Source organism: Astyanax mexicanus, chromosome 1, assembly GCF_023375975.1.
Source record: "Astyanax mexicanus isolate ESR-SI-001 chromosome 1, AstMex3_surface, whole genome shotgun sequence".
NCBI lineage: Eukaryota > Metazoa > Chordata > Actinopteri > Characiformes > Acestrorhamphidae > Astyanax > Astyanax mexicanus.
In genome coordinates this window covers 125161965-125283860 of record NC_064408.1, presented here as the reverse complement: position 1 = coordinate 125283860, position 121896 = coordinate 125161965, and the positions used below count along the sequence as shown (strand labels likewise).

Below are 121896 nucleotides of genomic sequence, written 5' to 3'. Positions count from 1 at the left end.
CTCACATGAGCACATTATATTCTTATTTATTATATTATATATTTGATTTGATTTTATTCTACTTTTATTTTATGTTATTCCTTAGGTAAAATAATTAAACCCTGGTATTAGCACATTACATTTCTTATTTTATTAAATTGAATACTTTTATTTTAAGTTCTGTCTAAGGTATATAAAAAATAATAATTCTGGTATGAGCACAGTACATTTCTTATTTCATTCAAAATTATATTTTATTTGATTTTACTCTACTTCTATTTTAAGTAATGCTTAAGGTAATATCTTAATAATTTAATTGCATTTTATATTTTATTTGTTTTTATTCTAGTTTTGTTTTAAGTTGTGCCTGAGATAAAGGGATGATAGTATGCAAACAAAACACTAAGCTAAACACCTCAAAACACATTAAAAAATTGTGTGCAACTTAAATATGATAAAAACCTGTTTTCTATATAAAATATATTTACTATATACTGGTATGCGCATGTTATAATTCTAATTTTATATTTTATTTGATTTTATTCTATTTTTGTTTTATTTATATATTTTTACTATATAAATAGTAGTCACGGAGTCACGGAGGAGAGAGGGCAAGTTCATTAACCCAGCTGCTTTAAAACCACACACACACACACACACACACACACACACACACAGACACACACACACACACACACACACACGCACACACACACACCTCTCTATATAAATATGTGTAGTTCTTTGTAATCAGTGAATTATTTTAGCTAAAAAGTACATGTATTATATATTTTTGTATAAATATGTATAAATACATACAAATAAGTATAATATATTTATATAAAAATATTTTTATACACATTCCCCCATTTTGTTTTACTTAATATAATCCACAAGTAGCTATAAAATACTAAAATAAAACCCCCCAAAAGAACCCATGGTGCTGTATGTGTGTCCCATACCCTAAAAGCTGTGTAAAGTTCTCTACAGAACTCTGTCTGTCTTTCACTTTAACTCATGAAGTTCCTTAGTGACATATACTGAACATCCTCAGAGCATCATTATAGGACAGTGTGGGAATCTGTATTTATTTATCTTACCTTATTTACAGAATATAGAAGTGTTGGGTTTGTTCTGGAGATAAATCTAAACTAGCTCCTTTTAAACGTGTATTATTTGCTTTTACAGCACTGTTACATCAATTTAACCATTTAAATGCATAAATTAAAGTTTTACACTCCAAATAACTAGTTCTTATTATATTTCACATCTTAAATTTACTAAATATTTGGCCAGTGACCCCTAGCAGTACCACTACAGTCCAGTAGAGGTCAGTAGCACACAGTTTTTAAACCAATGGTTTTTAACGAAGAATTTGCCATTACATTAGGACCTGGTTCTTACTTATTTTTAGATTTGATGAGTGTTTTGTGGACAGAAACGTACAGTTGTTCGTCCTCCTGTGGCAGAACTTCAGCAGACTGAGTAATTTGGTTAGTCTGAAGGCCTGTTTGTTCACCATGTCCACTTTCTCCAACCTATGAAAATCTAATTCCAGGGTGGGTTATATAGAGGGGTTTAAATCCCCCAGTGTTGAGCTGTGGAGCAGTGGAACTGAGTTCTCTGGAATGATAGAGCTCTATCCAATACTTGCATGGGATGTGCTGGTTGGGGAGTTGGAATATATATATATATATATATTATTGTATTAGTTACAAATAAAACTACATCATCCCAACCTGTGTCCATCATTACCAGCCAGGGCACATGAACACAAGATGTTTATACTTCTTATCCAACCAGACTCAAATTCACTTGCTCCTAATGAAGATATTTATCTGGAAAGTGGTTTAATTTAACGATGAGAAGCCGGAATGTGAACAAGCTGAAATTAAATAGGATTAACAAGTCTAATTTAAAATGTAAGGAGTAGAAAGTTCAGATAATTGTGTGAAAATATAAGGAGTAGAAGTAAAAAGTTGTCTGAAAAAAATAATTACAACAGTAAAGTATAGATAACCAACATTTCTACTTAAGTAAGGTAATCCATTGTTGTACATTTTTGGAGCTGATACTGTATTTTAAAATCAGTTCAAACACTAAAAGAGACAGTTCTCCACTTTATCTGTGGTTTTATAGGAATTGGTAGAACGAACCCAATCACTATTCCTCAACTGCAGTACAAACTCCTGCATATCAGAAACCCAGACAGAGAAAGTAATAATGCTTCATACCGGTCAGTGTGAGCAGAATCAGAATCTGAGGGTGCAGCGTTCCCATTCTTCTTCTGAAGCTTGAATCTCTTCTCAACAGCTACTGAAGGTTCTGTGACTGGGTAGTTCTGTATAGGACTAAACAATTAAACAATCTGGTTCCTCAATTTCATGTTTGTACATGTAAAAGCAGAAGTTTAAACCCAGAAATTAGCACTGTGTCTTCATCTTCAGACCATCAGACAGAAGGACGAATAGCAGGAACTAGCATGAGACTTCATGCTTTCAAGTTGACCCCAACTGTTTTATTTACAGTAGCTAAAAGATACACATACAGAGACAAAATATATAACATACACTGCCAATCAGTGTCACTGCAGTGCTGAGAATAAGGAACCACCACCCAAATAATAATAGCTGCTCTGTGGTTGTCTATCCTGTGGGTTTCTGGGTATAGAAGAACAGGGTAAAAGTAAGATAATAATAAAGTATGCAATAAAACAGATACTGAACTTCAGCATGTAATTATATATTTAATCAGACATTTGCAGCAAAAATCCTGAGGTATTTAAGAGTTTCAGAAATGGAATTTTTTTGCCCCATATTTCAGACCTAATTTCTGGATTTGCAAATGGTCAGTGCTGATACATGGGTAAAATTAGAATCTTACTTTACTATAAAAACACTGATGGCTCAATAAAATTGGTGTTTGTACTGTAGATACCTTAAAAGATTTTTTCGGACTAGTCGAAAACAACTGATGACACAAACAATAAACAATGTAACAATGATAAAAAACTCCATAATAAACTCTAAAAATAAAATAAAGAATAATACTCTAAAATAAAAAATACATTTTATTACAATATTCATAAAAAGTGTGATAAACTGTAGATGGATGAATCAGTTTGAACACGTTTTTCACACAGTGTTATTCTATTTTACACAGAGTCACTGAGGAGCCAGAACCATAAAGCCCAATCCCTGCATGGAGGGGCTGAGTGAAGGTGGTGTAGAGTGTGTGTAAGTGTGTGAGAGTGTGTGAGGGTGTATCAGTGGAGACGCTGTAGAAGGACAGAGTGCCGGCGGGACAGTCCACATACACTCCTACTCTCCTACAGCCGGAGGGAGGAGGGGGGAGTTCAGTGGTGTTATTATTGTGTTGAACAGAGTAACTGTTCTCAGAGCAGCTCAGACTCCAGGAGTTTATATTACCTCCAAACCGACAGTCTGATCCGTCTCCTTCCCTGCTGATGGTTTTATAACTCAGAGCTACAGCAGCTCCTCCTCTCCCGCTCCACTCAGCCTCCCAGTAACAGCGCCCAGTAACTCCCTCTCTACTCAGAACCTGCGACCACCTATCAAATCTCTCTGTATGATCAGGATATGGCTGCTGCTTTTCTCCGCTCACCACTGTCCTGTTCTCCTCACTAAAAGAGAGATAACGATTTACTGTGTTTGGATCCAGTGTGAAATCACAGAACCCTGAACACAAGAACACACATTACACAGATACAGAGAGAGAGAGAGAGAGAGAGTGTGTGTAAAGTGTGCGTGTGTGTGTGAGTATGTGTGAGTGTGTGTGTGTTAACTTACATTTCTTTAGTCCTGGTTTCATTCTGATCTCCCCTCCAGATTCCATTCTAAACACACACACACACATCAGCAATTTTAGTTAAATATATCATATAGTAGATGAACACAGTGAAGTTTATAGGATGCGCAATAATTCTTTAAACAAAATTAGGCAGGTGAATACATTTCACCCTTGTCCTTTTATTGAATACCGTTAATTATGGGAACAAAAATTGTTGGTAAGCTCATTGACCTTTGAACTACATACACAGGGTGAATCCAATTATGAGAAACGGTAAAGATGGCCCACTGCAGTTTTTTCCCTCTTTGCATCTTCTTGTGAGGAACATAGTGAGGAAATGGAAGACCACAGGCACAGTGGTCTTCCATTTTTGGCTATATGGGAGAGTAATGCAGAAGAAGCCTTTTCTGTGCACACGCCACAGAGTCACTTGAGGTATGCTAAAACTTAAACACATTTAAACAAGCCAACTTTATTTTGGAATAAGGTGCTGTGGACTGATGAAACTAAAATTGAGTTATTTGGAGGGTGGTATGCATGGCGGAAAAAGAACAGGTATTAGTTTAAACAGATTGTGTTCATCTATTGTTGTGACTTAAATGAAGATCAGAACACATTTAATGACCAATTTATGCATGTTATGTTCACAGGGCCATTATGACAAAAATCCACATTAATATTTGTTCTTCTTCAGGATTTTAATAGTCTTTTCATTTAATAGTGGACAGTGAAGTTATAAACATTAACATTAGCCAGTATAAGAGAGGCTTTTAGTTGCTTAGAAGTTCTTTGAGACCTTATCGCATGTTAAACGCCTTACTTTTTGAGTGATCTTTGTTGGTCGAGCACTCCTGGGGAGGGTAACAGTGGTCTTAAATTTCCTCCATTTGTACACTGTAATCTGTCTGACTGTGGATTGGTGGTGTCCAAACTAGAGATAGTTTTGTAACCTTTTCCAGCCTGATGAGCTTAACAGTTCTTTCTCTGAAATTCCTCAGAAATCTCCTTTGTTTGTGCCGTGATGTACTTTCACAAGCATGCGTTGGGAACAGCAGACCATACCAGATACCAGTTCTTTGAATAAACCAGGCTCTGCCCACTCACACCTGACTGTTATACCATTGACTGAAAACACCTGACTTTAATTTCACCTTTAAACTAATTGTTAATCCTAGAGATCTGCATACTTTTGACACTCACAATTATGCAATATTGAATCATTTTCCTCAATGATTATGACATGATATGTAAGAAGGATACATTTTTTATGCTTAAATATGGATTAAATCTCATAACTAACACTCAATCTTTGACATGTCCCTTTTCTCTCTCTCTGTTTTCCAGGCAAACAACACTAAACTATTATTTTGGTCTCCCTCTCAAAAAAAGTACAGGGAAATACCAGCATTTCATCTTTTTTTATTGTAATCATAATTAATCACAGAATATATTAATACATTTTTTAAGCAATTGATGTGATCGTATTATTTACATTTACATATCCATATAATTTTAAGCTTTTAAAAATATATTTTTAGTTTAACAATTTAACAATAAATAAAAAAACAAGTGTTGACGTTAATGTTTTTATTTATTATATAATAATAAACTCAAAAATAAGGTAAAAGAAACAGAATAATAATATGAAATATAGGCATAAAGGAACATACAAATGTTAAACAGTGTAAAAGTAACAGAAGCTCTGTGAATATAAATTCAAAAGTGGCACAAAATAATCTAACAAATAAAACAATATGAGTTGAATATGAATAAAGAAATACATTTTATTACAGTAATCATAAACAGTGTGATAATCTGTAGATGGATGAATCAGTTTGAATTAATAAGTCTTTAGTCTGGATTAGAAATTATTTATACAGCTTGTGTTTCTAACACCTCTTAACCTCCCCAATACACACACACACACACACACACACACCCACACACACACACACACTGTTACACACAGGGTTATTCTATTTTACACAGAGTCACTGAGGAGACAGAATTATGAAGCCCAATCCCTGCATAGAGGGGCTGAGTGAAGGTGGTGTAGAGTGTGTGTAAGTGTGTGAGAGTGTGAGAGTGTGTATCAGTGGAGACTTTGTAGAAGGACAGAATGCCGGCGGGACAGTCCACATACACTCCTACTCTCCTACAACCGGAGGGAGGAGTGGGGAGATTAGTGCCGTTCTTATTGTGAAGAACAGTGTAACTGTAATCAGAGCAGAACAGACTCCAGGAGTTTATATTGTCTCCAAACCAACAATATGATTCATTTCCTTTCCTGCGGATGGTTTTATAACTCAGAGCTACAACAGCTCCTCCTCTCCCGCTCCACTCAGCCTCCCAGTAACAGCGTCCAGTAACTTCCTCTCTACTCAGAACCTGGTGAAACCCATCAAATCTCTCTGGATGATCAGGATACGACTGCAGCTCCTCTCTACACTCCACCCTCCTGTTCTCCTCACTCAGAGAGAGACGAGGGTTTACTGTGTTTGGATCCAGTGTGAAATCACAGAACCCTGAACACAAGAAACACACATTACCCACACTGCACTGATACAGAGAGAGAGAGAGAGAGAGCATGTTTGTGTGTGTGTTTGTGTGAGTATATGTGTGTGTATGTTTATGTGTGTGTGTATGTTTGTGTGTTTTTGTTTTTGTGAGTGTGTGTGTGTATGTTTGTGTGTGTGTTTTTGTGAGTGTGTGTTTGTGCGAGTGTGTGTGTGTATGTTTGTGTGTGTATGTCTGTGAGTGTGTGTGTATGTTTGTGTGTTTTTGTGAGTGTGTGTTTGCAAGTGTATGTTTGTGTGAGTGTGTGTGCGTGTATGTTTGTGTGCGTGTATGTTTGTGTGTGTGTATGTTTGTGTGTGTGTATGTTTGTGTGCGTGTATGTTTGTTTGTGTGTTTGTGTGAGTGTGTGTGTGTATTTTTATGTGAGTGTATGTTTGTGTGTGTGTTTGTGTGAGTGTGTGTTTATGTGTGAGTGTATCTGTGACTGTGTGTTTGTGTGTGTTAACTTACATTTCTTAAGTCCTGGTTTCATTCTGATCACCCCTCCAGATTCCATTCTACACACACACACACACACACACAAACACACACACACACGCGCACACACACACACACACACACACACACACAGAAAGAAAACAGTGTAAACTCATTTTATCTTTATTCGGCTTCTTCCCAATTTCTTTTTTTTTCTAATTATTCCGAGTTTTTGATATTTGTGACATTTAATGTTTAAAATAATTTAATTTTAATATGAGACACAGATACAGTGGTATGACGAGGTTTGGGTTCCCCTGATAATTTTCATTATTTTCCTTTATAAATCATTGGTTGCTTGGATCAGCAATTTCAGGTAAATATATCATATAGATGAACACAGTGATATTTGAGAAGTTAAATGAAGTTTATAGGATTTACAGAAAGTGTACAATAATTCTTTAAAGGTCTCATTCCATCGTTTTTAAATTAATTTTAAACAGTCTAGTTGTGGTCTCTAGTATGAATGAAGGGGAGTCCGGCGCGGATACCCTGCTTTGATATCATGTTATTCAGCTAAACTAATGATATTAATCTCTTACCTCAGACTTGGTTTCACCACATCGAAGCCCCAGAGTCCGCTCTATATCATAGAATCCGATGTGAACGTGATACTTACACAGCTTACATAGCTAACATAAACTACCTCTGTAAACAGAAGCTGTGAACAGAGCTGTTAGCTCCTCCTTAGCTAACGAGACAGTGTGGGCTCTGCTCCAGCCCTGGGCCTGTGGGCGTCTCCGAGCCGAGGGGATCAACTTGTTTTTTTGAGGCTTTTCTTTTATTAGCTACTGCAGACAATAAAGGTTGAGGAAGAGTTTCATGTGCAGAATCATATACAACTTAGAGAGACCTACTGTATTTCACAAATAACAAGATAAAGTAGATTTTAGCGGAAGGAGACTTTCGCTACTTTAAACAAAATTAGGCAGGACCATAAATTTGGGCATCCTTGGATTTTTATTGATTTGAATACCTTTAGCATTGGAGTAGGAACCGGGGGGGATGGGGGGATGTGTCCCACCCAATATCAGAAATAAGTGGATTTGTCTCCCCCAAAAATTATACCGCAGAAAAAGCAGAAATTGTTTTAAAATAAACTTTTATTTTGAAAGTGCGACAAAATCTGCATCCCCGCCATGAAAAGCGGTTCTAATTAAAGTTAGCTAAAGCAATTATCTCCACTTCTATCAAGAACATGCGCTCCCAAGAGGGGGTGCTTTTCATGGCGGGGGTGCAGATTTAGGCACTTCTATGGTGCTGAATTCAGCACCACCGGCAGGAAAAGCCCCTTCTCTCAGGAGAGGCTGAAGGTAAAGTTTCTTTTTCCTTATTTCTTACGAGTCAGCTCAGCTTAAAACAGTATCTTGTGTATTTCCATTTTCTAAGTAAAGTTAAAGTCAAGAAGATGTGGGTGCGCGCTCCCGAGAGGGGGTGCTTTTCCTGGCAGGGGCTAAATTCAGCACAACACTGGCTTTATACGTGAGGTCAGTGATGAGAGCAATGAATCACAACAATAACATTTTTTTTTTTGCTAACAGACTAGGAGAGTTTGGGTTATCTAACGTTTATATTAACTGCTGCCAAAAATCTATATTAAACGTAAAGTTACATTCTTTTAATAAAAGGACACCATCGTAAGAAGTGCTTTCAGTAGAAAAAAATTAAAAACACAGGACCCAACGCTACTGAGTTTTTTTAAAAAAGAGTGGAGAAAATGTAAATACACAACAGAATATACTGTACATGCCAATACATAGTAATAGTAATAGTAATAATAATAATAATAATATTTATTATAGTAATAGTAATAATAAAAATAACCACAAAATCTGTGGGTTTTTTTTTTCTGTAAAAAGTTTGTTATAGGGGGTTCCCATTTATCCGTTGTAGTGGGGCACTAATTAGCATGACACCACACCTGAAAGCCTCCTGTTTTCCCGGGCAATTCACAGTCACATGGTGACCTCTGAACTGGTAAGATGCGTATTCACTCTCTCTCAAGTAAATATCCCTCTTTAATTAGCTTAGCCCTCTATAAACTTTACAAATCTGCTGAAGGAGGTATTATAACTTCAAAGTGAAGCTCAATTATCATTTTTACTGAAAACACAGCGTAAATTGTGTGTTTACATCCAGCTTTTGTAGCTCATGAGTTTTTCCCTATGCAGGAGAGGGAGAGATGTACGTGTGTGCTATGCTAACTCTGCTCTGTGTCTTGTGCTCAGATATGTTTGATTTGAGTAGTTTATTTCTAAAGATGATTACTTGTTGCCCATTTTGATATTTGTGATATTGACATATGTTGTAATATCTTCACGGTTGGTTTTGTTTAATTTATCTATCCATTACTTATTGTGTTTAATCTAAAACTGTACCTGGTTAATTTAAGCAGCATTATTTTTTTTTTAACTTGCACAGTCACATGGTGAATGCTGAACTGGAGAGGTAGAGAGGGAGTGTGTGCCTGTCTGTGCTGTGTGCAATGCTAACTCTGCAAAATGTCTTCTGCTCAGTTCCAGCAATAAATGAGAAGTCTGACTGTTCATTGTGGTGTGGCTGTCCCTTGACTGTATGAACACGTTTACATAAAACTGGTGCCATCACCCGAACCTTCCTGTTCAGTTGCAGCCGAGCGGCGGGGTCAAGCTGTGAGTTTGTGATGCCTGTAGTATTGCTTCATAGGGTTCATGCAGCAGATGACACCTTACATTAACAGTCAGTTGCATTAATTGTTTTTTCTGTGAAATAGACACTTTGTGTACTTTGTATGGGTTTAATATATCCCATCTTAATGCACATACCATGGCTGGTAGAGGTAGGAATCATTTAAAGTGTTCTCCCCACTGGTTAGAACTGGCAGAGCATTGCACATGTCAGATGAAACCATAGGTCTCCCACATGGGTTACAGTTGACCTAGGATAGCCCTTTAGGTTCAAGGGGTACCCCTCGTAATGTGCCAGTGATGCAAACATGTTCAGCTCCCAGGGATAATTACAGTGAAGTGACCCAGCAGTTGTGTGAGTTCATATGGGAACTTGGGGGCCAGATTATTAAAGACCATTGCAAGTCAAATATTAGCCAAATTACTGCTGCCCCGTTAGCACCATTCTGTACTAGAGAGACTGAAAGCCCCAACAATTCACGTGACCTCTCAAAGATAACTTTTATTGTTTGGTCAGACATATAAAGGAACCTCCAATGTTCAGAGGTGATGGTAATGAAAATGACACTGTTCAGGAGTGGATAGATATTATGGAGCTATATCTAACCAAAGGTAGTTGCCCTGACACAGAAAGAGCAAACATAATTCTAATTTAAGTCATCTTTTGTCTAGGGTTAAGAACATAGTAAAGTTAAGAATTAAGAGCAGCTCTGCCTTTAACACAGAGTTCTGAGAAAACATATGATGTGTTAAAACGTTACTTTAGTGATGGTCCTGTGTCGTCTTTGCCACTCGCCAATTTCTATGCCACACTGCCCAAAGACAAGTAGAGCCCAGTTTGACCACTGGGTCAGGTTAAACTCCACTGCAGGGTGGGCCTCCAACTATCTACAGTGCCATGGGGGTAGGTTGGAGAACATCAATACTGAGATTCCTATAATGTTCATACAAAACTGCAACAACCCTGACCTATACAGTGTCTTCAAGTGTAAACACATGAACAAATGGTCATTTGAGGAAGTTCAGGAGTCCATAGATGAGTATCAGAAGGAGAGTCAGTCATGCAACCCTCTTAGTGTGCTTAAAACTCGTACAGTCCAGGGTACATCAGCTTCAGCAGCTGTTAGTTCTGAAGAAACTAATCAGGAAAAGCACATTATTTTAAAATCAGCACAATTTGTCCTCAGTAACACCTCAAACCCCCATGAAAATGTTGCGTCTAGTTCAAATGCTTTAGAGTGGGTTCTCAGTGTCACGCCTGGCCCTGTTTCCTGTCTGTCCTCGTGCCTGTGTTTTCCCTAGTTTATTCCCTTGCCCTGTTTTAGTTTATCCTGCCTAGTTTTATAGTCTCCCCGTTTGTTTATCTTTAGTACCTCTTGTTTGTTAGTTTTAGCTCGCCTCTGTTTCTTGTTTTTCTTTGTTTCTTGTTTACTTGTTTATTTGTTTATATTTATTTAATAAATTTCGCCCTACCTGTGAATACGTCCGCCTCCTCGTCTCTCTGCCTGGGTCAATCCTGACAAAAAGACCGACCATATGGATGTAAACCAGTGGCATGCTGCTCGGAAGGCGGACCTGGAATTTCTCCGCCTCCTCGCCGAGCAAATCCGAGGAGATGAACCGCTCCCAGCGCCTTTCCTCGGGTTGGAGCCCGTCAGCACAGCTTCAGTGGCGCCCACCGAGACCCACAAGGGGATCCCGTGGACTGGCTCCAGGATGGCGATCCGCCATGCTCCATTCGGGACCCCGGCATTGGAATCCCCGAGGCCTCAAGGACGCCACAGGCCTCGGGGTAGACGTTTTAAGGGGTCCCGCCAGCCGGAGGAGAAGCCCGTTTCCGGGGAGGATTTTCTTGGGGGGGCGCTTGGGCTGTGTGCGGTCAGCCTCGATCCTCGCCCCGACGAGGACGGGGGTGGCATGGATGCAGGCTGTGAGGAGTCCTATTCCTGGGACTACTCCGATCTCCTCACACCTGCGTCCAGTGAAGAGGAGTTTGAGGACTGCCCTCCTGCACCAGCCCGCCAGCCGCTACTTCCTCCTGCGGTAGCTGCCGATCCGCGCCCTGTGTCTTTCGCGGTGGCAGCCGAACCGCAGCCCGTGATTCCCGCGGTAGCAGCAGAACCGCGCTCCGAGACCCCCTGCGCGGCGAGCCAGCCGCGGTCAAAGACTTTCCCCGCGCCAGCTTTCACCGGCGAACCAGCGCTCCCCGCGCTACTCACACCTGACGCTGCACAAGAGAGTAGGACTCCAGTCCGGGTTTTTTCTTCAACCGCAGCTTTAAGCTCCAGTGCTGCAGCGTCGGATCTCTTCTTGCCACGCCCCGTGAAGCACGCGTCTGAGACGCTGCACCCCATGATACAAGCGGCGGCCGCGCCGCTCTCCGAGACTTTAGCGGCGGCCACGCCTCTCTCCCAGACTGCAGCGGCGGCAGCGCTGCTCTCCGGGATTTCAGCGGCGGCCGCGCCGCGCTCACAGACTGCAGCGGCGGCAGCGCCGCTCTCCGAGATTTCAGCGGCGGCCGCGCCGCTCTCCCAAGCACCAGCAGTCCCAGCTGCTCCAGCTCAAGCACCAGCAGTCCCAGCTGCTCCAGCTCAAGCACCAGCAGTCCCAGCTGCTCCAGCTCAAGCACCAGCAGTCCCAGCTGCTCCAGCTCAAGCACCAGCAGTCCCAGCTGCTCCAGCTCAAGCACCAGCAGTCCCAGCTGCTCCAGCTCAAGCACCAGCAGTCCCAGCTGCTCCAGCTCAAGCACCAGCAGTCCCAGCTGCTCCAGCTCAAGCACCAGCAGTCCCAGCTGCTCCAGCTCAAGCACCAGCAGTCCCAGCTGCTCCAGCTCCAGCACCAGCAGTCCCAGCTGCTCCAGCTCCAGCACCAGCAGTCCCAGCTGCTCCAGCTCCAGCAGTCCCAGCTGCTCCAGCTCAAGCGCCAGCAGTCCCAGCTGCTCCAGCTCCAGCGCCAGCAGTCCCAGCTGCTCCAGCTCCAGCGCCAGCAGTCCCAGCTGCTCCAGCTCCAGCGCCAGCAGTCCCAGCTGCTCCAGCTCCAGCGCCAGCAGTCCCAGCTGCTCCAGCTCCAGCACCTGCACCTCCCAGAACTATGTTTGGGCCCAGGCCCCGTATTTCCAGGCCTGCTCCTAGGCCTCCTGACTTTGCCCCTAGTTATGTGCCCAGGCTGTTCCCACAGACTTTTACCAGTCCTGGGCACCCACCTATGTCTTTTGTACCCCTGTCTCTCCCTGTCCTGGTCCCCGTATCTGTGATCGTTCCAGTTCCTGTCCCCGGTGGTTTCTCTGTTCCTGTCCCTGTTACTGTGTTTGTTTCCGTCCCCGTCAATGTTCTAGTCCCTGTTCCCATGTCCGGTCCCGTCCAGTCTCTGTCTCATGTCCAGTCTCCGTCACCTGTCCAGTTCCCCGTCCAGTCTCCGTCACCTGTCCAGTTCCCCGTCCAGTCTCCGTCACCTGTCCAGTTCCCCGTCCAGTCTCCGTCACCTGTCCAGTTCCCCGTCCAGTGTCCGTTCCCTGTCCAGTCTCTGTCCCCTGTCCTGTCTCCATCTCCTGTCCAGTTCCCTGTCCAGTCTCCCGTTCGGTCTCCTGTTTTCCCCGGCCTCTCCCTGCCGCCAGCCCCCGGGGTTTGTTTTTACGCGCCTCGGGAGCTGCGCGTTTAGGGGGAGGTTTCTGTCACGCCTGGCCCTGTTTCCTGTCTGTCCTCGTGCCTGTGTTTTCCCTAGTTTATTCCCTTGCCCTGTTTTAGTTTATCCTGCCTAGTTTTATAGTCTCCCCGTTTGTTTATCTTTAGTACCTCTTGTTTGTTAGTTTTAGCTCGCCTCTGTTTCTTGTTTTTCTTTGTTTCTTGTTTACTTGTTTATTTGTTTATATTTATTTAATAAATTTCGCCCTACCTGTGAATACGTCCGCCTCCTCGTCTCTCTGCCTGGGTCAATCCTGACACTCAGCATGTTGGAAAAGGTACTTGAGCGCACTAGTCAGACCCTTCACAGTGCCGCTGTACCTCATGTGCCACCATTGGGCTTGTGGTGTAGCCAGTCGAGATCACATTCTGTTGTGATAACTGCAGTACAGCAATGTTGCGCTATTGACGAGAAAATCGCAGCGCATGGGCTTAACCGCTGCAACCGTGATATTGCCGTTTTCCAAACACGAGGGCCTCTTGTTTTACACTTCAATGTCTGTGCAAGAGTTAATATAATTGTCTTGTTATCATCAAGGGTGAGACTTTGGGAGCATTTCAGCTTCAAGCCAAATTAAAAAGGAGAGCCAGCCAATTTAAATTAGGCAACATGCACAGTGAGTGTAAGAAATGTGGCTGTTACTCAGGGAAAAAACTGCGATATTAATATTAAAAGGTACTTATTATATAATCAATTATCTACATTATTTTTTTTTCTAATTTTTTCCATTTCCTCTCCAATTTACTTTCACGGCAAAATCTGGAGACTGTATTATTCAACTGTAACAATACAGTATTAATAAGCAGCACATTATAAATATAAATCTCTGATAATAATTACAGCAGCCCTGTAACAGCTCCTGATTTTCCGCCCAAACAGTTAGCCTTCTTTTCCTATTTAATATTACAACTTTAATCTTGAAGTCAGCTATTTTTATTTTTACATTGCTCTGGTGTACTTTCAGTGTCACTTTAGTCTCCAGGCAAATTCTCATTTGAGATTGTGATGTGCTCTTCATCACGCAGTGTGCTGAGATCAGAGGGGGAGTATAATTTTAGCAGGTGTAAAATTGCCAAATACCAGGTTTTCAAATGTGAACTGGGTCATCTCCCCAGATTTTACTATTAAGCTGTGTTTAACATATTCTCCTAAAATGATCATTATGGCTGAAAGGCGTTCAGAGTTATTTAGTTCTGCAACACCCGTCTTTCTTTCATTATATACAACTAAACTAGCCCTGCAAGAGTCTTTGCTTGGCTTTATATCTTGCTGTGTTCTGAGTGAAATATAAATATAAAGTAGAGATGGGTGTTTTTGGGGTCGACCGATCACCGATACCGATCTTGGGCGGGGCCAAATGCAACATTCATGCCACACAGGTGCCAGGCATACTTGGTACAGATTTCTCTAATTACATCCACGCCTAAGCAGACACTGGTAATGTACGCTGATAATAAATAAACAGAAGAGCGTTACTGACCAAAATAAACGCTTTTCAGGAGAGATACAAGTTATAACACAGAATTTTTATATTTATATGCCAATACCGCAGGAATGTGTATCCCAACATCAGCCACCTCACAGCCTGTTCTTTGGAGTCAGCTTACTGCTTAAAATAGTTCATATTTACTGTTAATATATAAGTAATAATATATTATTTTAATAAGATAAACAGTAATCTAACAATCCAACTAGAGCTTAGATTGGGCAAAAAAAAATCCAGCCTGACTCTGTCCGCCCTCATAAACTGTGATTACGAGCCCAGACCCGATTTAAATTCCACATTTTTTAGTAAGTAACGTTACAGCATGGAGCTTTTAACTGAATTCCCAAATAGCTGGAATGAACGTAATAATAAACAGTACAGCACAGAAGTTGTTTATTTTCTTTTATCTATCAGCGTCATGAAGGAAAGTCGGACTCTACCAGGGAGTCAAAATTCGGCACACCTGTTATTTAAATTATTATTTAAATGAAAACATTTATGTCACTTTTCATTCAAGCCTTCCACTCAGCTCAGAGGGCCACTTTAAATGACCGATTCACACTGTTTTGAATACTTTGTTGTCCTGAGGAGCGCTACATTAATCTACACACTTATCTATTCTGAAAACAGTTTATTTGGGTGAGCAAAGCACGTTTGAAGCCTGTTAGCCCGTAAAAAAAAAATAAATAAATAAATAAAATAATATATATATATATATAGTAAACAAAGCAGAAAAATAGGACTCTCTGCTCAGTAACAGTGTCAGGTTACCCCTCCCCGCACCTGATTGGTCGACAGAGCTGATTCACATGTCTTTCTTCAAAGATTCTGCACATGTGCATTAGTAAGCTGTTAACCCAGCCAAACCTTTGAATAAGGCATTACAATCGATATTATAATTTTTTATGCCTCAAATTTCTTAAACGTAAATGAGGATTTGGCAAATGGATTGATGGATTTACTCATTTGGAGCGATTTTGAAGCAGCAGGGAGAGGTAAGCACTGGTGGGGGCTGTGTTTGTGTGAGTGTTGACCTCTAGAAACCCTGGGGGATTAATTACACAAGCTGCTGTAAAACTGTATAATACTGCCTAACGCACTTTTTTGGATCTAATTCAGGAACCGTACAGTGAAATGGTTTGCAGTTCCGTATTACATGTCCGCATTGGATCAAATATGGACGTACGAAAAACGCAAATATGCAAATTATAAATAATATTTTTAATGGAAAAAGGCGTATTTCGTAAATGTTTATTTTCTAAAAGGAAATACAGCTAAATAGGCAAGACAACTGAAAGGCAGAGATTCTAAGACTTAATATACTGCATATTAGGTGTCTATATTGAGCCTATAATTATTCATAAACACAGACAGATTAATTATGACATTTTATGACATGTGCAGGCCAGGGCGCCTAAAGACGATAAAGTAGAAGCTTTTGCATTTAATGCCAGTGTTGCCTACTCTCTTAGCCAGCTTGGAACCTAGAATGGTTCTTTAAGGATGACCAAAACTAACGCGTAGCTAAAGGTGGGTAATCCAGGTCCAGAAATTAAAAATCCATCCCAGGGATTAGGTTGAATTAGCACCAGAGCCAGCCAGGCAATTGGAGTGAAATCCTGGGATGGATTTTTACTTTTTGAACCTAGATTACCCACCTCTACACCTAAACTCATAAAATTAAAAGCTCACAAATGCTCTCCAAACTAACTAACAACCCTGAATCATAGCCTAGACCTAGCAAGCAAACCTTGGCATGTATAGGCAAGTACCAAGCCACAGCAAACATTTCAAATTCTTTAGTGCATCACTAGGTTACTAGAATATCTTGTCCATTATTGACTGAAGGAAACATTCAGTTTACTTCCGAAAGGGTTGTTTTTACATCCAACCATTCCGAAGCCACTCGCTGCAGCTGGCGACAAATGGGGTCTTCATTGCTACAAACCTTCTCATGGGTCTCAGTTCAGAGCATGACATCTCACTCCTTTTCTGTCGAGCCACTTCCATAAAGCTACATGCATCTGTTTTGTTCTTGCTGGAGTTTGACGTGACGTGCAGGTAGGATAGATCAAATACAAACCAAAAGAGGGTCTGAATGGTATATGTTTATACTTGTTATCCAACCACAAGCTTTCCTGATGGTGCGATTTATCTGTTTGTTTTTATGTTGCCAGAATAAAATATGAGTAACGAGCCTATTTTTGAAAATGTAAGAAGTAGAAAATACCAATAAATGTGTAAAAAAGGAAGGAGTAGAAGTAAAAAGTCATCTAAATAAAAAATGAATTCACTTAAGTATAGATACCCAAAATTTCTACTTAAAAAAGGTAACAAATATTTCTACTTTGTTACTTGACACCTATGCCAAGGACAGAGCAGAACACTCTACTTGACAAGGCAGAGATTCTTTTTGGTTGACATGGAACAAGACATACAGAAATATGTCAAGCACTGTAAGGGCTGTGTAGTGAGTAAGACTTGTATTGAAGCCTCCTCTCATTTATGTGTTTGAGTTCTATCAGTCCTGCTCATCAGATGATTTCATGACGGCTCCAGATTGTTGTGACCAAGCCATATTGGAAAATGCCTCCACACAGATTTGTGTACAAACACTTTTCACTAGTGCAGGGTAGTTAAGTTAATTCACTTGGCTATTTGAACTGCTGTTTTAATTAATACAATTTTCGAGATTTTTACACATATAAAATGCCATTCATCAAATTTGTCAGATTTGGCAAATTTGTCAGATTTTCATAGTTTCCAATTTTTCTTAACTGAAAAATATGAAGGTTGTTTTTACACCATGTTCAATATCAGAACTACATGTAAGATTGAGGGGAGCTGCTTGCTAACTTTCAACAGGTTGTGCACAACCAGACCAATAACACATAATCCTCCACTTTTACCAACACCCACAAACACACACATCAGAACAGTTGTTCATACCTGACCGTGTAGCCTGGATCTTCTAGTCTAGCAGAGAACAGCAGTGGTCCTGATTCTCCTGGGTGGTTGAAGGTCAGGTCCAGTTCCTTCAGGTGGGAGGGATTTGAACTTAGAGCTGCAGCCAAAGAAGAACAGCCTTTCTCTGAGACCATACAACCAGATAGTCTGCACAGAAAGAGGGAAATCAGAGAGGCAAGTTGAGAGAAAGGAAAATTATATTACATTGCATTTAGAATTCAGACAGCAGAAAGTAAGTTTAAATAACTATATATTTTTGTTTATGTTTATCATTTGATACTACAGCAAACTGTAAATTCTATAAGCACATTAAATGCTCTTTAGATTACACATTCAGAGAAAAATTTATTAAATGCTTCAGCAATACCACCACTCACACATAGTATTATGATTGTGTTACGAAAGTCTACATGGTCCAGTGACCACTGATGAAAGCTAGTAACTGCACTGTGGTGGTCATCTGGGTATTGACCATTGAGGAACAGGGTGAAAGAAGAATGATAAAGTATAGACAGAAACAAAACAGATGCTAAATTATAGACCTATAAGATGCTGCTATATGCTTAGTAGAGATTTTAAAAGATCAAAATGCATCTAGAAAGGAGTTGGTCGCGGCGTTGTTCTTGTCAGGTGTATAGAGTTTAAGAGTTCATATACGGTGGAAAATATAAATGAAAAGAATTAAAGAATCCAACAAAGTCTAACAATATCAGTAGTACTGCTTTATAAAAGTGTGACATTAAACTGGTTCAAACATATTTATCCCTTAGTAATGAATTGAGAGAGGTACTAACCTGAGAATCTGCAGTTCACAGTGTGAACTCTTCAGTCCAGCAGAGAGCAGCTCCACTCCTGAATCCTGCAGGTCGTTGTTACTGAGGTCCAGCTCTTTCAGGCAGGAACTTTCCAGGCTTACAACTGATGCCAGATTTTCACATGCCTTTACCCCAAGATTACACATAGCTAGCCTGGAGAGTGAGGGTACACAAAGTGATTACAGTAAAGTCAAAGTGGACTTTACTGTGGTGTTCCGTAAAGTGGACTTTACGGAAGTTAGGTTGGAAGTCTTTAACCCACTTCCACAGCTAGAACTAGAGAAAAGTATCTCCTCTTCAAACAGCACAACCTGCACACTTGATGCAGTTCCCACAAAATTACTAAAACAGGTACTACCATATATTATTATACCTCTGTAAACTCATCGCTCACCCTGGGGCATGTACCCAAAGCCTTTAAAACAGCTGTAATTAAACCTCTGATCAAGAAACCAAATCTTCATCCTAGTGTACTAACTATAGACCTATTTCAAACTTACCGTTTATTTCTAAGGTTTTAGAAAAAGCTGTGGCCCAACAACTTTGCTCTTACCTGCAAAGAAACCAGATCTATGAATTTCTATCTGGATTTAGGCCTTATCATAGCACCAAGACAGCTTTAGTTAGAACAACAAACTATCTACTTATAGCCGCCGACCAAGGCTGTGTTTCCCTACTGGTACTTCTCAATCTGAGTGCAGCCTTTGATACACTAGATCATACTATCCTTTCAGAAAGATTAGAGAACATGGTCGGTGTAACTGGAACTGGAACAAAGTTATTAGAAAACATGATGTGAATTTTCATTGTTATGCAGATGACACTCAGCTCTTCATATCAGCCAAACCTGATGACAGAGTGAGATTAAAGAAAATCGAAGATTGTGTAAAAGATGTAAAATCATGGATGTCGCACAACTTCCTCCTATTAAATAGTGATAAAACAGAAGTTCTAATATTAGGCCCCAAAGCTGCTAGAAATAAATTATCAGACTTATCTTGCCGACTTCTCCGTCACCCCTGGTTCAGCAGCTAAAAACCTTTGAGTTATTATAGATTCAGATCTAGCATTCGATAAACACATATCTAATGTTACTAGAACAGCTTTTCTACACCTCCGTAATATTGCCAAGCTAAGAAACGCCCTATCACGGCACGACGCAGAAAAATTTGTACATGCCTTCATTACCTCAAGGCTAAATTATTGTAATGCGCTACTGTCTGGATGTTCCGGCAGTAGCTTAAATAAACTTCAGCTAGTTCAAAATGCTGCAGCCAGGGTCCTTACTAAAACTAGAAAATTTGAGCATATAAGTCCAGTCCTCTCAGCACTGCACTGGCTTCCAGTCAAATTCCGTTAACGTATAAAGCCCTACACAGGCTCGCTCCTGAGTATTAACGAGACCTCATCTCCTATTATGAACCACTGTGATTACTTAGATCTCAGGGTGCTGGTTTCTTAGTAGTTCCTAAAATTCAGAGGAGCTCTGCAGGAGGAAGAGCTTTCTCTTATAAAGCGCCTCAACTCTGGAATAATCTCCCCGAATATGTTCAGGACTTAGACACAGTCTCAATCTTTAAGTCTAGACTGAAAACTTACTTATTTAGTTTAGCTTTTGGTAATTAATGTTTTTCCCTTTAGATAAGGCTGCAGATCCAGGGGTTCATGGACAGAGGGTATTGTGGTAAACTGAGATGCTGGTGCTGTTGTTCTCCCACTGCACACGATCACTCAGGTTTGTGGACGGTGGAGTGGGTGGATGCCAGTGTTTCAGGGTGCCTCCATGTCTATGTTACCTTCTGGCTCTCTACCTTTAGTTAGGCTGTTTTATTTAGATCTGCCGGAGTCATTAGCCACACTCTGATAATGTTTTATATTCTCTGTTTTACATAAATCCAGTCAAAACTAATTCCATCTCCCTGTCTTCCTCCGAGTTACTGAATGCCCACCTGTCTGACCTGATACCGATGGATGTTGGACCCTCAGGCTATAATGTCCCCTGTCTGGCCAGACTGGAAGTTTCTGAAGTCAGCTCTTCTCCATCACCCACCCACCACAGATCAGCTGCTCATCATCCATCTTACTCTATAAGCCATCAGTGGCGCTGCTATACTCCTGAATATATAAAACCTATGTGGATGTATGAAAGACTTTTTTAAATTAATTTAAAAGCCATTTGACCAGTGGTAGGATGGTCCCCCCTTAAATGTGAGTCTTGATCTTCCCAAGGTTTCTTCCTCCTCCTGCAGCTCTGAGGGAGTTTTTCCTTGCCTCCGCGCTCACTGGGGGTTCTGTATTCTGTATTTTCTATGTTTAATCTTTTGCCTGACTCTTTGTCCTGTGATCACGTTTCTGTAAAGCTGCTATATGCCAACACCAGTTGTAAAAAACGCTATACAAATAAATTTGATTTGATTTGACTTTTAGTGGAGTATATCTTTCAGAGCATAAAGTCAGATCACTGTCAGCTAGTATGCAAGCGTAGTCTGTAGCCATTTAACACAATTCCTCTTATTTAGTACTTATTGTTACTTCATGGTCATGAGAAAGAACCACTTACAGAAATTAACAAATTAAATTAGGTTCTGTGTTTTTTTTTCAAGATAGACTCAGGGTAATAAACATACCATATAGGAAGAATTTGAACCAGTACACTCACTACTCGTTTAATTCAGTAATGAATTACAGTGGGTACTGACCTAAGTGTACCCAGTATCCAGTGGGAACTCTGTAGTCCATCAAAGAGCAGCTCCACTCCTGAATCCTGCAGGTCATTGTTACTGAGGTCCAGCTCTTTTAGGGTGAAGCTTTCTGACTTCATAGTACAGCAGATAGTTTCACATTGTTTCATGGTGAGATCACAGCCAGCTAGTCTGCACAAGAAGAGTAAAAAGAGTACAGAGTTCAGGGAAAACAATGAAGATCTAATGTGATTAGGCACTACAAATATTTTTCTTAAAATGTTTTCACGCGTTCTGCAACAGATAATGAGATATATGGATTTAGCATCAATTTCCCTTGCCAAGGCAAGGCAAGGCAAGGCAAGGCAAGTTTATTTATATAGCACCTTTCATACACAACAGTCATTCAAAGTGCTTTACAAATTAGAAAATACACAGAGAAGTCAAATTAAAAAAACATGTAAAAGAATAACAGTAAAAATGGAAAATAAAAACTAAAATAAGAGTAAAGCATGATTGATTCAAACATGATTAAAACAAAGATAAGTAAAATTAAAAATATGTAAAAGAACAACAAGGAATTGGAAATAAAATTAAAATAAGAATAAAACATAATATAAAAGTGCCGTTACGGAATAAAAGTGGGTGGAGCTGCAGTGTTTTAAACTGAGCTGAAAGCCTGATCAAACATGTAGGTTTTTAGTCTGGATTTAAAAGTGTTTATTGTTGGGGCTCTTCTAATGCTCTCTGTTAACTGGTTCCATTTAAGAGCAGCGTAGTAGCTAAACGCTGCCTCTCAGTGACTTTAGGCAGCTCTAACTGACCAGTTCCTGATGATCTGTTCTGCTCGGCTCATACTGCTGGAGCACATTAGATAAATATGCTGGTCCTGCACCATTAACACATTTATAGACCAGTAATAGTATCTTAAAGTCTATTCTGTAACATACTGGTATCCAGTGCAGGGATTTAAGGATGGGGTGATGTGCTCTCTTCTTTTACTCCTAGTCAGAACTCTGGCTGCTGAATTCTGAATCAGCTGAAGCTGTTTGATGGTCTTTTTTGGGAGTCCAGTTAGGAGTCCATTACAGTAATCAATCCTACTAGAAATAAAGGCGTGGATGAGTTTCTCCAGGTCTGCTTTAGACAGAAAATGATCTGATCTTATTTATGTTCTTGAGGTGATAAAATGCTGATTTTGTGACGGCTTTGACATGACTGTTAAAAGTGAGATCAGAGTCAATTTGTACACCAAGATTACGCACTAGTTCTTTAGATTTTAGGCTTTTTGAATCCAGATAGGTAGCTAGTCTGTGCCTCTCATTACTTTTCCCAAATAAAATAATCTCTGTTTTATCTTTATTCAACTGCAGAAAGTTCTGTCCCATCCATTTATTTATCTGCTCAAGGCATTTACACAGTGAGTCAATGGGACTGAAATTGTTTGGGCAGAGGGCCATGTAGATCTGAGTGTCATCTGTATAGCTGTGGTAAGATATCCCATAGTCACAAATGATTTCACCCAGAGGAATCATATATAAGTTAAATAAGAGTGGCCCAAGATTTGAACCCTGGGGTACACCACAGGTCACTGGCACAGTCTCAGAAATATTTTTTTCCATTTCCACAAAGTATTTCCTTCCTTGAAGGTATGAACTAAACCATTTTAGGACAGTTCCAGAAAGTCCAACCCGGTTCTCAAGTCTATCTATGAGAATGTTGTGGTCAATGGTGTCAAAGGCAGCACTGAGATCAAGCAGTAGTAGAATGGACATTTTTCCTGAATCTCTGTTTAAGCGAATGTCATTGATAACCTTAATTAGCGCAGTCTCAGTACAATGATTGGGCCGGAAACCTGACTGAAATTGGTCTAGACAGTTATTTATGGACAGAAAATGCATAACTTGCTTGAAGACAATTTTTTCAATTATTTTTCCAATGAATGGTAGATTAGAAATTGGTCTGTAATTGTTTAATAAGTTTGTATCTAAATTTTTCTTTTTTAAGAGAGGCTTCACAACGGCTGTTTTTAATGAATTTAGAAAAACACCCGACATCAGTGAGGTATTTACTATTTGAAGAATGTCAGCTGATATTGAGGAAAAGACATTCTTTAAAAACTTTGTTGGTAATGAATCAAGACTGCAGGTGGATGATTTGAGGTGACTCACTGTATCAATTAAAACTTCTTCATTAATAGTGCTAAATTGGGACATGTTGACTATGATGCATGGTTTTGGAGAGCACATGGGCTCATTGGTGAATATAGATGTACTGATGTCTTGCCTGATATTGTGGATTTTAGTATTAAAAAATGTAGCAAACTCATTACATCTCTCAGTTGAAACTAGCTCAGGGGTCATGTATGTAGGTGTGTTAGTTAGTCTGTCAACCACAGTGAAAAGAACTTTGCTATTGTTAATATTATTGTTAATAATGCTGGAGAAGTAGGATTGTCTGCATGTGCACATTATTTTATTGTAATCACGGAATCTATTTTTAAAAATGTCTTTGTGAATGTGAAGCTTGGTTTTCCGCCATCTGCGTTCAGCCTTTCTGCATTCTCTCTTTTGGAGCTGAACTGCAGCATCATTTCTCCATGGAGCTTTCTGCTTGCATGGCATGGTTTTAACTCTAACTGGTGCAATCTCATCTAAAACTCTAGCAGTTTTTGAGTTAAAACTATCCAGCAGAGTATCTACAGAGTCTGATGGTTTGCATGGTGCAGAGCACACTTTGCTCACAAAAAGTTCAGCTCTGCAGACTATTTATCATAGAAATGTCAGTGATGGGAGTACACTGTTCAAGTGACTAACATACAGTGGCTTCCAAAGTATTCATAAGTCTTGAACCTTTTCACATTATGTTACCTTACAACAAACTTTTTCATTGAGATTTTAAGTGAAAGACCAATACAAAATAGCACATATTTGCAAAAAGCAACAAACAATACATATGGTTTTTAAAAAAAAATATTAAATAAAAATATCACAGTAAATGCAGCTTGGCCATCCACAGTCTTTCTTTGTCTTTTTACAAAGCAGCTTGGCCATCCACTGTCTTTCTTGGTCTTTTTTAGTTTTCTTTCTTTTAATACGAGTGAGTTTTTCCTTGCCACTGTTGTTGCTGCCCTTCTCCATAGTGTGAAATGTGTGTGGTACTCATTAACCAGGGTCAAGTTATATTTATCATAGAAATTGCGGTGTTGACCATTAAGTAATGAATTGAGCCTGAGAATGTGCAGTTTACAGTGAGAATTCTTCAGTCCAGCAGAGAGCAGCTCACTTCCTGAATCATGCAGGCCATTGTAACTGAGGTACATCTATTTTAGGGTGGAGCTTCCGATGTTTAAAACTGATCCTAGATTTTAAAGATTTTTTTACATCTAGCTAGTCTGCAGAGTGGCAACAAAATAAAAAAAAGGAGGGATATTAAGTACAAAAGTGAATTACAGGTGTATATATACAGCTGACTCAGGAGCACAGTCCTCATCTCCTTCTACAGATGTGTGGTGGAGAGCGTTGTGTGCTTCAGCATCTGTGTGTGGCATGGAAGCTGCTCTGCTGCAGACAGGAAAGCTCTGCAGAGGGTGGTGAAGCTGCACAGAAGATTGTTGGAGTCAGCTTCCCCAGCACCACGGGCATCTACACCTCCAGATGCAGGAAAAGAGCCACCTGCATCAGGAAGGATCCCACCCACCCAGCACACAGACTTTTTGTCCCGCTCCCCTCAGGCCGGAGGCTGCGGAGCATCAAGTACAAAACAACCAGACTCAGAAACAGCTTCATTCCAGAAGCTGTAAGACTCTTAAACTCCACCTAAACAACAGTCTGCACTGACACTTTACAAGGACAATTACTGTTTACAAACACTGTCACTTTAAACTGCACCGAGACACTGTATGCTCTTAATTCACACTATCATGCTGCTATAGCAAACTTGCGCTCTGTACTTCATGTTGCTGCCACCTGCCTACTCTCCCTATTTTTTGTGTATTTATCTTTATGTCTATTTTGTTCTACTCTATTTTATTGTGTTCTTATTTTTATTTTATTTTATCTATATTTATCAACTTTAACAATTGTTGGTGTAAACTAGACTGTGAGATCACAATTTCGTTCCTCATGTACCACATGTGATGCGAATGACAATACAATCTCCTTGAATCCTTGAATTTAAGTTTAAAAGGCATAGCAGTATTAGGGTAAAAATGAATGTAATGCCGTAATGATAATAAAACAGGAAACAGTCTATTATTAGTAATATATTACTAATATTATTTCAGTAACAATTTAACAGTAATACTAACCTGAGTGTCTCCAGATGACAGCGTGAACTCTGTAATCCAGCACAGAGCAAATCAACTCCTGAATGCTGCAGGTCATTGTAACTGAGGTCCAGATTTTTCAGGCAGGAACTTTCCAGGTTTAAAACTGATTCTAGATTTGCACACGTCTTTTGACCAAGATTACAGCTAACTAGTCTGCTGAGTAAGAATAGAAGCCAAAAATTTAAATGAGAAACTTTTATTGGAGAGATTTTATACAACCACAGTTCCAATGAAATTGAAATGTTATGTTAGACATAGATAAAAACAAATACACTACAAAGACAAGATATTTAATAATACATTTTTTGCAAATATTCACTCATTTTAAATTTGATGTAACATGTTCCAAAGAAGTTAGGACAGGGCCATGTTTATCACTGTGTTACATTAGAAACACTCAATTAGCAATTGTGAACTGAGAACACTAATTGTTAAAGCTTTGTATCTGGAATTCTTTGCCATTCTTGCTTGTGCCACACATTTTCAATGGGAGGCAGGCCAGTCTAGTATCCATACTCTTTTACTGTGAAGGCATGCTTTTTTTAACATGCAGAATGTGGCTCTGCATCATCTTGCTGAAATAAGGACATTCCTGAAAAAGATGTCCCTTGAATGGCAGCATATGTTGCTCCAAAACACGTATGTAGCTTTCAGCATCAATGTTGCCTTGACAGGTTCTCCATGCTATGGGTAGAAACACACCTCCATACCATCAGAAATGTTGCCTTTTTAATGTTGCACTGAGAACAATACGGGTTCTGTTTATACTGGTACTGTCATTCCCTCTCCACACTTACTCATATATTGCACTATTGTCTTGGATATTTTTTCCCTTACGTATGTCTATCTGTAACCTTGTTGTATTGTACATTTGATCCCATAAATTGTAAATTTAGTGCCTAATTCTCAATCATTCTTGCATAATTTTTCATTTTATTTATTAGTACTTTAGTCAACTATTGCTTGTTTTGTTTGCCGTAACTTTGGGTAGAAGAATCCCCTATATGTCCTGTACGTATGCATTATTGACAATAAAACTACTTGAACTTGAACTATCTGGACAGTTCTTTTCTCTGTTGCTTGGAGGACACACCATAATTTCCAAACATAATTAGAAATTTGGTGTTGTCAGACCACAGGACACTTTTTCTCTTTGCATCAGATAAGATGTTAATTTTTAATACAAGGCTGCCTGAGACATCAAATGTCCTCAAAAAACACCTGTTTGGAACATCGAACAGGTAAACAGGTGAGTGTCATAATTGGGTAAAAAGAAGCATCCGTGAAAGACTCATTCACGAGCAAGGATGGGGAAAGGTTCAGAACTTTGTGAACAACTGCATTAGCAAATAGTCCAATAGTAGAGGAACAATGTTTATCTATGTGCAGCTGCAAGGAATTTAGGGACTTTATCTACAGTCCACAATGTCATCCAAAGATTGAGAGAATCTGGAGAAATCTGTGCATTTAAGAGGCAGAAAACGTTAGGTTATGAATATAACCCCTGTTCCCTGAAGGAGAGGAACGAGGTACAACACATAATGTATGGGATATCACGCCCTTGCGTGTCTGGCTGAAGACCTTTAATCACGCCTAAAAGGCAGATGATGCATAGTGACGAGGGCAAGAGGGCCCGCCCCCTGCAAGGAGACTGATTATTTCTGCATACCATGGTTTTGATGGCCAGCAGGGAGCTACAAGTATCTGAGACAGGTTCCCCTGGCGCACCCTCTCCAGTGTTGGCATGATCAGCTCCACTGGGGGGAATGCATAAAGCAGAGTGTTGGGGCAGAGGTGTGCCAGTGCATCCACTCCCAGGGGAGCACCCTGGTCTGCTAGAGAGAAAAACAGAGGACAATGCGTGTTTTCTCTGGATGCGAAGAGATCTACGTTGGCCCTGCCAAACTTATCCCAGATCTGTTCCACCACCAGGGGACTGAGTCTCCATTCTTGAGCTGGAGGACCTCCCCTGGAGAGGAGATCCGCCCCTAAGTTCAGGCGGCCCGGCACATGTGTCGCCCTGAGTGAAAGTAGGTGAAAACTGCTCCACATTAGAAGGGAGTGGGACATATTCAGAAGCGGGAGTGACCGCGTGCCCCCCTGCCTGTTTATGTAAGACACCACGGTGGTGTTGTCTGTTCTGACTAAAACATGCTTCCCCCTCAATTCTGAGAGGAAGCGCTTTAGGGACAAATGGACCACGAGCAACTCCAGACAGTTTATGTGAAGGAAGCACTGCGCTGAAGACCACGCCCCCTTCACAGCTGCTCCGTTGCACACCGCACCCCAGCCCGTAAGGGACGCATCTGTTGACACCACCACGCGAAACAGAACTCTGCCTATGGGCGAGCCCTGGCAGAGCAGGCGGGGCTCTCTCCAAGGAGTGCGTTCATACAACCCTGAGTCACAACTATCTTTTTCTGGAGATGGTGTGAGGCATTCAGGCGGTGTGATAATAGCCAGTGGTGAAACGCACGCATTAGAAGTAAACCCAGCGGAACTACCGCTATCATTGACGCCATTTGACCCAACGTAGACTGCACGCCAGCTGAAACTGCGCGAGGCAGTCACGGAACGCACATATTCTGCGCTCTGACAGACGCGCTTGGCTGGTGAGAGAGCATATTTCCAACCCCAGAAAAGACAGCTTCTGGCTGGGAATTAGAGAGCTCAGCCGCTGAATATGGGATAACACAGCCCCCGTGTGAGCTAAAGCTTCGTCCCTCGACCGTCCAACTAGAGCCAGGTCGTCTAGATAAGAAAGCACTCGCACTCCTCGCATCCAGAGGAAAGAGAGCTGCTTCCACACACTTCGTAAAAGTGCGCAGGGCCAGAGAAAGCCCGAACGGGAGAACGAGCCACTCGTAAGCCATGCCCTTGAAGGCGAATCTGAGATAACGTCTGTGATCTGGATGGACTGCAATGTGAAAATATGCACCCGTGAGATCTATAGACGTGAACCAATCCCCCGGGCCGACTGCGCAAAGGAACTTGCGAAGTGTTAGCATTTTGAATTTGAAAACTCTTAAATCCATAATTGGACATAACCCCCCGCTCCTCTTCGGCACCACAAAATAACGGCTGTACCAGCCTCTTTGTGCATCGGCCTGAGGAACTACACTGATCGCCTGCTTGCAAAGAAGAGTTTCTATCTCCTCTCTGAGCACCGCCGCAGCGTTGAGTGACACTTGCGTGTACACCACGCTGGAAAAGCGTTCGCTTTCGAAACTACAAGCAGTAACCCATGGCAACAGTCCGCTCTACCCAGGGCTAGACTGCGCATGCAGCCGGCTGTGATGATATGCCACTCGTGGAGGGGCGGAGCCCTCCTGTGGCTGAAATTGGGAGTGCAACACATTTTTTGTGGCCTTTTTATTTTGCCCTGAGTTACAGAATGCAACTTTATTAGGGCACTTTTTGGAACTGAGGCATGTAAGAAAGCACTCATATTGTGGGCTTGAGAACATGGGGCACTGGGAACACCCTCCCCCGTCCCCTGAGTACATTGACTGGGCTATGGGAATGCTTGAACACACGTGTTTACAGAGAACAGGTGCTTTATAAACAATGTTGGGGCAAAACATGCCCTTTTTGAACTGGGCCCCAGAAGAGGGGGAAAACTGCGCCTCTTTGGTGGGTTTAGGGGAGAAACTGTGGTGTCTCCGACCAGTGGAGACCTCACCCCCCCTTCTCTGAGAGCTAGGATGAGTCAGGCTTCCTCTTCCTCACCGCGGAGTCTTTCTGGTGCCCGGGAGGAGGACCTTTGAGTGGCGTGGAGTGTGTTTGGGCTGCTGCTGCTTTTTCCTCAGCTCAAACTTGGCTTGAATGGCTTCGAGTGACTGGCCAAACAGACCTGCCGAGGAGACCGGCTCGTCCAAATAAGTCGCCCGGTCTCTGTCTGGCATGTCAGACAGCTTTAGCCACAAGTGGCGCTGTGCCACAACAGTTGACGCCATTCCTCTGCCCAGCAAAAGAGCCGCGCAGCGAGACATACGCAGGACGTAATCTGAGGCAATTCTAACCTCAATTAGCAGACCTGTTAGCGGGCTGTCCGCGGGAAGCTGGTCTCAGAGTTCGGCTAGACACATCGCCTGGTAAGTCTGGAGGAGAGTGACTGAACTCATCACTCTGGCCGTGCCTGCCTGCGCGCGGTAAACCTTGTCCAGCTGGGAGAAGGAGAACCGGCCGTGCTTGGAAAGCGGCTCCCTGATTATGAGACGGAGCCAGGTGCGCTGCCAGCGAAGACTCCATCGGATGAGGGTTTAGCAGCCCCGCCTCCCCTGACACTTCCATCTCGAGAAACTGTGCGTAACCAGGTACCGTGGTGCGGGTTGACAGCGGTTTAGCCCATGACTACGTCAGCTCTGTCATGAAGTCGGGGAAAAGTGGAAGACGGTGATTCTCCACTTGCGGGAAAAAATCCGTGAATCTGGTCGCTTTTTTGGACAGATGAGGGGCAGGCCACTCCACGTCCAGCTTTTGCGCCACACGACGGTAAAGGGAAAAGAAAGAGGTATCAGCCTCGTCCTGTTTACCCTCCGCAGCCGTCGGGGCTGGAAGAACATGCAGCTCCTCCTGCTCGTCTTCGGAGAAATCAGGCTCGTCTACACCGAGACCGAACGGGTCGTCGTCCTCGAACTCGGCTTCCTCGACGTCCGAACAGGACGGTCTAGCCTTTCCGGAGATCAGGGGATCCTCGCGTGCCACTGCTGCTTGTCCGAGAACTTTCTCGACGAACGTCACACGGTGTTCGAGGGTCGACTGCCTGAGCTGGCGACAGAGCGCACATGTATCAGGTTGGACCAAGGCCCTCCTAGCATGGACGATTCCCAGGCAGACTGGACATGCATCATGTTGGTCCTTCTCGTTAATGGCAAAACCACATCCCTGAGGACAAGGACGGGAGGCTTTCTTGCCAGGCTGAGAGGTAACGTTAGCTTGCGAGCTCATTTTAGGCAGCCGTTAGCGAGGCTAAACAGGCTAGCCCCGAGACTTTGCAAAGCAGATTTAAAAGCAGCAAAATCCTTTAAATAACGCTCCGTGGGAAGACGACTCACCAATGTGAGGTTGTTGTTGTGCTTGACTAATGGAACAGTTGAGTTATCCGAAGGATTGCTGAATTGTGCTAACTAGACTAGCAGAAAAGGTGTAAGGTGTTCTCAGCGAAGTGAAGAGCATAAGAACTGAGGAGTGATGCTGGTGACGTGGGGTTAAATGCAGGGGGCGGGCCCTCCTGCCCTCGTCACTATGCATCATCTGCCTTTTAGGCGTGATTAAAGGTGTCTTCAGCCAGACACGCAAGGGCGTGATATCTCATACATTATGTGTTGTACCGAGTGAATCGACTGAAAGGGAACATCACTCTATGTCAGCATTCCTCATTTTTCAGGCTTTTGTTTCCCCTGTTGACTTCTTTGGAATGTGTTGCAGCATCGAAAAATATTTTTTCAGATTATCAAGCAAAATTTTATATCAGACAAATATTACCTGAGTAAATAAACAAATCACTTTTTACATGACGATTTCATATAAAAATAACTATCCAAACCAGTCTGGCCCTATGTGAAAAAGTGTTTGCCCCCCCGTAATTAACTGTAATTAATCACACTTTTTGGAAAGTTGAGTTTAATTTAAATACTAACCACAACCAGGTCTTATTACCGCCAGACCTGTAGAATCAAGAAATCACTTAAATAGGACCTTTCTGACAACATGAAGCAGCTAAACGATCGCAAAAATCAACACATAATGTCCCAATCTGAAGAAACTCAAAAACAGATGAGAAAACAAAGTCACTGATCATCTCTCAGTCTGGAACAGGTTACAAACTCATTTCTAAAGCTTTGGGACTCCGGGGAACCACAGTAAGAGATATTATTCACAAATGGAGAAAACATGGAGCACTGGTGAACCTTCCCAGGACAAACCAACCAACCAAAATTATTCCAAAAGGGCATGAACACCTCATCCAGGAGGTCACAAAATAACCCAGAACAACATTTAATGAACTGCAGGTCATCAGTTAAGGTCAATGTTAACTCAATAATAAGAAAGAGACTGTTCAAAAATGGTCTCCATAGGAGAATTACAAGCCAAAAATTATTAAGGTCAGTGTTAATGATTCAATAATAAGAAAGAGATTTTGTACTGATGTGCCAAAAGTGGAGCTTTTTGGAAGGTGTGTGTCCCATTACATCTGTTGTAAAACTATTACATAATTTTAGAAAAAGAACATCATACTGAAAGCAAAACATGGTGGTGGTAGTGAGATAATCTGGGGCTGCTTTGCTGCTTCAGGGTTTGGATAACGTGCTGTAACCAGGAACAAGGAATTCTTCTGTTTACCAGACAATCCTGAAGGAGAATGTTTATGAATCTGTTTATGACCTCAAGCTCAGGTGTACTTGGGTTCTGCAGCAGGACAATGATCCTAAGCACATAAACAAGTTCACCGCTGAATGGTTTAAAAAAAATAAAAGAAAGGTTTTGGAGTGGCCTAGTCGAAGTCTGAATGAGATGCTGTGGATGATCTTAAACAGGACGTTTATGCTGGAAAACCCCCAAAATATGTCTGAAGTAAAACAATTCTGTAAAGAAGAGTGAAACAAAATTCCTCCACAGAGATGTGAAAGACTCACTGCCAGTTATCAATAAAGCTTGATTGCAGTTGTTGCTGCTAAGGCTGACAAAACCAAGTTATTAGTTTTAGGGGGCAGACACTTTTTCACACAGGGCTAGATTGGTTTGAATTGTTTTTTTTTTTCTTTAATACATAAAATTAACATTTAAAAAGTGCTTTTTGTATTTACTCAGATTATATTTGTCTGATATTAAAGTTTGTTTGACATTCAGAAAAACATCAGTATCACAAAAAAGAAAAAACAAAAGAAATATGTAGGGGGCAAATACTTTTTCACAGCACTGTATATACACAAACAGATATAGTGCTTTTTTCAATTTGTATATTACATTACAGTAAATTGAGTTATTTTTAAGAGCAACAATGAAAGTAATATTAATAATTAATAATAAATCATCCTTTCGTGTTAAAGTGTTTTTTGAATTGGTAAACCATTGTTTACTAGTTTACCATTCAGCAATATATAATGGGAGGTACTGACCTGAGTATCTCCAGTTTACAGTGTGAGCTTCTCAGTCCAGCAGAGAGCAGCTCCACTCCTGAATCCTGCAGGTCATTGTTACTGAGGTTCAGCTCTTTTAGGGTGGAGCTTTCAGATTTCAGAGCACAGCAGATAGTTTCACAGTGTTTCATGGTGAGATCACAGCCAGCAAGTCTAAACAAGAAGAGTAAACAGAGTTTTGTTCAAACTATGTCCAAGTCGCTGGTAAATGGTCTAAGATTTATTGAAAAAAATATCCAAGAGTCATTTTTTTTATTATTGTCATGTGAGAAACACATGAGCATGATCATGAAACAGATACAATTGTTGTTGCCTGTCTGTAAAAAAAGAAAAACACAATGGTAATTAAATAACCTGAAACTGCCATCATAAATGAAGGTTTACAGAAAATCAATTTATGACAACCAAACATTGCTTTTGAATTGTGATTCAACGGCATAATTTAAAAAAGTAATTAAGTAAATGTAATATTTTGTTGCACAACCTACTGGGACAAGCAAGTGATTTCTGAATCTCTAAGTAAGGTTTCTCCAATGGCCACACACATATTGGAGGTCTCCCCAACTGTTACAGTTGTCTCTGGTTTGAAGGGAACCATCTCAAGACTGCATGTTTCAGCTTCTTCTAAAGATGTTCAGTAGCAATCAGATCAGGGCTCAAAGTATGCTCATGAATTAAGAACAGCCTTCTTCTCAGCAAGTTGATTATTATCATTTTTTTTTTTTTAGAAAATCAGCATTGGCTGATATCTGTATGCACAAATCTGATATTTTATTAATATCTTCAGGCAGTGTGGGCGGGCAGCCCCTGTATGTTTTGCAGCTGTGGAGCAATGTTAGAGCTCCCCCTATTCCACCATTTCACCGACATACAGAAGTGGAAAATGGGCTGCAGTAAAAGACAGAAAAAACAGCAAAACTTCAGTCCACTGAAGTCAACCTGGAGTGGTGGAGTGAATAATTTTATTGAGCAAACCAGTAAAAAGCAACAAAGTAGGCCAGGGGCGTCGCCTTTCAGGACAAACAGCCAATCAGCATGCTGGTTTTGCGAAGGATATTTCAGAGTTTTGTGAGTTCAGGCAACAGGGTCCAGCTGCAGCTGATGTTAAAACACATATGGATTTACAGGGATTTTTCTAAAAGAAAGATAATGGTATCTAAACATGTAAACTGTGATGACAATGTTTCTGATAGCTGGTTAAAAAGACACAAATCAAAACACAGAGATCAAACCCACTGTGTGATTCATAAAAAAACAGCTTGTGAGTCAGTTAGCTTAACTCGAATTAGTCAGATCTCCTCGAGATAGTCAAGGTTTGAGAAAAAAAAATATATAAATGTAATGTTCAACCTGCCCTGATGTACCTGATCAGCCAACTATTTCATTTTTAAATTGTGTTTATTAATTTCGGATTGCAGGGCTTACTGTAAGCTCTAATGAAAGAAATTACATTTTATCTAACTAGTTAACTAGAAGCTGGATGTCGTGGATAGCCAGAATTTAGTACAATACTTTATGTTGGTAGTTTAAAGCAGTTACTTAACCCTGGTCTCTGCCCTAAAATTGTATGTTTTCCACCGGATCCAACTGATCAGCTAATAAACAATCTTGTATTGAGCTTACTTGTTAAAACCCCTTAACCCCCTATGGACCATATATCAATCATCCAGGAGTATATTAGACACATCATACCACCACTTCTTTAAGTGCCTTTAAAGCAGAGAAAGCTGTAGAATATACAGAAAAGTGGGGATATGCATTAGAATATGTAAGAACAGTAGGAATAAGCAGGAACATGGTTGAGAAACACTGCTGTAACCTGACTTCTGTTCATTTGTAGTTTACAGTAAAACCGCAGTAAGACCACATGTCCTGAGAAAATAGAGGTATTCCAGGCAAATCCAAATGATTTTTCAATGTAAATGTATGTTTTGAGCAACTATACAGCAACTTATTTAATAATGTGACAATGTTTAAGCAAGCTGGGAAAAGTATAAATAGAAAGAATGTTGCAAAAGTAGTTAATTTTAAGGAGAGGAGTGAATGTTGCAAAATAAACTTATTTTAATAGTTCAGGGTTAGGGATAGGGTTTGTGTATTGTGGTTAGTGCTGGGCGATAAAACGATATCGAAGTTTATTGCTATATATATTTTCCTCGATGACTATGATAAGCCGGGGTGATAGGATTCGACAAACTTTATTTTCTATTTCCCGTTTAAGTAATGCCGCAAACAGGCACAGCACACGATCAGGCAGCACGCTGAACTGCCTGCTCAGCCAAGTACCACTCACCCCCTCCCCCCATTCCCCCTACCCCCCAGCCCCTCACTCTGAACCTCACACAGCTGATCCACACAGCTGCTCCTTCTCTCCCATTTACATCAAACATCATTTCTACAATAAGTTCAGCTGCGCTACCATGGAAAACTCAACTCTAAATATGTGGGATGCATCTCGTCCCCAAGATATTTAAACAGGTACGCTTGTTCAGATTTCTGAAGGCAGGTAACGCTGCTCTGTTAGCTCGTTTGCTAGGTTAGGTTAGCTTGTCTGAAATGTCTCTGGTTTAGAGTTTAAGGTGTAAAAGGGATCTGTGCAGTCTGTTATCATTAGCTAAGGTGTTTCAGTTATATTAGACACAAACATCCCTCTTTCTCGAGCCGCGAGACAATTCATACAGCCTTCACTGCTTTTTACATTTTAATAAACTAATGGGTAACGGAGCTAAACATTGCTGTTGCTGAACTGGATGAGTTTTAAATACACTTTCTAAGTAATGCACGTCTAGTCTACTGAAAGCCAGTAATGTTAGTACTGCAATAGAAGTGTATCTTTTCAGAAACTTGACTTTATTCGTCCCACCTTCATTACAGGTTACTTGGTAGGTCACTCATCACAGGTCACTCCGATAGACTAAAATGTAACTAAAACTATTATAAATTTTAGTAAAAAGACTGAGACTAAAACTAAATCAAAATGACCTGTCAAAATGAACACTGTGATATACTCTTGTATTTTGCTTTATGTAGTTGCCTGCATTTAGGGAGGGGAAAAATCATTTGATTAAATATAATTTTATTAAAAATCCAAGTGCTATTGCAATTTAATGTAAACAGACAAATAATGTAAAGGGTCTGACTTTTTTTTTTAGAGTTTATATATTTGTCCCCTTTATATTATATATTTATATATTTGTACTTGTTTCAAGGGCCATACAAGTGGAGGGGGGGGGGGGGTTCTGGACCTGTGTGGATGTATAATGACTTTTTAAAATGAAGCTGTCTGAGTACCTTGTACCCACCTGGCAAGATGTGGACATCCTAGTGTCTGTCCACGAGGCTCTGAGCCTGCTAGTGATTTTGGCCATAACTCCCTTATACTGTCACTTATGAGTAAAAAGAAACCGAAGTGTAACAGAAAGTCGCCCAGCCCTAATTATGGTATGATTTATTATTTAAAAGTGGTAGAAAAGATGGTTGAGCTGGAGAGAGGAAATGTGGACAGGACTAAAATGAACTGAACTGATCAGGACTGGACTGATCTAAAGAAAGAACAGGTTAGGAGAAGCAAGAATATGCAAAAACGTACAGGATATATAAGTTATTCTATGAGAACTAATTGTGTATGCCCCTTAGGACTAACAATTATTAATATTTCTTTTAATGATTAGTTTCAGTTTACGCTATTTTGGGAGGGCTGACCCCTGGACCTTTACATACCGAGGCAACGCACCTGATGTGGGCTTAATTTATTCTGGAAATTTGTTCATAATCCTAACATTTTCCATAATGTCATTTATGGAACATGTCATTTATTGTTAGTCACCAACGCGTGTCACTTTTCATTTTCATTAAATTGAGCAGAGCTTTACTTGTTTGTGTCGATGACACACAAAATGAACGATTCCAGTCACTGTGTCACTCTGGTGATTGTAAGTTCACAGTTACCTTTTTATGGTAATTTTGAAGCTACCTATATGATGTTGCCCTGTGACTGGTGATGTGAAGCTTGGATGGAGCTGTTTGACCATGGAAACCCATTTGTTTCTATGCACTGTTTTTAAGCTAATCTAAAGATACATGAAGTTTGAAGGTCTGTAGTGATGGACTCTGCAGAACGTTGGTTTCTCTGTGCCTTCACTCATTATTGCTAAAACATTAACAGCCATTATATGCAATTAGATACTCACAGAGCCTTTCTGCAGTTGTTCACAGCTGGAAACAGTTTTATATAAGCAAATCTTGATGTGCTGTATTTCTTCAGATCCAGCTCTTCCAGCACCTCCTCTGAGGTCTGCAGCATGTAGGAAAGAGCTAAACACTCTAGAGCAGACAGATCCTTTTTTGAGCTTTCGTCTGAATCTATGTACTTCTGAATCTCTCTGGGTAAATCCTGGTCATTCATTTCAGTCAGACAGAGGAACAGGTTTACAGATCTGTCAGTATTAAGATCTTCTGTTGAGATTAGGTATTTGATGTGTGTCACTGTTTTGTTGATGCTCTCTGAGGTGCTCTCTGTTTGAATCAGGAGGCCCTGTAGGATCTTCTGACTGGAATCCAGAGAGATGCCCAGCAGGAAACGGAGGAAAAGATCCAGATGTCCATTCTGACTCTTAGAGGCTTTAATCACTGCTCCCTTCAGGAGCACATGCAGTGAGACATTTTCAGGCCATTGTTCGTCCTGGGGCTGAAAAACTCTCAATGTTTTCACGTTCTCGCTCAGGTAGCAGTGAAACACATATAAAGCAGCCAGGAACTCCTGAAAGCTCAGATGTACAAAGCTGTAGATCTTCCTTTGATAAAGCACACATTCCTCCCTAAAGATCTCAGTGCAGATCCCAGAATACACTGAGGCCTCTGTGAGATCAATACCGCACTCACTCAGGTCCTCTTCATAGAACATCACGTTCCCCTTCATCAGCTGATTGAAAGCCAGTTCTGCCAGTTTCAGAAGCATGGTTCTGTTAGATTTCAGCAATTTCACTGGATCCCAGTTGAAGGTCTCCTCATACTTCTCATTCTTCATGTTGGTCTGAGTGATCAGAAAGTGGGAGTACATTTCAGTCAGAGTTTTAGGGATTTCTGTGTTACTTTGTTTCATGATTCGCTGAAGCACAGTGGCTGAGATCCAGCAGAAGACGGGAATGTGGCACATGATGTGGAGACTCCTCGCTGTCTTAATGTGGGAGATGATTTTCTGGGCTTGGTCTTGGTCACTGATTCTCTTCCTGAAGTACTCCTCCTTCTGTGGGTCATTAAACCCCTGAATTTCTGTCACACGGTTGATGTACTGAGGAGGAATCTGATTGGCTGCTGCTGGTCGGGAGGTAATCCAGATGTGAGCAGAGGGCAGTAACTCTCCTTCGAGAAGGTTCGTCATTAACACACCCGCTAATGATGTCGCGGTGATGTCAGACACTTTCTCACACTGTGAAAAATTCAGTGGAATTCTGCTTTCATCCAGACCATCAAAGATGAACACAATTTTGCGCCCATCACAAATCCTAGAGTCCAGGTCTTTGAGCTCAGGATGAAAAGTGCAGAGAAGTGTGTAAAGACTGTACTGATCATCTTTAATCAGGTTCAGCTCTCGGAAAGGAAGCATAAACATGAAATCTACATCCTGATTGGCTGTTCCCTCTGCCCAATCCAGAATAAACTTCTGTACAGAGACTGTTTTTCCGATGCCAGCGATGCCTTTAGTCAGCACAGTTCTAAGCTCTTTTAGTGCTTTATTTTCTTTTATTTGGTTTTGTCTGACACCTTTAACCATCACAGCTGTTTTGTTCACTACTTCCATTTCTTCTTCAGGATCTTCTACAGGTCTAAAGATGTCTACGCAGTTGATTGGAGTTTCCTGTAAGTATCTGTTTGAAGTTTTCTCCATCTTTATAACCTCATGTTCTTCATTAACCCCTTCACTCTCTCCCTCTATGATGTAGAGCTGTGTGTAAATCCTGTTCAGGAGGGTTCTGTTCTCTTGTGTTTTGATTCCCTCAAATAAGCTCTCGTACCTGTTCTTCATACAGGTTTTGTGTTTCTGGAAAACTCTGTGAAGAACATCATCCTCTAGTTGGTTGGAATCTTGCTTTATAGACTCCTCTGTGCGTGGATGTAGAGCGTGTCCACAGGTGATCGAGACTGGATCTGTCAGAATCTGCTCACACAGTTCACACCTGGACTGATCCTGCAGTAGATTACTGTTTCCTCTGTGTAGAGAAATAAATAAACAAAGTCTCAGATAAGTAAATATGAGGGTAGTCATAATTTAACATGACATAATATTGTGCCCGTAAAGAATGTGGGTGTGTACGTTTTCTGATTTTGATAATGCATCAGTCACAGATAAAATATAAAATTAATTAAGAAGATATCTAAATCAGAGAATGTTGACTGGAAGAATAATCCAAAATTTCCCCTTAGGGATCAATAAAGTATCTATCTATCAATCTAATCAGAATTCCGATATAATCCGCATAATAAACATCAAATCATCAAAAAATATATTTTATGTTTGGTCTGGTCACTTTAAGGCTAGTTATAATAATAATAATAATAATAATAATAATAATAATAATAATAATAATGAGAATTGTGTGCAGAAGAGCTTTGTTAAAAACAATGTTCCCCAAAGAAAGATTACAGCACATAAAACTTAACCATGTGAGGAATCGGGAGTAAATCAATGTAAAAAGGGGCAAGGGCACAAGCCTAAGCCGAACACCTGGATCTCCAATCCCTCAGACGCACTGCACCAAAAACTGTCATTCAACAGTTGAAGCTAATAGAACCACATGGACAAAAGATAATTTTAGAAAGTTACAATTACAAACACCATTTAAATGTTTACTGTGAAAATCAGAAGATTTATGTTAACCATGTTTATAAGTGGTGTCGTCTTCTCTGGGCCAGACAAATCAGGATTCTTTTTGAAAAAAAAAATGGATGTCATGCTTCAGAACAAAGGCAAACAGGACCATAAAAACTGTTATCAGTTCCATCGAGAGCTCCTTTGAGCTCTTTTCCTTTCCAAAGAAAATGTCACACCTGGAATCAACTTCAGAGCTTTCATCTGCTCAAATGTTGATGGATTAATGTGGAAATAGCCCATGCACCCTATAATTTTTTTTATTTTTTTATTTGCTTCCTCTCGTGTATCTCTCCCATTCAGTTGTACTAAACCGTAAAGTGGAAAATACTTTATCACTTCTGCTCTGTACAGTGTCTTATGGTGAGGATAATTTTATCAAATCTTACCTTTTCAATATTACAGCATTACTAAAGTGAGGAGGCATTCTCATTGAGTCATCACTCTTCATAGACACACAGCTGGGTTCTGGTGGTTCTGCTCCATCACTGAAGTCAGGAGGCCTTCTCATTGAGTTGTCACTCTTCATAGACACACAGCTGGGTTCTGGATGTTCTCCTGATTTCTGCAGTCTGAACAAGGAAATAAGCAGATACGAACACAATATTTTAAATTAAGCACACTATTTACAGATCTTTCTAAGAGAATCATTCTGAGCTGTAATAAACAGAAAGGTATTGAAAATAGAAAGGTTTTGAATAAACAACAGACGTTTTAACACCAGCTTGTAAAACAAAAGCCTTTATCATACAATCTTATCCAAATATATTGGCATCCTTGTAGTAACACCAGAAAATACATTGCTGCAGCTATAAATGTTTATTACGTATTTGCATTACAATTACTACAAAAAGAAGAAATTAATAATATGCTATTATTTCACACATTAGAAATGGACTAACTTTTGTAGAACTGTGTAGCAATCAAGCAATGGTTTTATCTGTGACGAGTAACCTGAAATAAATGAATAAAAAAAAAGAATAGTTAAATGTAAGAAAGTTGAACTGGTCGTGATTTTTGTGTACTACACTAAGCATGAAGAACAGAAAGAAGAACAGAGAAAAGGCAGAGTATCTGAGAACATTAACTGTGGAACGGGTATCTATCAATATTAAAGCTATAAGTAATTTCCAGAGATTTTAGTGTTGGTTTGCATATTGTACACAATTTCAGTAAGAGATCTACCAACCACAACACTGTAGCTAACCTTCCTGACTCGAAAAAGTACAGCCCTTTAATGTGTATTAATGATAGAGCACAAAGCACACTAAAATAAATAGTTCGTCTCTTTCCTTCAAGAAGAGATATTTATTAATTACAGTTTCCTACCCTGAATAAAATAAATTTGTTAAAAACTGGCACCCTGTTGTAGTGAAGCCAAGTTAGAGAATTGAACACATTTTAACAATTTTACTGTGTGCAGTGATGTACCGTGATTCAGAGCTTCTTCCTGCACTGCTGAAGTTCTTCATAGGCTCACCGCTGGACTCTGCTCTCTTCACCCTGAAAACAGTTAATTTATAAGCAATGTGCTGAGAAAGTATTTCCTTTGATAAAACCATCTGGATAGCACTTTTTATATATTTGTTTTCACAAAGAAGCTGTAGATTGGTGATCATGAGCAATTAGAGGAACGAAGACTCAAACAAGCAAAGTAAACACATAAATTTAATTTTCTTTTGCTTTGTATCCTTTATTTATTTGAAGCTATAATACAGACAATTATTGTTTTTGTTTAAGAAACCACCTCCTCTACAAAATATCTGAGATGGGACTTATTGTATTGCCTCTGCCACTGGGTGGAGATGAGATAATCATAGATATATTTAGATTACGAGAAGTTAGTTTAACACTTTCTTCAATAAGATATATTGTCTTAAAATGTGCCCTAGCACATTTTGACTAAAGACACAAAAACCTTTTAGTGTAGACAATGACATTTAGACATGCTTTGTTGGTCTGATGTTCAAAAATGGCTTTTTCTGAAGAGCAAGACAAAATATATTTAGGTTATTTTGATAAAAAAATTCACAAGTACTGGAAACTAGGACTGAACTATGTGGCAATAATCTATATACATATTTCTTATTTTCAGTCAATATGGTACAATTTCAACATCAATATGAACAGTATTAAAGCCCTTAGTGTAAATAATGATGCACTGATAGAAGTGGGTGATATGTGAAAACAATATTTTCAATACATTAAAAACATTTATCACAATACAATAAAAATCCAATATATGGTTCAGTTCTACTAGAAACATGTGTAAAATCCAGTATTCTGTGTTCAACATTCAGCCTTTGAACTAATATTACACTTTTTTATTTTTTGACCATACGTTCCTACTAACTATTGATGCACTCCTGAAGTTACTCACTTTGGATCAGAGGGTTCTCCTCCATCAGTGGAGTTATGAGGCTCCATCATGGAGGCGCTTCAGTGGACATGCAGATCCCTGTGGACAGTTTAAGAACCATTAACATATGATCAGGTTTAAATAACATTATTAAAAAATGTAAGACTTTTTCTGACAATTAAGACATGCATTTTGAATTTTTATAAAGCATAAGAAATAATAAATAATATTTATTTAAATAATCTAATTGCCCCAAGTTCCGTTTGCACCCCCTGCTGGTAAAAAAACGCTACTACATATGACCACACCTTTCACAGAAATGGCGTTTTTACCCTGTTTAAATAAATATATTTCCTTTTTTACTATAAGTTTATTTTGGAGCATGTGCTTTTATACATTTATCAGAGAAACAAAATTTTTTTTTTATTTATTTTGATTTTCTTATTAAAATTGTTGTACTTTTCCTTTATTTTTTACTTACTTAATTCTAAATATCTTATTGTACATGTATTTTTAATGTGACGTTCCACTGCCACATCAAACCACACCGGATAATGTTGTTTGAGAGGGTGAAATAAAATTGTCATGCTGCTCATTTTAATTATGATCTACTTTTACACCAATCGTAACTGATGGCAACTTTTGTAGCAGCTACAAGAGGTGTTCCGCATTGAATGCAATAATATCGTCAACATTTTGTAATATGGTGAACGATATTATACCCTGAAACCCCTAATTATCACATCAGGGTATTACTTTGTTGCTGTTTTTAGCAAAAGAAAAATTCACACTGTTTTTATTTCCCATTTTATATCTACTAGAGATCATATCTGTCCAGTATCATTTATTTTAATCCTGGATATATGGAGATATTTGGGGTGCATTATTATTAGTATCATATAATAAAATTTAATTTTCATTTTGTTGCAGTAGTGTATTCTTGAAATATTTTTTTTTAATTCAGTGTTTTGTCAAAACGCCAAAAATATCGTTATCGCAAAAATACTAGAAATATTGTGATATTTTATATTTCATATCGCCCACCCCTAGCAGCTACAAAATTACAATACTGTCATTTTTAATATCTGGTATAAAATAGTTTTGAATATAATGATATTAACAATATATTGCCCAGCCCAAAATTACACATGCTGACAAATATTAAAATGATTTTAATAAACAAATATCACTATATGTTTATATTTTAGTTTTTTTCGGCATGTTTACATACCGACATTGTTCTGTATCTGCCCCGATTTAGGCCTGATCTAGACCTGTTTTAGGATTTTTTTCTAAAACAACAGTTCTGTATCTGACAAATACTTCCTTCATGTTCTTGTGCTGTGTTCTCTAGGAGATGTTTAATTATAATTACCCTACAGGTTGGATTTTCTACTCAAAATATTGGAAAAGCCTTCTGTTCAACCCAGAATTCAGAATCACACTACTACCAACATCCTCTATCAGCAGTAGTAAAAGCAGAAGTTAAGGTGGATTGGAAAACACTGATAGAATTATAGATCATTTACTAATTTGTTACTATTTTTTTTTCTAGCAGGCTTTAGTAACTTTAAGAACATAATTTATAGCACGTTTTGATCTTTTTTTTTTAATCAGTGTCAGGTTTATATAAATTGATATCAGATAATTTAAATAAGTGTCTAGTCAGTCGTACACACAGTACTGTCCAAATTCTACCTGTGGACATGTTTCCATCACGTGTAACTAACATATGCCCACCTGGGACAATGCTAACAATGCTAATCTGGGACAATGCTAACAAGGCTAATTTAGGTAGTTAAACTGTTGACATATTTTAATCAGATTCGCCATAAAACACCTATAAATGATACTCAAATCAAACTCAGATGTGCTTAGATAACTGGTGTTTTTTTTTTAATTGTATGAAATATTGAGCCATTATATGATTTTTTTACATTCTCCACTTGGGTATAGTGTTTGGCCTAGTTCTGAAATCCGTCAGGTAAATAAACTTTAAATTAAATTAGTTTAAATTACAGATCAGTATTCTACATTCTTCACATTTCTGAACTTACCCAGTGAGAATAAACAGCTGTAGAATCGTGTTGGTTGAATTTAGTTTGGTTTCTCCTAAACTGCGTCACTCTTTCTTTAATCTTCTGTAATGGAGGATCAACTTACTTTCGTTTTCTCTCTCTTCCTCACCTGCTCAGGTATCTCTGTCCCACCCCATCTGTCTCTTAGAGCCAATAGACAGTGAGTGGGCGGAGCCTCTGTCAGGTTTTCGCTGCAGCCAGCCAATTAAACCTCACAATGTTATGTAATGTTTGAATATTCATGAATCTGTAAAGACACAGGCAGGAAAGGTGAAACATGATCTGCAGAGCAGGCTGGTGATTGGCTGGGTAACAGTCAGAGTTTGGGGGTGGAGTTTCGGATGTTTCTGCTGTGGGATGAATGAGGTTGTGGGTGGATTTTTGTAGCTGGTAAATGTACTGTATTTTATCACTGTAGTACAATATAATGTTTTTTTTTTTCTAAAATCTAGTTACTTTTAACTCCCTCTTTTATTATACCAGCAAAATATTAACAAAAGAATTTAGTTGATTGTGCCAAAACGTTTGTCCGTTTCAGCATAAATACACTTTGTGTACAGAAAGTTAAAAGCTAAAGTTAATTACTGCAGTGTTCAAATACTGATCTGTAAGTAGTTAATTACGATCATCTGCGTGTCCACAAAAAAATAGATATCATGTGTTTTAGGAATATTTCAACCACTAAATGTGTTTTTGCGTAACTTTATATTTTCTTAAATAGAGTATGACTTGGATTCTTTTTGCTTTTTTTGTTAACTACACAATTTGTTAGATATTTTGTAATGTTCAGTGCTTTTACTGCAAAACAATATTTGTGCATATTAGGTATATAGTCCCTGCAGGAGGAAAAATACATAATCAACTCCCTAAAGGCATTTTTGGTATGTGAAATATTTTACAATACAGTACAGTACAGTAAGCAATACAATAAGAATAGATGTGAAATCAAATAGTGGCACACTAAGTTTGGTCCACTGTAAAAAGAACTGACATAAAAATCAAATATATATTTTAATATTTTATATTTAAATTTAAATTTGATATTTTTTTATATTTTTTGAAACACAGGCAGTGGGCAACACTAAAAAAAAGTAATTGTTAAATTAAATTACAGTTTTTTTTTTTTTATAATTGGCATTTGGCTATGATTCAGGTAAACTAATGATTATTTAGGTAGTCAACTAATCTCATGATTATTTTTTCAAATAGTCAATTAGTCATCAATTATTTCTGCCAGGCCATTTATATCTGAAATAACAGTAACATGAGAATATTATTGAGATTAAATTAGATTAATAATAATTATTATTATTATCATTATTATTATAAGATTAAATATTATTATTGTTATTATAATAAAAAGAGCAATCATAATAACAATAATAATAATAATTATTATTATTGTTGTTGTTAATAATAATAACAATAACAACAATTATTATTATTATTATTATTATTATTATTATTATGTGCAGTTGACCAATTTTAACATAATTTTACTGTAATAAAATGTTTACCTTATTAGTTATGAAGTGGTCTGTAAAGAACTTTAAGCTGCACTTATGTATGAATGGTGTTCTACCAAAATATATATAATAATTATTATAATTATTTAAATTATACTAGATTAATATTTTACAGCTTTATTTGCACAAGTCATGCTCTTAAAATATAGAAATACAATTTAAACAGATAAACTTTAAGGTAGTAAACTATTTTCTTACATCTTTGTGCACTTGTGAGTATCTGTATATAAGCTGCAGGAACTCTTACATTTTCCTTTAGGGTTTTTATTTAAACATTATTTTATTTTAATAATATAATCAGCCGTAGCTGAAAACCTACATGTATGCTGTCCAACTGAGTGTACATTTTGAAAATCTATTGCATTTAAAATAGTTACATTTTTATAAAAAATAATACAATTTATAAAAATAGTTTTTAAAAGCCTGAAAGGGTTATTTAAATAGTTTGGGTAAATAAATCCTGAATTAATTCTCTATAAATCATAATAATACTGGAGAACTACAGACTCACTGAGTTTCATACCACAGTCATACCTGAGGTAAAAGAAAGTAATATAAACAAATATCCCTTTAAAACACCTTTAAAATCAGGTCTAAAGTGTGAATACAGTGTAAAACTGTGTTTATAAAGCCACAGGTGTAAATCTAATGAATGATACACTGATATATTGCGGTTACCAGTTTGGCAGAACGTGTTAAATCTGCATTAAATTAGCATGTTAGCTTTAAATGTATGTTTTATTCTACTTTATTCTACTTTTATTTTAAGTCATGAGGAAAAATAATGAAATCCTGAAATTAGCACATTTTATTTCTTATTTTATTCAATTTCATATTTTATTTGATTTTATTCTACTTTTAGTTTATGCCTGAGGTAAAATAATGAAATCCTGGTATGAGCACGTAATATTTTTATTTGATTAAATTTTTACATTTTATTTTATTCTACTTTTATTTAAAGTCAGAACAGGTAAAATAATAAAATCCTGGAATTAGCACATTATATGATTTATTTTACTCAATTTTATATTTTGTTTGATTTTATTCTATTTTTCTTTTAACTTATGCCTGAGGTAAAAGAATAGGCTAAAATCCTGGAATTAGCACATTATATTTCTTTTTTTCAATTTAAAATTTTGTTTGATTTTACTATACCTTAATTTTAGGCAGGCCTAAGATAAAAGACCGAAATCCTGGAATTAGCATAGTCATACCTGAGGTAAAAGAAAGTAATATAAACAAATATCCCTTTAAAACACCTTTAAAATCAGGTCTAAAGTGTGAATACAGTGTAAAACTGTGTTTATAAAGCCACAGGTGTAAATCTAATGAATGATACACTGATATATTGCGGTTACCAGTTTAACAGAAAGTGTTAAATCTGATATTAAATTAGCATGTTAGCTAGCTGAATTCACCAGCTCAGTTTTTCACTATTTTACACTTTTTACCTTAATTTGTGAGGAAAAATGTAGCAGATAATCCTGTACTGAACTGATTATCGGTATATTTAGCAGGAAAAATCGAGTTAAATGAAATTAGCCCGTAGTTAACTTACTTTTTCAGCCTGTGGAGTTTCAGCCTCAGACTCTTCCCGAGCAAAGAGGTAAAGAGGAAAAAAGGCGGGAAACGGAGTCACGGAGGAGAGAGCCTACACACACACACACACACACACACACACACACACACTAACACACACACACACACACACACAGTACACACACCTCTATATGTAAAAATGTGTGGTTCTTTGCTATCCGTGAATTATTTTATTTAATTACACTTTTAATTTAAGTCATTACTGAGGTAAAAGAAAAAAAATCCTGATATGAGCACCTTATGTTTTTGTATGTTATATAAATTTTTATATTTTATTTTATTTTACTTTTATTTTAAGTCATCACTGAGGTAACAGAACGAAATTTTGATATGAGCACATTATATATTTTTTAAATTTAATTTTATATTTTATTCTACTTTAATTTAAAGTCACGATTCAGATAAAAGAACGAAATACAGGTATTAGCACATTTTATTTCGTTTTATATTTTATCTGATTTAATGTTAACTTTACTTTAAGTCATTATTAATCACATTCTGGTATGAGCACATTATATTTCTTATTTCATTCAATTTGATATTTTATTTACTTTAATTCTTCTTTTATTTTGTCATGACTTAGGTAAAAATGAAAAACTCACATGAGCACATTATATTCTTATTTATTATATTATATATTTGATTTGATTTTATTCTACTTTTATTTTATGTTATTCCTTAGGTAAAATAATTAAACCCTGGTATTAGCACATTACATTTCTTATTTTATTAAATTGAATACTTTTATTTTAAGTTCTGTCTAAGGTATATAAAAAAATAATTCTGGTATGAGCACAGTACATTTCTTATTTCATTCAAAATTATATTTTATTTGATTTTACTTAATCAAATAACTTATCTATAATTATTATATCTTAATAATTTAATTGCATTTTATATTTTATTTGTTTTTATTCTAGTTTTGTTTTAAGTTGTGCCTGAGATAAAGGGATGATAGTATGCAAAAAAAAAACACTAAGCTAAACACCTCAAAACACATTTAAAAATTGTGTGCAACTTAAATATGATAAAATCCTGTTTTCTATATAAAATATATTTACTATATACTGCTATGCGCATGTTATAATTCTAATTTTATATTTTATTTGATTTTATCCTATTTTTGTTTTATTTATATATTTTACTATATAAATAGTAGTCACGGAGTCACGGAGGAGAGGGGGCAAGTTCATTAACCCAGCTGCTTTAAAACCACACACACACACACACACACAGACACACACACACACACACACACACACCTCTCTATATAAATATGTGTAGTTCTTTGTAATCAGTGAATTATTTTAGCTAAAAAGTACATGTATTATATATTTTTGTATAAATATGTATAAATACATACAAATAAGTATAATATATTTATATAAAAATATTTTTTATACACATTCCCCCATTTTGTTTTACTTAATATAATCCACAAGTAGCTATAAAATACTAAAATAAAACCACCAAAAGAACCCATGGTGCTGTTTTTTTGTGTCCCATACCCTAAAAGCTGTGTAAAGTTCTCTAAAGAACTCTGTCTGTCTTTCACTTTAACTCATGAAGTTCCTTAGTGACATATACTGAACATCCTCAGAGCATCATTATAGGACAGTGTGGGAATCTGTATTTATTTATCTCACCTTATTTACAGAATATAGAAGTGTTGGGTTTGTTCTGGAGATAAATCTAAACTAGGTCCTTTTAAACGTGTATTATTTGCTTTTACAACTCTGTTACAACCATTTAACCATTTAAATGCATACATTAAAGTTTTACACTCCAAATAACTATTTCTTATTTTATGTCACATCTTAAATTTACTAAATATTTGGCCAGTGACCCCCTAGCAGTACCACTACAGCCCAGTAGAGGTCAGTAGCACACAGTTTTTAAACCAATGGTTTTTAACGAAGAATTTGCCATTACATTAGGACCTGGTTCTTACTTATTTTTTAGGTTTGTTGAGTGTTTTGTGAACAGAAACGTACAGTTGTTCGTCCTCCTGTGGCAGAACTTCAGCAGACTGAGTATCTTGGTTAGTCTGAAGGCCTGTTTGTTCACCATGTCCACTTTCTCCAACCTATGAAAATCTAATTCCAGGGTGGGTTATATATAGAGGGGTTTAAATCCCCCAGTGTTGAGCTGTGGAGCAGTGGAACTGAGTTCTCTGGAATGATAGAGCTCTATCCAATACTTGCATGGGATGAGCTGGTTGGGGAGTTGGAATATATATATATATATATATATATATATATATATATATATATATATATATATATATATATATATATTATTGTATTAGTTACAAATAAAACTACATCATCCCAACCTGTGTCCATCATTACCAGCCAGGGCACATGAACACTAGATGTTTATACTTCTTATCCAACCAAACTCAAATTCACTTGATCCTAATGAAGGGATTTATCTGGAAAGTGGTTTAATTTAACGATGAGAAGACAGAATGTGAACAAGCTGAAATTAAATAGGATTAACAAGTCTAATTTAAAATGTAAGGAGTAGAAAGTTCAGATAATTGTGTGAAAATATAAGGAGTAGAAGTAAAAAGTCGTCTGAAAAAAATAATTACAACAGTAAAGTATAGATAACCAACATTTCTACTTAAGTAAGGTAATCCATTGTTGTACATTTTTGGAGCTGATACTGTATTTTAAAATCAGTTCAAACACTAAAAGAGACAGTTCTCCACTTTATCTGTGGTTTTATAGGAATTGGTAGAACGAACCCAACCTCTATTCCTCAACTGCAGTACAAACTCCTGCATATCAGAAACCCAGACAGAGAAGGTAATAATGCTTCATACCGGTCAGTGTGAGCAGAATCAGAATCTGAGAGTGCAGCGTTCCCATTCTTCTTCTGGAGCTTGAATCTCTTCTCAACAGCTACTGAAGGTTCTGCGACGGGGTAGTTCTGTATAACTGTGAGGACTAAACAATTAAACAATCTGGTTCCTCGATTTCATGTTTGTACATGTAAAAGCAGAAGTCTAAACCCAGAAATTAGCACTGTGTCTTCATCTTCAGACCATCAGACAGAAGGACCGATAGCAGGAACTAGCATGAGACTTCATGCTTTCAAGTTGACCCCACCTGTTTTCTTTACAGTAGCTAAAAGATTCACATACAGAGACAAAATATATGACATACACTGCCAATCAGTGTCACTGCAGTACTGAGAATGAGGAACCACCACCCAAATAATAATAGCTGCTCTGTGGTGGTCTATCCTGTGGATTTCTGGGTATAGAAGAACAGGGTAAAAGTAAGATAATAATAAAGTATGCAATAAAACAGATACAGAACTTCAGCATGTAATTATATATTTAATCAGACATTTGCAGCAAAAATCCTGAGGTATTTAAGAGTTTCAGAAATGGAATTTTTTTGCCCCATATTTCAGACCTAATTTCTGGATTTGCAAATGGTCAGTGCTGATGCATGGGTACAATTAGAATCTTACTTTACAATAAAAACACTGATGGCTCAATAAAATTGGTGTTTGTACTGTAGATACCTTAAAAGATTTTTTCGGACTAGTCGAAAACAACTGATGACACAAACAATAAACAATGTAACAATGATAAAAAACTCCATAATAAACTCTAAAAATAAAATAAAGAATAATAATCTAAAATAAAAAATACATTTTATTACAATATTCATAAAAAGTGTGATAAACTGTAGATGGATGAATCAGTTTGAACACGTTTTTCACACAGTGTTATTCTATTTTACACAGAGTCACTGAGGAGCCAGAACCATAAAGCCCAATCCCTGCATGGAGGGGCTGAGTGAAGGTGGTGTAGACAGGGACAGTCCACATACACTCCTACCCTCCTACAGCCGGAGGGAGGAGGGGGGAGAGCAGTTCTGTTATTATTGTGTTGAACAGAGTAACTGTTATCAGAGCAGCTCAGAGTCCAGGAGTTTATATTCCCTCCAAACCGACAGTCTGATCCGTCTCCTTCCCTGCTGATGGTTTTATAACTCAGAGCTACAGCAGCTCCTCCTCTCCATTCAGCCTCCCAGTAACAGCGCCCAGTAACTCCCTCTCTACTCAGAACCTGCAACCACCTATCAAATCTCTCTGTATGATCAGGATATGGCTGCTGCTTTTCTCCGCTCACCACTGTCCTGTTCTCCTCACTCAGAGAGAGATAACGGTTTACTGTGTTTGGATCCAGTGTGAAATCACAGAACCCTGAACACAAGAACACACATTACACACACTGCACTGATACAGAGAGAGAGAGTGTGTGTGTAAAGTGTGCGTGTGTGTGTGAGTGTGTGTGTGTTAACTTACATTTCTTTAGTCCTGGTTTCATTCTGATCACCCCTCCAGATTCCATTCTACACACACACACGTCAGCAATTTTAGTTAAATATATCATATAGTAGATGAACACAGTGAAGTTTATAGGATGCACAATAATTCTTTAAACAAAATTAGGCAGGTGAATACATTTCACCCTTGTCCTTTTATTGATTTGAATACCTTTAATTATGGGAACAAAAATTGTTGGTAAGCTCATTGACCTTTGAACTACATACACAGGGTGAATCCAATTATGAGAAAAGGTAAAGATGGCCCACTGCAGGTTTTTTCCCTCTTTGCATCTTCTCTGAAGAGTGGCAACATGAGAGGAGTCAGGTCCATTGTGAGGAACATAGTGAGGAAATGGAAGACCACAGGCACAGTGGTCTTCCATTTTTGGCTGTATGGGAGAGTAATGCAGAAGAAGCCTTTTCTGTGCACACGCCACAGAGTCACTTGAGGTATGCTAAAACTTAAACACATTTAAACAAGCCAACTTTATTTTGGAATAAGGTGCTGTGGACTGATGAAACTAAAACTGAGTTATTTGGAGGGTGGTATGCATGGCGGAAAAAGAACAGAAAATTTGTTGGAGGTTACATCATGCTGTGGGGCTGTGGGACCAGTGCAGGTACTGGGAATCTTGTGAAAGTTGAGGGTCGCATGGATTCCAGTCAATATCAGCAGTTTCTTGAGAACAATTTTCAAGAAACAGTGACAAAGTCGTAGTTGCGTCGGGCTGGATACTTCAACAAGAAGACCCTAAACACTGCTTAAAATCTACTAGGGCAGGGGTGTCGAAACTTTTTTTGTTGGGTGCCAGAAGGAAAAATATATTTGAAATCACGGGCCACACTCTGTAATAAAACAAATACTGAAATATACCACTTTAAATAATACTTTTTTCCTGATTATTTCATTAACACACCATTTTACTTGACTTACTATCTTTATCTTTGACAGTGTTGTGTAAACTAAGATTTTTCAAATTGATGTTTAATTTCATGATGTCTCTTAATATTAAACTCCTTAATTACGGCAACTTTTAGACTCTTTGGCTCATTTTTCTGCACTACAAATGCACACTCTCTCCGCTTTTAGACTCTTTGGCCCATTTTTCTGCGCTAGAAATGCGCACCCTCTCCGCTTTTAGACTCTTTGGCCCGTTTTTCTGCGCTAGAAATGCGCACCCTCTCCGCTTTTAGACTCTTTGGCCCGTTTTTTTTGGCCAACTTTCATTCTATTTCTAAAATACCTTGCGCCGCTACAAAAAAGGAAATGGGCCGCAAATGGCGGAAGTTGTTAGTTTGTTATAGGTGTTAAGAGAGTAAGTGCTCTTTGAAGAGCTCTGTCTTCAGGAGTTTCTTAAAGATAGCGAGGGATTGTCCTGATCTGGTAGTGGAAGGTAGTATGTTACACCATTGGGGAACTCTGAATGAGAACAGTTTGGATTGCTTTGTGTGGATGTTTGGCAAAGCGAGGCGACGTTCATTGGAGGAGCACAGCGGCCGGGAGGTAGCGTAAGCCTTCAGGAGTGAGTGCAGGTAGAAAGGAGCATGTTCTGTCATCACCTTGTAGGCGATTGTAAGAGCTTTGAATTTGATACGAGCAGCAACTGGTAGCCAATGGAGCTCAATGAGGAGCGGGGTGACGTGCCCGTTTTGGCTGGTTGAAGACCAGACGCGCTGCTGCGTTCTGGATCATTTGGAGTGGTTTTACTACACAGGCCGGGAGGCCAGTTAGTATGGAATTGCAGTAGTCGAGGCGTGAGATAACCACTGCTTGTACCAGGAGTTGGGTGGCCTGTTGCGTCAGAAACGGTCAAATTTTTCTGATGTTATAAAGCGCAAAGCGACAGGATTGAGCAACTGAGGCCACATGATGGGTGAAGGAGAGCTGGTCGTCAACCATATTCAGTCTTTGAGAGATTTAGTTGTAGTTAGTAGGTGATGCTCCTTCATCCATGAGGATATGTCTGAGAGACACTGCGATATCCGTGCAGAGATTGAATGATCTTCAGGAGCGAACGACAGGTATAGCTGGGTGTCATCAGCAAAGCAATAGTAGGAAAAGCCATGTGAGTGGATAACCTGACCTAGGGAGGTGGTGTATATTGAGAAGAGAAGGGGTCCCAGTACCGAACCCCGGGGAACCCCAGTGGATAGGGAGTGGGCTGAGGACAGCAGTCCTTGCCATGACACCTTGAACGAGCGCACAGTGAGGTATGATCTGAACCTTGACATCACTTTGTCTGAGATCCCCATGTTAGAGAGTATAGATAGCAGGAAGTCATGGTTGACTGTATCGAAGGCAGCCGAGAGGTCCAGAAGAATGAGCACTGAGGACTGTCCTGCAGCTCTGGCAGTTTTCAACACTTCAGTCACAAACAACAGAGCCATCACGGAAGAGTGTCCTTTTTTGAACCCAGATTGGTTCTGGCCCAGGAGGTCATTCTGGGAGAGGAAGCCAGAGACCTGATTTAAAACTGTTCTTTCTAATGTCTTAAAGAGAAAAGGTAGTAGTGAGACCGGTCTGTAGTTATCAACCTGGGCGGGGTTGAGAGAAGTCTTTTTAAGCAGTGGTGTCACATGCGCTTGTTTGAAAGCAGTTGGGAATACACCAGAAGTGAAAGGGGCAAAAGAACTTAAAACAACATAAATATGACCCAATGGGGCTCTAGAGTCCAGAAAGAGTACTTTAGTCTTCTTTTTCGGTCCGTGCGGCCTGAGTTTATATACCTGTCCCAGCTGGCGGCTTAATCTGATGCAAGCCAGCTGGGACAGATATGGCTGATTGTTCCGGTGTGGGGCGGACCCACGGATCCCCCGCCTCCTCACGCCACAACGTACATCCCCTAGACACTCTATGGAATGTTTAATAACGCCCTTTACAGACCAACAATTTACTGATAACCTTCCTGATTTATCAACTATAGTATACTGTCCGGCAGACCAGGTAGAACTAGACAAGACTTGTCCAATACTGAAAAGAACTTAATAAAGCCAGTGTATCTGGCCTCGCAGATTAATAAAGAGATTAATAAAAATAATCCTAAACCTCTATTTAGTGTTATTTTCAATGTCACAAAAGGGCAGGCAGGTATTGAACCTCAGATTCCTGCCATTCACACCAGCAATGCCTTTATGGACTTCTTTGTTAAGAAAATGTTAAACATTCGTGATACAATTCAACAGATAAATAGCACATCCTCTCTGACACCTGGTGTGGCTGATATAGAACACAACTCAGTTACTGAAGTTAGGATGGAAGTCTCTAACCCACTTCCACAGCTATAACTAGAGAAAATTATCTCTTCATGAAACAGCACAACCTACACACTTGATGCAGTTCCCTCAAAATTACTAAAACAGGTACTACCAGAAATAATTAAACCACTGTTAATGATAGTAAACACAACACTTAACCTGGGGCATGTAGCCAATGCCTTTAAAATAGTAGTAATTAAACCTCTGATCAAGAAACCAAATCTTGATCCTAGTGTACTGTCTAACTATAGACCTATTTCAAACTTACGGTTTATTTAAGATTTTGGAAAAAGCTGTGGCCCAACAACTTTGCTCTTACCTGCAAAGAAACCAGATCTATGAAAAATTTCAATCTGGATTTAGGCCTTATCATAGCACAGAGACAGCTTTAGTTAGAATAACAAACAATCTGCTTATAGCCGCCGACCAAGGCTGTGTTTCCCTACTGGTACTTCTCGATCTGAGCGCAGCCTTTGATACAATAGATCATACTATCCTTTTAGAAAGATTAGAGAACATGGTCGGTGTAACCGGAACTGCCTTAGCGTGGTTTAAATCATACTTAACCGATTGCTATCAGTTTGTGAGGTTAAATGATATGTCTTCCAGTTATACTAAGGTAAAATATGGAATTCCACAAGGCTCTATATTAGGACCGTAATTATTTACTTTATATATGCTCCTACTGGGCAAAGTTATTAGAAAACATGATGTGAATTTTCATTGTTATGCGGATGACACTCAGCTCTTCATATCAGCCAAACCTGATGACAGAATGAGATTAAAGAAAATCGAGGATTGTGTAGAAGATGTAAAATCATGGATGTAGCACAACTTCCTCCTATTAAATAGTGATAACACAGAAGTTCTCCTATTAGGCCCCAAAGCTGCTAGAAATAAATGATCAGACTTAATGCTAAATCTGGCTGACTTCTCAGTCACCCCTGGTTCAGCAGCTAAAAACCTTGGAGTTATTATAGATTCAGATCTAGCATTCGATAAACACATATCTAATGTTACTAGAACAGCTTTTCTACACCTCCGTAATATTGCCAAGCTAAGAAATGCCCTATCACTGCATGACACAGAAAAATTAGTACATGCCTTTATTACCTCAAGGCTAGATTATTGTAATGCGCTACTGTCTGGATGTTCCGGCAGTAACTTAAATAAACTTCAGCTAGTTCAAAATGCTGCAGCCAGGGTCCTTACTAAAACTAGAAAATTTGAGCATATTAGTCCAGTACTACCAGCACTGCACTGGCTTCCAGAGTTCATCACTCACTACACACCTCCAAACTTCATGTAGCTTCAGAGTTCATCACTACTCACCTCCAAACTTCATGTAATTTCAGAGTTCATCACTACACACCTCCTAACTTCATGTAGCTTCAGAGTTCATCACTACACACCTCCAAACTTCATGTAGCTTCAGAGTTCATCACTACACACCTCCAAACTTCATGTAGCTTCAGAGTTCATCACTACACACCTCCACACTTCATGTAGCTTCAGAGTTCCTCGCTACACACCTCCAAACTTCATGTAGCTTCAGAGTTCATCACTACACACCTCCACACTTCATGTAGCTTCAGAGTTCATTACTACACACCTCCAAACTTCATGTAGCTACAGAATTCATCACTACTCACCTCCAAACTTCATGTAATTTCAGAGTTCATCACTACACACCTCCTAACTTCATGTAGCTTCAGAGTTCATCACTACACACCTCCACACTTCATGTAGCTTCAGAGTTCATTACTACACACCTCCAAACTTCATGTAGCTTCAGAGTTCATCACTACTCACCTCCAAACTTCATGTAATTTCAGAGTTCATCACTACACACCTCCTAACTTCATGTAGCTTCAGAGTTCATCACTACACACCTCCAAACTTCATGTAGCTTCAGAGTTCATCACTACACACCTCCAAACTACATGCAGCTTCAGAGTTCATCACTACACACCTCCAAACTTTTTGTATCTTCAGAGTTCATCACTACTCACCTCCAAACTTCATGTAATTTCAGAGTTCATCACTACACACCTCCTAACTTCATGTAGCTTCAGAGTTCATCACTACACACCTCCAAACTTCATGTAGCTTCAGTTCATCACTACACACCTCTAAACTTCATGTAGCTTCAGAGTTCATCACTACACACCTCCAAACTTCATGTAATTTCAGAGTTCATCACTACACACCTCCAAACGTCATGTAGCTTCAGAGTTCATCACTACACACCTCCAAACTTCATGTAGCTTCAGAGTTCATCACTACACACCTCCAAACTTCTTGTAGCTTCAGAGTTCATCACTACTCACCTCCAAACTTCATGTAATTTCAGAGTTCATCACTACACACCTCCAAACTTCATGTAGCTTCAGAGTTCATCACTACACACCTCCAAACTTCATGTAGCTTCAGAGTTCATCACTACACACCTCCAAACTTCATGTAGCTTCAGAGTTCATCACTACACACCTCCAAACTTCATGTAGCTTCAGAGTTCATCACTACACACCTCCAAACTTCATGTAGCTTCAGAGTTCATCACTACACACCTCCAAACGTCATGTAGCTTCAGAGTTCATGCTTTTACTGCAAAAATATATTAGTGCATATAGTAATATTAATTATTAGCTCCACATTGTATCACCTTGCAGTGGTCAGGTCAGTCCCCACAGGATGTGGCCCATAGATGGAGCAAGATGGAAAAAATACATAATCAACATCCTAAAGCCATTTTAATATGTGCAATATATTACTATATAGTAAGCAATACAATAAGTATATAGCTTGTGGATTAGTGCATCTCAGCATATCCTTAAAATGGTGAAAACAAATGGTGGATCGTCCAAGTTTGGTCCACTGTATACACCAGCTCAGTGTTTCACTATTTTACACTTTTTATCTTAATTTATGAGGAAAAAAGTACCATGTACCGAACCGATTATCAGTATATTTAGCAGGAAAAATCGAGTTTAATGAAATTAGCCCGTAGTTAACTTACTTTTTTTTTTTAATTTCATGTTTTTTATTTATTCTACATTTATTTGAAGTTATGCCCCAGGTAAAAGAATGAAATCCTGGTATAATCACATTACATTTCTTATTTTATTTAATTTTATGTTTTATTAGATTTTGTTCTACTTAAAAAAAATCCTGGTATAATCAATTTCATATTTTATTTTATTTTATTATACTTTTATTAAAACTTATGCCTGGGGCAAAATAATAAAATCCTGGAATTATCACATTATATTTTTTATTTTATTCAATTTTATATTTTATTAGATTTTATTCTACTGTTCTTCTAAGTCATGCCTGAGGTAAAAGAATACAATCCTGGCTTTGGCACATTATATATTTTTTTATTTAAATCAATTTTATATTTTGTTTGATTTTATTCTACTTTTATTATAAGTTATGCCCGAGGTAAAATAATAAAATGCTATTGATCACATTATATTTTTTAATTTATTCAATTTTATATTTTGTTTGATTTTATTCTACCTTAATTTTAGCCATGTCTGCGGTAAAAGACTAAAATCCTGGAATTAGCACATTAAATTTCTTATTTTATTCAATTTCATATTTTATTTGATTTTATTATACTTTTAAGTCAATATTCTTGTTTTATTAAATGTATATTTTGTTTGATTTTTTTCTACTTTTATTTTACAGTTTTTCTCAATTGGTTTGGCTCATTTCTTGAAACTAAGATGACATTTCTATAACTATAAGGTAAATTGTCCAAACATACTTACAGTTCTTCGCAACACTTCAGATAACCAGCAAAATGTCATATGTCTCCCAAAATGTTCATTCTTGCTTCTAAATGAAGTCCCTCTCCCATATAAATAGTCAGTACCATAAAATGCCATAGATCCTTCTCAATTGCTTTGGCACATTTTCATTCATTTCGTCCTTCTGTCAAAATAAACTGGACGGTGCAGCACAACTACATGGATCCTTATCACATGCTCATATCACTCCAAAAACAGTTTACTCATGTGTCAAAACTAATTTCCTTTCTCACACAAATCATCAGTGCCCCCAAAATGCATTGTCCCTTTGGCATTGTGTAAGAACTGCAAGTCAAAATGCTTAGATGTTTTGTCTTTATGGCAGAGGTCTAGCTAAATAAATACAATTTTCACACCACACACACTGCACTCATCACACTGCACTCATTCTGCTGAGGAAATTGTAACTATTTTTATTTACAAGTACATATTTACACATTACTGTAGGTAGAAAAGAAAAAAATACAAAGGAAAATGTATCAAATATATTATGTATACAAAATGCAAAAACTCGCAAAAACAAAACAAAATACATTACAGTATGTAAAAAAAAACAGTCAAGCATCACAAATGCAGTACAGTAACATTCTGACTACTCTGTGTCACTCCCCTCTCTCTCCTGGTCATCTTCCTGGCCATCCATCCGCTGCAGTCTGTTTGGCCATAAATTCTCATCAACATCGCATCTGATGTGTTCTTTAGCAATGCACCGTGGGAAGAAGCGTCGTGAATGCCTGAGCCATCCTCTACACTGATCACCAGTAATATCATCACAGGACTAGCATCAAAGCACTCGCACCAGGCCAAGCTGTATATATACAGCAATGCCAGCATTCAAAATCATATACAACACCTGTCAGGTAACAAACTGATGGATTGGTCACCTGTAATGTGGGACACTCCTCCTCATCAAAACCTGCTTTCACCTGTTACCTACTCACCTGATTGTCATGAATTTATTAAATGTTCCAAAATATGTGTTCTGTATTGTATTACAATTTCTTAACTAATTTTGACAATTGAGCAGACTATTCTGCAGATGATGACTTATACGATGAAATTGTGCTGACATGTTTTGGAGAGAACAACCATTACACTGAGAACCAACCAACTGGGATAGATCAACAAGATGCATTGGTAACACTTTATATGAATGTCATCTTTATTAGACGCTATAACCACATTCATAACATATTATAATGCATTCATAAGGCATTATAAACATGGCTATAAATGTTTATAAAAATGCATAACCCATTATAGCCATGTTTGTTAAGCATTATGACCTGTAATCATAATACATTATAAGCTGTGCTTATTATATATATGTTAAAATATATATATCTATCATTAATAATCTAGTCCTACAATGAAAGTCTGGCACTTTACTTAGAGCGCACAAAGACCTGTTATAATACATTATGATTGACTATAATTAATATTATATTCAAGACAAGAATAATTTATCAGTTTTTAAAAACATATTTATAGGATTATTGAGGGTGTGTTTATAAGTTGGAAGCTTTTTTAGTCATGATAAAGTCTGCAAGCAGGGACTGAGTTTCTTGGTGTTGATGTATAACCTGTTATAAACGCAGCTATTAATGCATTATAATCACAGTTCATGATGCATAATAAACTTTGCTATAATGAATTATACATTTTTATAAATATGTATAGCCATGTTTATAATGCCTTATGAATGCATTATAATGTGTTATGAGTATGTTTATAGAGTCTTATAAAGATGACATTCAAAGAAAGTGTTACCGATGCATTCTTTTGGAAAATGTACTAAATGTAGGATGATTGTGTTAAGTGTAGGCTACTTGTACATAACCGTTTGTAAAGATGTACTAAGTGCTTGAGACATGTACAAACCATGTGAAATGTGATGGAAGCAATGAGAAATGCCATTCTGTTGTGAGGAAGCACAAGTTAGTTTGGGGATTTGTCCATGTTATTTTGAGAATGTCATCTCAGTTTCAGGAAATGAGCCAAACCAGTTGAGAAAAACTGTAATATATATTTAGGTACATATTTAAAATTTTAAAAGTATGTTCTTTTCCATGTTAAGTATACTTAAAAAAATGTACTTAATACACTTTATTTCTTTTACAATATTTTGTTTATCAATTTTAAGAAAAGTGCAGCCTAACTGACTGGGAGATCCTTCATCATGCAGCAAGATAATGACCCACAACACAACAGAAGAAGAATGCAGAAGGGAAGTGATTTCAGTAGGTCACAGATGTGATGCAGTTAATGCAAGAAAAGATGGACAGACAGACAGATAGATAGATAAACAGAGATAGATAGATAGATAGATAGATAGATAGATAGATAGATAGATAGATAGATAGATAGATAGATAGATAGATAGATAGATAGATAGATAGATAGACAGACAGATACTGTATATGTTTATAGTATGGGTAATGTATGCACATGTATGTAGAGCAGGGTGAATGCATAAATCAGCACAGTAAAGTCCTTTCAGAGAAGCGACCCAGTGGCCTGGTTAACAGCGAATTAACAGCCAAGCAATAATTCAGATTTAACATCCTCGTCCCCCAACATCCTGCTGACGGCTGTTTGTTCATTTGTGTTTGCCTGGATAATTAACAAACGTGCTTTTGATCTTCTGAAGCGGCAGCATTGTGCATGTGTGCATTTGGAGTTATAACACCGGCAAGTCACATCAGAGCTCCTCACATCATCCGGCCCTGATCCAGAGCAGCCGACCCCATATGCTCATTTCATCTACCGTAGAGTTTCACTTTAAATTCTATAGTTATTCAGTCTGACTGCAGTGTGTCTGCACTGTGCAGGTCAGATTAGCCAGGCTATTTGATGGTCACCCACTGCATTCCATCATCATGGATCATAGGAGCAGTTTCAGTGGCAGCTTCTTCTCACTGAGCTGCTCTACAGACAGACTCAGGAGATCATTTGTTCCAAGAGCCATCTGTTCAACTCCTCCCAGTGGAGCCGCTTTCTAAATCTTTGCCTATTTTAATCTGTACTGTAATCACACTGTAACAACATGTACATCTACATCCTGGGACAGAGGTGGAAAAAGTACTGAAAAATTGTAATTAAGTAAAAGTAACTTTACTTTGCTAAAATTCTACTCAAGTAAAATTAAAAGTACCCATCTAAAAATCTACTCGAGTAAAAGTAAAAAAGTATTCAGTTTAAAATTTACTTTGAGTAAAAGTTACATAGTTACTTTTATTTATTTGATGTAAAAAAGTACAAATCATAAATTAAATCATTATTTAATTAAATAATTTGGATCTTTCAGGCAGTATTTGTTCAGACCACCCCATTAAACATCTTCAAGAACAAGTGCCACAGGTTTCTATGATCCATTTTTTTTCTTTACTGTTAAAAAGTTAAAAGGTTATGTTCATATATGTGAGTATAAACTGTATTTTTACAGTTTATACAGTTTTACAGTTATACAGTTTACAGTTTTAGTGCTATGCTTTAACTGCTATTAACATGTTTTTTTTTAACTTTCAAGCAGATTGTTTAATGTTCCCAATAAAAAAAAACATAAGGAATTATCATTAAAAACATGAAATCATACAAAAAATGTTGGTTGGTGTATGTGCAGTGCTATAAAGAAGCACATATCGATGGGTAGCATAACTCGACAGAACACCGGTTCCCCCGAGCACAGCTGATTCACACAGCGTCTCTCCCGATAATCGTAATAAACACTGATGGGAAAGGTTCAGCTGCGCTGCCATGAAGAACAAAACTATTTTTTTTTATTCATACAATTAATTTTTGTTCCCCAGCATTTGATTTTTTACTCAGTAACGGGGAGTTTTCCAATGTAGCGAAGTTAATTACTTGTGTCAAAATGAACTTGAGTAAAAGTAAAGTTACGTTTTTTAAAAACTGCTTTAAAAATTACAAATTTCTCATAAAATCTACTCAATTACAGTAATGTGAGTAAATGTAATTTGTTACTTTCCACCTCTGCCCTGGGACTCTATTGACATTTTACTGTGTATTCTTTACTGTATACACTGTTCACGCTTCTCGACACTACACTACTCACTGAACTTAAATGCAATACATGCACATGTTTTATGTTTAGTATTTGTTGTATCTGCTGATACCTGCTATCTCTTATACTTAATTTAATGTATTCTGTATTAATGCACTACCTCATATCTATGGATGATTACTTCCACACTTTGTATAGCTTTTGTATTTATATATTTATGTATATATTGTTTAAATCTCAGTTTAGAATCTTGTAATTTAAAGTCTTATAATACCAACGAGGCAAAGTAAGAGATTTATATACATTTATACTACTTTGATGTGTTTATATATATATATATCTAAAATAATATCTAAAATATTCAACATCCCTGAGTAGTAAAATAAAATACCACATATATATATATATATATATATATATATATATATATATATATATATATATATATATATATATATATATATATATATATATATGTGTGGTATTTTATTTTACTACTCAGGGATGTTGAATATTTTAGATATTTGGATTTTTCAATATTTTTAAATATAGAGTTTATGTAAAAATATTACAGTCCTGTTTTGTGTCCAGCACAGAAAAAAAAACAGCAATCTTATATTCTTATATTTTCCCACCACTGGAATATTGTTCGGGTCTGAAATGGTTAATTGTTCTGTTTTAATGCACACAGTTATAAGATGGGTTATTGACTCAAAAGCATGCATTCAACTACTGTATTTCTCTGTTTAAAAAGTTATAATAGAAATCAGCAGAGGATTCCTCCACACTTCAGTCTAAACTATGAGAGAAAGTTAATCCAGCATCCAAAGAGCAACACCGCCCCCCTGAGGCTCCATTCACAAGTGTACGAACTCTACCTACTGCAATTTGTAAAAGTACTGTATATTCCTCTTTTAGCTGTACACAAACAAATCTAAACTAAATACATTACCTATAATTTCACAACTCAACTTTATCAATTTGAAGTAATGACATAAATTACATTTATTTATTTATTTATTTTTTTACAGAAAATGTACTACATTATTTCAATAATATTAGGTGTAGCAATCATCTGCATCCTCTCTCTGTTTTGTACTTTCATGTTTATGTAAACACATTTTTACAATTGTCTTTAACTGGAAATGTGAAGTTTAGTCTAGCTGCCTTCAAAAGGAGATTTTACTCTCAAGGGACCCCCTGCTATAAATGCATACAATTCATGAATGCAAATATATTAATCTATATTAAAAATTACAATAATTAGCTGTAAATTAAGCATACAGCTAATTATACAAAGCTATAGTAATAATAATACTGTTTCTGTAGTTTTAAACTAAATCTTCTTCATTTACATGTATATGCACTTGTACATCGAACCACTGCAATTCTGGACATAAATCAATTTAACTTGTTTTATTAAATTAAATATATATTAATTTATTTTTTTTTTTTTTACAAATACAAAGAGTTCAAACTGCTCCCCATGTTGCACTTCATGATGTGCGATCCTAGCTTTAATGTAAAATGTTTCTCCACAATACATGTAATTTTTATACATACAGTAACTGTTTGATATGGGGTCTAAAAATTATTAGTTTAAAAAGAGCAAAACAACCAATTTAAAGTCACTGCAAACAACTTATTTACACATAGAACAACAAGACTAATGTCAGAAACTAGAAACTAGTATAGTGTCCCATGACTTGGCAAATGTGCTGACTGCTGTAGTGCAGTGTAGTTTAGCATAGTGTAGTGTACAGTAGTGTAGTGTACTGTAGAGTACTGTACTGTACTGTAGAGTACTGTACTGTACTGTAGAGTACTGTAGAGTACTGTACTGTACTGTAGTGTACTGTATTAAAGAGTAATGTATTGTAGTGTTAGTGTAATGTATTGTAGAGTACTTTAGTGTAGATGAATGCAGTGTACTGTAGAGTATTGTAGTGTACTGTATTGTAGTGTATAGTACTGTCGTGTAATATACTGTATTGTAGTGTAATGTACTGTAGATACTGTAGTGTAGAGTACTGTTGAGTTCTGTAGTGTACTGTATTGTAGTGAAGAGTACTGTAGTGTAATGTACTGTATTGTAGTGTAATGTACTGCACTTTATTATAGTGTAGTGTATTGTAAAGTACTGTATTGTAATGTAGTGTACTGTAGTGTAGTGCACTGTATTGTAGTGTAGTGTATTGTAAAGTACTGTATTGTAATGTAGAGTACTGTAGTGTAGTGTACTGAGTTTTAGAGTACTGTATTTTAGTGTCGAGTAATGTAAAGTACTGTAGTGTGCTGTAGAGTACTGTATTGTAGTGTAGAGTACTGTAGTATACTGTAGTGTGCTATATTGTATTGTAGAGTACTGTAGTGTACTGTAATGTACTGTAGTGTGCTATAGAGTACTGTAGAGTACTGTAGAGTACTGTAGAGTAATTTAGAGTAATGTAGATAAGGTTAGACTCACAGTTTTTCTCCCGGAGCTGCTTTAGTGTCGTTAATGAGAAACACAGTGCCGAAGCTGCCCCTCCCCAGGCTCTGCTGGACGATGTATCTGTTGGCTATTAGACCGGGAGGATCAGGTGGTAAACGACTGTCTGAAAGAGGTGAAGACTCGGCTCCCAGTTCACGAAATTTAGGCATCTCCACTCAATCTGCTTTCCTGAAAAGAGAAAGGTTGGATGAGTTTAACTTTCAACTTCAAAAGTTTAGACCCACCTTCTCATTCACTGTTTCTCTCTCAGTTTCTTTATTTTATTTAATTTCTACATTGTAGCTTCAATAGAAATGACTACACAATAACAGTAAATACACAAACAAGTGTAAAAGAATGAAAGCTGTCAATATGTGTATTCACATAGCCAATAAACTACATAATAACACAGTCTACATTTATATTGAGGGAAATTAAAAAATTAAGAAATGTGTCTGTTGCAAAAGTGGACTACAGTGTTCAGTTTTACAGTAAATGAAGTGTAACAGAGAGGAAGAGAGTGTAACACGCTGCAGTTTAGAGTTGTTTTACTGGTTATTAGAGTCTGTAATTTCTGTAAATATGAATATTTCTGTAATATTAGACAGTCTGTTGGGTCTGTACGCACCTCTGTTTATTTACTGCAGCTCCGTCAACTCCAGCACTGCAGTGTTGTTAAACTGTTGCCCAGGGTAACGGCTGCAGCGCGCGCCTACACCTCCAGGGGGCGACAGAGTCAATACAAAAATAAAAATAGTTTAAAACAGATATATTAAAATAACAGCTGGCAAAGAGACAGACAGACAAGCAGACATACAGGCAGGCATTCAGGCAGATAGACAGACATATAGGCAGACATACAGGCAAGCAGACAGACAGAAAGACACACAGGCAGGCACACAGACAGATAGACAGGTAGACATACAGGTAGGCAGACAGTTGAATAGACAGATAGGCAGACCGACAGACATTCAGACAGACAGGCAGGCTGACAGACAGACAGACACACAGGCAGGTAAATGACAGACATGCAGGCAGGCAGACAGACAGGCAGGCAGAAAGGCAGGCAGACATACCGGCAGATAGACAGGCAGACAGAAAGACCGGCAGATAGACAGACATATAGGCAGACATACAGGCAGAGAGACAGACAGGCAGGGAGAAAGATGCGCAGACATACAGGCAAATAGACAGGTCTGCAGACAGACAGACATTCAGACAGGCAGCCTTAACATAAACATTATAACCAGTTTTGCCAATACTCCCTTTATTGGAAAATGCATTTTTAACAGCACCAATGTATCTCTAGACATTTAAAGTTGAACTATTTTCTGAAAAAGAGATTTTTTTATAAAAATAAAAGACAATTTCTCTTGAATACTCTTAACATAAATATAATAAAAAATTATATAATAAATATAGTATAATAAAATATGTTTTTTTCTTGATTTCCCTATATAAATAAAATATAAAATAAAGAAAGTCTTTCCTGGCTTGAAATATTTAACACTATAAATCTGAACATTGAAGCTGTTGTTCTCAGCAGGGCAGCAAGGAGCGTTTTTTATAAAACAAAACCGTGTATATGGTCTAGGCTGACATCCTGTGTATTTTAATTTATAATCACATGTTAAGAGTGAAACAGTGGAGTGGGGTGAGTAAACCAGTGGTTGTACCTCATTAACAGAAGCTTCTCAAACCTCTGCTACAAAACACGCTTCTCTCGCCTGCCTCCATGGATTTGTTTGTGTCGCTGCGTGGTGTGTGTTGTGTTCAATAAAACTTTGCAAACATATATATTTTTTGTGTGGTTTTAGTTTAAACAGACTGTGTTTGTTTAATGACCAATTTATGCAGAAATCCAAGTAATCCCAAAGGGTTCACATACTTTTTCTTGCAACTGTATTATGTTGCATGCAATGTTCACAGGGCCACTATGATGAAAATCCACAGTAATAATTGTTCTTTTTTAGAATTTAATAGCCTTTTCATTTAATATTGGATAGTGGAGTTATAAACATTAACAGGCAAACAACACCAAACTTAATTATTTTGGTCTGCCTCTCCAAAATACAGGGAAATACCAGCATTTCATCTTTTGGTAACACTTTATAATACTGTTCCATAGTTAATAGGTAACTAAGCAGTAACTAAGCAGTAACTAATTATTAGTGCTGCATTAAAACCTAAATATTTTCTATTAACTACCAGGGAGTACTGAATAATTACTCAGTAGATAGTACTGAACTAATGATTATAGTAGTTCACTATTAACTCCACAATAATTACTGAGACTTACATATCTCCCAGAGAAGTACTATGTCTCCTTTATAATAACTATTCATTAATTACTGCTCAAATCAACATTAACTACTGAAAACCCTTACATGCCACCTGGGGAACTATAGATCTAAATCAGGCATATTTGAGTTAAATGCATATTAATTGAAGGCATATTTGAATTAAGCAAGTGACACCATTTGTAGTAGTGGTAACCTTAATTACCTTATTATCCTCAGTTCCTTCCAAATATTAGCAACATATAGTAAAATACTTCAGTGTGTATTACTCTGCTTAACCATCATTTTTGGAAGAAAAAAAACAACATTATAACGTAATATTATTGCACAGAAGACATTGATGAAAGTTCTCCAGAAGGCATCTAAGACTCTAAGAATGACTGTAAGACAGTAATAATGTAACAATCATCATGGGCGTGGTAGTGGGGGGAAAAGTGGACCTGACTACCCAGGGCCCAAGTAGGGAGAGGGGCCCATAAAAATCCTGATTTATTCATTTATTTTTAAGTGGTATTTTTATTATTGAATTGGGCCCTCTAATTAACTATTTATTAATTAATCTATCAAAAATTATTGATAACATCTACTGAGATAATTAACTTTAGTTACAGTCCTCTCAACATATGGGACATTCTGGGAGCCCCCTCCTGGAGGCGCAAGATGGTTTGGTCCGCCCGACAGCGACCCGGCTACAGGTGTACCGTCAGTGAGCCCAGATTAAATGACCTGGGGGGGTTAGAGACTTCATGCTGCCCCTAAAACAGAAATCAGGTTATCAGAAGAAGAAAGAAAGAAGGCAGAGTGAGGGGAGGCAGCTGTTGACGGCTTTCTTTCCCAAAGGTGAACAGAGTTTGCTTGTTATGCTAAGTGTAATTAAAGTTAATGTAGTCCTCTCCACACAGCTGCTGCTGATGTCTGTAGGCTCACGTGAAGCCGTTAGCTTAGCAAGTTACGAACCAGGCTGCTGCTGCTGCTGTAAGAATAAAGATAATTATGAGCCGCGTAACGTTAGATATCGACATTAACCGGTCTTAGAAACTCCCCCTTACGTTGGTATGTTGTTTCAAGAGAGAGAGAGAGAGAGAGAGAGAGAGAGAGAGATTTATTATAAGTTATAAGTAAGTTATTATTTTGGTTCAGTGCGTGTCCTATAGCCTATTGTCTACTAACACAGCAGAGCTGAAAGAGAAACAGTGCTGAGACTTAATGAATGATCCACCTAGCAATATTTCTGCTGCATATATCAACATGTAAATAGCCTACCAATATCTCTGTAGGTGCAAGTACACACTAGTCATATATTAAGCAATAAAGCAATTCATTATTTTTGTCTGGTAAAAAGCCTTAGCATTGCAGTGCAGTGCTTAAAAAGCTATTATCAACGCTCAATAAATTCATGATGTTACCAAAGCGAATTAATAATCATGTTAAATAACTGTGATCTCAATATTAATCAAAAATAATTGTGATCATGATTTTTGCCATATATTTTTGCCAGAGATTGTAGCTTAAAACTTTATTAATGCTTTTTATTTTAGATAAATACCGCTTTTTTGCTCACGTTCTTCATGTACTTGATAGGGGCCCACTGACATTGCGAGTGTACAGGGCCCAGAATTTGCTGCTACGCCCCTGACAATCATTGCTTTAATACTAGGTATCAGCCTTATAAAAGTGCATCTTCAGCGTTTGCAGTCTCACAGAGATTTATTTCACTGCGCATTATTAGGGTAATTACGGTAATTTCACAGCGGACGCAGCTCTCCGGGTCCTTCGTGTAAATTCTCTGCTGTGCTGCTGTTGCTGGAGGAGGATTAAGAGAAACTCTGCTGCTTTCATATTTCTGTATTTGATTGAAAATAAACTAGTAATCAAGATATTGAGATCTTTTCCAGCTGATTTTACCCCCGGATCAGAGGAGGACTCTCTGTGGGTTGTTAAACAGCTTTAGGATGTGTGTTAGCTAGCTAAGTTGTGTGTGTAGTTAGCGTTAGCCAGCTAAGTTAGCTAGGTTATGTGTGTGTGTTAGTTAACTGGCTAAGTTAACTAGGTTGTGTGTGTTAGTTAGCTAGTTTAAATGTGTGTTAGTTAGCTAGTTTAAATGTGTGTTAGTTAGCAAGCTAAGTTAGCTAGGGGAAATGTGTGTGTGTTAGCTAGGTTAATTGTGTTAGCTAGTTTAAATGTGTGTGTTAGTTAGCTAGGTTAAATGTGTGTTATTATTATTATTATTATTATTATTATTATTATTATTATTATTATTATCATTATTAATGTATATTTCCCTTTATAATACTGTGACATGATCTGCAGTAACTCCTAAAGAAGAACACAGTAACTCCTCAGTCATTAGTAATTAGTTAACATGTTTCTCACTTTATAATACTGTGGTATGATTTGCAGTAACTCCTAAAGAAGAACACAGTAACTCCTCAGTAATTAGTAATTAGTTACCATGTTTCTCACTTTATAATACTGTGGTATGATTTGCAGTAACTCCTAAAGAAGAACACAGTAACTCCTCAGTAATTAGTAATTAGTTACCATGTTTCTCACTTTATAATACTGTGGTGTGATTTGCAGTAACTCCTAAAGAAGAACACAGTAACTCCTCAGTAATTAGTAATTAGTTAACATGTTTCTCACTTTATAATACTGTGGTATGATTTGCAGTAACTCCTAAAGAAGAACACAGTAACTCCTCAGTAATTAGTAATTAGTTAACATGTTTCTCACTTTATAATACTGTGGTATGATCTGCAGTAACTCCTAAAGAAGAACACAGTAACTCCTCAGTAATTAGTAATTAGTTAACATGTTTCTCACTTTATAATACTGTGGTATGATCTGCAGTAACTCCTAAAGAAGAACACAGTAACTCCTCAGTAATTAGTAATTAGTTAACATGTTTCTCACTTTATAATACTGTGGTGTGATTTGCAGTAACTCCTAAAGAAGAACACAGTAACTCCTCAGTAATTAGTAATTAGTTAACATGTTTCTCACTTTATAATACTGTGGTGTGATTTGCAGTAACTCCTAAAGAAGAACACAGTAACTCCTCAGTAATTAGTAATGGGTTACCATGTGCTGCTGTTAACTCCCGAAAAAAGAAGACAGGGACCCCTTATTAATTATCTATGAAGAACACAGGGATGCCTAGTCCGTTATCTAACACAAATATTTATTCATTTAAACATGATTTCCCCCAGAATAAGGATGTAGGACACAGCCTAGAGTAAACCCACTAAACAAAGAGACGTTGAAACGACGTCTTTTCTAGGTCATTTTTGCACGTCCAATTTTGGTCTCCTGAAGGTGCAGACTGTGACGCCAGACGACGTCTTTTTTCTGACGTCTTCTGCACGTCCAGTATTGACGTCCCCCAGACCTCCGGATAAGGGCTAATTCTAGTTTAAATTAAGTCGTTGTGGACGTCTTTTCTACGTGAAATTTACATGTATTCGTTTTTATAGACCAGCTACTTTGAGGCTCCCTGCATAACTGTAGTGCCATTTCAGACGGTGGCAACTGTTCCATTGTTCCAGCTTCAGCAGATCACTGGAAACGCATACAAAGCTAAGCCAAACAATTACTGGAACAGGTTCACAACCTTCTGGAACTAGTTATGCACGTTAGTTATACACAATATGCTTTACAAATAAATTGCATTTCAACCCTCTCACTTTTTCCAAAACATGTCAACCTGCAAAGAACCAGTAAAAGCAAAGGATAAATTAATTACCCCCATCTTACCACTGTTGATTTTAAATTGACCCTTTCTGTTTGGGGAAACATTAATATAATAATAAAAATAATGAGTAAATCTCATTTGGGGTTAATGCCTTTATTTTACATCAACATAACATACACCTTAGATTCACACCATAACAATTTCACTAAACATTTACCTTCCCTTAAAACTATTACAGCTTTACATTACACCTTCCCTTAACAATATTATACCTTCCCTCAACACTATTACACCTTCCCTTAACAATATTATACCTTCCCTTAACACTATTACACCTTTAACATTACACCTTCCCTCAACACTATTACACCTTCCCTCAAAACTATTACACCTTCCCTCAACACTATTACACCTTCCCTCAACACTATTACACCTTCCCTCAAAACTATTACACCTTCCCTCAACACTATTACACCTTCCCTCAAAACTATTACACCTTCCCTCAAAACTATTACACCTTCCCTCAACACTATTACACCTTTACATTACACCAGGGGTCTCAAAGTACCGGCCCACGCGGTTTCATACGGCCCCTCACGGGTTAACAAAATAAACATACATCTGGCCCGCAATTCAATTTAATTATTCATGCTTTATTATGTTCGTTTTCATATTTTATCTTAACTTGTATTTTGGTGTGTGTGTGTGGTTTTTGTTTTTTTTTGCTTACGCTGCGTTGCCTGCTTTAGTAGTCTTCAGTAGCCTTCAACAGTCTAACCTTGCTGCCGTGGTGTGTCCATTAAACTCCGTAGTTATAAACATCCTGAGGTTAGCAGCGCTAACTGACCTGTTTATAATGTAATCCCAGCAGTGCCTCCGTGACGCTGCTCTAAACTGCTGCTGTTAGCTGCTTGTGCTGAAAGATGAACTGTAGAGAGCTGTATTATCCGGTTAGTGGGGTTATTTTATTTCATACACAGAAGAACTTTAAAAATTTCAAAACGCTCCAGACAGGCTCAGCCGAGTCCTGTAGCCCGTGGCTGGGCTGCAGCTCTGACTAAGCAAAGACTGCGGGCTTGTGGTGCTGCAGCTGCAGCTCCGACTAGTGGTTGGATGAGGAACTGCTAAATCTGAGGAAATGCTAAATCTGTCACAGCTCACAATTTTTGATTTTATATTTATTAAGCCTTATTTCAGTATCAAACGTTTTGATCAAAGTTAATATAACTTGTACTTGATGTAATTTCTATTCACTTGAATAGTTTGGTTCTTGATTGATGGAGTTTTTGGATTTCATAACATGACAAATTAAAAGGATTTATGTTAATAGAGCAACAAGCAAACATTTTTCCTTGCAACTGTAATATTTGATTGAATAAATAGTATATTGAGAGTTATTTAACATTAAGGAGTAATTACATTCATTTTATATTACATCTGGTTACATTTTCTTATATTTGTAAGTTACATCTGGCCCTCAGAGGACAGCCAATATGTCAATGTGGCCCTCTGCAAAAATGAGTTTGAGACCCCTGCATTACACCTTCCCTTAACAATATTATACCTTCCCTTAACACTATTACACCTTTAACATTACCCCTTCCCTCAACACTATTACACCTTCCCTCAACACTATCACACCTTTCCACTACACCTTCCCTTAACATCATTATACTTTCATTAAGATTCTAGGTCCTGAGAGACAGCGGTGTGTCCTCCACGTCTTTGTGGTGCATGTTTGAGATGCTCCGAAGTATGAAGTCCTCGGTGGCTGTCCCGTCACATTTCATGACTCCATCTGCACAAGTAGAAAAAGACAAATTAGAAATCTCAGAAAATGTTGAAGATGGCCATTTATTTTTGTCCCACAACAAACTATTTTAAATTGCCTTATTTATGTAATATTCACATAAACTTACTTCTTCACACTATGGCTTAGCTAACGCTAAGCTAACAGCGGGAATACACATTTAACACCTGACGAGAATTATCGTGCCGTTTTAATTCTCACACATCATATTAAGCTATTTTAATTATTTTTTTCCCACAACAAACTATTTTAAATTGCCTTATTTATGTAATATTCACATAAACTTACTTCTTCATGCTATGGCTTAGCTAATGCTAAGCTAACGATAAGCTAACGCTAAGCTAAAGGCGGGAATACACATTTAACACCTGACGAGAATTATCGTGCCGTTTTAATTCTCACACATCATATTAAGCTATTTTAATTATTTTTTTCCCACAACAAACTATTTTAAATTGCCTTATTTATGTAATATTCACATAAACTTACTTCTTCATGCTATGGCTTAGCTAATGCTAAGCTAACGATAAGCTAACGCTAAGCTAAAGGCAGGAATACACATTTAACACCTGACGAGAATTATCGTGCCGTTTTAATTCTCACACATCATATTAAGCTATTTTAATATTTTTTTTCCCACAACAAACGATTTTAAATTGCCTTATTTATGTAATATTAACATAAACTTACTTCTTCATGCTATGGCTTAGCTAACGCTAAGCTAAAGGCGGGAATACACATTTAACACCTGACCAGAATTATCGTGCCGTTTTAATTCTCACACATCATATTAAGCTATTTTAATAAATGTTTTCCCACAACAAACTATTTTAAATTGCCTTATTTATGTAATATTAACATAAACTTACTTCTTCAGGCTATTCAAAATGCACTTGATATTGCCCCCAGTTGCCTAGGTTAATTGTGGGTGCCACAAACTTATATAACTTAACGCTAGCTTAGCGAATTTAGCCAAAGACGGTTCTTTGATTTAGCTTAGATTGGCTTATCAGCCTAGCTCTGGTTAGTGCATTGACTTAATGACCGGACAATGCTTCTACGTTAAAGCTTCGGTTACAGTAAATATTATTTGCATTACGGTCGTTCTCAAAAGTAATTCCAATTCCATTTTAACTATGGCCACTGTTTAGCTATCGTTAGCTAGCTAGCTAGTTAGCTAACTGCCTGGGAAGAGAGGCAACGCCAGCAGGTTCAGGTTAAGACCACAGAGCTAAAACAACTAACACTACAAATACATTAACTTATTATACATATCGTCTTACCTTATAGCTTAGTGGCAGCTGAGTCCGGTCCGGAGCGGAGCTGAGCTGAGCGAGCTGAACTGAATGAGCTGAGCTGAGCTGAGCTACTGCAGCAGCCAAAAAATGTTTAGCGTGTTTTGCCTCGGCATATCAGAGTGGAGTTTATGATGACGTGCGGTCTCAGCAAATCAGAGTGGTGTTGACTGGTTGAAATCAACTTAACAATTTTCCACATAAATTGCATTTCCAAATAAAAATAAAAACATACGTAAATAAATACCTACATTCGTTAATTAATTAAATAGATAAAAAATATAATACTCAAATAAATAATTAGAAATAAATGATGCTTAATCATAAATAATCTATATTCATAGTGATTAACAATATTGATAACAACAATTTTGACATACATTTAAAAATAAATATATTCTTAAATAATGTTAATTTCCTGCACCTGTATTAGACGTCCCCATGACGTCCAAAAAAGTGACCTAGTCCGACGTTCAAATGTTTAACTGCATATTGACGTCCAAGTGGGGTCATAGTTAGACGTCCAAATAGCGGACCTAGTTTGCACGTCGTGTAGACGTACAGAATTGGTCTTGGACCGACCGACGCAATATAGACATGATCTGCACGTCCATAAGACGTCTAATGTTTAGTGGGAAGCTGTATGTGAGCCATCACTTCTACTGAGCACATCTCCAGAAGGACTGAAGAAGAGCACAGGTTTAGAATAAACACCTGTAACACACTGACAGAACATTACAAAAATGGGGGTTAAGCAGACTACTGCACATTTCAGTGTGTCTAACATTTGGAAGATATTGAGCATACTAAGGTAAGTAAGGTTAATATATGATAAGTGGTGTCACTGACTTTAATATCACCACTGATAGAAGAACCTGCAGCAGCAGCAGATAAACACACTGATAGAGGCTAGCGGTCCGGCGCTGTGGAATTACCGTAATTACCCTAATAATGCGCACGTAAAGTCTGTGAGACTGCAAGGCTAAAGATGAACGTTTATAAGGTTGGTGCTGAAAATTAAAGCAGTGACCATTAAAACAAAATTGAGTACAGTCAGTCTTAGAGTCTTCTGGAGAACATAAATAATGTCTACTATGTAATAATATTACGTTATTTTTTTTATTTTAAAAATGGGGTTTAAGCAGATTACGACACACTGTAGTATTTTACTATATGTTGCTAATATTTGGAAGATAATGATGATAATAAGGTAATTAAGGTTACTACTACTACAAATGGTGTCACTCAAATATGCCTTTAATATCACCACTGATAGAATAATTGTGTAGACTGATTTAGATCTATAGTTCCCCAGGTGGGATGTAAGGGTTTTCAGTAATTAATGTTGATTTGAGCAGTAATTAATGAATAGTTATTATAAAGGAGACATTATTAGTAAGTAGTTCTCCAGGAGATATGTAAGTTTCAGTAATTAATGCGGAGTTAATAGTAAACTACTATAATCATTAGTTCAGTACTATATACTGAGTAATTATTTAGTACTCCCTGGTAGTTAATAGAAAATATTTAGGTGTTAATGCAGCACTATTAATTAGTTACTGCTTAGTTACTGCTTAGTTACCTATTAACTATGGAACAGTATTATAAAGTGTTACCCATCTTTTTTTACATTTTTAAAATATGATTTTACATTACATTACATTACATTTGGCAGATGCTTTTGTCCAAAGCGACTTACAATAGTCAAGTACAAAAGTAATAGGAATTAAGATAAACCATTTTACATAGGGCTTAAAGGAGGTCGAAGGGAAATAAAGGGATAGAGAAGTGAAGGAGGGGAAGAAGGAAATGAGGTTAGAAGTAGTTAGTGTGTTAGAGGTGTTAGGAGAGTAAGTGCTCTTTGAAGAGCTCTATCTTCAGGAGTTTATTAAAGATAGTGAGAGACGCTCCTGATCTGGTAGTAGAAGGTAGTTAGTCAGAGGTGTTAGGAGAGTAAGTGCTCTTTGAAGAGCTCTGTCTTCAGGAGTTTATTAAAGATAGTGAGAGATTCTCCTGATCTGGTAGTAGAAGGTAGTTAGTCAGAGGTGTTAGGAGAGTAAGAGCTCTTTGAAGAGCTCTGTCTTCAGGAGTTTATTAAAGATAGTGAGAGATTCTCCTGATCTGGTAGTAGAAGGTAGTTAGTTAGAGGTGTTAGGAGAGTAAGAGCTCTTTGAAGAGCTCTGTCTTCAGGAGTTTATTAAAGATAGTGAGAGATTCTCCTGATCTGGTAGTAGAAGGTAGTTAGTCAGAGGTGTTAGGAGAGTAAGTGCTCTTTGAAGAGCTCTGTCTTCAGGAGTTTATTAAAGATAGTGAGAGATTCTCCTGATCTGGTAGTAGAAGGTAGTTAGTTAGAGGTGGTAGGAGAGTAAGTGCTCTTTGAAGAGCTCTGTCTTCAGGAGTCTCTTAAAGATAGCGAGAGATTCTTTAAGAGACTCCTGAAGACAGAGCTTATTTATAATAATAATTATACATTTTATAGTTTATAATTATAAGATTTATAATAATAATAATTCAAAGAATATAGTAATACAATATTTTTAAGCAATTGATGCGACTGTATTAGTTACTCCCTCTTACATTTAAATATCCATAATGAAACATTTGTAACTGATTAACACTACTAGTTAAAATATAATTTTAAAATATAACTGAATAAATCATTTATACATTAGCTATTTTTACGAAGATAAGCTATTTAAGCCATTTAAACTATTTCATCAATTACAAGTAAATTACTACATAAATGGCTTTTAAAAATATATTTTTAGTTTAACAATCGAACAATAAATAAAAAAACAAGAGTTGATGTTAATGTTTTTATTTATTATATAATAATAAACTCAAAAATAAGGTAAAAGAAACAGAATAATAATCTGAAATACAGGAATAAAGAAACACATACAAATGGTAAACAGTATAACAGTAACAGAAGCTCTGTGAATATAAATTATAAAATGACACAAAATAATCAACAAAAATAACAATATGAATTACAGGAATAAAGAAATACATTTTATTACAGTAATCATAAACAGTGTGATAAACTGTAGATTGATGAATCAGTTTGATTCAAGTCTTTAGTCTGGAATAGAAATTATTTATACAGCTCCCCAACACACACACACACACACACACACACACACACACTCACACACACTCACACACACACACACACACACACACACACACACACACACACACACACACACACACACACACACACACTCTGTTACACACAGGGTTATTATATTTTACACAGAGTCACTGAGGAGCCATAACAATTAAACCCAATCCCTGCATAGAGGGGCTGAGTGAAGGTGGTGTAGAATGTGTGTAAGTGTGTGAGAGTGTGTGAGTGTGTATCAGTGGAAACTCTGTAGAAGGACAGAGTGCCGGCGGGACAGTCCACATACACTCCTACTCTCCTACAGCCGGAGGGAGGAGGGGGGAGATCAGTTCTGTTATTATTGTGAAGAACAGAGTAACTGTTATCAGAGCAGATCAGACACCAGGAGTTTATATTCTGTCCAAACTGACAGTCTGATTCTCCTCCTTTCCTGCTGATGGTTTTATAACTCAGAGCTACAACAGCTCCTCTCCCGCTCCACTCAGCCTCCCAGAAACAGCGTCCAGTAACATCAGTAACTCTCTCTCTACTCAGAACCTGCCGATACCTATCAAACCTCTCTGGATGATCAGGATACGACTGCAGCTCCTCTCTAAACTCCACCCTCCTGTTCTCCTCACTCAGAGAGAGATTACAGTGTGCTGTGTTTGGATCCAGTGTGAAATGACAGCCGTCTGAACACAAGAACACACATTACACACACTGCACTGATACAGAGAGAGAGAGAGAGAGAGAGAGTTTTTGTGTGTGTGTGTATGTTTGTGTGTTTGTATGTTTGTGAGTGTGTGTGGGTGTGTTTGTTTGTAGGTTTGTGTGTGAATGTGTGTTTGTGAGTGTGTGTATGTTTATGTGAATGTGTGTTTGTGAGTGTGAGTATGTTTATGTGTGTATGTTTGTGTTTGTGTGTTTGTGCGATTGTGTGTGTGTTTGTGAGTGTGTGTATGCTTGTGTATGTTTGTGTGTATGTGAGTGTATATGTGTGTCCGTGTGATTGTGTGCATGTTTGTGTGTGTGTATGTTTGTGTGTGAGTGTGACTGTGTGAGTTTATGTGTGTATGTTTTTGAGTGTGTGAATGTATATGAGTGTGTGTGTTTGTGTGATTGTGTGTATGTTTGTGTGTGTTTGTGCGTTTGTGTAAGTGTATGTTTGTGTGTTTTTGTGAGTGTGTGTTTGTGTGTGTATGTTTGTGTGTTTATTTCTGTGAGTGTGTGTATGATTGTGTTTTTTGTGAGTGTGTGTGTGTGTATGTTTGTGTGTTTGTGAGTGTGTGTGTGTATGTTTGTGTGTGTATGTCTGTGAGTGTGTGTGTGTTTGTGAGTGTGTGTGTGTGTTTGTGTGTGTATGTCTGTGAGTGTGTGTATGTTTGTGTGTTTGTGAGTGTGTGTGTTTGTGTGTGTATGTCTGTGAGTGTGTGTATGTTTGTGTGTTTGTGAGTGTGTGTATGTTTGTTAGTGTATGTATGTGTGTTTATGTGAGTGTGTTTTTTATGTGTGTATGCATGTGTGCGCGTGTGTGTGTATGTGAGTGTATATGTGAGTGTTTGTGTTTGTGTGATTGTGAGTGTGTGTGTGTTTGTGTTTGTTTGTGCGTTTGTGTGTGTGTATGTTTGTGTGTGTGTGTATGTTTGTGAGTGTGTGTTTGTGAGTGTATGTATGTGTGTTTATGTGAGTGTGTGTAAATGTTTGTGTGTACGTTTGTATGTTTGTGTCAATGTGTGTGTATGTTTGTGAGTGTGTGTTTGTGTGTGTATGTTTGTGTGAGTGTATGTTTGTGTGTGAGTGTATGTTTGTGTAAATGTGTGTGTATGTTTGTATGTGTGTTTGTGTGAGTGTGTGTTTGATTTTGTGTGTGTATGTTGTAACCAAATTGGCTACATAGCCTTATTTATAGAGTTTTTGAGAGTTCTGGCCTCCCGGCCACTAGGGGGGTTTCTAGATTTTTTTGCCTATGCTTTGGCTGCATACAGGAGGTTTAAAGAGAGAGAGTTGATGGGTGAACACATTGCACTCTGTACTGCGTCTCCCTGGGAGGAAACCTCATGGTTTCATGCCTTCTGTAAGTACTTTTGTCATTGTGTTAAACTGACTGTTGTTGAGGGGTGTGATTACACATGTAAGGAATACAGATTGTGAAGCTTAGTGAGTAGAAGTTCAACATGCTAATGCTAACATGCTGATGTGGAAATGTTTGTTTTATGCATGTGCTAATTTGATTATGCTAATGCTAACTTGCTATGGCTAACTTGCTAAGGCTAACAGGGTTGCTTGATTATGCTAGTACTAATAGTGAGGGGCGGTCTGATAGGGCTACTTTTGTTGTAATAATTGGAGTTTGTGTGTGCAGAGGGAGTTTATGTATGTCCACAAATCCCTGTGACTTTGAGACCCCAAGAGGAGTCAAGCCTGAAGCAAGGACTTATCAACCTCTGTCAGCAGACAACCACTAGAAAGACTGTTCACCCGCTCTAAACCCTGCTAAGGACTCTGGCTGGACTAAGTGGGACTATTTGAATCCATTGACTAATAGACTGTCCATTCTTCAAAGAATGAATTAAGGGACTCCTTTCATTGTTTATGTCCATGATGGTGTATATGTGGGTTTGGGTGGTTTGGATAAATGGTGTTTCATACTTAAACTAGACTGATCTGGTAAATTTTGTGGGACTGTGAATATCATATATCTTAGTAGCTAAATCACTGGCAGGTCTCACCCCCCTTAGATCTTATGTAAGTTGTTTTTCTGGAAAGTTCTCTAGAGAGAGGTTACAATGTTTGTGTGTTTGTGTTTGTGTATGTTTGTGTGTGTGTGTATGTGTGTGTGTGTGTGTGTGTGTGTGTGTGTGTGTGTTTGTATGTGTGTTTGAGTGCGCTTGTATATTTGTGTTTGTATGTTTGTGTGACTATGTTTTTTGTGTGAGTGTGTGTGCATGTTTGTGTGAGTGTGTGAGTGTGTGTGTGTTAACTTACATTTCTTAATTCCTTTTTTCATTCTGATCACCCCTCCAGATTCCATTCTACACACACACACACACACACACACACACACACACACACACACACACACACACACACAGACACACACACACACACAGAGAAAGTAAGAAAACAGTGTAAACTCATTTTATCTTTATTCAGCTTCTTCCCAATTTCTTTTTTTTCTAATTATTCTGAGTTTTTGACATTTGTGACATTTAATGTTTAAAATAATTTAATTTTAATATGAGACACAGATACAGTGGTATGATAAGGTTTGGGCTCCCCTGATAATTTTCATTATTTCCTTCATAAATCATTGTAATAAAATGTAACCAAATGTAATATAAAATGAATGTAATTACTCCTTAATGTTAAATAACTCTCAATATATTATTTATTCAATCAAATATTACCGTTGCATGGAAAAAATGTTAGCTTGTTGCTCTATTAACATAAATCCTTTTAATTTGTCATGTTATGAAATCCAAATGCAGCAGCAGCACAAGCCCGCAGTCTTTACTGAGTCAGAGCTACAGCCCAGCCACGGGCTACAGGCAAAGCTGAGCCAGTCTGGAGCGTTTTAAAATTTTTAAGTTTTTCCGTGTATGAAATAAAGGTTTTAACCCCACTAACCGGATAATACAGCTCTCTACAGTTCATCTTTCAGCCCAAGCAGCTAACAGCAGCCGTCATGGAGTTACTGCTCGGATTACATTATAAACAGGTCAGTTAGCGCGCTGCTAACCTCAGGATGTTTATAACTACGGAGTTTAGTGGACACACCACGGCTGCAGGTTAAACTGTTGAAGGCTACTGAAGACTATTAAAGGCTATTGGAGGTTATTGAAAGGGTTATTGGGGGCAGAAATCAGTAAAGGCTGGTTAGATAAGTGATTTACGTCCTCGTCCTTTGCTGCGGTGAAACTGCGACTAGCGCTGCCACAGTGATGTTTATTAACGTCGTTAAAACAGATTTTGTCAGATCTCAGTCTGATAAATATTTGCACAGAACTTATATCTCTCCTAAAAAGCGTTTATTTTGGTCAGTAACACTCTTCGTAACACAAAAGGCATACCGGTCTTTCGGCTTGAAGCACAGCCGTCCGTCTGCATCAACTTCTCTTTTTCTGGACATGGGATAAACATTTGTATGTCTCAATTCCACCCACGAAGTTACGCCTTCCCTCCGGCAGGGTTTCCACATCAATGACTACACTGCTGTGTAGTGGCAGTAAGCCATAACTTCTCGGGTAATACAATCGACAAGCATTGTGGGAAATGTAGTTTTTGGTCAAAGAACGCTTCTGACCTATTTATTATAGACACTAAGATTTTACAAGCTCTCGCGGGCCACATAAAAGGACGTGGCGGGCCACATCTGGCCCGCGGGCCTTGTGTTTGACACATGTGATATAGATGAACACAGTGATATTTGTGAAGTGAAATGAAGTTTATAGGACTTACAGAAAGTGTACAATAATTCTTTAAAGGTCTCATTCCATCGTTTTTAAATTTATTTTAAACAGTCTAGTTGTGGTCTCTAGTATGAATGAAGGGGAGTCCGGCGCGGATACCCTGCATTGATATCATGTTATTCAGCTAAACTAACGTTATTAATCTCTTACCTCAGAATTGGTCTCAGCACATCGAAGCCCCAGAGTCCGCTCTATATCATAAAATCTGATGTGAACACGATACTTACACAGCTTCCATAGCTAACATAAACTACCTCTGTAAACAGAAGCTGTGAACAGAGCTGTTAGCTCCTCCTTAGCTAACGAGACAGTGTGGGCTCTGCTCCAGCCCGGGGCCTGTGGGCATCTCCGAGCCGAGGTGATGAACTCGTTTTTTTAATCTTTTCTTTTACTAGCTACTGCAAACAATAAAGGTTGAGGAAGAGTTTCATGTGCAGCATCATATACAACTCAGAGACCTACTGTATTTCACAAAGAACAAGAACAAGTAGATTTTAGCGGAAGGAGACTTCCGCTACTGTAAACAAAATTAGGCAGGTGCATAAATTTCTGCATCCTTGTTAATTTACTGGTTTGAATACCTGGGGTGGGGGGGTGGGGGGGGGATGTGTCCCACCCAATATCAGAAATAGGTGGATTTGTCTCCCCCAAAAATGATACCGCAGAAAAAGCGGTTCTAATTAAAGTTAGCTAAAGCAATTATCTCCACTTCTATCAAGAACTTGCGCTGCCAAGAGGGGGTGCTTTTCATGGTGGGGGTGCAGATTTAGGCACTACTTCGGTGCTGAATTCAGCACCCCTGCCATGAGAAGCACTCCCTCTCAGGAGAAGCTGCAAGTAAAGTTTCTTTTTCCTTATTTCTTACGAGTCAGCGCAGCTTAAAACAGTATCTTGGGTATTTCCATTTTCTAAGTAAAGTTAAAGTCAAGAAGACGTGGGTGCGCGCTCCCGAGAGAGGGTGCTTTTCCTGGCGGGGGGCTAAATTCAGCACAACACTGGCTTTACACTTTTTATACTTTTTTTTAGGGTTATAACGTTTATATTAACTGCTGCCAAAAACTATATTAAACGTAAAGTTACATTATTTTAATAAAAGGACACCATCGTAAGAAGTGCTTTCAGTAGAAAAATTAAAAACAAAGGACCCAGCGCTACTGATTTTTTTAAAAAAGAGTGGAGAAAATGTAAATATACAACAGAATATACTGTACATGTCAATACGTAATAATAGTAGTAATAATAATAATAATAATAATAATATTTATTATAGTAATAGTAATAACAATAAAAATAACCACTAAATCTGTTGTTATATTATTTTAAAGTGGACATGAATCATTTGAGTTTGTACAAGTTTTCTAAGGGATTAAATATAATGTAATTTATTTGGGGGGGGGGGGATTTTTTTATACAAAATGTTTACACACTAAATTATAATGACCGCTGAACCGGTAAGATGCGTATTCACTCTCTCTCTAGTAAATATCCCTCTTTAATTAGCTTAGCCCTCTATAAACTTTACAAATCTGCTGAAGGAGACATTATAACTTCAGAGTGAAGCTCAATTATCATTTTTACTGAGAACACAGCGTAAATAGTGTGTTTACATCCAGCTTTTGTAGCTCATGAGTTTTTTCCCCTATGCAGGAGAGGGAGAGATATACGTGTGTGCTATGCTATTTTTATGTGAGTGTATGTTTGTGTGTGAGTGTGTGTAAATGTTTGTGTGTTTGAGTGTGTGTGTATATTTGTGTTTGTATGTTTGTGTGTTTATATGAGTGTGTGTTTGTGTGACTGTGTGTGTGTTAACTTACGTGTGTACTATGTACGTGTGTGCTATGTACGTGTGTGCTATGCTAACTCTGCTCTGTGTCTTGTGCTCTGATATGTTTGATTTGAGTGTTTTAGTAGTTTATTTCTAAAGATGATTACTTGTTACACATTATGATATTTGTGATATTGACATATGTTGTAATATCTTCACGGTTGGTTTTGTTTAATATATCTATCCATTACTTATTGTGTTTAATCTAAAACTGTACCTGGTTAGTTAAATTAATTTAAGCAGTATTATTATATAAAAAAAAAAACTAGCACAGTCACATGGTGAATGTTAAACTGGAGCGGTAGAGAGGGAGTGTGTGCCTGCCTGTGCTGTGTGTAATGCTAACTCTGCAACATGTCTTCTGCTCAGTTCCAGCAATAAATGAGAAGTCTGACTGTTCATTGTGGTGTGGCTGTCCCTTGACTGTATGAACACGTTTACATAAAACTGGTGCCATCACCCAAAACTTCCTGTTCAGTTGCAGCCGAGAGGCGGGGTCAAGCTGTGAGTTTGTGATGCCTGTAGTATTGCTTCGTAGGATTCATGCAGCAGATGAGACAATAAAGAAAATGGACAGTTTCTTCATTAGCCACACCTTACATTAACAGTCAGTTGCATTCATAGTTTTTTTCTGTGAAATAGAGTTAAAATTTTCCCATCTTAATACGCATACCATGGCTGGTAGAGGTAGGAATCATTAAAGTGTTCTCCCCACTGGTTGGAAGGGGCAGAGCATTGCACATGTCAGATGAAACCATAGGTCTCCCACATGGGTTACAGGTGACCCAGAATAGACCTTTAGGTTCAAGGTGTACCCCTCGTAATGTGCTAGTGATGCCAACATGTTCAGCTCCCAGGGATAATTACAGTGAAGTGACCCAGCAGTTGTGTGAGTTCATATGGAAACTTGGGGGCCAGATTATTAAAGACCATTGCAAGTCAAATATTAGCCAATAAAAGCCAAGTTACTGCTGCCCCGTTAGCACCACTCTGTACTAGAGAGACTGACTTTTATTGTTTGGTCAGACATATAAAGGAAACTCCCATGTTCAGAGGTGATGGTAATGAAAATTACACTGTTTAGGAGTGGAAAGATGTTATGGAGCTATATCTAAGCAACGGTAGTTGCCCTGACACAGAAAGAGCAAAGACAATACTGAGTTATCCTTTGGGTACGTTTAAGAACATAGTAGAGCAGCTCTGCCTTTAACACAGTAGTTCTGAGAAAATATATGATGTGTTAAAACGTTACTTTAGTGATGGTCCTGTGTCGTCTTTGCCACTCGCCGATTTCTATGCCACACAGCCCAAAGACCAAAAAGTCGAGCCCAGTTTGACCACTGGGTCAGGTTAAACCCCACTGCAGAGTGTGCCTCCAACTATCTACAGTACAATAGGGGTAGGATGGAGAACATCAATGCTGAGATGTTCATACGAAATTGCAACAACCCTGACCTATACAGTGTCTTCAAGTGTAAACACATGAACAAATGGTCATTTGAGGAAGTTCAGGAGGCCATAGATGAGTATCAGAAGGAGAGTCAGTCATGCAACCCTGTTAGTGTGCTTAAAACTCGTACAGTCCAGAGTACATCAGCTGTAGAAGCTGTTAGTTCTGAAGAAACTAATCAGGAAAAGCACATTATTTTAAATTCAGCAAAATTTGTCTTCAGTAACACCTCAAACCCCCATGAAAATGCTGCATCTAGTTCAAATGCTTTAGAGTGGGTTGGAAAAGGTACTTGAGCGCACTAGTCAGACCCTTCACAGTCCCGCTGTACCTTCTGTGTCACCATTGGGCTTGTGGTGTAGCCAGTAGAGATCACATTCTGTCGTGATAACCGCAGTACAGCAATGTTGCTCTATTGACGAGAAAATCGCAGCGCATGGGCTTAACCGCTGCAACCGTGATATTGCCGTTTTCCAAACACGAGGGCCTCTTGTTTTACACTTCAATGTCTGTGCAAGAGTTAATATAATTTTCCCATCAACGTCTTGTTATCATCCAGGGTGCGACTTTGGGAGCATTTCAGCTTCAAGCCAAATTAAAAAGGAGAGCCAGCCAATTTAGATTAGGCAACATGCAGAGTGAGTGTAAGAAATGTGGCTGTTACTCAGAGAAAAAAACTGCGAAATTAATATTAAAAGAGACTTATTATATACTCAATTATCTACATTTTTTCTCTAATTTTTTCCATTTTCTCCCCAATTTACACTGCTAGAACAGGTAGATTTAATTTATTGTTCCCTCTATTTATTCATCGTTCCCCCGATTTATTAATCATTCCCTCAATCTATTTCACTGTTGGATTTAATTTATTGTTTCCTTTATTTATTCATCGTTCCCTCGATTTATTAATTATTCCCTTAATCTATTTCACTACTAGATTAAATTTATTGTTCCTTCTATTTATTCGTCGTTCCCTCGATTCATTAATCACTCCCTCAATGTCACGCCTAGCGCAGTCAGCGCTGGTGTTTCTCCCACACTCAGCTCTATCTGTGATTCTGCTCCACAAGACTACAATACCCAGAACACACCACAAAGAGACTCTGGCGATCATGTGACCTTACCAGGAAGCAATTCCCCTAATTACTAACACCTGTTTTACACACTATTTAAGCTCTCTCAGAACTCTCATTCCCACCTGACAGGCAGGGAACACCAGTAGCAGGAGCGGCGGAGGTACTGGACAGACGTGGACTGAGAGAACGGGAACCCCGGCGGACAGTGGCAGAACTGGAGACAGATCGTCGGGGACGACCACGGGGCCTGGGAGCTGGCTTACCAGGAAAGCGGGCATGAAAATCCGCCACCAAGGCGGGATCCAGAACATCCTTGGCAGCCACCCACCACCGTTCCTCAGGGCCATAACCTTCCCAATCCAGAAGGTATTGCAAGACATCACCACGTCGCAGAGAGTCCAGCACCTTACGGACCACGTAGGTGGAATCCTCCCCCTCCAATGCCCCGGGCGGAAAGTCATCAGGTATGCCCTCTGCCAGTGGACCCGGAACAACAGGCTTGAGGATTCCCAGAACCCACCGTTACCACCCAGATACCACCTGAGTACTCTGACCTTTCTGAGGTCTTTAGTAAGGTTAACGCCACACGCTTGCCTCCTCATCACCCATATGACTGTGCTATAGACCTTAAAGAAGGTGCCCCCTTACCTAAGTCCCGCGTTTATCCGCTCACTAGAGATGAGGATTTGGCCATGGAGTACATTAGCGAGGATCTAGCCCAAGGGTTTATTAGACCCTCTAAGTCACCTGTAGGTTCCGGATTTCTTTTTTGTAAAGAAAAAAAGACGGTGGTCTTAGACCTTGCATTGATTATCATGGTTTTAATGACATTATTCACAAATATGCTTATCCACTCCCTCTGATTCCAACCTCTCTAGAACAGCTTAGGGGCGCGTCCTATTATACTAAGCTAGATCTTCGTAGTGCTTATAATTTGTTTTTCAAGCTTTTATGAACGATGTATTTAGAGACATGATAGGGAAATTTGTTATCGTTTTTATAGACGACATTCTTGTCTATTCCCCGGACCTCACTATGCATAGCTCCCATGTCCGTCAAGTAAGAGTTGCAATGCTTTCTAGGTTTTGCGACCTTTACAGACGTTTCATTCGCAATTTCAGCAGCATAGCTTCCCCCTTCACAGCGCTAACTAAGGGCGCAGCTAAAAGACTCCATTGGACTGACGAGGCACAGTCCATTTTTGATAAGCTTAAATCTGCCTTTATCTCTGCTCCCATCCTTAAACACCCAGACCCCGAAATACCTTTCACTGTAGAAGTAGATGCCTCTGAATCTGGTGTAGGCGCTGTACTGTCCCAACTGGTTCACCTGCTAAACTTCACCCGGTGGCCTTTTTTCCCCGTAAGCTCTCTCCAGCAGAACGTAAGTACAGTATAGGTGATAGAGAGTTACTTGCTGTTAAACTGGCTTTAGAAGAGTGGGGTCACTGGCTGGAGGGCTCCGTACATCCATTTACGGTATTAACTGACCACAAGAACCTTGAATATCTTAAGTCCGCTAAACATCTTAACTCCAGACAAGCTCGTTGGTCGCTTTTCTTTTTGCGATTCAACTTCTCCATTTCCTTTCGTCCCGGTGACTGTAACACGAAGGCCGATGCACTCTCGCGGGTTTACAGTACTCACGACAGTGTATCTGACGTTAATGAATGCATTCTACCTCCCTCTGTCAGTATTGCTCATATCTGTTGAGAATTGGATGACCAGATTGGGGCAGCCAACTCTGGCCATCCACTTCCAGAGGGTTGTCCTCCCGGTAAAACCTATGTACCCGCTCAGTTTCGTAATGCACTTATTTCATAGGCACACGCCTCTCTAACTTCTGGTCACCCAGGTGAGACACGCACTCTACAACTTCTGTTGGCCTGTTATTGGTGGGAATCTATTACTGCTGACGTTCATAGTTTCGCTTCCTCGTGCTCAGTGTGCGCTCAATGTAAAACCCCCAAAGCCCTTCCAGCGGGTAAGCTTATGCCCTTGCCCGTTCCTGATAGGCCCTGGTCACACATAGCAGTTGATTTTGTCACTGACTTGCCCCTATCTGATGGTTTTACTACCATCCTCACTGTAGTCGACAGGTTCTCTAGAGGAGTTAAATTTGTGCCAATTCCCTCATTGCTCACAGCCTTTCAGACAGCTCAAGCTATTTTCACCCATGTATTTAGACACCATGGCATTCCTGAGGATATCTTATCAGACAGAGGCCCACAATTCACCTCCCGTGTTTGGAAGGCATATTATATACGTGTTAGGGGTTCATATTACTTCCGGCTTTCACCCAACCAGCAATGGTCAATGCGAGAGTGTCAACCAAGAACTCGGCAAATTTCTCAGGATATACTGCCACAAACACCCATCAGACTGGTCCCAATACCTGGTTTGGGCGGAGATCGCCCAGAACTCTCTTGTTAATGCTTCATCTGGTCTTAACCCTTTTCAGTGTGTTCTGGGTTACCAACCTCCCTTGGCTCCCTGGACAGCGATTTCCACTGAGGTTCCGACAGTAGACGATTGGATGAAATGCAACAAGCAGGTGTGGAAGGACACTCACCAACGTGTGTCGGCTGTGTTGCAACGATACAAAGAACGGTCGGATCGGCGCCGGGGTGACGCACCTCGCTACCAACCTGGGGATTGAGTGTGGCTGTCTACTAGGGATTTCAGGTTTGAGGGATGCTGCAGGAAGAAGCTCCTGCCCAGGTTCATTGGTATCTTATTAAGTAGAGCTTCCTGCACAGTATAAGGTCAATAATACCTTTCATGTGTCTCTTCTCAAGCCTGTTGTTCCAGGTCCACTAGCAGAGGGCGTACCTGATGACGTTCCGCCCGGGGCATTGGAGGGGGAGGATTCCACCTACGCAGTCCGTGAGGTGCTGGACTCTCGGCGACGGTGTCTTGCAATACCTTCTGGATTGGGAAGGTTATGGCCCTGAAGAACGGTGGTGGGTGGCTGCCAAGGATGTTCTGGATCCCGCCTTGGTGGCGGATTTTCACGCCCGCTTTCCTGGTAAGTCAGCTCCCAGGCCCCGTGGTCGTCCCCGACGATCTGTCTCCAGTTCTGCCACTGTCCGCCGGGGTTCCCGTTCTCTCAGTCCACGTCTGTCCAGTACCTCCGCCGCTCCTGCTACTGGTGTTCCCTGCCTGTCGGGTGGTCGTCATTGTGGTCGCCCTCGCTCCAGGCCCACTCCGACTCCTTCAGGGGAGAGTACTGTCACGCCTAGCGCAGTCAGCGTTGGTGTTTCTCCCACACTCAGCTCTATCTGCGATTATGCTCCACAAGACTACAATACCCAGAACACACCACAAAGAGACTCTGGCGATAATGTGACCTTACCAGGAAGCAATTCCCCTAATTACTAAAACCTGATTTACACACTATTTAAGCTCTCTCAGAACTCTCATTCCCTGCTGAGTATTGTTCGGTTCGTCCAGCTTTACATAGTGCTTCTCTGATCTCTATTTTGTTACTCCGTGTATTACCTTTTTTTCCGTGTACTCTGACCTCGATTTTTGCCTGCCCTGTTTCCTGCTCTATTCGTGTTTTTCTGACATTTGGACTGTTTATTCGACTTTGATTTTTGCCTGCTCTCTGATATTGCCCTGCCCGTGTTAGACTCCAGACTGTGTACCCCGTTACGGTATGGTTTTCTCTGTATGCATCTGTTTTTTGGTATATACCCTGTTTTGCCCGACTACTCTCTGTACTGCTCCTTTTTCTAATAAATACTTTTATTTATGTCTGCATTTGTCTGAGTCCTGGGTAATCATGACACTCAATCTATTTCACTGCTAGATTTAATTGATTTTTCCCTCTGGACATTCCAGCCGTTCATCACAGCCCTCCCCTCTTCCCGCACGGCGTTCCCAGCAAGGATCTCGTTGCGTCAGCTCTCCTGTTGCTTCCACCTTCCGCGTGCTGTTTCCCCCATCTCCGGCTCCAGCCCGCTCCATGTCCGAATGGACCATTGCTGGATTACAGAAGGTCCTGAGGAACTGCGGGATCCACTTTGCATGTTCCGCTCCCAAGAAGACTCTCTTCTCTCTCCTGCTCACCTCAGACGCCGCCATCTGTAGGTCCCCATACGCGGCGATGACGTCGCCTCAATTCCACCCAGGCGGCGCAGCCGCCCTACCCAGACTCCCTCCAGCCGCCCCCCCCACTAACCCACACCCAACCCCGAGGTTCCCTGTGTTCCCCAAGCTCTCCCAGTTTCCTGTTTCCTCTGACCCCCCCCCCCCCCAGGCCGTTCAGCAGCTGACCCCATTTTTTTCTTTTCCTTCCACTCTCTCCTCAGGTGCTCCACATGTTCAAGGTGCTCAGCCTCTCTTCACCACTCCTCGGGTCCACGACGGCACCTTCTCCCTCTCCACCTCAGCTTCTGCCACGCTTCTAACTGGTGCCCGCTCGTTCTGCCCACCTCTGGTCCAGCCATCTCTACGCCAGCGAATCCTGCAAGGTGCTACATTATTCAGTCAACACTTCTCTCTGACTGCTGGCCGCATCCCCTCGGGCGTCCGTGTTCGTCACCTGGGCGCCCCTGTCGACTGTGATGACCTTGGTCCTGCCTGTTGCTCTAAATTTTTGGGGACTAAGCTGGACTCTGTTTACTTCAGGCTTCTCTTCCTTGATTTTTGAACAATCCTGTCTTACAAGCAGCAGTTTCATACTTCTCAGTCAATCGCGACATTGTGCAAGACCCGCCATCTGATGCCAGACCATATTGGTTACCATGTAATGAACAGACGTCAGGCCGAAAGTGACAATCAGACCACCTTAAACTTCATGAGATCTACCCCTATTCACAGCCGAATGACCAAAAATTCCAAGAACTGTCTCAAGCTGTTCTGAACTGTTCATTATAGCAAATATGCCAATATCGCAGAAATGTGTATCCCAACATCAGCCACCTCACAGCCTGTTCTTCAGAGTCAGCTTACTGCTTACAATAGCTCATATTTACTGTTAATATATAATTAATAATATATTATTTTAATAAGATAAACAGTAATCTAACAATCCAACTAGAGCTTAGATTGGGCAAAAAAAAATCCAGCCTGACTCTGCCCGCCCTCATAAATTGTGATTACGAGCCCAGACCCGATTTAAATTCCACATTTTTTAGTAAGTAACGTTACAGCAATAAAATGGAGCTTTTAACTGAATTCCCAAATAGATGGAATGAACAAAATCTGTTATAATGATGTTAATAAACAGTACAGCACAGAAGAAGTTTATTTTATTTTACGAAAATGTGACAGCGCTGCGTATTCTCTGCAGTGAGGGACGAGGAAGTGAATCACTTATCTAACCAGCCGGTTACTTTCAATAACCTCCCATAAATAAATTAAAACATTTATGTCGCTTTTCATACAAGCCTTCCACTCAGCTCAGATGGCCACTTTAAATGACCGATTCACACTGATATCCAGCAGTTTTGAATACTTTGTTGTCCTGAGGAGCGCTAAATTAATCTACACACTTATCTCTTCTGAAAACAGTTGGGAGGGTTGTAGCTTCAATAAATGCAGATAGGTGAGACCCAGTCAAGACACAAAACTTATGTGATAGGCCAGTAATATTTAAGAGAAACTCAAGAGTGGCTAATTTGTTTTCCTGGCCCTTGACGTGACGTTTGACTTAAACCTCCATCAGCCATTCTGTAGTGATGTGAAGGTGTTACATCAAAAGCAGACTAAGTGCTACCAACTTCCAGTCTCCATGCTAGGGTAAACAAACTTGGGTTAGGTGATGTCTTGATGTTGAATAGTTTATTGTCGACGTACTGGAAGGAATGGTCGTTAGAGCTACATGAAAAGGTATTTTGAAAGAACACACTAGATAGCGGCAAAGCCAATGACTACCATAAGCTTTAGGCAATAGGCAGGTGCTCTCAAAAATGGAGGAGCATGAGATCATTCACAAATCTTCCAGTGAGTGGGCCTCACTGCTAGTGATTGTGTGAAAGAAGAGTGGTGACCTACGAATATGTGTGGATTATCGATAACACACCAGGCTGACTGTCTTGCTTTTGCTTGCAAGTCTCTTAATCTTGCTCAAAGCAAATACCTTGCTCATCGATTGGTCACAGTAAACTGACTGTTCTGTCGCTGGAGGAACTTCAAGATAAACAGCAAGGTGATTCTGTTACATAACACATGAAGTAGAAAGCCAAGGTGAGAGAGGACAAAGGAGACATTTAAGAAAACCCTCAAACAGTGGGACAAGTTAAAGATGTTAGATGGGATATTGCACCATGTCTGCAAAGAGCATTTGTCTGGAAAGAAATGCCATCAGTATGTTGTTCCAGCTTTACTGCTAGACATGGTATTGCAGGGTGTCCATGATGATGCTGGTCACCAAGGACCAAGGGTGTCAAAAGTATCCACATTCATTACTCAAGTAGAAGTATAGATACTGGGGTTCAAACATACTTTTTTAGAAGTTGAAGTATCAACTCAAACCTTTATTAGTCTAAAAGTACTGCTTTTAAAACTACTTAAAGTATAAAAGTAAAAGTAATGTAAAGGGAAAAAACCTTATAAACAGAAGCCTAGGCCGCACTATAGGGGCCTATAGTGCACTAAACCCCCAATGACTATAAACTGAAAAAAAAGTCTTCAGAGGGATGTTATGAAAATCTTTTACAGACAGACTCACACAGACCGCATCATACCTGTCCTTAATACATGCTTTACCAACCAGCTGTAGACTGTAGCTTTGCACAATGAACATACAAATATTGCATATAGCAATAATATACAGTGTATCCAGAAAGCTCCAGCGTTCCTCCGTGGAGAGAGGAGAACCTTGCAGAAGGACAAACATCTCTGCAGCAATCCACCAATCAGGCCTGTATGGTAGAGTGGCCAGGCGAAAGCCACTCCTTAGTAAAAGGCACAAGGCAGCCCATCTGGAATTTGCCAAAAGGCACCTGAAGGACTCTCAGACCATGAGAAACAAAATTCTTTAGTCTGATGAGACAAAGATTGAACTCTTTGGAGTGAATGCCAGGCGTCATGTTTGGAGGAAACCAGGCACTGCTCATCACGAAGCCAATACCATCCCTACAGTCAAGCATCGTGGTGGCAGCATCATGCTATGGGGATGTTTTTCAGCAGCAAGAACTGGCAGACTAGTCAGGATAGAGGGAAAGATGAATGCAGCAATGTACAGAGACATCCTGGATGAAAACCTGCTCCAGAGCGCTCTTGACCTCAGACTGGGGCGACGTTGTCAGCAGGACAACGATCCAAAGCACACAGCCAAGATCTCAAAGGAGTGGCTTCAGGACCACTCTGTGAATGTCCTGGAGTGGCCCAGCCAGAGCCCAGACTTGAATCTGATTGAACATCTCTGGAGAGATCTGAAAATGGCTGTGCACAGATGTCTCCCATCCAACCTGATGGAGCTTCAGAGGTACTGCAAAGAAGAATGGGCAAAACTGCCTAAAGAGAGGTGTGCCTAGCTTGTGGCATCATATTCAAAAAGACTTGAGGCTGTAGTTGCTGCCAAGGGTGGTTCTACAAAGTAGTAAGCAAAGGCTGTGAGTACTTATGTAAATATGATTTTTTTGTTTTAAATTGTAATAAATTTTCAAAACTCTCAATAAAACTTTTTTCACATGGTCATAATGGGGTATTTTGTGTAGAATTTTGAGGAAAGAGATGAATTTAATACAATTTGGAATAAGGCTGTAACGTAATAAAATGTGGAAAAATTGAAGCGCTGTGAATACTTTCCAGATGCACTGTAAAGTACCAGTCAGTTGGACTCATTTAATTCTCTTTTTGTCTATATTTGTTGCAGATAATATTTAAGCTATCAAATCTATGGCATATGAATTTACAGAGTTCTGCAGTAAACAAAGCAGAAAAATAGGACTCTCTGCTCAGTAACAGTGTCGGGTTACATCTGACAGTGTCGGGTTACCCCTCCCCGCACCTTATTGGCCGACAGAGCTGATTCACATGTCTTTCTTCAAAGATTCTGCGCCTTTAAATAAGGCGTTACAATTGATATTATAATATTTTATGCCTCAAATTTCTTAAAAATGAGGATTTGGCAAATGGATTGATGGATTTGCTCATTTGGAGCAATTTTGTAGCAGCAGGGAGAGGTAAGCACTGGTGGGGGCTGGGTGTGTGTGAGTGTTGACCTCTAGAAACCCTGGGGGAATAATTACACAAGCTGCTGTAAAACTGTATAAAACAGCCTAACACACTTTTTTGGATCTAATTCAGGAACCGTACAGTGAAATTGTTTGCAGTTCCATATTACATGTCCGCATTGGATCAAATATGTCCATACGCAAATATGCTAATTATAAATCATATTTTTAATAGAAAAAGGCATATTTCATAAATGTTTATTTTCTAAAAGGAAATACAGCTAAATAGGCAAGACAACTGAAAGGCAGAGATTCTAAGACTTAATATACTGCATATTAGGTGTCTATATTGAGCCTATAATTATTCATAAACACAGACATTAATTATGACATTTTATGACATGTGCGGGCCAGGGAGCCTTAAGACGATAAAGTAGAAGCTTTTGCTTCTGTTGCCTACTCTCTTAGCCAGCTTGGAACCTATAATGGTTCTTTAAGGATGACCCAAACTCACGTGTAGCTAAAGGTGGGTAATCCAGGTCCAGAAATTAAAAATCCATCCTAGGGATCAGGTTGAATTAGCACCAGAGCCAGCCAGGCAATTGGAGTGAAATCCTGGGATGGATTTTTACTTTTGAACCTAGATTACCCACCTCTGCACCTAAACTCATAAAATTAAAAGCTGACAAATGCCCTCCAAACTAACTTCAACATCATAGCCTAGACCTAGCAAGCAAACCTTGGCATGTATAGGCAAGTACCAAGCCACAGCAAACATTTCAAATTCTTTAGTGCATCACTAGGTTACTACAATATCTTGTCCATTATTGACTGAAGGAAACATTCAGTTTACTTCCGAAAGGGTTGTTTTTACATCCAACCATTCTAAAGCCACTCACTGCAGCTGCCGACAAATAATTGGGGTCTTCCTTGCTACAAACTTTCTCATGGGTCTCAGTTCAGAGCGTGACATCTCACTCTTTTTCTGTCGAGCCACTTCCATAAAGCTACATGCATCTGTTTTGTTCTTGCTGGAGTTTGACGTGACGGACAGGTAGGATAGATCAAATACAATCCAAAAGAGGGTCTGAATGGTATATGCTTATACTTGTTATCCAACCACAAGCTTTCCTGATGGCGCTATTTATCTGTTTGTTTTTTTATGTTGCCAGAATGAAATATGAGTAACGAGCCTATTTTTAAAAATGTAAGAAGTAGAAAATACCGATAAATGCGTAAAAAAGGAAGGAGTAGAAGTAAAAAGTCATCTAAATAAAAAATGAATCCCCTTAAGTATAGATACCCAAAATTTCTACTTAAATAAGGTAACAAATATGACTTTGTTACTTGACACCTATGCCAAGGACAGAGCAGAACACTCTACTTGACAAGGCAGAGATTCTTTTGGGTTGACATGGAACAAGACATACAGAAATATGTCAAGCACTGTAAGGGCTGTGTAGTGAGTAAGACCCCAAAGCCCGAAGGCAATGCTCCAGTCGATAGTGTGAGAACTTCACGACCAATAGAACTGGTCTTTATAGATTCTGGAGTGCAGAAGACTCTTGCGGTAAGAGTGTGAACGTCTTGGTGGTTACAGACCATTTTACTAAAATGTCTCATTCTTTTGTCTGCAATGACCGGTCAGCCAGACAAGTAGCTTGCAACTATGGCACAGATTCTTCTGTGTGTATAGATTCCTGGAGCACATTCACTCTGACTAAGGTTCAAATTTCGCTACTGCAGATTCTTGGGGTAAAAAAGGCAAGAACTACAAGCTATCATCCCATGGGTTATGGCAATGTTGAGCAATTCAATTGCATGCTGGGCAACATGATTAGAGCTAGTGCTGGACGATATGGCCAAAATTTATATCACAATATATTCCTTAATTTCGATCGAGGTAATATCATTTTGATATCGATATAAATACTTTAAAGCCCTCAGAAAAACTGCTAAACATCCCTACAATAGAAATCTGTACCTACAACTGTCTGAAAATTGTATTTAAGTCTTTGAAGCCTCTTCTCACAAAAACTATATAATACTTTAAATATACAGTACTGTGCAAATGTTAGGCACTTGTGGGAATTTCAGTAAAGAAAAAGTGTCTTATGTGGGAGGTTAGGAGACCTATTGTGTTCAGCTCAAACTGACGTCAGTACAAAACGTCTGTCTGTAAAAGATTCTGTAAAAAATACATATCGATATAGCACAAAAATAAAATCACCGTTACTGAAACATTTCTTATTGCGATAATTACCGATATCATTTTTTGGTCCAGGCTTAATTAGAGCCTTAAACTCGAGGAACAAGCAAAATTGGCTCCAAATGCTGCAGACTTTAACATTTACACTTAATTGCACAGCTCATGAGTCCACAGGTTATACAACCTTTTTCTTAATGTTGAAGAGTCTATGGAGTGAATTTTGTGCCAAAAAATTCAATCTGCAATCAAAATGTAAAAAATAAAAAGGACAAATGATATGTTGCAAATTCATCAGGGAAAAAAATAGCAAATATATATTTTTTAAATATACTTAATTACTTTATTATTCTTTGCAGTTATTAGAAAGCTATTTCAGTTTGGATTTAGACATTTTTGTTTTTATTTTTGTGACTTTGTGAATTTTCTAATCTCGAATTTTTGCTTCTGAGTTTGACACAGTTTTCACAGTGTTTTAAGCATTCTTACATTTTTATGTTTATATGTTTATAAAAATGTATTTTAAACATAGACATTCTCAGACCTAGTCTCTTGTTAAGTTTTTTTTTTTAAATACGCCCATTTATGTGTTGGAGTTCTATCATTCCTGCTCATCCGATGATTTCATGATGGCTCCAGATTGTTGTGACCAAGCCATATTGGAAAATGCCTCCACACAGATTTGTGTACAAACACTTTTCACTAGTGCAGGGTAGTTAAGTTAATTCACTTGGCTATTTGAATTACTGTTTTAATAAATACAATTTTCGAGATATTTACACATATAAAATGCCATTTATCAAATTTGTCAGATTTTCACACTTTCCAATTTTCCTTAACTGAAAAATATGGAGGTTGTTTTTACACCATGTTCAATATCAGAACTACATGTAAGATTGAGGGGAGCTGCTTGCTAACTTTCAACAGGTTGTGCACAACCAGACCAATAACACATAATCCTCCACTTTACCAACAACCACAAACACACACATCAGAACAGTTGTTCATACCTGACCGTGTAGCCTGGATCTTCTAGTCTAGCAGAGAACAGCTGTTGTGCTGATTCTCCTGGGTGGTTGAAGGTCAGGTCCAGTTCCTTCAGGTGGGAGGGATTTGAACTTAGAGCTGTAGCCAAAGAAGAAAAGCCTTTCTCTGAGACCATACAACCAGATAATCTGCAGAGAAAGAGGGAAGTCAGAGAGGCAAGTTGAGAGAAATGAAAATTATATTACATTGCATTTAGAATTCAGACAGCAGAAAGTAAGTTTAAATAACTATATATTTTGGTTTATGTTTACCATTTGATACTACAGCAAACTGAAAATTTCTATCAGCACATTAAATGCTCTTTAGATTTCACATTCAGAGAAATATGAGTTTAAGAGTTTTTATATGGTGGAAAATTTTTATGAAAATAATTAAAGGATCCAACAAAGTCCAACAATATCAGTAGTACTGCTTTTTAAAAGTGTGACATTAAACTGGTTCAAACATATTTATCCTTTAGTAATGAATTGAGAGAGGTACTAACCTGAGAATCTGCAGTTCACAATGTGAACTCTTCAGTCCAGCAGAGAGCAGCTCCACTCCTGAATCCTGAAGGTCGTTGTTACTGAGGTCCAGCTCTTTCAGGCAGGAACTTTCCAGGCTTACAACTGATGCCAGATTTTCACATGCCTTTACCCCAAGATTACACATAGCTAACCTGGAGAGTGAGGGTAAACAAAGATTACAGTAAAGTCAAAGTGGACTTTACTGTGGTGTTCCATGAAGTGGACTTCAAGGAAGTTAGGTTGGAAGTCTTTAACCCACTTCCACAGCTAGAACTAGAGAGAATGATCTCCTCTTCAAACAGCAAAACCTGCACACTTGATGCAGTTCCCACAAAATTACTAAAACAGGTACTACCAGATATAATTAAACCTCTGTTAATGATAGTAAACTCATCGCTCACCCTGGGGCATGTACCCAAAGCCTTTAAAACAGCTGTAATTAAACCTCTGATCAAGAAACCAAATCTTGATCCTAGTGTACTGTCTAACTATAGACCTATTTCAAACTTACCGTTTATTTAAGATTTTAGGAAAAGCTGTGGCCCAACAAATTTGCTCTTACCTGCAAAGAAACCAGATCTATGAAAAATTTCAATCTGGATTTAGGCCTTATCATAGCACAGAGACAGCTTTAGTTAGAATAACAAACGATCTACTTATAGCCGCCGACCAAGGCTATGTTTCCCTACTGGTACTTCTGGATCTGAGCGCAGCCTTTGATACAATAGATCATACTCTCCTTTCAGAAAGATTAGAGAACATGGTGGGTGTAACTGTAACTGCTTTATCATGGTTTAAATCATACTTAACCGATCATTATCAGTTTGTGAGGATAAATGATAAGTCTTCCAGTTATACTAAGGTAAGATATGGAATTCCACAAGGCTCTATATTAGGACCGTTATTATTTACATTACATATGCTCCCACTGGGCAAAGTTATTAGAAAACATGATTTGAATTTTCATTGTTATGCGGATGACACTCAGCTCTTCATATCAGCCAATCCTGACGACAGAGTGAGATTAAAGGAAATTGAGGATTGTGTAAAAGATGTGAAATTGTGGATGTCGCACAACTTCCTCCTATTAAATAGTGATAAAACAGAAGTTCTCCTATTAGGCCCAAAAGCTGCTAGAAATAAATTATCAGACTTAATGCTAAATCTGGTCGACTTCTCAGTCACCCCTGGTTCAGCAGCTAAAAACCTTGGAGTTATTATAGATTCAGATCTAGCATTCGATAAACACATATCTAATGTTACTAGAACAGCTTTTCTACACCTCCGTAATATTGCCAAGCTAAGAAACGCCCTATCACTGCATGGCGCAGAAAAATTAGTCCATGCCTTTATTACCTCAAGGCAAGATTATTGCAATGCACTACTGTCTGGATTTTCCAGCAGTAACTTCAGCTAAACTTCAGCTAGTTCAAAATGCTGCAGGCAGGGTCCTTACTAAAACTAGAAAATTTGAGCATATTAGTCCAGTCCTATTGGCACTGCACTGGCTTCCAGTCAAATTCCGCATAGACTATAACATTCTCCTGTTAACGTATAAAGCCCTACATGGGCTCACTCCTGAGTATTTACGAGACCTCATCTCCTATTATGAACCACCGCGATTACTTAGATCTCAGGGTGCTGGTTTCTTAGTAGTTCCTAAAACTTGATTAAAAATTAAATTAAATTAAATTTGGTTCTGTGTTTTTTTTTTCAAGATAGACTCAGGGTAATAAAAAAAACATACCATATAGGAAGAATTTGAACCAGTACACTCACTACTCGTTTAATTCAGTAATGAATTACAGTTGGTACTGACCTAAGTGTACCCAGTATCCAGTGGGAACTCTGTAGTCCATCAAAGAGCAGCTCCATTCCTGAATCCTGCAGGTCATTGTTACTGAGGTCCAGCTCTTTTAGGGTGGAGCTTTCTGACTTCAGAATACAGCAGATAGTTTCACACTGTTTCATGGTGAGATCACAGCAAGCTAGTCTGCACAAGAAGAGTAAACAGAGTACAGAGTTCAGGTAAAACAATGACGATCTAATGTGATTTAGGGGAGAAAATGCACTACAAATAATTTTCTTAAAATGTTTTCATGCGTTCTGCAACAGATCATGAGATATATGGATCTAGCATCAATTTCCCATGCCAGTGATGGGAGTACACTGTTCAAATGACTAACATAAGGTGGCTTCCAAAGTATTCATAGTAACTCTTGAACCTTTTAACATTATGTTACCTTACAACAAACTTTCATTGAGATTTTAAGTGATAGACCAATACAAAGTAGCACATGTTTGTAAAAAGCAACAAACAATACATGTGGTTTTAGAATTTTGTATTAAATAAAAATATCACAGTGAACGCAGCTTGGCCATCCACAGTCTTTCTTTGTCTTTTTACAAAGCAGCTTGGCCATCCACAGTCTTTCTTGGTCTTTTTTTTGGTTTTCTTTCTTTTAATACGAATGAGTTTTTCCTTGCCATTGTTGTTGCTGCCCTTCTCTATAGTGTGAAATGTGTGTGGTACTCATTAACCAGGGTCAAGTTATATTTATCATAGAAATTGCGGTGTTGACCATTAAGTAATGAATTGAGCCTGAGAATGTGTAGTTTACAGTGAGAACTCTTCAGTCCAGCAGAGAGCAGCTCACTTCCTGAATCCTGCAGGTCATTGTAACTGAGGTCCATCTGTTTTAGGGTGGAGCTTCCGATGTTTAAAACTGATCCTAGATTTTTAAGATATTTTACATCTAGCTAGTCTGCAGAGTGGCAACAAAATTAAAAAAAGGAGGGAAGTTAAGTACAAAAGTGAATTACAGGTGTATATATACAGCTGACTCAGGAGCAAAGTCAAAGTCAAAGTCAAAGTGGTTTTTATTGTCATTTCAGCTATATACAGAGTACACAGTGAAACGAAACAACGTTCCTGTAAGGACCATGGTGCACATAAACACAGTGTAGACAGAACAATAGTGCAACAGTACAAAAGTGCAGACAGACAATACAACACCATACAGACAAAGAATAATAAATAAGACAGTGTGCAAATTATGCAGTGTGTAAAAAAAGACCAGGTGAGGTAGTAATTACTCTATTACACAGTGTGCAATAGAGTCCAGTGAGGTAGTAGGGTTTTTAGTGCTTTCCATTTTCTGGGGTAAGTGGGGTAAGAGTGTGTGTGCATGTACAGAAAAACCATCAGTTCAGTCTCTGCAGTTAAGGAGTCTGATGGCTTGGGGGTAGAAGCTGTTGCAGAATCTGGTCGTGCTGGACCGGATGCTGCGGTACCTTCTTCCCGAAGGCAGGAGGGAGAACAGTTCGTGTGAGGGATGAGTGGGGTCATTCACAATGCTGGTTGCTTTGCGGATGCTGCGGGTGTTGTAAATGTCCGTGATGGAGGGGAGAGAGACACCAATGATCCTCTCAGCTGTCCTCACAATACGCTGGGGGATCTTGCGGTCAGAGACGGTGCAGGTCCCAAACCAGGCAGTGATGCAGCTGCTCAGGATGCTCTCAATGGTCCCTCTATAGAAGAGTGTGAGGATGGGTGGAGGGAGACGGGCCTTTCTCAGCTTCCGGAGGAAGTAGAGACGCTGCTGGGCTTTCTTGGCTGTAGAGCTGGTGTTCAGGGTCCAGGTGAGGTTATCTGCTAAGTGGACACCAAGGAACTTGGTGCTCTTAACAATCTCCACAGAGGACCCGTCGATGTTGAGTGGAGAGAGGGTGTGTTGTGCTTTCCTGAAGTCAATAACCATTTCATTTGTCTTGTCCACATTCAGGTGAAGGTTGTTGACTGTACACCTGTCTGTCAGCCGCTGCACCTCCTCTCTGTATGCTGACTCGTCGCCTTTGGTGATGAGACCCAGCACGGTTGTATCATCGGCGAACTTGATAAAGCTGTTAGAACTGTGTTTTGCAGCACAGTCATGAGTCAGCAGGGTGAACAGCAGAGGACTCAGGACACTGCCCTGGGGGGCCCCCGTGTTCAGTGTGATGGTGCTGGAGGTGCTGCCCCCGAACCGGACTGACTGGGGTCTCCCCGTCAGAAAGTCCAGGATCCAGTTGCAGAGGGGGGTGTTGAGGCCGAGCGAGCTTAGCTTCCTGGTGAGGTTCTGTTGGATGATGGTGTTGAATGCTGAACTGAAGTCTATAAACAGCATTCTGAAGTAAGTGTCCTTCTTCTCCAGGTGGGTGAGGGAGAGATGAAGGGTGGTGGTGATGGCATCGTCCGTGGAGCGATTGGGACGATACGCAAACTGCAGGGGGTCCAGTGAAGAGGGCAGTTGTGTCTTGATGTTCCTCATGACTAGCCTCTCGAAGCACTTCTTGATGATGGGTGTAAGTGCAACGGGACGGTAGTCATTGAGGTAGGACACTGTGGACTTCTTCAGCACGGGGACGATGGTGGTGGACTTGAGGCACGTTGGGACAGTGGCGCTGCACAGGGAGATGTTGAAGATGTCCGTGAGAACATCTGTCAGCTGGTCTGCGCACTCCCTGAGCACTCTGCCAGGGATGTTGTCTGGTCCTGCAGCTTTTCGTGAGTTGACTCTGCGCAGAGTGTTCCTCACATCCACTGCAGTCAGGCACAACACCTGCTCGTCCGGCTTGGGCATGGTCTTTCTTGCCATCGTGTTGTTTTGTGCCTCAAACCGTGCATAAAAGTTGTTCAGGGCATCAGGGAGGGAGGCATCATGTTCACAGGACGGTGGCATTGTCCTGTAGTTGGTGATTGCCTGGATGCCCTGCCACATGCGCCGCACGTCCCCCATGTCCTTGAAGTGGCTGTGGATTCTCTGGGCGTGTGCGCGCTTTGCCTCTCTGATAGCTCTTGACAGGTCGGCTCTCGCTTTCCTCAGGGCCACCTTGTCACCCACTCTGAAGGCGGAGTCGCGGGTCCTCAGCAGCGCACGTACCTCAGCAGTCATCCAAGGCTTCTGGTTTGGGCGTGTGGTGATGGTCTTGGAGACAGTGACATCATCAATACACTTGCTGATGTAGCCAGTGACTGATGCTGCATACTCCTCCAAATCAACAGAATCGCCTTCAGTAGCAGCCTCCCTAAACATGTCCCATGCAGTGCACTCAAAACAGTCCTGAAGGGCCTCATCTCCTTCTACAGATGTGTGGTGGAGAGCGTAGTGTGCTCCAGCATCTATGTGTGGCATGGAAGCTGCTCTGCTGCAGACAGGAAAGCCCTGCAGAGGGTGGTAAAGCTGCACAGAAGATTGCTGGACATGCACGGACATCTACACCTCCAGATGCAGGAAAATGGCCGCCTGCATCAGGAAGGATCCCACCCACCCAGCACACACACTTTTTTGTCCCGCTCCCCTCAGGCCGGAGACTGCGGAGCATCAAGTGCAACATAACCAGACTCAGAAACAGCTTCATTCCAGAAGCTGAAAGACTCTTAAACTCCACCTAAACAACACTCTGCACTGACACTTTACGAGGACAATTACTGTTTACAAACACTGTCACTTTAAACTGCAATGAGACACTGTATGCTCTTAATTCACACTATCATGCTGCTATAGCAAACTTGCGCTCTGTACTTCATGTTGCTGCCACCTGCCTACTCTCCCTATTTGTTGTGTATTTATCTTGATGTCTATTTTGTTATACTCTATTTTATTGTGTTCTTATTTTTATTTTATTTTATCTATATTTATCTACTTTAACAATTGCTCCTGGGTGTAAACTAGATTGTGAGATCACAATTTCGTTCCTCATGTACCACATGTGATGCGAATGACAATAAAATCTACTTGAGTCCTTGAATTTAAGTTTAAAATGCATAGCAGTATTAGGGTAAAAAATGAATGTAATGCCGATATGATAATAAACCAGTAAACAGTCTATTACTAGTAATATATTACTAGTATTATTTCAGTAACAATTTAAAAGTAATACTAACCTGAGTGTCTCCAGATGACAGCGTGAACTCTGTAATCCAGCACAGAGCAAATCAACTCCTGAATCCTGCAGGTCATTGTAACTGAGGTCCAGATTTTTCAGGCAGGAGCTTTCCAGGTTTAAAACTGATTCTAGGTTTGCACACGTCTTTTGACCAAGATTACAGCTAACTAGTCTGCAGAGTAAGAACAGAAGTCAAAAATTTAAATGAGAAACTTTTATTGGAGAGATTTTATACAACCACAGTTCCAATGAAATTGAAATGTTATGAAAGACATAAATAAAAACAAATACACTATAAAGACAAAATATTTAATAATACATTTTTTGTTTTTTACAAATATTCACTCATTTTAAAATTTGATGTAACATGTTCCAAAGAAGTTAGGACAGGGCCATGTTTATCACTGTGTTACATTAGAAACACTCAATTAGCAGTTGTGAACTGAGAACACTAATTGTTAAAGCTTTGAAGCTGAAATTCTTTGCCATTCTTGATTGTGCCACACATTTTCAATGGGAGGCAGGACAGTCTAGTATCCATACTCTTTTACTGTGAAGGCATGCTTTTTTTAACGTGCAGAATGTGGCTCGGCATCATCTTGCTGAAATAAGGACATTCCTGAAAAAGATGTCCCTTGAATGGCAGCATATGTTGCTCCAAAACATTTATGTAGTTTTCAGCATCACTGTTGCCTTCACAGGTTCTCCATGCCCTGGGTAGTAACACACCTCTATACCATCAGAGATGCTGCCTTTTTAACTTTGCACTGAGAACAATATGGGTTCTGTTTATACTGGTACCGTCATTCCCTCTCCACAATTACTCTTATATTGCACTATTGTCTTGGATATTTTTTCCCTCACGTATGTCTATATCTGTAACCTTGTTGTATTGTACATTTGAGCCTATAAATTGTAAATTTAGTGTCTAATTCTCAATAATTCTTGTATAATTTATCATTTTATTTAATTGTACTTTAGTCAACTATTGCTTGTTTTGTTTGCCGTAACTTTGGGTAGAAGAATCCTCTATATGACCTGTACATATGCAGTATTGACAATAAAACTACTTGAACTTGAACTATCTGGACAGTTCTTTTCTCTTTTGCTTAGAGGACACACCATAATTTCCAAGCATAATTAGACATTTGGTGTTGTCAGACCACAGGACACTTTTTCTCTTTGCATCAGATAAGCTCAGGCCCGGAGAAGTCGGCAGCATTTCTGGGTGATATTTGTCTTTCACTTTGCATGGCAAAGTTGCACTTGTAGATTGAATGATGAACTGTGTTCACTGACAATGGTTTTCTGAAGTGTCCTAAACCCATGTGGTAATATCCATTACAAAATTATGTAAATTTTTAATACAAGGCTGCCTAAAACATCAAATGTCCTCAAAAAACACCTGTTTGGACCAACCAACAGGTAAACAGGTGAGTGTCATGATTGGGTAAAAAGAAGCATCCGTGAAAGACTCAGTCATTCACGAGCAAGGATGGGGAAAGGTTCAGAACTTTGTGAACAACTGCGTTAGCAAATAGTCCAATATTAGAGGAACAATGTTTATCTATGTGCAGCTGCAATGAATTTATCATCTACAGTCCACAATATCATCCAAAGATTGAGAGAATCTGGAGAAATCTGTGCATTTAAGAGGCAGAAAACAACACTCTATGCCAGCATTCCTCATTTTTTCAGGCTTTTGTTTCCCGTCCTAACTTCTTTGCAATGTGTTGCAGCATCGAAAAATTATTTCTCAGATTATCAAACAAAATTTTATATCAGAAAAATATTACCTGAGTAAATATACAAATCACTTTTTACATGACGATTTCATATAAAAATAACTATCCAAACCAGTCTGGCCCTATGTGAAAAACTGTTCCAGCTATCTCTGGTTTGAAGGGAGCCATCTCCAGACTGCATGTTTCAGCTTCTTCTAAAGATGTTCAGTAGAAATTAGATCAGGCCTCAAAGTATGCTCATCAATTCAGAACAGCCTTGTTCTCAGCAAGTTGATCATTGTCATTTTTTTTTTTTAGAAAATCAGCATTGGCTGATATCTGTGTGCACAAATCTGATATTTTATTAATGTCTTCAGGCAGTGTTGGCGGGCAGCCCCTGTATGTTTTGCACCTGTGGAGCAATGTTAAAGCTCCCCCTATTCCACCATTTCACCGACATACAGAAGTGGAAAATGGGCTGCAGTAAAAGACAGAAAAAACAGTGAAACTTCAGTCCACTAAAGTCAACCTGGAGTGCTGGAGTGAATAATTTAATTGAGCAAACCAGTAAAAAACAACAAAGGTGGCCAGGGGAGTCACCTGGTCTGGGCTTCCGGGTCTTTAGCCCAGAGTAATTTTCCAGTAGCCCCGAATCGTTCTGCTCAGCTCAGCTGTACTAAGGAGACACGCCACTGGCAGTTGTGTAAATGGGAAACCTTGTAAGGCCAATCAAGAAGCCGATTCAGGGATAAAGCTCAGCCTTTCAGGACAAACAGCCAATCAGCATGCTGGTTTTGCAGAGGATATTTCAGGGTTTTGTGAGTTCAGGCAGCAGGGTCCAGCTGCAGCTGATGTTAAAACACATATGGATTTACGGGGATTTTTTTACAAGAACGGTAACGGGCTCTAACCATGTAAACTGTGATGACATTGTTTTTGATAGCTGGTTAAAAAGACACAAATCAAAACACAGAGATCAAACACACTGTGTGATTAATAAAAAAACAGCTTCTGAGTCAGTTAGCTTAATTCGAATTAGCCAGATAGGTAGTCAAGGTTTGAGAAAAAAAATATATATATATAAATGTAATGTTCAACCTGCCCTGATGTACCTGATCAGCAAACTATTTCATTTTTAAATTGTGTTTATTAATTTCGGATTGCAGGGCTTACTGTAAGCTCTAATGAAAGAAAATTAATTTTATCTAGAAGCTGGCTGTCGTGGATAGCCAGAATTTAGTACAATACTGTAGCGAGCACAGGGGGTGGGTCTGTTATCCTGCGTGTGCTGCTGCTGTATGCCTGTGGTGTGCCTGTCTCTGTGTGCCCGCCTCTGCGTGCCTGTGTGTGAGAGGATGTCAGGTGTGGGGCCTCCCTCTTAGGTGGGGTTATGCAGAGTGGGGAGCACCCCTCTGAATCTACCATCTGGTAGATTCTTGGCCAGTTTAGTGACCTTAGGGCTGTTCTAACTGTATGCTGCCTCGGGTTTAACTCTTCTTGCTCTTGTAAGGGCATTAAGTGAGCAGTACCCTGTTCAATAAAAAGAGCTTTTGATTTACCTCGTCTCCCGAGTCAATGGCTTCCTCGCGAACGCTACAATACTTTATGTTGGTAGTTTAAAGCAGTTTCTTAATCCTGGTCTCTGCCCTAAAATTTTTCCACCGGATCCAACTGATCAGCTAACAAACAATCCTTCATTGAGTTTACCTGTTAAAACCCCTTAGCCCCCTATGGACCATAAATCAATAATCCAGCAGTGTATTAGACACATCATACCACCACTTCATTAAGTGCCTTTAAAGCAGAGAAAGCTCTAGAATATGCAGGACATTAGGAATAAGGAGGAACAGGGTTGAGAAACTCTGATCTAACCTGACTTCTGTTCATTTGTAGTTCACAGTAAGACTGCAGTAAGACCACATGTCCTGAGAAAATAGAGGGATTCCAGGCAAATCCAAATGATTTTTCAATGTAATTGTATGTTTTGAGCAACTATACAGCAACTTATTCAATAGTGTGACAATGTTTAAGCAAGCTGGGAAAAGCATAAAAAGAAAGAATGTTGCAAAAGTAGTTAATTTTAAGGAGAGGAGTGAATGTTGCAACTTAAACTTATTTTAATAGTTCAGGGTTAGAGTTAGGGTTTGTGTATTGTGGTTAGTGCTGGGCGATAAAACGATATTTATCGCGATATATATTTTCCTCAATGACTATGATAAGCCGGGGCGATAGGATTCGATAAACTTTAATTTCTATTTCCCGTTTAAGTAGCGCCGCAAACAGGCATAGCACACGATCAGGCAGCATGCTGAACTGCCTGCTCAGCCACACGCCCCCGAGCCTGAGCCCCTCACTCTGAACCTCACACAGCTGATCCACACAGCGACTCCTTCTCTCCCATTTACTGGATAAACATCATTTATACGATAAGTTCAGCTGCGCTACCATGGAAAACTCAACTCTAAATATGTGGCATGCGTCTCATCCCCAAGATATTTAAAGAGGTACGCTTGTTCAGATTTCTGAAGGCAGGTAACGCTGCTCCGTTAGCTCGTTTGCTAGGTTAGGTTAGCTTATGTAATATGTCTCTGGTTTAGAGTTTAAGGCATAAAAGGGATCTGTGCAATCTGTTATCATTAGCCAAGGTGTTTCTCCAGCCGCGAGACAAAATTCATACAGCATTCACTGCTTTTTACATTCTAATAAACTAATGGGTAACGCATGTTAGCCGTGTTAATTCACTTTTCGTGTAAATTAACGCTAACTTCAGCACGAGTGATGGGTTAGTAAACACACAGATAAGAAGCACTTTCCATCTTTTTTGCTAACCCTCACTGTTTCTGTTAGAAAACCCTGTGTTCAGAATTCTCCTCTGTCTCTGTTTATACGGTGATTACTTTGTGTTTTTAGTTTTTAACAGATAGAGAGTCTGTTGTGCTGGATGTTTTACTAAATACAGAAGATTATATAATCTGTGTAGCTGTATTTGAACAGAGCTAAACATTGCTGTTACTGAACTGGATGAATTTTAAATACATTTGCTAAGTAATGTAAGTCTAGTCTACTGAAAGCCAGTAATGTTAGTATAAATCTGTACTGCAGTAGAAATGAATCATTTCAGAAACTTGACTTTATTCATCCCACCTCCATTACAGGTCACTTGGTAGGTCACTCATCACAGGTCTTTTCGATAGACTAAAATGTAACTAAAACTATTATACATTTTAGTAAAAAGACTAAGCCTAAAACTATATCAAAGACTAATCAAGAAATCACTTAAATAGAACCTTTCTGACAACATGAAGCAGCTAAACGATCGCAAAAATCAACACATAATGCTCCAATCTGAAGAAACTCAAAAACAGATGAGAAAACAAAGTCACTAATCATCTATCAGTCTGGAACAGGTTACAAACTCATTTCTAAAGCTTTGGGACTCCAGGGAACCACAGTAAGAGATCATTCACAAATGGAGAAAACATGGAGCACTGGTGAACCTTCCCAGGAGAAACCAACCGACCAAAATTACTCCAAAAGGCCATGGACAACTCATCCAGGAGGTCACAAAATAACCCAGAACAACATTTAATGAACTGCAGGTCATCAATTACGGTCAGTGTTAACTCAATAATAAGAAAGAGACTGTTCAAAAATGGTCTCCATAGGAGAATTACAAGCCAAAAATTATTAAGGTCAGTGTTAATGATTCAATAATAAGAAAGAAACTGTTCAAAAATGGTCTCCAAAGATTTACAATGCACAAAAAAATTACAAGGCATCTCACATTTACCAACAAGCATCTTGATGATCCCCACAACTTTGGGTAAATATTCTTTGTACTGATGTGCCAAAAGTGGAGCTTTTTGGAAGGTGTGTGTCCCATTACATCTGTTGTAAAACTATCAAATAATTTCAGAAAAAGAACATCATACTGAAAGTAAAACATGGTGGTGGTAGTGTGATAATCTGGGGCTGCTTTGCTGCTTCAGGGTTTGGATAACAAGCTGTAACCATGGACCAGGAATTCTTCTGTTTACCAGACAAACCTGAAGGAGAATGTTTATGAATCTGTTTATGACCTCAAGCTCAGGTGTACTTGGGTTCTGCAGCAGGACAATGATCCAAAGCACACAAACAAGTTCACAGCTGAATGGCTTAAAAAAAAAAAAAAAGTTTTTGGAGTGTCCTAGTCGAAGTCCGATTGAGATGCTGTGGATGATCTTAAACAGGAGGTTTATGCTGGAAAACCCCCAAAATATGTCTGAAGTAAAACAATTCTGTAAAGAAGAGTGAAACAAAATTCCTCCACAGAGATGTGAAAGACTCACTGCCAGTTATCAGTAAAGCTTGATTGCAGTTATTGCCGCTAAGAGTGACAAAACCAAGTTATTTGTTTTAGGGGGCAAACACTTTTTCACACAGGGCTAGATTGGTTTGAATTGTTTTTTTTCCCCTTTAATACATAGAATTATCATTTAAAAAGTTATTTTTGTATTTACTCAGATTATATTTGTCTGATATTAAAGTTTGTTTGACATTCAGAGAAACATCAGTATCACAAAAAGGAAAAAAAACAAAAGAAATATGTAGGGGGGCAAATACATTTTCACAGCACTGTATATACACAAACAGATATCTTGCAAATTTTTCACATTACAGTAAATTGAGTTATTTTTAAGAGCAAGATTGAAAGTAATATTAATAATTAATAATAAATCATCCTGTCATGTTAAACTGTTTTTTGAACTGGTAAACCATTTTTTTATAGTTTACCATTCAGCAATATATAATGGGAGGTACTGACCTGAGTGCCTCCAGTTTACAGTGTGAACTTTTCAGTCCAGCAGAGAGCAGCTCCACTCCTGAATCCCGCAGGTCATTGTTACTGAGGTCCAGCTCTTTCAGGGTGGAGCTTTCAGATTTCAGAGCACAGCAGATAGTTTCACAGTGTGTCATGGTGAGATGACAGCCAATAAGTCTAAACAAGAAGAGTAACCAGAGTTTAGTTACAACTATGTCCAAGTTGCTGGTAAATGGTCTAAGATTTATTGAAAAAATTATCCAAGGGTCATTATTGTTTTATTATTGTCATGTGAGAAACACATGAGCATGATCATGAAACAGATACAATTGTTGTTGCCTGTCTGTAAATAAAAACACAATGGTAATTAAATAACCTGAAACTGCCAAAAATGAAGGTTTACTGAAAATCAATTTATGACAACCAGAAATTGCTTTTGAATTGTGATTCAACAGTATCATTTAAAAAAAGCAATTAAGTAAACGTAATATTTTGTTGCACAACATATTGGGACAAGCAAGTGATTTCTGTATCTCTCAGTAAGGTTTCTGCAATGGCCAAACAGATATATTGGAGGTCTCCCCAACTGTTCCAGCTGTCTCTGGTTTGAAGGGAGCCATCTCCAGACTGCATGTTTCAGCTTCTTCTAAAGATGTTCAGTAGAAATCAGATCAGGGTTCAAAGTACGCTCATCAATTCAGAACAGTCCAAAGCCTTGTTCTCAGCAAGTTGATTGTCATTGATTGAAAAAAAAAAAAAAAAAAAAAAATATATATATATATATATATATATATATATATATATATATATATATATATATATATATATATATGTAATGTTCAACCTGCCCTGATGTACCTGATCAGCCAATTATTTCATTTTAAATTGTGTTTATTAATTTTGGATTGCAGGGCTTACTGTAGGCTCTAATGAAAGAAAATTAATTTTATCTAGAAGCTGGCTGTCGTGGATAGCCAGAATTTAGTACAATACTTTATGGTGGTAGTTTAAAGCAGTTTCTTAACCCTGGTCTCTGCCCTAAAATTTTTCCACCGGATCCAACTGATCAGCTAACAAACAATCCTTCATTGAGTTTACCTGTTAAAAACCCTTAGCCCTCTATGGACCATAACTCAATAATGCAGCAGTGTATTAGACACAGCATACCACCACTTCATTAAGTGCCTTTAAAGCGGAGAAAGCTCTAGAATATGCAGAACAGTAGGAATAAGGAGGAACAGGGTTGAGAAACACTGATCTAACCTGACTTCTGTTTGTTTGTAGTTCACAGTAAGACTGCAGTAAGACCACATGTCCTGAGAAAATAGAGGGATTAGCCAAGGTGTTTCTCCAGCCACGAGACAAAATTCATACAGCATTCACTGCTTTTTACATTCTAATAAACTAATGGGTAACGCATGTTAGCCGTGTTAATTCACTTTTCGTGTAAATTAACGCTAACTTCAGCACGAGTGATGGGTTAGTAAACACACAGATAAGAAGCACTTTGCATCTTTTTTGCTAACCCTCACTGTTTCTGTTAGAAAACCCTGTGTTCAGAATTCTCCTCTGTCTCTGTTTATACAGTGATTACTTTGTGTTTTTAGTTTTTAACAGATAGAGAGTCTGTTGTGCTGGATGTTTTACTAAATACAGAAGATTATATAATCTGTGTAGCTGTATATGAACGGAGCTAAACATTGCTGTTACTGAACTGGATGAGTTTTAAATACATTTGCTAAGTAATGTAAGTCTAGTCTACTGAAAGCCAGTAATGTTAGTATAAATCTGTACTGCAGTAGAAGTGTATCATTTCAGAAACTTGACTTTATTCATCCCACCTCCATTACAGGTCACTTGGTAGGTCACTCATCACAGGTCTTTTCGATAGACTAAAATGTAACTAAAACTATTATACATTTTAGTAAAAAGACTAAGCCTAAAACTATATCAAAGACTAATCAAGAAATCGCTTAAATAGAACCTTTCTGACAACATGAAGCAGCTAAACGATCGCAAAAATCAACACATAATGCTCCAATCTGAAGAAACTCAAAAACAGATGAGAAAACAAAGTCACTGATCATCACTCATTTCTAAAGCTTTGGGACTCCAGGGAACCACAGTAAGAGATCATTCACAAATGGAGAAAACATGGAGCACTGGTGAACCTTCCCAGGAGAAACCAACCGACCAAAATTATTCCAAAAGGCCATGGACAACTCATCCAGGAGGTCACAAAATAACCCAGAACAACATTTAATGAACTGCAGGTCATCAGTTACGGTCAGTGTTAACTCAATAATAAGAAAGAGACTGTTCAAAAATGGTCTCCATAGGAGAATTACAAGCCAAAAATTATTAAGGTCAGTGTTAATGATTCAATAATAAGAAAGAAACTGTTCAAAAATGGTCTCCAAAGATTTACAATGCACAAAAAAATTACAAGGCATCTCACATTTACCAACAAGCATCTTGATGATCCCCACAACTTTGGGTAAATATTCTTTGTACTGATGTGCCAAAAGTGGAGCTTTTTGGAAGGTGTGTGTCCAGGGGCGTAGCAGCAAATTCTGGGCCCTGTACACTCGCAATGTCAGTGGGCCCCTATCAAGTACATGAAGAACGTGAGCAAAAAAGCGGTATTTATCTAAAATAAAAAGCATTAATAAAGTTTTAAGCTACAATCTCTGGCAAAAATATATGGCAAAAATCATGATCACAATTATTTTTGATTAATATTGAGATCACAGTTATTTAACATGATTATTAATTCGCTTTGGTAACATCATGAATTTATTGAGCGTTGATAATAGCTTTTTAAGCACTGCACTGCAATGCTAAGGCTTTTTACCAGACAAAAATAATCAATTGCTTTATTGCTTAATATATTACTAGTGTGTACTCGCACCTACAGAGATATTGGTAGGCTATTTACATGTTGATATATGCAGCAGAAATATTGCTAGGTGGATCATTCATTAAGTCTCAGCACTGTTTCTCTTTCAGCTCTGCTGTGTTAGTAGACAATAGGCTATAGGACACGCACTGAACCAAAATAATAACTTACTTATAACTTATAATAAATCTCTCTCTCTCTCTCTCTCTCTCTCTCTCTCTTGAAACAACATACCAACGTAAGGGGGAGTTTCTAAGACCGGTTAATGTCGATATCTAACGTTACGCGGCTCATAATTATCTTTATTCTTACAGCAGCAGCAGCAGCAGCAGCCTGGTTCGTAACTTGCTAAGCTAACGGCTTCACGTGAGCATACAGACATCAGCAGCAGCTGTGTGGAGAGGACTACATTAACTTTAATTACACTTAGCATAACAAGCAAACTCTGTTCACCTTTGGGAAAGAAAGCCGTCAACAGCTGCCTCCCCTCACTCTGCCTTCTTTCTTTCTTCTTCTGATAACCTGATTTCTGTTTTAGGGGCAGCATGAAGTCTCTAACCCCCCCAGGTCATTTAATCTGGGCTCACTGACGGTACACCTGTAGCCGGGTCGCTGTCGGGCGGACCAAACCATCTTGCGCCTCCAGGAGGGGGCTCCCAGAATGTCCCATATGTTGAGAGGACTGTAACTAAAGTTAATTATCTCAGTAGATGTTATCAATAATTTTTGATAGATTAATTAATAAATAGTTAATTAGAGGGCCCAATTCAATAATAAAAATACCACTTAAAAATAAATGAATAAATCAGGATTTTTATGGGCCCCTCTCCCTACTTGGGCCCTGGGTAGTCAGGTCCACTTTTCCCCCCACTACCACGCCCATGTGTGTGTCCCATTACATCTATTGTAAAACTATCAAATAATTTCAGAAAAAGAACATCATACTGAAAGTAAAACATGGTGGTGGTAGTGTGATAATCTGGGGCTGCTTTGCTGCTTCAGGGTTTGGATAACAAGCTGTAACCATGGACCAGGAATTCTTCTGTTTACCAGACAAACCTGAAAGAGAATGTTTATGAATCTGTTTATGACCTCAAGCTCAGGTGTACTTGGGTTCTGCAGCAGGACAATGATCCAAAGCACACAAACAAGTTCACAGCTGAATGGCTTAAAAAAAAAAAAAGTTTTTGGAGTGTCCTAGTCGAAGTCCGATTGAGATGCTGTGGATGATCTTAAACAGGAGGTTTATGCTGGAAAACCCCCAAAATATGTCTGAAGTAAAACAATTCTGTAAAGAAGAGTGATACAAAATTCCTCCACAGAGATGTGAAAGACTCACTGCCAGTTATCAGTAAAGCTTGATTGCAGTTATTGCCGCTAAGAGTGACAAAACCAAGTTATTAGTTTTAGGGGGCAGACACTTTTTTCACACAGGGCTAGATTGGTTTGAATTGTTTTTTTTTCCTTTAATACATAGAATTATCATTTAAAAAGTTATTTTTGTATTTACTCAGATTATATTTGTCTGATATTAAAGTTTGTTTGACATTCAGAAAAACATCAGTATCACAAAAAGGAAAAAAAACAAAAGAAATATGTAGGGGGGCAAATACATTTTCACAGCACTGTATATACACAAACAGATATCTTGCAAATTTTTCACATTACAGTAAATTGAGTTATTTTTAAGAGCAAGATTGAAAGTAATATTAATAATTAATAATAAATCATCCTGTCATGTTAAACTGTTTTTTGAACTGGTAAACCATTTTTTACTAGTTTACCATTCAGCAATATGTAATGGGAGGTACTGACCTGAGTGTCTCCAGTTTACAGTGTGAACTTTTCAGTCCAGCAGAGAGCAGCTCCACTCCTGAATCCCGCAGGTCATTGTTACTGAGGTCCAGCTCTTTCAGGGTGGAGCTTTCAGATTTCAGAGCACAGCAGATAGTTTCACAGTGTGTCATGGTGAGATGACAGCCAATAAGTCTAAACAAGAACAGTAAGCAGAGTTTAGTTAAAACTCTGCCAAGTTGCTGGTAAATGGTCTAAGATTTATTGAAAAAATTATCCAAGGGTCATTATTGTTTTATTATTGTCATGTGAGAAACACATGAGCATGATCATGAAACAGATACAATTGTTGTTGCCTGTCTGTAAATAAAAACACAATGGTAATTAAATAACCTAAAACTGCCAAAAATGAAGGTTTACTGAAAATCAATTTATGACAACCAGACATTGCTTTTGAATTGTGATTCAACAGCATAATTTAAAAAAGTAATTAAGTAAACGTAATATTTTGTTGCACAACATATTGGGACAAGCAAGTGATTTCTGTATCTCTCAGTAAGGTTTCAGCAATGGCCAAACAGATATATTGGAGGTCTCCCCAACTGTCCTATCTGTCTCTGGTTTGAAGGGAGCCATCTCCAGACTGCATGTTTCAGCTTCTTCTAAAGATGTTCAGTAGAAATCATTGATTGAAAAAAAAAAATATATATATATATATATATATATATATATATATATATATATATATATGTAATGTTCAACCTGCCCTGATGTACCTGATCAGCCAACTATTTCATTTTTAAATTGTGTTTATTAATTTCGGATTGCAGGGCTTACTGTAGGCTCTAATGAAAGAAAATTAATTTTATCTAGAAGCTGGCTGTCGTGGATAGCCAGAATTTAGTACAATACTTTATGGTGGTAGTTTATAGCAGTTTCTTTACCCTGGTCTCTGCCCTAAAATTTTTCCACCGGATCCAACTGATCAGCTAACAAACAATCCTTCATTGAGTTTACCTGTTAAAAACCCTTAGCCCTCTATGGACCATAAATCAATAATCCAGCAGTGTATTAGACACATCATACCACCACTTCATTAAGTGCCTTTAAAGCATAGAAAGCTCTAGAATATGCAGGACATTAGGAATAAGGAGGAACAGGGTTGAGAAACTCTGATCTAACCTGACTTCTGTTCATTTGTAGTTCACAGTAAGACTGCAGTAAGACCACATGTCCTGAGAAAATAAAGGGATTCCAGGCAAATCCAAATGATTTTTCAATGTAATTGTATGTTTTGAGCAACTATACAGCAACTTATTCAATAGTGTGACAATGGTTAAGCAAGCTGGGAAAAGCATAAAAAGAAAGAATGTTGCAAAAGTAGTTAATTTTAAGGAGAGGAGTGAATGTTGCAACTTAAACTTATTTTAATAGTTCAGGGTTAGAGTTAGGGTTTGTGTACTATGGTTAGTGCTGGGCGATAAAACGATATCGATGTTTATTGCGATATATATTTTCCTCGATGACTATGATAAGCCAGGGCGATAGGATTCGATAAACTTTAATTTCTATTTCCCATTTAAGTAGCGCCGCAAACAGGCACAGCATGCGATCAGGCAGCATGCTGAACTGCCTGCTCAGCCACACGCCCCTCCCTCCATCCCCCCACCCCGAGCCCCTCACTCTGAACCTCACACAGCTGATCCACACAGCGGCTCCTTCTCTCCCATTTACTGGATAAACATCATTTATACGGTAAAGCCAGGCGGACACTGTGCGATTTTAGCTTGATCGTGCGTCGTTTGTCGTGCAGTGTGAGAGGGGAAGCGATGTCCGATTAATTGCCCATACGAGCTGCGAATGAGCAGTCGGACGCGACCAGGGATTTCTGACATGCCAGAAATTTTGGTCGCTTGTCTCACAGTGTGAGCTGTTTTGCGGGCCGATTTCTTAACGTCACGACCTGTTTTCCCAAAAATCTGCACAGTAACTATAAATAATTATTAGTCATATTTATTTCTGTCAGTTATAAGGATTTATATTTATGTTCGGTACACAGACCTATAGCTTAATATATCAGACACAGGCATTCTGCTGTTTAAGAATTTCAACAGATGCTTATTCTCAGTCAATAGCTGGAGTTTTTGAAAAGAAAAATTAAAAGAGAAAATATCTTTGACAAACATAAATTTATTTTATTTCACTTTGCTATTATATCTGAAAAATAAAGCACATAAAGCCTCTGGTGCTGCCCGTCAATTATATACAACTTAAAACATGCACAGAAATATAAAGCTATATTTTATAATTCGTTTCTTTTCGCCAGGGCAAATTTATTAAAATTATAAATATGTTAATTTATTAATTAAAATCTCGTCCAGTGCTCCAGAATATTAGCCACGCAAAGCCAGCTTAGCGCAGCGCGTGGCATTGCGCGCGGCATTGCCCGCATAATAACCTCTGTCTTCTAAAATAAACGTTTTAATAAATAAGGTCGGAGAAGTGTAGCAAAATTAATGCTATTAAACTTACTAAAGCTAATAAATGTACTGATAATTAATCAAGATAAATCAGACAAAATGCGCTGCGCCTCTCTCTCGCTCTCTTTCGCAGCGCGGAGCTGAATTCAGCGCGAGGCTACAGAAACTCAGTTCAGTTGAATAAAAATAAGTAAGGGCCTGTAAGTACAAGGACCTGTAAGTAAATATAGTCAAATATAAAGAATAGTTTGAGGTTTTGGTGAGCTGTTTTCATGATTTGAAACTGAAACTAATTGAAACTTTGATTATTCTGCAGAAAGCCTGGGTTATTTTAAACGAATTTTTAATGAGTTTATATTTTATATTTTTTATTTATTCATTTAAATTATTTTTCTTCTTTTATTAATCAAATCATTAAATATATATCTTCATAAGATATAATTTTTTTACCTTTTATGTCAATTTTTATGATCTTTTTTTAAGGTCCTATTTTTCCTTTTTTACGTATATATTTTATTCGTCTATAATAAATGTCAGTTTTTATTCCTATTGTTTATATATATTATTAATCCCTTTTAAACTGTTAATGCTCAGCGGCACTGTAAATGAGGGTCCCTATCCAGTGTGAATAACCGATTGCTTGTTTAATATTCAGTGTTGCAAAACCAGTTTTTACATAAACAATAAACAGAATAAAAAATAAAATAATTGTATTTTATTTAAGCTGCTGGTGTTTCTTTCGCAGCCTGACGCGCAGTCATTTTTCTATGCGCTCTCCTTCTGTAAAACGGACAACCCGTAGAGTCCACGTCGCCTCAGCCACCTGCGAGTCCATGTACGTCTCTTCCGTGGACTTTCAGCGCACAACAGGGCACAAATAAGCAAAGTTAAGCGCTTTCTTTCGCAAGGCGTTGTGTTGAAGCGAGAGTTTGTACGCAAAGAAAGCTCTGCCTACGGGCTGCGTTTAGACGTGCAGTGTAAGCTCCCCCGTCGCAGCAGGTCAGTCGGACCGTACAGTGTGTGCAGATGAATCGCAGGCGTTGTTCATACACGACAAACGATTCAAACGTGCTGTTTGAGCTCTCCAGAACGCATCCGATTACAAAAATCGCACAGTGTCCGCCTGGCTTAAGTTCAGCTGTGCTACCATGGAAAACTCAACTCTAAATATGTGGCATGCGTCTCGTCCCCAAGATATTTAAAGAGGTACGCTTGTTCAGATTTCTGAAGGCAGGTAACGCTGCTCCGTTAGCTCGTTTGCTAGGTTAGGTTAGCTTGTCTAATATGTCTCGTGTCTCGGGTTTAGAGTTTAAGGCGTAAAAGGGATCTGTGCAATCTGTTATCATTAGCCAAGGTGTTTCTCCAGCCGCGAGACAAAATTCATACAGCATTCACTGCTTTTTACATTCTAATAAACTAATGGGTAACGCATGTTAGCCGTGTTAATTCACTTTTCGTGTAAATTAACGCTAACTTCAGCACGAGTGATGGGTTAGTAAACACACAGATAAGAAGCACTTTCCATCTTTTTTGGTAACCCTCACTGTTCCTGTTGGAAAACCCTGTGTTCAGAATTCTCCTCTGTCTCTGTTTATACAGTGATTACTTTGTGTTTTTAGTTTTTAACAGATAGAGAGTCTGTTGTGCTGGATATTTTACTAAATACAGAAGATCATATAATCTGTGTAGCTGTATTTGAACAGAGCTAAACATTGCTGTTACTGAACTGGATGAGTTTTAAATACACTTGCTAAGTAATGTAAGTCTAGTCTACTGAAAGCCAGTAATGTTAGTATAAATCTGTACTGCAGTAGAAGTGTATCATTTCAGAAACTTGACTTTATTCATCCCACCTCCATTACAGGTCACTTGGTAGGTCACTCATCACAGGTCTTTTCGATAGACTAAAATGTAACTAAAACTATTATACATTTTAGTCAAAAGACTAAGCCTATATCAAAATGACCTGTCAAAATGAACACTGTGATATACTCTTGTATTTTGCTTTATGTAGTTGCCTGCATTCAGGGAGGGAGATCCTCCCTTTAATAATTTTATTAAAAATCCAAGTGCTATTGCAATTTAATTTAAACAGACAAATAATGTAAAGGGTCTGAGTTTATATATTTGTCCCCTTGTACTTGTTTCCAGACCTGTGTGGATGTATAATGTCTTTTTAAAATAAATTTAAAACCTGTCTGAGCACCTTGTACCCACCTGGCAAGATGTGGACATCCTAGTGTCTGTCCACAAGGCTCTGAGCCTGCTAGTGATTTTGGCCATAACTCCCTTATACTGTCACTTATGAGTAAAAAGAAACCTTTAAGTGTAACAGAAAGTCGCCCAGCCCTAATTATGGTGTGATTTATTATTTAAAAGTGGTAGAAAAGATGGATGAGCTGGAGAGAGGAAATGTGGACAGGACTAAAATTAACTGAACTGATCAGGACTGGATTGATCTAAAGAAAGAACAGGTTAGGAGAAGCAAGAATATGCAAAAACATACAGGATATACAAGTTATTCTATGAGAATTAATTGTGTATACATATATATATGTGTGACCCCTGGACCTTTACATACCCAGGCAACGCACCTGATGTGGGCTTAATTTATTCTGTAAATTTGTTCATAATCCTAACATTTTCCATAATTTGGAAAAAAATCTGGAACATGTCATTTATTGTTAGTCACCAACGCGTGTCACTGTTAATTTTCATTAAGTTGAGCAGAGCTTTACTTGCTTGTGTGAATGAACGATTCCAGTCACTGTGTCACTCTGGTGATTGTAAGCTCACAGTTACCTTTTTATAGTAATTTTGAAGCTACCTATATGATGTTGCCGTGTGACTGGTGATGTGAAGCTTGGATGGAGCTGTTTGACCATGGAAACCCATTTGTTTCTATGCACTGTTTTTAAGCTAATCTAAAGATACATGAAGTTTGAAGGTTTGTAGTGATGGACTCTGCAGAAAGTTGGTTTCTCTGTGCCTTAACTCATTATTACTAAAACATTAACAGCCATTATGTACATTTAGATACTCACAGAGCCTTTCTGCAGTTGTTCACAGCTGGAAACAGTTTCATATAAGCAATTCTTGATGTGCTGTATTTCTTCAGGTCCAGCTCTTCCAGCACCTCATCTGAGGTCTGCAGCATGTAGGACAGAGCTAAACACTCCAGAGCAGACAGATCCTTTTTTGAGCTTTCGTCTGAATCTATGTATTTCTGAATCTCTCTGGGTAAATCCTGGTCATTCATTTCAGTCAGACAGAGGAACAGGTTTATAGATCTGTCAGTATTAAGATCTTTTGTTGAGATTAGGTCTTTGATGTGTGTCACTGTTTCTTTGATGCTCTGTGAGGTGCTCTCTGTGTGGATCAGGAGGCCCTGTAGGATCTTCTGACTGGAATCCAGAGAGATGCCCAGCAGGAAACGGAGGAAAAGATCCAGATGTCCATTTGGACTCTCTGAGGCTTTGCTCACTGCTCCCTTCAGGAGCTCATCCAGTGAGACATTTTCAGGCCATTCTCTGTCCTGTAGACTAAAATCCCTCAGTTTCTCCGTGTACAATGAGACATTTTCAGGCCATTCTCTGTTTTGTGGACTAAAATCCCTCAGTTCCTCCGTGTACAATGAGACATTTTCAGGCCATTCTCTGTTTTGTGGACTAAAATCCCTCAGTTTCTCCGTGTACAATGAGACATTTTCAGGCCATTCTCTGTTTTGTGGACTAAAATCCCTCAGTTTCTCCGTGTACAATGAGACATTTTCAGGCCATTCTCTGTCCTGTGGTATAAAATCCCTCAGTTCCTTCATGTTCTTGCTCAGGTAGCAGTGAAACACATAGAAAGCAGCCAGGAACTCCTGAAAGCTCAGATGTACAAAGCTGTAGACCTTCCTTTGATAAAGCACACATTCCTCCCTAAAGATCTCAGTGCAGATCCCAGAATACACTGAGGCCTCTGTGAGATCAATACCGCACTCTCTCAGGTCCTCTTCATAGAACATCACGTTCCCCTTCATCAGCTGATTGAAAGCCAGTTCTGCCAGTTTCAGAAGCATGGCTCTGTTAGATTTCAGCAGTGCCACTGGATCCAAGTTTAGATTCTCTTCATACTTCTCATTCTTCATGTTGGTCTGAGTGATCAGAAAGTGGGAGTACATCTCAGTCAGTGTTTTAGGGATTTCTGTATTACTCTGTTTCATGATTCTCTGAAGCACAGTGGCTGAGATCCAGCAGAAGACGGGAATGTGGCACATGATGTGGAGACTCCTCGCTGTCTTAATGTGGGAGATGATTTTCTGGGCTTGGTCTTGGTCACTGATTCTCTTCCTGAAGTACTCCTCCTTCTGTGGGTCATTAAACCCCTGAATTTCTGTCACACGGTTGATACACT

General features: G+C 38.7%; 1 protein-coding gene and 2 long non-coding RNA genes across 24 annotated transcripts; all 3 read right to left on the bottom strand.

Annotated features, from left to right (window-relative positions):
• Positions 1-3060: 3060 nt before the first annotated feature.
• On the bottom strand, positions 3061-41956 carry LOC111189851 (NACHT, LRR and PYD domains-containing protein 12). Of its 8 annotated transcripts, XM_049468376.1 has the most exons (12): positions 41860-41955; positions 40911-40982; positions 39869-40051; positions 36802-38820; positions 32591-32764; positions 25449-25622; positions 21158-21331; positions 18438-18611; positions 17626-17790; positions 6817-6863; positions 6188-6314; positions 3062-3550 (listed from the first exon to the last, which is right to left on the bottom strand). In XM_049468376.1, exons 1-12 carry the CDS (start codon positions 41907-41909, stop codon positions 3124-3126), a joined length of 3786 nt encoding a protein of 1261 aa, XP_049324333.1. In that variant the 5' UTR covers positions 41910-41955; the 3' UTR covers positions 3062-3123. The 8 variants fall into 8 exon arrangements, with proteins under 8 accessions (XP_049324341.1, XP_049324338.1, XP_049324333.1 ...); XM_049468384.1 differs by lacking the exon at positions 6188-6314 and having other exon boundaries at positions 3061-3677; positions 41860-41956; XM_049468381.1 differs by lacking the exons at positions 6188-6314; positions 6817-6863 and adding an exon at positions 3789-3835 and having other exon boundaries at positions 3061-3677; positions 41860-41956.
• A 13967-nt stretch (positions 41957-55923) lies between these two features.
• Positions 55924-57717, bottom strand: LOC125784798 (uncharacterized). 14 transcript variants are annotated; one of them, XR_007427386.1, is made up of 5 exons: positions 57019-57260; positions 56741-56818; positions 56501-56580; positions 56181-56220; positions 56068-56140 (listed from the first exon to the last, which is right to left on the bottom strand). It is a non-coding gene; the product is annotated as an uncharacterized LOC125784798 (long non-coding RNA). The 14 variants fall into 14 exon arrangements; XR_007427384.1 differs by lacking the exon at positions 56181-56220 and having other exon boundaries at positions 55924-56140; positions 56701-56818; positions 57019-57717; XR_007427385.1 differs by lacking the exons at positions 56181-56220; positions 56741-56818 and adding an exon at positions 56859-56938 and having other exon boundaries at positions 55924-56140; positions 57019-57716.
• A 12781-nt stretch (positions 57718-70498) lies between these two features.
• LOC125784795 (uncharacterized) lies at positions 70499-74689 on the bottom strand. 2 transcript variants are annotated; one of them, XR_007427376.1, is made up of 4 exons: positions 74481-74689; positions 74045-74240; positions 72572-72749; positions 70499-71384 (listed from the first exon to the last, which is right to left on the bottom strand). It is a non-coding gene; the product is annotated as an uncharacterized LOC125784795 (long non-coding RNA). The 2 variants fall into 2 exon arrangements; XR_007427374.1 differs by having other exon boundaries at positions 74045-74689.
• Positions 74690-121896: the final 47207 nt, after the last annotated feature.

Excerpts from the sequence above, each read along its gene's own strand:
- LOC111189851 (XM_049468384.1), bottom strand. The coding sequence starts at position 41,909 with ATGATGGAGCCTCATAACTCCACTGATGGAGGAGAACCCTCTGATCCA. Across the intron at positions 25,623-32,590 it reads TGTAAACTGGAGATACTCAG|ACTAGTTAGCTGTAATCTTG; the intron begins GTCAGTACCTCC and ends CTTACTCAGCAG. Across the intron at positions 18,612-21,157 it reads TGGATACTGGGTACACTTAG|GCTAGCTATGTGTAATCTTG; the intron begins GTCAGTACCCAC and ends CTCACTCTCCAG.